This window comes from Myotis nattereri (assembly GCF_964212035.1).
Source record: "Myotis nattereri genome assembly, chromosome: 2".
Lineage (NCBI taxonomy): Eukaryota > Metazoa > Chordata > Mammalia > Chiroptera > Vespertilionidae > Myotis > Myotis nattereri.
This window is the reverse complement of record NC_138076.1, coordinates 7,863,075-8,006,284: the sequence shown is the minus strand read 5'-3', so window position 1 is coordinate 8,006,284 and position 143,210 is coordinate 7,863,075. Positions and strand designations below refer to the sequence as shown.

Sequence of the window (143,210 nt, the reverse complement as noted above, 5' to 3'; positions counted from 1 at the left end):
CTGGCCTTTCTTAACAAGCACTTAGAAGAGCCAGTCACTCAGCTGTGAGCTGTAACTTGACTTCAAGATTGAATCTCTCACCCAATAACCAGGCTGGCGGTAACCAGAGCAGGGACCTTTAAACTGGAGAAATAGTGTGCCGAGCACAAAGTGTGAGCGTGTTTGAGATTTATTGAAGGATCATTGACATATGATAATGTGGGAGAAAAGAAAATGTCCCTGCTTTTTCCTCTTAGTTCTTCTGGCTGGTCTACTAATCGAATTGACACGAGACAGATGAACAGGAGAAAATAACCAAGTTGAATTGTGTATGTGCATTTGGGGGTTCCATAAGAATATGGGACCCCAGGGCACAAACCAGGCAGTTGAGGTTTGTATGCCATTTTGCGTTAAGGAGAAAGAGGGGGTAGGCAGTGGCCTGGGGCTTCCAAGGGAAGAAAAAGCAACCATTTGGTCAGTCAATGCTGCAGGGCCATCTTTAATACTGGGACGCAGAGAGGACTTTGATTAAAGGGGCCTTGCTAGGCTCCTCCCTGTCTACCACACTAGTTCATATTAAACTGTAGTTACTTATGGTGAGAACTCCTTTCCTGGAGCAGATGCTCTGTCTAAAATGTTTTAGGCAAGCCTGGCTGGTGTGGCTCAGCGGTTGAGTGTCAACCCATGAACCGAGAGGTCACCGGTTCGATTCCCGGTCAGGGCACATGCCTAGGTTGCAGGCTTGATCCCCAGTTAGAGTGCATATGGGGGGCAACTGATAGATATTTCTCTTTCTCTCTCAAATCAATAAAAACCAAACAAACACATATCATCAGGTGAGGACTAAAAAATATTAATAACCAGCTTAAAATAACCAATATCCCAAAGCGGTATATTTTGGGATTGCAAACTCTGATGCCCTTCAATAAAAGGTGCAATATTTAAGTGCACATATTGAAAGCCTATGATTTGGGAAGTTTTGTCCTATGTATACACACATGAAACCATCACCATAATTAGGATGATGAACATATTCATCGCCATCAAAAGTTCTGTTTCCTGTGCCCCTTCACGACTCCTCCCCCTCTCTCCTGCCCACATCCCCTCCTTTCCCCCATCTGCTTCCCGTCACTAGAGATGAGTTTGCAGTTTCTAGAATTTTATTTAAGTGAAACATACATGACACACTCGTTTTCCTCCAGCTTCTTTTACTCAGCATAATGTTGAGATTCTCCATAGTGTCTCATGTATCGGTAGCTTATCCCTTTAGGTTGCTGAGGACTGTTTCATTGTATGGATATACCACAGCTGGTTTACCCATCCATCTGTTGAGGGGCATTTGGGTCATTTCCGTTTTGGACTATTGCAAGTAAAGCTTCTACGACATTTATGTACCAGCATTGTATGGACATGTGCTTTCCTTCCGCTTATGCAAATATCTAGAAGTGAAATATGTCATAAATGCATATCTATATTTTTAAAAAAAACTGCCAAACTATTTTCCAAACTGGTTGTACTATTTTACATTCCCACTAGCAGTGTATGAGGGCTCCAATTCCTTCACATTCTTGCCGAATCTTGGTGTTTTCAGTCTTTTGAATGTCAACCATTCTAAGGTTGTGTATTGGGAACCCATGGTGGTTTCAATGCATTCCTATAAATGATAAATGCTGTTGAGCACACTTTTATGTAATTGTTTTCCATTTGTGTATATATTTTTTGGGGTGAAGAGTCTTAAAATATCTTGTCCGTTTTAAAAATGGATTTGTCTCCTTATTATTGAATTTTGAGAGGCTGATATTCTGTACCTTTCATAGTGAATCAGAAAACATCAGGACAGCCCTACCTGGTTTGGCTCAGTGGATAGAGAGTTGGCCTATGGACTGAAGGGTCCGGGTTTGATTCTGGTCAAGGGCACATGCCCAGGTTGCGGGCTTGATCCCCACTGGGGGGCATGCAGCGATCAATGATTCTCTCTCATCATTGATGTTTCCCTCTCCCTCTCCCTCTCCCTCTCCCCCTCCCCCTCCCCTCCCCCTCCCCCTCCCCCTCCCAAATCAATTAAAAAATATTTTTAAAAAATCAGGACATTTGGAAACAAAATGTTAGAGGCAGAAAAGAAATCACCTCCTCAGCCTGGGATGGAGCTGAGCTCTAACCCTGGTCACTGTCACCTGGTAAATGGAGCTGGTGCAAGGCAGGGGCTGGAGAAGACACACTGACTGGGTAGCGTCTGAAAAAGACTGCAGACCATAGGGCAGGAGAGAGAGAGGGCCCGGGCCGCGTCTGGGCTGTGACCTGCTAGAAGCAACCCAGCACAGTCACAAAATCTACGCTGTCCGCCGTTAACGCTAAAGAACTTCGCCTGAGGCAGGGTGACGGCTGCCCTGGTACTGGAATGGACACCCAGGGGCTTGGTTCATATGGAGGGACCCTACTTAGCCATGCGCACACACTCCAGGGGAGGTTTGTTGGAACTGGAAAGCTCATTCTGAAGCGCTTCCCGTCTTCATTCCCAGTCATGACCGCCGGCTTTATCGCGTAGCTAACGGATCTCAGAAACAAGTGTCACAGGTGACATGAGAGGTGTTCGGACCGCAGTAGTCCCCCCTTATCCGCCGTTTCGCTTCCTGCGGTTTCAGTTTTCTGTCGTCAACAGCGATCTGGAAGTGTTAAATGGAAGATTCCAGCAGCAATCAGTTTGTACGTTTTAAATTGTGTGCTGTTCTGAGTAGCGCGATGAAACCTGGGGTGCCCGGCTCCGGTCAGCGCGGTCGCGGCCCCTCCCTTTGTCCGGGTCCCCACGCTGCAGACGAGCCCTGTCCGTTAGTCACTCGGTGGCCGTCTCCGCCATCGCGTCCACTGTCCTGCTATCTCAGAGCCCGTGTTCAAGGCCCCCTTCGTCTACCTAATAATGGCCCCAAAGTGCGAGCCGAGCGATGCTGGCCGCGCAGATGCCAGAAGGAAGCGGGAGGGCACTGCCTTTGAGCAGAAGCGCGCGCCTTTATAGGCATTTACCATCTCACCGCATGGGAAGGGTGAGTGCAGCACAATGAGATACTCTGAGAGAGAGCACGTTCATGTACAATTTATTACCGGATAATGTTACACTGTTCTCTTTAGTTATTGTTGTCGTTAACCTCTTGCCGTGCCACATTTATACACTGAACTGTACCATAGGTGTGGATGTACCAGGACAAAACATGGTGCATGCAGGCTTTGGCACCGTCCGCGGTTCCAGGCACCCACGGGGGGCTTGGAATGGAGCCCCGGGTAAGAGGGACTGCTGTGTGCCAGTCTGATGAAAACACTGCATCAGACACCGCTGCCTGGCTCCCACAGGGCAAGATGACGGAGACAGCCTCGTGGACCGCGTCTGTCCTCCTGAATGCCGCCTCCGCCTCCGGACTGGAAACGAGGCCTGTGCCCACGCGCGCAGGGGGGTCTCGCGCCTGCCTCTCGCGGGGTGAGGCGCTCGGTCTCGCTGATAGAACATTGTCACACGCGCCGGAGCGAGAGCGATCGCAGGCCTTGTCAGCGCGCCAGGGGGAAGCGGGACTTCCTCCAGTCCACAGAGCTGGCTCTGCGACTTTTCGGCGCCTGCTGGTGTCCATGTGCTTATTTTATTTTTTAAATGATTTCTTTTTCTTTTCTTTTTTTTTTTTTAAAGGGGGGAATGATTATTTCTATTTCTATTTTTATTTTTTTAATATATTTTATTGATTTTCTACAGAGAGGAAGGGAGAGGAATAGAGAGTTAGAAACATCGATGAGAGAGAAACATCCATCAGCTGCCTCCTGCACACTCCCTACTGGGGATGTGCCCGCAACCAAGGTACATGCCCTTGACCAGAATCGAACCTGGGACCCTTGAGTCTGCAGGCCGACGCTCTATCCACTGAGCCAAACCGGTTAGGGCCACGTACTTATTTTTATGGCTGAATTCTGTCTGAGACTTGCTTTCGTGGTCACCTCTCCCCTGGGAAGGAAGTGGAGGGAGGACACCTGTGGCCCTCACCCACCTCCACTGCAGGCACCTGGCACACGTGCCCGCATTGGAGTGTTTGTGCCCATGGTTTAGGGAAGTTCTCAGAGGGCCTAAGGCTTGGAAACAGCGGGAATCTCTCGTCAGGGACCTTGGTTGCGGCAGACTTTCTTCATTCCTATGACCCCTCCTGTTTCCACATGTTGGTTCTTCATCAAACCCTTTCAGATAAGTGACCTCCGTTTTGTGTCATTGGAAGGACTTAGGAAACAAAACTAAATGGTGTTGAGCTAGGGGTGACTGAAAAGGGAGAACCCTGCTGCTCCAGGAACCACTTTAAAAAATGTGTGGTTTGTGTTTATACGTAAACACGTGTGGGCCAGCCAGTTTCAGCTTTCGAATGGCACCGAAGGCTGCTGTCCCTGGGCTAACACAACCCGACCCCGAGGCTGCGGTTTCTCCTCCCTGAGACCCGTGTTCTTCTTACAAAAGGCACAGAAGCCCTAGCCGGTTTGGCTCAGTGGAGAGAACGTTGGCCTGTGGACTGAAAGGTCCCGGGTTCGATTCCAGTCAAGGGCACATTCCCGGTTGCGGGTTCGAACCCCAGCAGGGGGCATGCAGGAGGCAACCAATCAATGGTTCTCTCTCATCATTGATGTTTCTCTCTCTCTCTCCTTCCCCCTTCCTCTCCAAAATCAAATAAAAATATATTTAAAGAAAACACGAAAAGGCACAGAAAACCTGCCTCACTCCACATTGCTTTAATAACGGAGTCAGTTATTTCATGTATTTGCTCCTTTAATATCTTTAAGGACCAGCCCCCCATGTGGGGTACCTTTCTCTGCTCCCAATCTCACTTCTTTGTAACACACACACCCCACTGAGCGATTCTACTTCTCTGTATGTCACTTTTAAGTAAGAGGATGCTTACTTATTGCCTTAACTGCTGTGAAATTCCTCTGAGAACCCCACACATAAAAGAGGTGAGACCACCAGGAGTCCTCAGGCTCCTGGAATTCCAGATTCTAAATGCCCTATTTTCTGTCTATTCTTCACGTTAACAAGACGATCCATTGAGAGCCAAGCATTCCTGCCAGATGAGCTGTTCTGGGTGTTATCTGTGTGATGTTAAAAGTGACAAAGCACTGTCTGCATGAACTCATCACGAGAAATGTACAAGTGCCACATGGATGTGTACATGGCAAGTGTCCGTGAACACACGGGAAAGCGGAGGAAGCCGGCAGGCCCGGGCGACCACAGTGAGAAGCCGTGTTGAGGAAGCTACCATCAATTCAACTTGGAGTCACTTCTCAGCCTTCAGCTAAGCGTGGGGCTCACTCTGTGAAGACAGTGCCAGCATAGACAGAAACTGTCCCGGGCTAAGCGATTCCACGGAGGGGTTGCTGGGCAGCAAGCGGAGTCTCAGAAAGGGCCTTTGCTCTTTGTTAGTGGCAAACAAAAATGTGAAGTTTTCTTAGGAAGGCAGCTCCCTCTTGAGAGCCCCGAGGGCGGGCGGGGCGGGAGAGGATCTGACTGGGACGTGTGCCAATGGCCTGCAGAAGACGTGTGCCCATAGGCCCGGCGGTCCCTGCTGAGGGCGCGCTGCAGGGAAGGCAGGGACAGCGTCTGGATGCAGCCAACAGCAGTGCTTGCTCTTTCTAAAAACGTGGGCAATGTATGATGAGGTTTGGTGTAGCACAGAGATGGCGAACCTATGACACACGTGTCAGAGGTGACACGCGAACTCATTTTTTTGGTTCATTTTTCTTTGTGAAATGGCATTTAAATATATAAAATAAATATCAAAAATATAAGTCTTTGTTTTACTATGGTTGCAAATATCAAAAAATTTCTATATGTGACACGGCACCAAAGTTAAGTAAGGGTTTTTCAAAATGCGGACACGCCGAGCTCAAAGGTTCGCCATCATTGGTGTAGCAGAAGGGTTCCTGGAGTTGTTTTTGTGTTTGTTTGTTTGTTTTTACAGAGAGGAAGGGAGAGGGACAGAGAGCTAGAAACATCGATGAGAGAGAAACATCGATCAGCTGCCTCCTGCACACCTCCCACTGGGGATGTGCCTGCAACCAAGGTACATGCCCTTGACCGGAATCGAACCTGGGACCCTTCAGTCCACAGGCCGACGCTCTATCCACTGAGCCAAACGGTTAGGGCAGGTTCCTGGAGTTTTAACCAGAAGCTCTGGGTGGGAAGCCCCCTCTGGTTCCTTAACCAGAGCTTTCCTAGGTAAGGAGTAGGCAGCATCTCTCACCTCCCAGAGAAGTTTAATCAGCGGGCACAGGAAAGCACCTGCCCAGGCCCCGGAACACAGTGGATGCTCAGTAAGTTAGTGCTCTCACGCTTCTCTCAAAACCAGTAATATGCATGCCCACTGAGTATAGCTCATACTTCATTTTTATGCTTGATTCCCCAAGCGGGCTGTAAAATCTTTGAGGGTAAGGTCCTGATATTATGGTTTGTTTGTTTTTGAAAAAACAACCAATAGCAATAAGCATAAGGAATTGATGTATATTATTATTATTATTATTTTATTTTTTTTTTTGGTCAAATGGATGACATTTCTTAAAAGTTCTTAAAGAAAACCCAATGCTGCTCTAAGGGGACTTCCTCTTAGTTCTAGAGACAGCCTAGAGGTTAGCCTTATGACTCAACTAAGAAAGCCCCCTGGGTACTGAGGCTGGGCCGGCCGAGCTGAAGGCAGGGATTTAGAGAGAATGGCAGAATCCCCTGTCTGCCAGCGAGTGTAAAGCTCCCTCTCTCTCTGCTCTAGGACAGAAGTCAGAGCACACACTCAGCTTGTGTTTATCACCCACTCAAAATGCAGGCTCCCTTCCCTCTCTGCTCTCACTTCATGTGCAGGCAGAGGGCGGACAGGGAACACACACCCTCCAGCTCCCAGAGCCCCCCTGTGCTCCTTAGGAAACCAGAGTTTGGAGCATCCCGGGTCCGTGTGCCAGACCGGCTCCTCCTCGGGCCCTGGCAGGGACGACAGTGTGTTACTCACTCTCTGAGGTCCCCACTGTTGAACTGGAGTCCGACAAATCATCTTGTCTCCTGGGCTCACCCAGAACCATCTTAGGGCCAGCAAGTTGCAGAAGCTCGAGGCCCCTGACACCAGGAGCATCCACGCTGCTTTGCCTGGGCCAGCTGGTCACCCCGAGTGCGGAAGAGATTCGATTTCTTCTGGTTCATAGAGATTTTCTCTCTTATTCTCTTAAATAGAACTCCCTTCCTTTACTAAAGATGAGGTTGGATAAGCACTTTGGGGTTTAAATACTTCAACAAGCCCTCGTACTCAGGGGGCTGTCGATATTTCTGAAGCTCTTTCAACTTTCCCCAAATCATTCTCTTTTTTTCCATTTATGCTGTCATCCATTCAAACATAATTCTGCCAACGCCGTTGTCTCGGTCTTGGATCCTTTAAGCCTGGGCTTGGTAAACAAATTTTCTTTCAACGACTGTCAACCATTCACCCACCCACCTATTCAGTGGCTCCAGGATCTGCTGTGTTTTTATTATGTTCCATAACGGAATTTTACAGATAAGCAACGCGAGCTCAGAGAATATACATAACTCTCCAATGCCCATCGCTGCTAAGAAGCACAGCTGGGATTTGAAGACTCCTCTGACATTAAGACCCATGCTTTTTATTCAACACCTCTCATTTCAACATCTAGCAGGAATAAGAAAAAGCTGGTGGCCATCCACCTATAATGATGGATCATTTCGCTCTTAAATGGACTTTTCCATCCATTCTACCCAATTGACTGCCAATATTACCTTCCTAAATGTCTTTGCCATTGTCTTCTCTAGGTAAACGTACCATCAATTCAGGAAGAGAGAAACAGGCTCGAGATTGCAGATTGGGAATATCGTTCAGGGTGGGCCATGCCTTAATTGCAAGATCTCCCATATTTTTAATGATACTGTACATGAGGAAAAACGTTTTCCTTCTCCTCTCCTATACCCAGTAGCGGAGGCCCTGGGAATTAAATGGACAAAAAGACAGATTAGCAAGAGAGAAAGCAGATTTAATTCTGTACTGATTCATGGGATTTCACCAAGGAATGTGATTGGGGAGGGGTCTTAGAATTTGGGGGCTTATATACTATCTTGGGCCAGTCCAAGGAAAATGGGGTTGGGGCTTCTGGTGGAAAGTTCTGGGAAGTAAATAAGGTTGTTCAGTAAGGTTCATTATGTGGATAAGAGGCATCTCAGGCTGAGAGTCATCTCTGGGGTAAGTTTCTTCCTGGTAGGGAAAGGGACACACCTGTCCAAATGGAAATTCACGCCCTGCTTTTAGACAGAGAGGGGGCGGGCAGAGAGCTAATTGCCTTCAGCCCAAAACAACCCTTACCACAGAGTGTAATGCTTTGGGGTGGTGCATTTCAGTCCTCGTCACACCTGAGAGCAGAAACCTGTAGCCCTGTTTGTGTGGTAGCGACACCCCCTCCAACCCCCCCGGGTTATGATCTCACTTGCAAAGGTGTGAGCTACGGAAGGGAGAAAAGGGTTTCTTTAGTTTCCTGTTTGTAGTGCTCCCTCTTCAAAGCTACCTTTTATTTACATCCATGATATGGCATGTGCTTTATGTACATTCTCCCCAGAACACTTCAAGGTGATATAAGAATCTCCATTTTGCAGATGAAGAAAGCGAGGCTCAGAGAGGTGTTAGATCGGTGTTAGTCAGGGTTCCCCAGAAGCACAGAAACAAAAGGATGCGTTTGTGTGTGTATAAAAAGAGATTTATTTTAAGGAACTGACTCATGAAACTATGCGCAAGTCCAAAGCTGGCAGGTGAGCCAATAGACTGGAGACTCAGGCAGGAGCGGATGTTGTAGTTCAAGTCTAAAGGGAATCTGCTGCAGAGCTCTGTCCTGCTTGGGGGAGGTCAGTCTTTGGTTCTATGTGGGCCTTCTACTGATTGGGTGAGGCACACCCACATTACAGAGAGCAGCAGCTTTCCTCAAAATCCACTGACTAAAATGTTCGTCTCATCCACAACACCCTCCCAGAAACATCCGCAGTAATGTTCGATCACATACCTGGGTACTGTGGCCCTGCCAGTTTGACACATCGAAGTCACTACCACCGCCTGTTAACTGAAAATCCCACACCCCTTTTTATCACTCCCAGGCTCCTCTCGGCGTGGCTTACTTGGTGACCTTGAATCGAGTTCAAGCCATGCACACTGATCTTGGGCAAAAGCTCCACCATTTTATGTGAAATGTCTAGTCAGTGCTATTTAAAAAGTCTTTATTTACAAAGAAAATCTTTTTTTTAAAGAAATATATTTTTATTGATTTCAGAGAGGAAGGAAGAGGGAGAGAGAGAGAGAAACATCCATGATGAGAGAGAGAATCATGGATTGGCTGCCTCCTGCAAGCACCCCACTGGGGACCGAGCCCACAACCCGGGCATGTGCCCTTGACCGGAGTCAAACCTGGGACCTTTCAGTTCGCAGGCCGACGCTCTATCCACTGAGCCAAACCGGCCAGGGCTACAGAGAAAATCTTTAAGGAATTTCTTGCCTCCTGGAACTTAAAAGGCAAACCCGACGTGGGTGGTTATCGAGAACACGGACATTCTCTAAGCATCCTAGCTAGTGAGCCATCTCGAGGACGTCTCAGCCAGTTTGGGAAAACCATCTAATACAAGCAAGTAGGCAAGATGAGAAGACAGGTTAGTTTTTGTATTTAAGCAAAGCCATTTTATTTTCACTTTCCGAAATAAGAGAAAAAGGAAAACAAAAATGGGTTGAGCATGGGCTAGGCATCGATACCATGTGTAATGAAGTTTCCCAAGAGTTGCAGTTATGCTTTAGCCTATTTTAAATAGCAATTTTGCTTTTAAGATATTTACAATTTTTATTAAAACCAAAAATGAAAGCTTCAAGCAAACCAATTTCCCAGCATGGGTTTCTGGGATTCCGAAGCTTTTCTTGGTGGGGCTGAGACTAGAAGCAGAGTTGAAATCTGGGCAAGGACGTTTGGGGAGGGGATGTCCAGCTGGAAGCGGAAGTTTACAGTGAGCTGTGAGGACTCGGAAACACGGTCTCGTCTGTCTTGCAGCAAAAGAATCATGTGCAACTCTATGGCCCAACACATCCCGACTTTTCATTCATTTTTATTTTTGTATTTTTTATTGTGATAAACATACATAACATAAAATTTGTCATTTTAACCATTTTTGAGTTTACAATACAGTGGCATAAATTATACTCATCATGTTGTATAACCATCAACACGATTTCCCAAATGTTTTCGCCCTCCCAAACGGAAACTCTGTCCCCACTAAGCAATTCCTCCCCACGCCTCCTGCCTCCAGCCCCTGGTGACCTCCACTCCACGCTGCCTCTGTGGATTTGCCTGCGCTGGTTCCTCACAAAGTGGAGTCATACAATTTTTGTCCATCTGCTGCTGGTTTTCACTTAGCATGATGCCTTCGGGGTAGCATGTGTCAGAACGCCGTTCCTTTTCTTGGCTGCGCATTCCCTTGCTGGGTGACGATCTCTGCTCCTTTGTGTGGGGGAGGATGCGGTAGGCAGGCGTCCGTGTGAGGCTCTTAGCTGACAGCACACGGAGGGCCTCCCTCTGATGGCCAGAGACGCGAATAGAATTCCTCCTCTCCTCTGACTTTCCGGATCGAGTTAATTTCCCATGTGCCCGGCGCCAGCTCTCCGCCTGGCCCTGGGGGGAGTGTACCCTCCAGGCCCTCAATTTTGCGGGACGAGAAAACATCCACCTGATAACATTTCCAAAGCTGATTACATCTTGTGGGCCATCATTTTTTTAAATAAAAAAATCTACACAGTGAAGATTTATTTTTTAAAAACCAGGTAGAATGATTGGAAGTTTAAAAACTCCTCTGCAGAGGCCATACCCTAGATGAGAAACCCTTTTCTAGTCCCCCGATCTCTGTCATCATGTTCCCCGAAGCCCCCCCCCCCCCGCCTGCTCCCTCCGATTTTTTGTCCTTTGCCACGGCTTCCCACAACCCACTGCATCATTTATGCATTCACTAATTAACAAACATGGAAGAGTTAATGATTAATTAATAATTGTAATTAATAATTCAATAAGCATATCACAAGCAGCTGTTAAATAACAATACTATTAAAATTAATTTTAACGATTGCTAATAATTATTACCATAAGTCATTATTTAGGAATTAATGATGAAATAAAAGTTGATGAAGTGTTGCCATATTTATCCACGATTCTCTAAAAGGCCTCCCATCAGGTATCACTGATTTGCCAGCTGGCCTCTTCTCTTGGCATCATCCTAAGAAACGGGCCTTTTAACCCTGGGGCCCTTCCTCAGCCTCGATGGCCCTGCTGCTGGCTCAGAATGAGCGTCTCGGGAGGATGCCCATGTCCAACTCGCTCCCAGTCATCTCACCTCCATGCGATCTCAGGGCCAGTGAGCAGCAGCTTTATGAGAGACTCTAGTGGACTTTCCGGCCCTGTGACACCAGCTGGTCTCCCCAGGGGCCGGGGAGAGCTGACAGGTGAGGCGAGTGGGCGAGAGACAATGTCAGTCACAGGGAAGGAGCTTGAACGCCACCCTTCACCCCGTAATCCCGCCTCTCCGCTTCTCCGATGAGCCCAGCTTATCCTGCTTGGGAGGGTCCAGCTTCAAGGAGGCGGAACTGATGCTTCTAACGGAACAGTGAGGGTCAGACATCACGCACGTGTGTCTCTCGGACACAGAGCGGGGCTCTGTCCTGGGAGGTGCTTGTCCCGTGGGTGGCGCTGTGGTCCTCTGGGCACACCTGGGCTTCTGGGACGTGGCTGGACTTTCCCGCCGTGAATTCTTGTGTGGTGGCAGGTCCTCAGACGGAAGTCAGAATTCGGGAGGCGGGCCTCTGGTCGGGAAGAGAGGGATCCTCAGGCATTTCCGAGCCTCACTCTCGGGTGTGAAACCTGAGGAACTGAGAAATGCTGTAAAGGATTCTGGGTGGCAGGGGTTAGGCACGGCCCAGGATCTGGGTGCCGTTTGCGACTCCCACAGGGCAGGTTAGGACGCTGTGCCTGCCGAGCCAGGATGCTCAGAGTCCTGTGTGTGCACAGCCAGTGCCATCCCACACGCGGGAAGCTTTGCGGTTAAGTGGTTCCGTGTTGCATTCATTGTGCAGAGTGGGGGTAGGTCAGGTGAGGCGGCAGGAGGAATGGGGGTATTAGAGAGGGGCGCCTATGCCCGCCATGGGCCAGGCTATGACATCGGGGGGGCTTCTCCCTGCAGCCCGTGCTGGAGTCATTAGACCCAGGGAGCGGGACTGAGGCAGAGCCGCTCCCCCATCCCCCCCTACCCCCCCACCCCCCTGCCAGTCGGGGTTGAGGACACATGGGGTTTCCAAAGCTGGTACCTTCTGGTGGCTCGTTTGATATTTTGAGGTCAAGTGAGAGCGACTCACTGTGCAAAGAGAAGTTAAATACTTGCTTCTTCTTTCACAGTCTCCTTCATGCCCAGTGTCAGGTGTCTGAGGGTTCTGGAAACCACCCCTGGGCCCACAAGTCCTTGGTCTTTGGTTGTCAGGCCTGGACGTTTCAGTATTTCTGTAAACATCCTCCACCTCGCGCAGTCCATCCAGACACCAGAACAGGTGCAAAAATCTTAAGGTTTAAGAACATGATGGGGAAAATCCTGGAAAACTGGCCGCTTACAAAACCCCGTGTGTGTTTCCTGAAAGATATGCCGCTTAAACTTGCCTTTGGGGCCGACCGTTCCCACTATTCGGAGTCGTCGCCATGGACAGGCTCCGTGGTGGGCACCCTCTGGTGCCACGGATGGGAGGGGGCACGAGGGTGCAGAATGGCTCCCGGCTCCCCCTGGACTCACGTGAGTCGTGGGGGAACCTGCGGCACAGCCTGGCCTTAGCCGGCCGCCTCCTCTCCCCGTGGGGCGCCTGTGTCTCTGCGCAGCTGCTCCTCCGGGCAGGAGGGCTCAGAGCGGCTGCCTGCCAGACAGACAGGCGGACGGACGGCAGCCACACGCTGGATGCGTGGGCATCAATCACCAGGACAGGCTGTGGCCCAGCCCTCCCCAGACTGAGTGTCTGGGGTCCACTGAGTGGGCCTGACCCCAACTCCATGCTGCAGGGGCCGGGCCAGCAGCATGTGTGACTCGAAGACGCTGGGGGCGGGGTGGGGGTGGAGGGGACCTTGGCAGATTGGGGCACGTGGCTCCATGGAGCGGGAGGAGCTGCCTGGGCCTGAGCCGCTGTGACGTGAGCTGCCGCCTCCCTGTGTTTTGAGAAAAGAAGGAAGTCTTGGTTTTTTAAACGTGAAATATCTCAACTGGAAGATGGATAACAGTTCATAGTTTTAAAAAACTGCACGGCAGGTTGATTACATCAAAGTCGAAGGTTCTTTTGCCTTAACCTTTATTCTCACACTGTGTACCAGTCCCTCCCACGACAGCAATGCGATGGACTCGGAGCCCCGCTCTCTCCCTTCCCTCCATCCCTCGGCGTGGAGCTACATGACCGCTGCATTCTCCCAGCGTCCTGTTAGGTGGGCAGGGGCGGGACGGCCACGATTCCTGCAGCAGAACAGACCCCGGGGCCTGATGGGCAGGCTAGGGGTGCCGCCGCTCACACGAAGCGCCCCTGGGCGTGGGGCACAAACCCCTGGTGCTGGAATGCACCCCTGTCAGCGTGAGAGGGGACACGCGGCTTCCATCGCATCAGCAGTAACATTGTTGAAGGTCTGCCAGAGGGAGGAGAAGGGAGCCCTAACCCCATCCTGTCCCAGCAGGGCACCTCCGGGGAGTCACAACACGGCAGCCCCGCCCTGCAGCTGTTCCCTGGTGCCCCTGCAGTGCCCAGAGGACGGCGTGAGGGTGCCCCGCTGGCTCACTGCGCTGATGCCAAAGTCAGCGCCAGCCCCTCTCACAACCTCGCGCTCGGCAAATGGGCCCCCTGGCATTTGGGGGCAGCAGGGGCCAGTGAGTCCCGGGAACCCCCGCAGAGCCGAGACCATGTCCAGCTAAGGGGCTTCCATGGGGCCGGGGTGGCTGGAACAGTGCTGCCGGGGGTGGAAGGCCGCTAACGGAGCCCAGGCAGTCTGCAGCGTGGGTGATGCCAGCCGCTTCCTTCCTACTGAGCCCAGCGCGCAGGGCCGCCGCCGTCCTCTGCGGGGTGATGAGAAGGAGACTGAGATGACAGGACCAAACAGATGGTTGGCTTTGAGCAGACGCCACATGTGTGCCACGGCCTTGGATCTGGGACCCCGCCCCTGCCTCCGTGCCCTTTGGGGCAGGGTCTGTCTGGGCAGCCTCCTTCCCTTGGGATCCTGGCTGCCCTGACTCTCCCCGATGGCCTAACCTTGCAGGGTTGGCTGTACGTGAGGCACCAGAGGAAACCGAGTGGGGACAGAAACGCTGCCCAGCTGCCTACGGCTCAGAACGCGGTGCCTCGAGCTCGTGGTTTTGAGGAATGATGAAAAACATGTGGTTTTACCCAATTTCCAAGAATCAGAGGCAGATTCTAGGAGGGTGGGGATAGTCTGTATTTAAAAATAGGAGAACGCATCTGGCGAGGAGATACACTGCCATTGAAAGACCTTAACGGCTTTTCCCAGCAAGGCCCGGCCCTGGGGGTGCTGGCTCCCCTGAGGTTTCGGTTTGGTAAAGACAGATTCCCCTCGATCTGTAATGTCCACTACGAGTGGTGAACATCCTGAGGGCGAGTCATCGCCCGCTCTAATCTGTCCTCACTTTGCCAGAGAGCAATTTCTAGAACTCAAGCCTGACCACACCGGTCACTCCCCTATTTCGATGAACTCATTGGTTCCCAGACTCTGCGGATCATAGGCCCAGCTTCTCCGGACCCCGGATTATCAGCGGCCCACGCAGCCCCGGCTCCTCTTAGGGTTGGTTTTGTCCTCTTCTTGTTCTGTTTCTCTTGCTCTGCTTGACTGACCTGTGGTTTAGGATTCAGGCTTTGAGGAATTTCCAGGCCAGCCACCCAGCACTGCCCACTCCACCCGAGTTCGGGGCGTGGCCCCCACAGGAGCCCCATGGTCTGTGTTTCTGACGTGGCGTGACGCGCATTCTTTGACGCGTCTTCTTCCTTCTTCGTGTCTTCCATCCATCACATCATGACACCTGTGAGGACCGTCTCCTCTTGGTTCTCCAGGCACGGATTTTCCTTTCAGTACATATGTCCTGGTTGCTGGGCCAGGCTCCATGGGTGCAGTGGCGGAACACACAGAAAGGAAGACGCGATTGCACGTGTGTTCGTGTGCTAGGGCTGCTCTCACAGAGTGCCACAAACTTGGTGGCCGAAGGCACAGAAGTGAATTGTCTCACAGGCGTTGGCAGGGGTGATGTGACCAGCGGGGATGTAGGAAAGAGGCCTGCAAACCCATCAGTCATACTGAATAGTGACGGCTCCGCTGGACACGTGTGGGCCTGGGTTGGGCCCATTTTGTTTGAAACATAACGTTCATGTGTTTGTTGATATTGTGGCCATCGTTGAGGAGACATGGAGGTGGACAGAGTGAAGTATCGTAGTATAATAATCATAAAAGCCCGCCACAATCCCTTCTTGTGGGCTATCCCAGGGATGGGCACCTGGAGGGGGCATCGGTTCCCAGAGGGTGGGCTGTGGAGTCAGTGTGTGGATAGAAATAACGGGGGCGGGGGGGTGGGCAAGTATGAGGAAGGGAGAAGGGTATTGTGGTGAAGATCAAGAGGAAGGGGGGCCTGAGGGACACATGCACCCCTCACAGAGCCCCCGGAGGAGACAGCAGGGGGGGCTGGGAGCGGGTCTGGGTGAGGCAAGGCGGGTGCAGCATTTAATGGACTGTATCCCCTGGGAGTGAGCGCCTCCTCTGGCGTGGGGATGGGCGCTTGCTTCTCCAGTCACCGGGTGGGCTCGGTGCCACCTGGAGAAGGGACTGGATCTCGGTATGTAAATTATATTTCCAAGTAGTAGGAAGGGACATATCAGGGTATGTATCTATTTCTTCTGAAACACCATAGTTATAAAGGAGCCGAGGAGGGTTAAAAAAAACAAACAACTTTTCTTGTTTGTCCTGGATTGACACAGGTTTTTAAAAAATCTCATTCCACTCGAGGAGTTGGCAACCATGGCTTACCCAACAACGGTTGCCATGGCTGCGAGGAGGAAGCAGAAAGAACCTCCGGGCATTGTTTCCTGGAGAAAGGGGAGTCTAGCTCCTGTAGCTCACTAATGGCTGAGCTTGTGTCCCTTGAGACCATAAATAGGAATAACTACAGAACACTTAGAGAAACACAGCCATGCCCTTTCTGAGGAAATCCCAGAACGTGCCCCAGAAAGGTCCCCTTTCTTCAACATTGTAGTTGGTTTTCTGTCTCAAGTGTCACCATGTTGTATAGTTGTATGTTCTCAGCATTTTAGGGATGCTTTTTCTCATGAAGGGAAGGGAGATGATGCGTAGTGGCCCAGGTTTCTGGATTAATTGGAAGAATTGTGGAAATGGCTGGGGAGGGAAGGAATCATGGAGTCACTCATGGCTCCCTGACCTTCTTAAGGCTGTTTTCAATGCCAGTGGGTTATGAACTGTAAAGTGGGGGTGTCAATAGTTATTAAGGGAAAATGACCTTTCCTTGGGCAGATGTGGTTTTGGATTCTGTCTTTAGTCCTTAGAGATTGTGTGGCACCTGTTATGTCATATCTCACCTGCAAACTGATTATAACACTTCTATTGAATATCACACTTAGGTTACGGGGTGTTGTGAGGATTAGAGAGGGCATATAGAAAACAGTGAGCACAGTCTATGGGATACATTTGCCGTTTGTGGTAGGCTGAATAATGACCCCCCCAAAGATGTCCACGTCCTCATCTCTGAAACCTGTGAATGTTACCTGGTATGGCAAACGGGACTTCGCAGATTTGATTATGTCAAGAATCTTAAAATGGGGAGATCATGCTGGATGACCCAGGTGGGCCTTACATGCGACAGATAGGAAATCAGATGAAGAGTAGGAGAAAGTGGTGTGACCACAGAAGCAGAGATTGAAGTGATGTGGCCACAAGCCAAGGAAAGCAGACAGCATCTAGCAGCTGGAGAGGCAAGGAACAGATTCTCCCCGAGTCTCCAGAAGGAACCAACCCTGCCCACACCTTGATTTTAGTCCCAGGAGACTCACTTCTGACACTGACCTCCAGAACTATAATAAATTTGTGTTGTTCTAAGTTACTATGTTTATGGTAATTTGAATAGGAAACTAATACAACTTTCTACAAATGGTGGTTATTTTCATTATAAAGTATAGTAGTCATTCAAAATATGAAAAATTGTACAGTGCCATGGTGTATCACAAATGTTCTTGTTTTATTCCACGTACATTGAAATTAAGTCTGTTGCTTCCAAACTTTGCATTTCAGTATTTTTCTATTATTGAATCCATGTATACCAAAACTTCCTTTTTTTTTTTTAACATTTCCAAGAAGATTTATATCTTCAGAGATAATCTAGTGTAGTCCTTGCCTCTTAGCGGTGTAGTCTATTGACCTCCCAACCCTTAGGGGTCTGTGTCACATAAGACGCGTCAACTACTCAATGTGAGCCCTAAAGTGTAAGTAGTTAAGGAGTAGGGAAAAGAAAATAATATCCTGAAGTAGACAGTGGCAGAGACTGCCAGGAGACTCCCAGGATTCATTTTGTATCAAGACTGTTACCTGGATACCTGGCCACTCGGTAGGGACTGCATTTCCCAGACTGCCTTGCATGTAGACATGGCCACAATGAGTTCTGGCCAATGAAGCGGAAATAGAATTGACATGTGCACCTTGAAGGAAATGTTCTTGAAGACAGCTCTAGGCATTGTCCCTTTTCATATCTCACTCCTGCTGGATGGATGGGAGGTGTGATGTTTTGATGGTTGTGTTGTCATCCATTATGTATTCCTTGCCGTTGGACAGGTTACTTCCAACTTTCCACTACTCCAAATAGCGCTGTGAAAGTATTAGCGTAGCCAAGTCTGTGCGATCACTCTTTTAAATGTTTTTTAAATGCCTATGTAATAAATGAACACCTTTCTTGGTAAAAAAAAAACAAACAACCCCACACATTACAGAAGTGACTAAGGTCCCCATTATGATCAGCTTCAATCTAGTCACTGTCACTCTTACAGAAATAACTACTGTGACTGGCTAATGTGTAACTTTCTACTATAATGTGTTTACATATATTTTCATGAATCTAAATAGAGCATATAGTGCTGGATAGTTCCTATTTGTGATGCTGGGAGTGGTGCTCAGACACTAACATGCTACATATATTCACTCGGTAGCATATCTTAGAAACATTTCCATATCAGCACATGTCGCGCCCTGTAGCTGCTTTGTGAGAGTCCATAATAAGGACAAATCACTGTTTATTGAGTTCTTTCCCTATTGCCTAGAATGTGGGCTCTTTTCAGTTTTTTGCTAGGGCAAACAAATTCCTTGTGCACATGTGCAAATGTTTCTCTGGGGAAATTCAGGGAAGTGCAATTGTTACATCATGGAGGAGGCACATTTTTTTTTTAACAGATACTGTCAAATTGCCCATCAAAGCAACTGCACAGTAACACTCCCACCAGAGCTCAGATGAGGGTGGTATGTTTGTCACTACACCCTCACCCACGTTTTATATGATCCAACTTTGGATTGTTGCGACTCTGATTAAACATGCTTTCTTGTGTTTTATTTGCATTTCCCTTATACCTAGTGAGATTAAGCATCTTCTCAAGTTCATTGGCCATAGTAGGTCACATTCCTGAAAGTTTAGTTGCTAGGTAGGTGAAAGGGTATGCAGTGTGTGTGTGTGTGTGTGTGTGTGTGTGTGTGTATGTATGTATGTATGTATGCATGTGTCTATCATCTACTCTTCAAAGGTTATACATTTTTTCCAAAGTGCCCTTCTATAATAATTGAATCAAATGAATACGCTCACTAAGGAGTATGTAAACTCTATTTTTTTTAAAAAAAATATATTTTATTGATTTTCTACAGAGAGGAAGGGAGAGGGATAGAGAGTTAGAAATATCGATGAGAGAGAATCATCGATCAGCTGCCTCCTGCACATCTCCCACTGGGGATATGCCCGCAACCCAGGTACATGCCCTTGACCGGAATCGAACCTGGGACCTCTCAGTCCGCAGGCCGACGCTCTATCCACTGAGCCAAACCGGTTTCGGCTGTAAACTCTATTTTTAAAATACTCTCTACAGCACTGAGTTTTAAATTTTAAAAATGTGATAGGTAAATATAGCATCTCATTTATTTTAAATTGGTTTCCTTAAGAGTAAAGGTGACTACATTCTTATAATTTTTGGCAGGTTATACTTCTTTTTTGTGTGCGATTGACTTATTTCTTTATTTCCCCCATGTTTGTGTGAGGTTTTTCATCTTTATTTCTGTGAGGATTTATAAGAACTCTTTACACACATTAAGAATGTTAACCTACATCTGAGGGTTCAATAAAGCCTGGGTAGTTCAATAAAAATAATATTTATAATATATTAATATGTTATTATATAACATATAATAATATTCCTAATACTAATATAAATTCCTCACCATAAAGTTACCGGCTGCCTGTAGAAGGAGAAACCACAGCACAAGGTAATGAATAACCAAGGGAAAGGCCTTGCCTAGCCCTGCAGTGACCATGTGTCAGGAACAGAGAACACTGTGTCCTCAACCGCTGCAGCCAGAGATCAAAAAAATCCAAAACAACCAACCAAACAAAACCTACACAGCCCCCTTCAAAAGTACTGCAAAGAGGTATGAACTATGAGCTTGTAGCCTTAAGCTTTGTTGACAATGTGTGGCAAGCCAGTGCTATTTTTGTTTATTCACTTCACAGAGTGATTGTTCCAGGTGTTTCCTCAGTGAAGATTTATCCCATCCATCCATCCATCCATCCATCCCAAACATTACCAAGTGTTCCTGGATGTCAGACCCTCCCTTTGGCACTGGAGGGAGAAATTGAGGAAGAAGAAAGCTTGGCCAGGCAGCTGTGTGGAGAATGAAAGCAAAGCACTAATGACTCTGCTGAGGGCGAATCCATCTCAACCTCATCTTGTTCCGGACCCCTTTGGAGTCCAGGCTCAGACCAGAAGTGGCCCAGCTGTACCCACAGAATCTCATCCTTCACTAGTTGTGCCAGCTTGGAGGTGGCCTGGTCCCCTCCCGCTAACTGCTTCAGCAGGGACTCGCTCAGGCCAAGGACAATGGCCTTCTCCTGTTGGAAGCTCTTTTCAAAGAGTAGAGAGTGTGACCCCAACTGCGCAGGCACCTGGCGGTTGCTAGATAGCAGCAGGCAATCCAGGCTCAACTCTGCACGTGGTCCATGGAGGACAGAGCACTTTCCGAGGGCAAAGCTGGGCGGTGCATGCCTGCAAGCCCCCTTTCCTTTGGCTAATCAAGAAACTGGCTCATATTCATTAAACCATGAGGAGTGTCCCACAGAATGGCAGGGATCCCCCTTGAAAGTCAAGAATGAATGTTAGGAAATGAAATGGTAGCATTAACCAAAGGGAAACCCTATTGGAATAGGTAGATTTTACATTATGGAAAAGGAACAGAGAGAAAGAAGAGAGAACAGAAAAAAGGAGTGGGTGGCAGTGAGGAAGAGAGAGAGAGAGGAGGGGGAGAAAAAACCGTCAGAGAGGTTTGCACCTTCACAATGACAATGCTCCCCCCACCTCCCAGCAGCACTGGAACTTGAGAGAATTTGGGGCCCTTCTACTTGGTGAAGGGTGGGAAGAGCAGCGAGATAAGATCAGGGGGCAGGATAGAGAGTCCAATTTGGGAAAATAATCTGGGTCCTAAGCATTGGACAGTTGCGGCTGAAACAACTAAGATAATCAAGCAAACAAACAAACAAACCCTAATCTCCCCTTGGTTTGGGGGATAGAGAAGAGAAGGAAGAAAAGAGGGGAAAACAAGGAAGAAGCATTTCTGATGCTGGACGCAGTGTCAGGTGCCTGGACCAATTCTAGAAGCCACGAGCTTGTGAGTCAACTCATTTCTCTCTTCATCTCTCCTCTGCGGTGTGAATCCCTCTCCCGGCTCCTGCTTTTAAACCTGAATGAAGTAGCTACTCTTCGTGAAGGAGACGAACACGCCAGAGTCCCTCGTGCTTTTTTGTTTGTTTGTTTGTTTTTTAATAACAAGTGGTCCCTCGCTTGGGAAGGAGGCTCCTAAAAGGGACCGATGGGGTTAGAAAGCAGCTGTTCCCCGGGTTCCTAACAGAACTGCAGACTTGGCCCGGGGCAGGTGTACGCCAGGTGCAGAACTCTGGGTACACATTTGTTTTGTTCCCGCTGTCAAGCTTGCAAACATAGTAAAAACTTTTCTGGGTGATTTGTCAACGGATTTACTTAAATTATTTATATCCAGACTCTGAGACTAGGTCTGTGCTTTTGAGCAATAGTGACACCCAGTGTTTGAATTTTTAGGACGGAAAGGAAGCTAAGAATGAGCAGGGAGGGAGGAGAAGACATCCGAAGTATAGCAGCTGTTTTTTATTGAGCTCCAACTGCGGTTCAGAAGGCGACACGATGAGGAGCTGCTAGTCCATCTTCTCTCTCTACATCAGGCTGGCTCGACTTAACAGTGAACGTGGGCAACCGTGTGAATGTGGGGCGGGGAGAGTCCTTTTCTGTAGAAAAGATTGCGTGCTGCATGTCATTAAGTTGACGCTGACTCCTGGTGACCCTATGAATGAGGGATGGGCCACATGTTCTCTCCTCAACAGCCCCGCTCGGCTCCTAGACTCATGCTCGTGGCTTCATTTACGGAGTCGACCCATCTCATAGTTGGTCTTCCTCTTTTCCTGCTGCCTTCTGTTTTCCCAGCATTATTGTCGTTGCCAAAGAACCCTGCCTTCTCATGATGTGCCCCAAGTAAGACAGCTTCAGCTTTGTCGTTTTTGTCTTCTGTGATGTTTTAGGTTTAATTTGCTCTGGGGCCCATGTGTTCGTCCTTCTGGTGTCCAGAGTATCCGTAGAGCTCTCCCACAACATCATATTTTCTATGAATACAATTCTTCCCCCCATCAGCCTTCTTCCCCGTGCAGCTTTCACACCTGTACATAGTCATTGGGAAGATGACGATGTGGATGACCTTGGCCTTGACCTCTAATGACTCACCTTTGCTCGTGGGGGCCTCTCCCAATTCTCCCATTGCTGCCCTGCTGTGTCTTACTTTCTCTTGATTTCTTGGCTGCAGTCTCCATTGGAGTTGATGGCTGAACCAATTTTATTCAGGGGCTATTTGGCTGTAAAAATTAATGTTCAATTTACTGAAGTTACATTTTAAAAATAAGCTAGCTCTTCCTTAAAATTTTTAAGTTCAGCTTCCAAATCATATTTTTAATCTATTAATAAAGTACATCTCAGTAATTATATTTACTATTTGGGAAGGTCTATCAAACAGCAACTGAAATACTTAAAAAGAAACCAGAATATGAAAAAATGGAAAAATGCACTTAAAATATGCTAATTAAATTTGTCATAGGATCCCCATAAATATCATTATCTTATTTATGAATTGATTATATTCAGATATCTTTTTGAGCATATCTGAATAAAAAGTCTTCCCAAATACTTTAGGTAACTTTTTTCAGCTATAGTTGACATTCACTATTATTTCATGTTAGTTCCAGCTGTACAGCATGGTGGTTAGACATTTATATAACTTACGAAGTGATCCCCTTGGCACCATATACAGTTATCACAATATTTTTAACGATCGCTTCCCTATGTTGTACTTTACATCCCCATGACTATTTTGTAACTACCGATCTGTACTTCTCAATCCCTTTACCTTTTTCACCCACTCCCCCAACCTCAGATAACTTTTTAAAATCAGGTAAGCATATAACTAAGGCACTTTAAGTTGCTAAAATGACTCAGTATTGTCTTCAAAATTAAAAAATTGTATCATTCTTTACACTGAAATCACAAGTGCAAATAAACTCAAAACACACTTTAAACTGTAAACACGAGGCTCATTATTTAGATCCTTCGACAGGGCAAATTTTCTTTATCACTACAAGCATATTAAATTCCAAGTAAACACAGATTATCCTGAAATGCAATATAATAGTATTAATAATAAGTTTGATTTACATATTAATTCAAACCTCCTGGCCTTAAAAACAACATGTATCCTACAAACTGTTAACGTCAACCCATCCCTATATTGAAGCTTGAGGAGGGTCATCAGCCCACGGGGGCCACAGTGCTGCTCCTTGCAATGACATTGGCGGGACACAGGAGACTAACTGAGAGCCACCGCCCCAGAGCTCCAGGCCTCCGCATGGTCTGGCGAGGCGTCCACACCTCGGGGCTGGAGATATTTGGGACTTCTCCCTCCTTGATCCCCATGAAGACTGTAGCCTTCTCCCTTCGGCTTCAGCTCATTTTCATTTCTTGGGCTCCTTGTGCACCGTTGCCGGCTAGAGGAGATCCTTGCACTTAGGATTTTTATTTAAATGTCCTGAAAGTTCTCTCTCCCACGTAATAATATTTTTAACATTAATCACCTTTTGCAGAACCTAAAAACAAAGTAAATGTAAAATAAGTCAGCGAAGGCCTTTCTAAAACGCCTTCCCATCCCGAGCCTAACTCTTTTAAATCGCGTTTCCACTCGGTTATTAATGTGTGAGCTTTTCAAAAAGTCTAACGCGACTCACGTGCGGGCGCAGCATGACCACATGTCCAAGCCTGAGGCGGAACCAGCGGGTGTAACCCTGGCTCAGAGGAGGCTGCAGGAGAGGGTATGTGCACTGGGAAACGACGGTGGAGGCAGATCGCTAGGTTAGAAACAAACCGGTTATAAACATTGCTACAGGGCAATGGAGCCTTGTCGTTGCTTTTCCGTCAGACGAAGATCATTTGCGTTTCAACCGGACAAAGACCTCTCCGTTAACATGTAACTGCACACGCCGTGACCCTCACCCAGTCCCGCATCGCACATGAAACAGAAGTACATTCCGCTACACAAGTGACGCGTAGCACACCGAAAGGTATGCCACCCGCCCTTCCTTCAAAGTTTTGGATAATTTTTTTCTTATTATTTCTATCAAAACACATTGGTGATGCAACATTTCCTAAAATGATCCATCGAGGAACCAAAGCCCTGGGTCTGGCTCTTACGCTGGGCTTACAGTGATGTAGCACCCGCCAACGTCTGCCTCCCCCTTCAGAAAAGCCGCTGAGCCCACCCGCTCACCACTCCTCCTCACAGTCACCTGTGCTTGAGGCGTGTCATACTGTTAGTTCTAGAACTTTCCGCTGAGCCACGCTAAGTGCTGCTGCTGACACTTTTATGTCCCAGCGTTTTTAAGCGACAATGACTGCTTCAGGGCTGCTACTTGGCAAACAGTGATTGTGAGAGGCTGGTGAGTTTAAGGGGCTGTTGGTTTCAGAGCTGTCAGAAGTGCGGGGAGGGGAAGCACGCGTCTTAGAATCCATGAAATGCAGCTGAAAGGTTCAGTCGGAAGCCTAGTCTTGTGCGTGGCATTTAGGGAGCACGCTGTATGTGTTGGGGTCTCCATCACTCCGTGAAGGGCGGTATCCCTTTCCCTCAGACCTACGTGGTTAATCCTAGTTACCTCCCTCCCTCCTGCAGTGAGTGCAGTGCCCCCGGGGGAGTGTGCTCCTGCAGGGGTGAGTGCAGTGCCCCCGGGGAGTGTGCTCCTGCAGTGAGTGCAGTGCCCCCGGGGAGTGTGCTCCTGCAGGGGTGAGTGCAGTGCCCCGGGGGGAGTGTGCTCCTGCAGGGGTGAGTGCAGTGCCCCGGGGGGAGTGTGCTCCTGCAGGGGTGAGTGCAGTGCCCCTGGGGGAGTGTGCTCCTGCAGGGGTGAGTGCAGTGCCCCTGGGGGAGTGTGCTCCTGCAGGGGTGAGTGCAGTGCCCCTGGGGGAGTGTGCTCCTGCAGGGGTGAGTGCAGTGCCCCTGGGGGAGTGTGCTCCTGTAGGGGTGCCCCGGGTGCCACCTTCTGCAGACCTTGGCTCCCCCTTTATGAGCTTGACGGCAGGATGAGGGTCCCAGGCTCTGCCTGCCGCCCTGGGGTCATGAGAATGTCCTCACAGGCCCATGAGGAGGGCAGCTTCTGTCACAATGCACTGAGATGTTTGTGTGATGATGGCTCCATCGCCTCCGGCTCCTCCTGGGGGTGGCGCCAGCTTCCTGGGTGGAGTGTCCACCATCACTCACCCTCCACAGGGGACACTTGTTTCTTCTTTTTGAAAACACGGGCCTGGTACACGCCAGGCATGTCTGACGGGGCAGCTCCCGTCTCCGCCCCACCCGCGGGGAGCACTGTTCGCCCCTTTCCAGCGTGTTCTTGCAGCCGAGCAAACAGAAACCCTGGACGTGGAGGTGACTGTTTCTATTTAATAACTAGGCCCCAAGCTGCACCCTCTGCATCACGTTATTTTGCAGCCACTCGTGTCAGCTCAGCTCAGGGCATGTGGAGAGAGGAGGGCGCGATCAATACTGTGCCAGGACCGCGGGCGGGGCTCACGCCACCTCGTGGCCCGGGAGACACTGGTCCCTCTTGTGTCCCTCTTGTGTCCACTGGTAACAGCCAGGCTGAGCACAAAGCGGCTGGGCGGCTGCTTCCGGCTCCGGCCCCTCTGAGGGCCGCCGGCTGCCTCTGGCCTGAGCGGGGGCCTGGGGGACCCCGTGTGTCCCCTGGTCTTGGTGTCTGCATTCACCAAGGCTCTGCCAAAGCCGTCCGTGGTCTTTGCCGGCTGAGGCCTTCTCAGCACGGCTGTGTCCCCTGGGGCACCGGGATGCGGGGACCCCAGTACCACCTGCAGGCCCCGGGCCCCCAGAAGCGCGTCACCCGTTGTAGATGCTGCGCTGAGATGCAGGCAGGCATTCTCTGAGGACCCAAATCTTCCCTCCTGGGCTTCCAGCTCCGTCAGGGAGCGAGGAGTTCCTAAAGCTCCTCTCTTCCTGCTCAAGAGCTGGTCCTGAGAGGGAGTAACCAAAGCCCCAGACTTTCTCCTTCTAAGCTGTCCCCTCCCCTTCCTCCTGTAGCCCCTTCATTACAGGGCCCGGCTCTCACCTTCACTCCCTCCCTGTCTCACATCCTCCGTGTAAGGCTTTTAGCTGGACCAGCTTAGCTGCAGCTGCAGGACATGGGGGAGGGGAGTACGGGGGTGGGGGATGGGAGAGAGTCTTAGAGTGGGTGTGTGAGGGGAGGGGAGGGTGGATTTTCTCTATCTGTGTGGACAATGACCTGGGTCATCTAATCTGGTTTTGACCAACTAAAGAAATGGAGAAAAATCTCTCTCCCAGCAGAAAACTGCTTCATGCTGACTACCTCACTGCAGCCCCAACAAAACCCCAACTTGGTGGTCGGTGTTGAGCAAAGATGTGCTCGTTATGGCAGAGGCCCGCCTTTCCGCCGAGGCACCAGCTGTGTGTGAAAGGGCAGGGAACCTTGCGTGGTTGCTGCGTGGACTTGGCCGCACAGCCTGGGTACTGCCCAGACCTGCCAAATGTGTGGGCTGTTTCACGGGAGACTTATGGCCCCCAGGGTGAGGACAGGAAAGCAGGAAAGAAAGGTGAGAAAGGGGGCTCCCGCCGCCCACACAACCACCATTGTTCCAGCTCATCAAAACAAGAGGCTAGAACAGCTGCTGGAAAGTACCTCGACGATCCCTTCATAGAAACAGGAGCAGAGAGGAAACAGTCAGTGCATGTTGGTCCCCGGGCAAACCATCTGCCAGGGAGGCCCTGCTTTGTCCTCCCTGGTTCTTGGTTCTCCCACGAGCCGAGCTTCTGGTCCCATGTCCCTGCAGTCTCCTTCTCCTCCCAGGGTTTTAGGAAAATCAGTCCTGTCCCTAGAGCCCCTGGCCAGTGCTCCGGGCACCCTCAAGGGTGAGGGATCAGGCAGGGGTGGGGAGAAGCACAGGATCCGGGAGAAGGCTGGCCCTGGGCCGAATCCCAGACCAGCAGACCTATGGCCCACAGCGATCTACCTAATCTCAGACTCAGTCTCCCCATCTGTAAAATGGGAATTATGTCATCCCCTGACTGTGGGAGTGAAATATACTCCTGGGGGTGAGAGTCTAAGCATGCCTCTAACCGGTGCCACAGCAGAGCCCGGGGGACTTGGCGATGCCCTTTCTGCCGGTTGCTCTCCTGGTCACAGGACAGTTTCAGAAACATGGTTTAAATTAATTCCTGGGAACCGTTTCTATATGTGATTTCGTGTGTCAGAGCTAACGCATGTGAGGAACAGCACGGTCAACAGCAAAGTGCTCAGACCATGAGCTCAGAGCCAGCTCCAAGCCCCAGCTCATGTTAAGTCCTTGAGCCAGTCACCCGACTTCCTGGATGTTAGTTTCTCCGCCTGCACGTGGAGGGTTAGGTCAGGTGGTCTCCGGGGTCCCTTCCCGTGTGGCCTCCTTTGGTTTTATAGCATTAAGAAAGCAGTGGCTGATGGTTCCCCTGTCTAAGGTCCTCTGGCCAGCGGTCCCATCACCAGCTCTTGTTCTTCATGGGGCTTCAGCCTCCTGGTCCTCAGCCCTCAGCCCTCAGATCCCGTAATCTCTTCTACAGGCCGAATGCTCCAACCTCCCTTTTCAGTTCGCGGCTCTAAGGAGGATGGGGAAGGGATGCTAGTGAGGGCTGGGCAGGTTCAGAGGAAAGAGTAGCTCAGTAGGTCCCTATTTGTTCAAGACTCTGGCCTTTTCTCTTTTACTGAAAAAAAGTCACCCAGGCCGCCCCCGCCTCATGTTACAAGGAAATCTGACCACTGTCCTAAACAGATGCTCTTGGGTCTCCCAATGAACCCACCGAGACATCGTTTTCTGCAGCTGTCAGATCCTTGGTTCATAAAGATCCTCACAGAAACGCCCGCAGCTCCCTGCCAGCATGTCCCTGTCTGTCTTAGGGCCTCGCGTGGCACCGTCCCCAACAGACTATCCATGAGCCAGAGAAGCCCAGCTCTGGCTTCAAAGCTATGAAGAGGTTTCGTCACAGGCCAAGCCAGTACTTCAGGTGGCCTCGTTGTAAGATGGGAAATGCAGCAATGGAAATAATTCCAGGTGATGTGTAGGGGTGGCAATGAGTTCGTCTAAACCCCGTCACACAGAGTGAGGTCCAAGCATCAGCATTCACAGTGAGGTCTCAGGACTGGCCATCACCCGGGAGCTTATTAGAAATGCAGGATCCCAGGCCGACCCCAGAGCTACTGAATCTGAGTCTGCATTTTAGCAGGACCCACAGGAGGTCTCCAATGCTCGGAACGCTTGGAAAGCTCTGCTCTAACCGCCTTGAGGAAGCAGAGGAACTGTGTTGAAAGGTCAAGGACTTATGCTGCTATTTATTTTTATTTTTATTTTTTTAGTAAAACAGTATCTTCTGGGAAGATATGGTTACCTGTGCATTCAGATTCACATACGACAGAAACAAGCATATGGAGACTTTCCCTCGCCCTCCTCCCCTCCCGTGGCGACGTGTAGAGCCACAGAAACGCACGCGGAGTGCAGGCAAAGAGACGCTCAGGAGGCTCCCTTGTGGGGAGAGAAAGCTCACAAACATGGGAAGTGGGAAGGGAGAGAGTAAGAGGAGACATTTCAAGTAGAGCGACTTCTGGGATTAGTGGGACTTAATGAAGTTTCACTGCTTTTGGGATTGAATTTACGTTTCTTTTGGATGCAATATGACATGAAAATGGGTCTGAAGGGGCACCAGGATTCTCCAGGACTCCTATGTCACCTCCCCATAACTCAAGGTCTTATTCTACTACGGTTTGCCCAGCATGGTACTAAGAAAACATAAGAATGTGAAATGTTCAAGTATTATTTTAAAGAGTAAAGATACGTTGGTTGTCGTAACCCACATAACCTCACGTTACAGAAGAAGATCCTCTGGTCTGGAGACTGAAAGCGCTTGCCCGAATGCACAAGGGGAGCCTGGCTCGGATGCCAGGCTATGCCCTCCGCACTCACCACCAACTAAGGCCGCGGCAACACCGGAGACGCCGCCTCTTCTTCTGAAAACGTGAAAGCAGAGATGTGTCAGGCCCTGTGCACAGCTGGGAGGAAACACTGAGCCTCCTGGCAATTACCCAACTCCATGGCAACTCCCAGCTGACACCCCGTCTGCGGATCCATGAAGTGGCTCTGAAGATCAGGCTCTAAGTCTGACTTGAAGAAGCCAGCCTTGAATTCCTCCCCCGCCAGGTGGCCAAGAGCCCAGGACCCCTGCTTCCCTCCCCACGGAGTCCTCTCCTCCCACGGGGGGTGCTGGCCCTGCAGAGGCGGCTTTGGCCGCATGAGGCAGGGTGGCCAGAGCGCCCAGCAGCTTCTTTCTCAGCAGCTCCCGGTTCTTGGGCTCGAGCAGGGTGCTGCTTTCTCCCAATGCCCTGGACAAACTGTGAGATTTGAAAGAGGAAGGCTCAGGGTCGGGGTCGGGGAGTTGTTTCAGTGATTGGAACAAACAGCCAGCCCCAACACTTGACTATTTCATGCCACAGCCTGGCGACTTCTACTTCTCTTCCCAGAAAGGACAAGTGGAAGCCCAGGAAGGGGCGAAGAAGAGGCAGGGGGCAGGAGGACGGGGGCGTGCAGGCAGGTGATGGCTGCCAGGACTGGTGTTGAGGTTGGGCAGTGGGAGCAGCAGCCAGGCAGGGTCCGGGGAGCATTGAGTGACAGGCAGTGGGGTGGGGGACAGCTCTGTCTGCCCCAGCTGGCGGGTGTCAAAGGTAAACAAAGCTGGACGCTGAGGGGGTCAGGATGAGTTTTAATGAGAAACACGCCACTGCAATGGGGAAAAGGACCCAGTGTGAACCGGACTCCACTTTGATTCGCACAGAAGTCACTGAGCGTGTTAAAGGGAGAAGGAGGGGCTGGGGAGGAGGCTGAGCGGGGGCCCCGTAGAGCGAGGAAGTGAAAAATTACAAAGAGTGAGACGGGAGTGGGACTGGTTTATGTGGAACCCATCTGGGCTGGTTAACTGGCAGCTGTCAGAGCTCGGCTCCCACCCCCCCTCAGGGGCTGGGAGGCGAAGGCTTGTCTCCAGGTGTCGGCTGGAACTAACAGTCAGTTCTTTTGGCCTTGCGTTCTCGGGCTCTTTCAGGGGGGCGTACAGTCACCCTAGGAATGCGGCCTTGAGCTCTTAGACGCGACGTTGATGTTTTGCTCAAGTCTTTATAGGCCAAGCTGGAGGCTTAGTTGAGAAGAGGGCTCAGAGGGGCCTGGCTGGAGTTGGGTCAAGTTGGGGATCTTTAAAAAAAAAAAAAAAAAAAAATATATATATATATATATATATATATATATATATATATATATATATTTGTATTGATGTCAGAGAGGAAGAAAGAGGGAGAGGGAGATAGAAACATCAGTGATGAGAGAGAATCACTGATTGGCTGCCTCCTGCACGCCCCACACCGGGGATGGAGCCCACAACCTGGGCATGTGCCCTGATAGGGAATCGAACCGTGACCTCCTGATTCATAGGTCAATGCTTAACCACCAAGCCACGCTGCTGGGCACGAGGCGAATCTTTGTCACTGGCCAGAGGTGGCCCCTTCACGCTGAAGGTCATCAGCGGTGGTCCCTCAAGCAGCGTGCGCTTCGATGCTGTGGGCGGCCTCACTAAACACGCGACAGCCGCTACCAGGGACGCGCTGGGCACCCTGACCACACGATTGCTCCTCGCCTGGGGAGTGTCTGGGGTGGTGCCCACTTTCAGCCCTGCCCCAGGGTGCTCAGGGGGGACATCGCCAGCTGTGTGAGTGGAGCCAGGGAGACAGGCTTTGGTGATGGAACCTGGTCCAGATCCCGGTTCTGCCGCTCATTATGCCTAAGCTTCCATTCCTCACCTAGAGAATGGGGGAAGGGCCTCTCTCCAGGGACTAGGGGGCCAGATGGGATTATTCTGTGGGGAGGGTGGCATCTAATGAACATTATGTACCTGTTCATTCCTCCTCTCCTCTCTTAGGAGAAAGTTCAGAAAGTCCTGATTTAATAAACAGGCCAAAGACCAAAACTCCCCTTGTAAGTTGGTTGTTTGTAACTTAGAAACAAGATGAATTATATTTGGATTTCCAAGACCACTCGCAAACACTCATCTATGCTAAATATAGACGGGTCCTACATGCTTATAACAGAAAGTGCAGAAGCAAAAAATCACGTTTGCCTGCAGTGTCAACACGCAAGATGTTTACAAGTGAGGCGTCTGCTCTCAGAAGGGCGACCATGATGAAGACTCTGACAAAACCCAAGCACCCGTGCTTAATTCTTGTCCCCTCGCCTGGTATATTCTCTGAAAGTTAAGAGAACAAACTGTAGTGCCAGGCTTCAACTCATGTCCTGACTCCTCTACTTATTACCTTTGTGGTGTGGGGCAAGTCACTTAACCTGAGCAGGCCTCAGTTCCCTCATCTGTGAAATGGGCTAATAACAGTGCGTGTCCCGGAGGATTCGGATGTGGTTCAAATGAAAAAACACATGGGCAGTGCTTGGTGGAGTGTCTGGATTAGACCAAGCTCCCCTCACGGTGTTCAGCCTGTGCTGCAGAAGCCTGTACAGGGGCATACAGTCACCCTAGGAATGTTTGGAGAGCTGATCTAAAGGTTGAGGGAGAGAGAAGGGACTCGCCTTGCCCTTAGAGGACAGCTGCACTTTACGACAGCCACAGATAGGCGCAGATTGCGGGCTCTCTGCTGGGCAATTTTACAGCCCCAATAGGTGTGGAGCTAGAGGAAGCGGAAGTCTAGAAGACCTACTGGCCCTCCAGCACCCTGCAGGTTCTCCGTGGAAACCACGCAGGAAGCATATGGCCTCAAGGTCTCCAAGCTCTGGTAACCCGGGAGTCAAAGCTCTAAGGTCCTGGCAGTGACTGAGAAGTGAACGGACCCGGAAATACAGTGGGGCCTTGACTTACGAGTTTAATTCGTTCTGTGACGGAGCTCGTAACTCAAATTACTCGTATGTCAAATCAATTTGAGACACGTGATGCTGGGCTGATGTTGTGGTGTTCACTGTGACATTTGCTGCGCCAACTAGCCGTGGGGTATCTTGAAGCTGGCTCGTAACCCGAATTTTAGCTCGCAACTCAAAGCAAAAAATCGGCCGAGAGATGGCTCGTATCTCGAAAAACTCATTAGTCGGGACACTCGTAAGTCAAGGCCCCACTGTATAGATTCACAAGGAAATTTTTATTTCATATCAATGAATGCTCACTAGATAGGTGATGATGGTGACAATATGCCAGGCTGTTAGCTTCCTCATTCATCCATCCATCCATCCATCCATCCATCCATCCATCCATCCATCCACCTACCAAGCAATGCTCCCACTGTGTGCACGGTACTGTTCTAGGTCCTGCAGGCACAGCAGGGACAAAGCAAAGAAACCCCTACCCGCCCTCCTGGGGCCGCCATTCCAGCACATGGGAGGCAGGAAGGAATAGAGAAAAAGAGGGAAGAGTAGAAAAAAGAAGGCGTGAGAGCAAGAGAAGTCCATGTGCGGGCTGGGAGGAACCCACTACACTCGTTCAGGGCACCTCTGGTTGTTACCGTGGTTCCTGGTTCCTGGTGGCCTCCTGAAGGTGAAAGTGCATGTCTGTTATTTTTGTGACATTCATGTGTGACGGCCACAAAGCTTCGCTGTGGGTTGACTACAACCCACGCGTGAACATCTAATACGGAGGAAATGACCCAGAAGTTCCCGGCATTCAATTTTCTCCTCAAGGCCGGGAGTATCTGCAAAGAATTCGAATATTTTATACAAAAGGTGGGAGGGACTCCATTGGACCTTGTTGTGAAATTCTCAGAATATGGTTGCAAATTGAGAGAGCAGGCCCTGTATACATAGAAAACAGGGAGTTGAAGGTGGAGGGAGGGCTGGGGGCCTAGGAGAATCTGAAATGGGCATTCCTAGGGCAGGCCTGGGTGGGGTGCCACAATATGACACCCTTGAGTCTGTGGGCTTTGCATGCTCAAAGTTCTGGGCATGGCATGGCACCTGTGACGGCGGTTAACTTGCCCACTTCGCTGATTTCCAGGGGCCAGCTGTAGCCACCTGACATCCCAGAGGACTCATGCCCTGCACAGGGCACCCGGTAAACTCTCACCGCTTCTCTCCCAACGTGTAAATCCACTCCTGGAATTCTGGGGGAGGATGGGGAGGCCTTCGCCCTTCCAGCGGGGGAGACCCAAGCCGGTGGGGAGTAGCTCAACCCCAGCTTCTGTCCTTCCCTGCCCCCCCCCCCTTTTCCTGCCCCACCGGCATTTCCACCCCACTCCCCATGCTCTCCCAGATCCTACTGCCACCACACCCGGTCCCACCGAGCCATCATCTGAGCTGTCACAGGGCAAATGCTGGAAAAGAAAAGTATCCTTTCCCACTGATTTTAGTCAAGACAACTGGGAAATTCTTATAAAGACTGTTCAACAGAACAAGAAGGAAAAGGGCAACAATTGAAAGCTTGGAAGCGAGTGAGCATAGGCCTCTGACCAGCATCTACAGTCTCTTCACAAGCAGACGCGGGCTCGGCACAGGCCCGGCTGCTGGAACCCAGCCAACCCTTTCTTTGCCTTTTCCGTTAAATTTAGCTGCACCAAGTGGAGTTCTCGTCCTTTCAGAACCCGCCTGAAAAGTTGGAGGGCTGGTGGTGGGCCAGTCCTGGGGCCACGCTCTGCCCCGGTTTCGCCCACTGCATGAGAGCAGCCTTACTCTACCTGGCCAGCTCTTCCTCCTCCAGGCGGGGCTCCTGCCACGCCCTCGCCCGGCCTGACCCAGATGATTGGTAGATGGAGCAATAGAGACAGATGGGTGGTAGGAGAAATAGCAGCTGGTTGAATGCTCTCAGTAATGATTCAGGAGAGATCCTGGAGCGGGGGAGGGGATTGCTGAGTGGTGTCTCTAAGTGGGTAAGAGGTCATGGGATCTAGCACACAGGTGAGGTGGCCATCTGGGTACAGGGAAGAAGGAAGGGCGAGGCTGGTCCGCAGGTGTTTACAGAATTTTATCAGCTTCTCGTGATAAGCTTTGTCATGGACTGGGAGTGATGGTGGTGGAGTGAGCATAGAACCTTGCTGCCCCTTACATCTTCTGCTAGCCAGTGGTCGGCAAACTGCGGCTCGGCAAACCGCGGCTCGCGAGCCACATGCGGCTCTTTGGCCCCTTGAGTATGGCTTTTCCACAAAATACCAGCTCTTCCACAAAATACCGACTTCTGCGCATGGGTCACGAAGTTTCAATCGCACTGTACATGCGTGCCTGCACGTGGTATTTTGTGGAAGAGCCACACTCAAGGGGCCAAAGAGCCGCATGTGGCTCGCAAGCCGCGGTTTGCCGACCACGGTCTCTAGCCCATCAACAGGAACACTTATTTCCAGCTCCAAAATATTTCTTTAGACTATCAGTTCGTCTCCAACTTCACTGCCATCTCTTCTGTTCAAGGCACCATCATCTCATCTGTACACTAAGATCGTCTGTCTTTTTGTTTCCTCTATTTTTCTTCTAGTCCATTCTCTACACAGGAGTATCTAATGTATGTGTATATATTCAACTGTGTATGTATAAATGTATACATACACACACATAGGTGCATATAAATACATGCTGCATGTAGTCACACTCAGTGACGCCTTTTGCACTTAAAAGCCACAGTGCTTTTCCGGGCTGTGAAGTCCTGCGCGAGCTGGCATGCTTGCGTTTCTGAACTCGCCTGTCCCACTCGCCAGGCGCGCTGGTCTTTCTTTGTTTCTTCAAGCTGCAGAACCTTTTGCCCTGAAGGCACTGTGGCCACTGATGCTCCCAGCTGCCCTGTCAGAGCTGCTGAGGTGAAATACCACCCTTTACGCATGCTTCCCTGACGTCTCTATCGCAGTTGGTCACCCCTGTGCTCCCCAAGTCAGCACCCTCTGCCTTTTCTTAGCAGCTGCGGCCACATGCCAAGCATTTGATTTGTGTTTTTATTGACTGTGAGCCACCAAAGTATAAGTGGCATTAAAAAGGCATTGTGTCCTGCCGGAAGCCAATACTAGCTTGTCATAATTGCAAGAGTTTCATCAAAAGGTTGATGGAACGTGGGGACTCAACAAGGGCTGAGCCACATATGTTGTCACCTGTTGGGAATGGCTGAGGGCATTTTCCCAAACCTGAAAAGGGGTGATTGTTTGCTGCCAGACAGCTCAGGGCATCTTAATCTACATGTTATTGCCTCCTATTGGCCAAACACCTGAACAACCATAGGCTAATTCTTCCATTCTGGCAATGGACTCTGTATAGGAAACCCTGAACCTTTGATGTGTATATCTCTGCCTCGCCTTAGGACAATTTGTGTTAATAAAAAGCATGGGGTCCTGAGATGAGGAGAACTTAAGTTTCTTTAACTAGCCTCCTCTGACCCCCAAATGCCTTTCAAAATTATGCTTCGTCTCTGGACTCTTCAGTTACACACACAGCCTTTCTCCAGATTGCTGAACCTTCTAGATGCTGGAACAAGAACCCGAGCAGTGTCCGTCTCACTCACCACTGTATGCTCGCCTCTAGCACAGGGCTCGACTCATGGAGGGCTCCGAATAAATATTTGTTGAACACGTTAGTTTATTACTCAGTTTCCATCTCTACTTATTCTTCCTATGCGTGTTTTTTTGTTTGTTTGCTTGCTTTTGTTTATTAGAGGCCATATCTTCTATATCCCACAGAGCATGCCAATTGGTTGGATCTTCTGGATCCTGCAGGAGAATGTTTTTGGAGATACGATTCTTCTGGGTCATTCAGACGGAATTCCTTTCCTGTTTTCTGTAGCTGTTAAAAATATTGTTGACACTATTACAGATGTCCCCCACCCCCCTCTCCCTTTTGCCACAAAAGGAGGTCCCCCTATAGGGCTTCCCCCCTGACTTCCCCATCCTTGAATGAAGTGACAGCTGTGTAGAGCTAGTCTTTGATGAGAGGTAGGATGAGCTGCTTGTCCGTGGTCATGTCCTCTGTGTGGAGTCCTATTCTCAGAACAATAGCGCGGGCAGGTGGACAATCCGAGTTCCTGTCCCCAATCCTGGGCCTACAGTCACCTATAGGATCTCTATCTTCCCAAACGGCCAGCGTCTCCTACCTTGTCTATCGGTTCTCAGACGCGGTGCCCTGATCCAGGGAGTACACAGACCACTTGGGCGCTAAGACACCGCCAACAGGCTTCTCCCCTGCTCTCCTGTCACTTAGAGAGCTGTCCTCGCGGGCGCTGTTTTTCCTAAGAGGCAATGAGCTACCGCCAGTTCCTCCTATTTTCAGCGCGTGTTTTTTGAAGAACTCCTGTCTCTGAATGAACACAGACCAAAAGGGAAATTGAATGAGTGGCTCTCACAAGGGTGCTGTTCTCAGAACGTCCCCAAGAGAAGAGAGACTGTGTCACCGGGAGGAACTGTGGGGGGACTTTCTGGTTGTCTCCATGTTCAGATCCTGGTCCTGGGATGAGGGGCAGCCTGCAGGGATGTACGGAATATCCTCCAAGCTTCTCGAGGTCTGTTTCCCGGGTGAAAGCCGGGACATGGAGGAGAAGTCTGGAGCAGGGGCGCCCTCCCCCCAGCTCTGCGGGAGGTCGCTGGTGGAGGCCATGCCCGTTTTCCGTCAGGTTATGCGGTGAGCCTCGATCTGGTGATGGGCACATGCGTGCTTTCCCCTGGGAGGCTGAGAAAAGTTGCGTTTTAGGGTTAACGATCAGATCTCACTGAAAACCACAAATGGATTTTTCTATGTTTGACACTAACTTGGTTTTCCTCGAAGCAGCGTAACTATTGGCTGTTGAATATGTGCTCCCCTCACTCAGCGGTAAGTTAGAGGCCAGCGCGAAGGGAGCTCAGGCGAGGACGTCTGTGTTCGTGTTTGTGGCGACGTGTAAACGTTCTTCCTCTGAGCGACAGCAGGCTCCCTTCTCCTCCAGCTTTCTCTTTTAATCAAGCGAGGAACAATCGTGAATGCCCATTCCTCTTTCATTTTCTCTCTCTTTTTTTTTTTTCTATTTTCAACTGTATATGAACAGATATGGGCTAGAGAAACATAGAATTAAATACCTTGTATGGGTCAATGAAAACGCTATTCTGGTCGTAACCAGCTTGGCTCAGTGGATAGAGTTTTGGCCTGCAGACCAAAGGGTCCCGGGTTTGATTCCAGTCAAGGGCACGAATCTCCCAGCCCATGCATGTGTCACATCGATGTTTCTCTCTGTCTTTTATGCTCTCCTCCACTCTCTCTAAAAGATCAATGGAAAAATATTCTCGTGTGAGGATAAAATAAATAAATAAATAAAAGTTTCTTTAAAACAAAACAAAACACACCAAAAAAACGCTATTCTGTTCTTTCAGGGGTTTGGGTGATTATTATGGGAAAATAGAACCAGAAGAGTTAGCAAACACACATTTATCACTCAGCAATGGAGATAATTTTAAATATATGTTTATTAATATTTTACAGTACATACAAAATATATTTACTATATTACATGTAAACATAACAGAGCACATTTAATATTTAATATATAATGGGAGTTACAAAGCATGTATTTATCACTTAATAGCAGAAATAATTTTAAATATGTAATATATACAATTGTATATAAAATACAGCAAATCTATATTTTACATGTTAAAATGTATTTTAAAATATTTAAGTACATACTATGTGTAATTATACATACTATATCAAGTATACACTGAGTGGCCAGATTATTATGATCACCTGATGTTTGTAGGCAAATTAGCTATAATTTCGTGCTGAAGTTGCTAGAGGGCCAGACCATTAAAATAGGGAAGCAGGTTGTTTACCATGACAATAGAAGTGATTTTTTTCTGAAGATATGGGTAAACAACGCGATTTAATAGCCGTTGACTATATATACATAGGGGAGATACACACACACACACACACACACACACTGACTGAGTGGCCAGATTATTGTGACCACCTCACATTTGTAGGCAAATTATCCGTACACTGCACCGTATGGGATATGGAAGCCGAAGGCCTCTTCGAACACCTTTGCTGTCTGCAGTTACCAAGATAAAACGTCTCCAATTCACACAGGAACACAAGGATTGGATAGTCGAGCATTGGAAAAAAGTCATGTGGTCCGATGAATCACGTTTCCAGTTGCATCATGCAGATGGCAGAGTGAGAATTTGGCAGAAACAGCATGAAAGCATGCACCCCACATGCATGAGTACACCCTTCAAGCTGGTGGGGGCAGTGCTATGGTTTGGGGCATGTTTTCCTGGCATGATTTCGGCCCTTTAATTCGTGTGGAACAACTCCTGAATAGCACAACATGCCTAACTATGGTTGCTGATCAGGTTCATCCTATCATGTTGATGGCGTATCCCAATGGAGATGGCTTCTTCCAACAAGACAATGTGCCATGCCACGGTGCTCGTATTGTGCAGGAGTGGTTTCAAGAACATGAGGGAGACTTTCCCTTGCTTAGGTGGCCCCCACAATCACCAGATCTCAATCCAATTGAACATTTGTGGGACGAAGTTAAAAGAGCGATCAGGCAGCTGGTTCCACAACCATCAAATCTTACAGAACTGGACAGTGCTATTCATCAGGCATGGTGTCAGATTCCTCGCATCACCTTTCAACATCTCGTGGAGTCAATGCCAAAAAGAATCACCGCAGTATTGAAGGCAAAAGGTGGCCCAATGAGGTACTGATGGAATGGTCATAATAATCTGGTCACTCAGTTATATTAATTATCTACACTAATAAAAGACAAAGATGCTAATTGACCGTACCTTCGCTATGCTCATCAGCCAATCAGAAGGGTATGCAAATTAACCCAACAAAAATGGCCATTAAATTTGCATACTGCAGGCAGATTCCATGCCTCCCTGCCTGGGGTGGGCGGCAGACCCACCCCAGCGCGGGATCCGGGCCTGCCATCTGCGACCGGGGGAAACAGGGCAGGCACTGTGGGATCAGGCATGCCATCTGCCACCAGGGGAGCGGGCCTAAGCCAGCAGGTCGTTATCTCCCGAGGGGTCCCAGACTGTGAGAGGGACAGGTTGGGCTGAGGGACCCCCTCCCCCCCGCCAGTGCACAAATTTTTGTGCACCGGGCGTCTAGTGTAGTTTATAAGTTGGAATATATTTTAAACATACACATATCTGTTGCTGAGATAAATACATATTTTGCAACTTCTCTGTTTTAGTTTTGTTTATTTGTTTTTTGATCCTCACCTGAGGATATTTTCCCACTGATTTTTAGAAAGAGTGGAAGAGAGAGGGAAAGGCAGAAATATCGATGTGAGAGAAACACATAGATTGATTGCCTCCTGCACGAGCCCTGACCAGGGCCCACGTTGGGAGGATCCTGCAACTGAGGTATGTGTCCTTGACTGGAATTGAACCCAGGACCCTTCAGTCCACAGGCTCTATCCACAGCTCTATCCACTGAGCCAAACCAGCTAGGGCTTGGTTTAGTTTTAAATGCACACACACATTCACACCTGCATCGTATTTACTTTTTTCTTTTTTTAAATATATTTTATTGATTTTTTACAGAGAGGAAGAGAGAGAGATAGAGAGTTAGAAACATCGATGAGAGAGAAACATCAATCAGCTGCCTCCTGCCCATCTCCCACTGGGGATGTGCCTGCAACCCAGGTACATGCCCTTGACCGGAATCGAACCTGGGACCTTTCAGTCCGCAGGCCGACGCTCTATCCACTGAGCCAAACCGGTTTCGGCTGTATTTACTTTTAACACAATAATCTAGGGACCAAAATGAAAACATTTAGCGCGTAGACTGTAGACTTTCGATTGGCAATAAATGTGGATGGGAGCCAGTGCATTTGCTGAGCAAGTCCTTACAATAAACCTTTGATATTGTCAAGATGAGGCCATTTGAGGTGAACTACATACACCAGCTCAGAGCGGAGGGATCGCCTTTATTTTGATCATAGAGCTCCGCCTAGTGGCCGCTCTCGTGCTGCCGTCTGAAGTGAGTTCTGAGAGCTCGCCAGCTTCCAAGGAGCATCTCTCCCAACCGGCTTTCTTCCTGCTTTTCTTTTCTATTCCTGCATGAGCTGGAGCTCAGCGTCCACCCGCCCCCCAGGTCAGGAGCCTTGTGTGTGGTTCTTAGGACTGGAGAGGACGACAGGCCCTTCCTGGCGTGTGATCAGACAGAAGGCGGAAGGGCCAGGGGCCTCTTGGCCGCTGTCCCATGGTCCTTAGAGGCAGCTGGAGGCTGGTGGCAGGGGGAGCCCTGGGCTGACCAGGGGTGGGCAAACTTTTTGACTCGAGGGCCACAATGGGTTCTTAAACTGGACCGGAGGCCGGAACAAAAGCATGGATGGAGTGTTTGTGTGAACTAATATAAATTCAAAGTAAACATCATTACATAAAAGGGTACGGTCTTCTTTTTTTTTTTTTTTAGTTTTATTCATTTCAAATGGGCCGGATCCGGCCCGCGGGGCCGTAGTTTGCCCACGACTGGCTTAGACTCTCGGGACCCCCAGGCCTTGGTCCTGGCTGTGCTTAAACGAATTCAAGGCCGGCTTCCTTCACTTGCAGCAGCAACAACATCGTAATTAATCCTCCTGGAGCCCCAGGTCCAGGAAGGGGAAACCAGATGCTCTCTGCCCTGCTCCATGCGGGCCAGCCCCCAGGTAAGGGCAGGGCTGATCCTAATGCTGTACACCGCACGCTCAAGACAGCCACGGAGCCTGACCGGGTTAACGGAATGGGCCGCCAGTGCCCAGGCCTCAGGGAACCAGAGTCTAGAAGGCTGGCGTGCCCCAGGTGGGCCAGAGGTGACTCCCGTGACCTTCTGCTTGACCTCTGGACCTGAGCTCCTAGGAGCCCCTGTGACTTCAGACTGGAGACGCTGCTTTGCCCTGAAGTGCACACACAGGGTTCAATCCCGGGAGGCTACCTGCCTCCACGGCCTCCCCAAGGCAGTGGCAGGAGTCACCCTTCCATCGCAGCACCTCATGGCCGAGCCTGCCTGCCGTCTCAGCTCCTCCGGCCACAGGTGTGCGGGGCCCTTCTTGGAGGAAGCACCGAGTTTGTCTTCACGGTTGAGTGGGCCTCCCTGTTGCGAAGGCACAGGATATAAAATGGCTCTTTGGGATTTGGCTCTCTGTGGAGTTCTTTGCATGCGGACAGTCTGCATTCCACAGAGTGACTCCCGCCTCTAAAAGGCAGAGGGCAGCTTACACTCCGGGAAGGTGAAAATCCAAAGTTGCTAGTGGAAGGCGGGCTGGGCCGTAGGACTATGGGATGGTGCTTATGGGACAGGCTGGGTTTCCATGGGAACAAGATGCAGTCAGATCAAAGCCGGAGTCAACTTTCCATGCTGGTCCTAAGCCTGGAATGAGGTGGGACAGGGACTTCACAGGCAGAGCGAGAATTTCCACTGCAGAGCCGTCCAAAGACTCAGCCAGGGCCAACGGAGTGGCTCCCCGCACACACTGTGCTGGGACCCCAGCCACGGTCACGCACCACCAGCCTGGCACTCCAGGGAGCCCAGCCGGGAGCGGGGGTGCGGGGGGGTGGGGGGGATGAAAGTCCTGTAAGCGATTTGGGGTCTTGGGGTTTAATGAGCTACAGCACCCACTTTCCAGGCCCCAGTCCCCCAGTTTATCAAAGGCTTAGTTACAAAAGCCAAAGGCGTGACGCCCACCGTGGAGCTGTAGTCCCTGTGCCGGCAGCCTTCCCGCTGGGGCAGAGGAGCTGAAGGAAAGGGTGGCCTTGCGGGCAGCTGGGTGCGATGCGGCTGGCAACGCCTCCTGGAAGCTGGCAGCCCTGGGTCTTGCTTGGATGGAACCCGTCAGGGAACAGATAGAATTGCAGAAGCAAAAGTACCTTTGTTACTTTATCACCTGCTTGAAAGGCTAGGCCAGGGATGGCGAACTCATTTTTTTGGTTGATTTTTCTTTGTTAAATGGCATTTAAATATATAAAATAAATATCAAAAATGTAAGTCTTTGTTTTACTATGCAAATATCAAAAAATTTCTACATGTGACCCGGCACCAGAATTAAGTTGGGGTTTTTCAAAATGCTGACACGCCGAGCTCAAAAGGTTCGCCATCACTGGGCTAGGGATTCACAGATTCCTAGAATGTGTGGAGCTGGAGGGGACCAGCGAGATTGTTGGGGATCCTATGTGACAGGCTAATGCGCTGACTGTCAGCCGGGCTCTGGGAGGAAGGCAGGGCCCTCCCCTCTCGGGATGGGAAGGAGCATAAAACAGCTTGGCCGTGGGGCACCTGGTCTTCAATGCGAGCCTCTCTGGCTCAGATCTGAGCCTCCTGAGCCCCCGGTACAAGGCATGTGTCAGGTCATTTCTGGGCAGGAAGTAACTTCAAGGTCGGACAGTATCTCGCATTTCCCCCAGGATAGCAATGAGGGCACTAATCGGTTTCCTATTCCCGCTGTAACGGGTTACTACCACATCAGGGGCTGAAAACAATACAAGTGTGTTGTCTTACGGTCCTGGGTCTCAGAAGTGCTCCTGGGTCTCGGAAGTGCGAAATAGGCCTCAAGCAGCGGAAACCCAGGTGTGGCTGGGCTGCTTTCATTTGGGAGCCTCTCGGGAGATCTGTTTCCTGGACCCTTCCAGCTTCCAGAGGCTGCACACAACCCCTGGCTCCTGCTCCCTCCCTCCCTCCTCACACCTAGCCACCCGGTCCAGGCCTTCTCGTCCTCATAGCACACCCCTCGGACCTCCTCTCTCACCTGTAAGGGCCCCTGTGATTTCACTGGCTACTCCCTGATCATCCAGGATATTCTCCCTTCCACCTGCTATGTTCACTTCCCTGTGGGAGAGCCATGATTCTGCCCCCACAGGGCGTCCCAGGGACAGTCCAGTCCGCACAGCATACCTTGGCCACCCATCGTCTTGACCTTTGAAGATTTGAATGCTCTTGGTTTCAACAGGTTGGAAGTGACAATCCATGACAATTGTTTGCCTATTTGCATCTTCGCTGCTGTGCATCGCCAGTACCTTAGCAGGGAGTGAGTCTGGCCTACCTCCCAGCTTTGCTGTCCCAGCACAGCTTTGCTGCTCTCATGCAATGATGCTCAGATTAGATCTCACAACATCCCTTGAAACTGATAGTATCACTCCAGGATTTATGGTGAGGAAGCTTATAAAATTTTGTGCTATAATTATATTGTCAAGTTCAAGGACTATGCACCTATTCCCCACAAAAATAAGAAGGTTTTCTCCGTGACTCATGCTTTCTTGCAGGCTTGAATCTTAAAAAAAATAAAAAAAATAAAATAATAATAATAATAAAATAGTAATCTTTGGCCACTAGAGGGAGACAGCTCTTTGAAGAACTGAGGCCCTTTCTCCTGGCTGTGGGTACAGACCGGTGAAAACGCTGTTACTGTTTATGAATGGGATCCAGGGCTGACCTCACAGGTGGACCATGAAGGGGCAAGTCCCACCCTCACCCTCAGTGCTAAGCTCAGTGAACCTCTTCCCCCACCTCCCCAGGCTCCCTCTTCCACAGTCGCCCAGGCCATTCGAAGCAAGGGCCTCCTAACCTAGCCGTTGGCAGCTTAACATTAAATCAAAATTCTTTGTGGAAGGAAAGCCCACTAAACTGTCAGAACGGATGCTATGGAAGAACACAGAATCACATAGGCTCAAGTCTGCAAGTGCTGTCGCGTGGGGTCTGACCAGTGGCCTCTGGCTACCCAGACAAGCCCTGTTGTGACCACGTGTCCTCTGACAACATTGCTCTGAAGTAGAAATCAGGCTGTGTTTTCTCTGTTAGAAGGCTCTGGCTTCCCCAACACAGATTTGCTGCTGACACCTCATAGTTTAAAAATGTAGCTCGGCCATATTTTTGACTGAGTGGTTGAGTGTCAACCCATGAACCAGGAGGTCACGGTTCGATTCCTGGTCCGGGGACATGCCCAGGTTGTGGGCTCGATCCCCAATGTGGGGTGTGCAGGAGGCAGCCAATCAATGATTTTCTCTCATCATTGATGTTTCTCCTCTCTGAAATCAATAAAAAATATATATTTTAAAAAAATATGCAACTTCTGTAGTAGAGGCTGCTTCCCTTGGGGGAGGGCATCCAATATGGTGATCACCTGTGCCCACTGGGGGCGCCATGGAGCAGAACCCACCCCAGGTGCCAAATAGCCCATCAGGAAGGCAGCGACTGCGGACAGGGCCCTTAGGAGTGATGCCCAGTGACGTTAGCGGGATGCTCTGTGTGACACGTCTCAGACACTGGGGCTTCTCTAGGTAACAACACAAACCCTCCCCTTCTCCCCCTCACACGTATGCAGAGATTCTGACTCACGCCTGGGGCGCACCACCACACACCCACAGGGGTGAGGGGGTGGATGTGCTGCTGTGTTGCTTCTGTATCTTGAGCAGATAAAGGGGTCTCGCTCTGACGTATCATGCACCTTGGAAAAACCAGCCCCCTTATTTTTCAGCCATGACTTAGAAAAAGAAACAAGATCACTAACTGTGAAAACATGTGGGGATCATGGCCAATAAAACATACATGTTCTTAAAATACAGACAGATCTATGGAAACAGTCCCTACGTACTAGGCACATCTCTTCGCCGTAACAGAAAGGTGCCATCAAAGAATGGCTTAACTGAAATGGAAATTTATTGGTACTTTTCTCATGTAAGCTTTCAAAAGTCAGGAGGTGGTTTGGGGCGGCAGGCCCGTCGTGCTCCACAAGGTCATTCGGGAACTCCGGCTGGTGGGACCCTTTGCTATCGAGCTCCTGTCTCCGACCCACGGAGGCTGTCCTGTCACCCCGTTTCCCCACGGCCCGGGAGTGCGGAGTGAACCCCTTTGGCTTTAAGCAGGTGTAACTTCCACTCACGTCCCAAATCTAGTCCCACGGCCTCTCTTGCCTGCATGGGAGGCTGGGAAGTTGGGTGTCTAGTTAGGAGGCTCTAAGCCCAGCTACCCCTCAGAGGAAGAGGAGACGGGATAACAGGGGACCGTTCAGTTGTTCCAGCCGCAGTCAACCTTCCTGCACTAACTTACGCACCCACAGCCTTCTTCATGGAGAATGAGGGCACCTGGCCCGAGGGAAACGGGCAGAGGCCCATCCGCTTCGCCGTCCAGGAACTCTGGGCAATGGGGAGTCCTTCAAGCAGGTCCAGCTGGGCGTCTGGGGTCCAACAAGCTACCTACGGATCCCCCCTCCCTCCACGACCCCAACGATCCCGTGGTGGAGTAGAAACAAGATTCTGCTACACAAACTCCCGTTCAGGAAAAGGCAGGAGGGCAGCCCCTGCCGCCACTGTCCGGGCACAGCGTCGTCTCCCCATCGTGGTGTGTGTGCAGCCAGTTCCCTGGGCACCCACCCGGCATCGCCAGCTGCCCTCTGGCAGGGGCTCCGTGGCCCTCGTCCTCCCTGGCCCCTGATTCTGCCTCTTGTCCAGTTTCCCCTCTGGCCACCTTGGAAGCAGGTGTGTGATGTCTGCCCTTCACCAGGCTGTTCGGGGTGCCTGGAGTATGACTCATGGGTTTGAATCATCACAGGGTTTTGCAGACCAGGTCTGTGGTTTCTTTGGCAATTTAGTTCTCTTAGAAACATAACAAGATGTTAATCTATTTTTCTCTGTCAATTTCATGACCAAGTAACGACAGTCAAGCGTCTTGACTGACATGTAATTATGTTACTTGCAGATTGTGGTCTTCTAGTTATTGGCCTTCGAGCTCAGCTCATTTTTTGTTTTTTGTTTTGTTTTTTAATCCTCACCCCAGGATATTTTCTGTTGATTTTTAGGGAGAGTGGAAGAGAGAGGGAGAGACAGGGGAACATCGATGTGAGAGAAACACATTGATTGGTTGCGTCCTACACGGGCCCTGATCAGGGCCCGGCCAGGGAGGAGCCTGCAGCCAAGGTATGTGCCCTTGACTGGAATCGAACCTGGGACCCTTTGGTCCGCAGGCCGATGCTCTAGCCACTGAGCCAAACTGGCTAGTGCAGAGCTCAGCTCATTTATCTCCCCAGCTACCAAAGGCACTTACCTTGTGACCATCAAAAACAATGAGCTTGAGTGGGGACAAGCCGTTGTCTCTCCCACAGCAAGCCCATTTGTATTAAGATGTCATTGTTTCTAGGCCTTTGTGGTAAACAGAGCTATTAAAAAAAAAAAAATAGCTCTGACTGGTTTGGCTCAGTGGATAGAGCATTGGGCTATGAACTGAAAGGTCCCGGGTTCAATTCCAGTAGAGAGGGTTATGTCCCTTGGTTGCAGGCTCGATCCCCAGAAGGGGGTGTGCAGGAGGCAGCTGATCGATGTTTCTCTCTTATCGATGTTCCTAACTCTCTATCCTTCTCCCTTCCTCTCTGTAAAACGTCAATAAAAAAATATATATATTTTTTAAAAATATAATAATATATAAGGATTCTATTGGTATTTTCTTTTCAATTTTTATATAGCATGCATTTTTACTTAACATCTTTGCTTCTATTATAGTATCTCTGTTGTGGCAGGATGCATGAGAGCACGATCAGCCCGCACTCTGAAGGAGGGAAGTTTAACCTTTATTTTGCAGATCGGCTAGTCCAGAGGAATTCCAGATTCAAAGACTGAACTGAACTCCTGGGAAGGCCCTGACCTATATATCTCCTCCTGTGGCGGCCCCTGAGGGTCCCCGCAGCTCTGCCCAAGTCAGCTGGGGCGGGGCCCTGGGGTTAGGCTCTGCAGCTCCGCCCAAGTCAGTCAGAGAGGGGAAGGAGACTACAGTTTTAACCAGATACTGAACTAGGTTGCAAGCCCCCCCCCCCCCCGCCCCGCCCATTTTCCTTTTCACCCTGATGGTTAGTAACATTGAGCATCTTTTCATATACCTGCTGTTGGCTGTTTGTATGTCTTCTTTGGAAAAAAATGTCTATTCAAGTCCTTTGCCCACTTTTAAATTATATTATTCTTTTGTTATCGCATCGTTGAGTTCCTTCTGTAGCTTGGACGTTAACCTCTTATCAGCCAGGTGATTTACAAATATTCTCTCCGTTCTCCAGGTTGCCTTTTCACTGTGCCGACTGCTCCTCGTGCTGTGCAGAAGCTTCTTGCTTTGCTTTAGCTCACGTGTTTATTCTTGCTGTTTGTGCTTTTGGTGTCATATCCAAAAAAATCATCGCCGAGACCAATGTCGAGGAGCTTTTTCCTGTGTTTTTTCCTGGAGTTTTATGGTTTTGAGGCCTAAGTTTAAGTTTTTAATCCGTTTCAAGTTAGTCGTTGCGAGTGCTGTAAGATAGGGGTTCCATTTCAGTCTCCTGCATGAGGCTATCCAGCTTTCCAACACCATTAATGAAAGGGATGATCCTTCCTCCATTGAGTAGACGTGGCTCTCTTGTTAAATATTAGTTAACTGTGTTTGTGTGGGTTTATTTCTGGGCTCCTCATGCAACCCAGTGGTGTATGTGTTTGTTTTACGCCAATACCATCCTGTTTAGGTGACTGTAGCTTTGAAACAAGTTTGAAATCAGGAAATGTAATGCTCCCAGCTCTGTTCTTTTTGCTCAGGGTTGCTTTGGCTATTCAGAGTCTTTAATACTTCCACGTGCATTTTAGGATTCGTTTTATTTCTGTGAAAAATGTCATTGGGGTTTCAATAGGGATTGCACTGAATCTATAGACGGCTTTGGCTAGTATGGACCTTTTAACAATATTCATTCTTCTCATCATGAGGGTTGAATATCTTCCCATATATTTGTGTCTTCTTCAATTTCTTCCATCAGTGTCTTATAATTTTCATTCTACAAATCTTTCACTTCTTTAGTTAAATTATTCCTAAATAGTTTATTATTTTTGATGGTATTATAAATGAGATTGCTTTATTTATTTATTTATTCTTTTTCAGATAATTGATTGCTAATGCATATAAATGCAATTGGTTTTTGTATGTTAATTTTTTATCCTGCAACTTTCCTGAATTTATTTGTTATTAATTCTAATAACTTTTTAAAAACTTTTTTCGAGTCTTTAGGATTTTCTATATATACAATCATATTTCTACAAACAAAGGAAATTAAACTTTTCCTTTTGGATTTAGATGCCCACCCCCAGCCCCCCGCGACTTATTGCTCTGGGTAAGAATTATAGCGCTATGTTGAATAGGAGCATCCTTGACTTGTTCCTGATACTAGAGGGAAAGATTTTAACCTTGCACCATTGAGTATTGTGGACAAAAGGGGCCACAGCTAACCTGACAAGCTCAAAGAAGGCCTGCATGGCGGTCTTGCAAACTCACAAAGTAATCACAAAGGATGGTCTGAAGTTAAACTTTAACTAAAAGCAGTCATGGTGGGTGGTTACATCCTAGGCCGGTATCGTCACTGACAAGGTCAACCTTTACCTTAATTGAGCCTGTCTGTCTTTTTGCATCTATAATAACACACCCTTTGAAATGTCTGGGTAACTTGTAACTTCCCTTTTTCTGGACCCCTTGGGGCCCAACCTAATGTGCTGGGCTCCAGGACAGATACCACAAATTCCTTCATTATCACGTTAATTGTTCCTGCACCCATCTAAGTATGTGTCTATTATTTTACTTTTGACCCAATCCCAGGGGCTATCACCAAAGGATTTCATGTAACCCACCTACATCCCTCCTTTGATTGTAATGTATAAATACAGACGTAACCTGCATTATCTCAATTCATTGAGGTTCTTCGTCCTGGCATATGTTGACAGTTTGGCTCAAATAAACTCATAAAAATTCTTTACAGGTTTCAATGCTTTTTTTTCATTAATAGTATGATGTTAGCTGTGGGTTTTTCACATATGGCCTTTACTATATTGATATAGTTTCATTCTCCATCTGCTTTTTAGCTATGCCTCTTTGTATTATTTTTAGTGGTTGCTCTTGGCATTAACATATGCATCCTTATTATAATCTACTTAAAATTAATATCTGATCACTTGACATTTTATTCTTTATATCTGACTTTCCCCACTTTGTAAATGAAAAAAAATGTCACAACAGTTTAATTCCATTTAAACATCCTACCCCCTGAATTTTAAGCTACTGTTTTTTATCTTCTAATTCTTCATAAATTATGTCGTAAGTCCCATCATGGTGTTATTATTTTTACTTTAAACTTATTTTTTTTGTTTAAAAGCAATTTTTTTTAAAAAATATATTTTATTGATTTTTTACAGAGAGGAAAGGAGAGGGCTAGAGAGTTAGAAACATCGATGAGAGAGAAACATCGATCAGCTGCTTCCTGCACACTCCCCACTGGGAATGTGCCCGCAACCAAGGTACATGCCCTTGACTGGAATCGAACCCGGGACCCTTGAGTCCGCAGGCCGACGCTCTATCCACTGAGCCAAACTGGTCAGGGCTAAAAGCAATTTTTTAATATATATTTTTTACTGATTTCAGAGAGGAAGGGAGAGGGAGAGGGAGAGATAAAAACATCAATGATGAGAATCATTGATCATCTGCCTCCTGCACATCCTCTACTGGGGATCGAGCCCATGTGCCCTTGACCAGAATTGAACCTGGGACCCTTCAGTCTGCAGGCCAATGCTCTATCCACTGAGCCAAATTTTTAAAGGACATTAAAAAAAAATATATAGTCATTTATATTTATCCACATATTTACCATTTCTGGTAACTTTTTTGTCTTCCTGTAGGTCTTAATTTTTTTACCTTGTATTATTTCCCTTAAACCTGAAGGACATTCTTTCCGATTTCTTATAGTACAAGTGTGTTGGTGACTAATTCTCTCAGCTTTCATTTTTCTGAAAATGTCTTTGTTTCATCTTAATTTTAGAAGAATATGTTCATGGGTCTAGAACAGCCGTGGGCAAACTACGGCCCGCGGGCCGGATCAGGCCCGTTTGAAATGAATAAAACTAAAAAAAAAAAAAGACTGTACCCTTTTATGTAATGATGTTTACTTTGAATTTATATTAGTTCACACAAACACTCCATCCATGCTTTTGTTCCAGCCCTCCAGTCCAGTTTAAGAACCCATTGTGGCCCTCGAGTCAAAAAGTTTGCCCACCCCTGGTCTAGAACATATTCTGTAGGGTTTTAGTCCTTGAAAATGTATCAAGATTCTAGTTCCTACGCCTGACCAGAGAGAGGGCCTATGGGACACTCGCCCTGGTCTGGGATTGGGGCAAGGACTTTGAGGAGCTAAGACTGCTGATTTCTAGGAAACGAGCGTGTTGACATGAGCCAAGAAGGGCCAACACGGGTGGGCAAACAGATGGAGGAACAGGACCAGTGAAGGTTGATGTTGGCCAACATGGCTGACTTGGATCACAGCTTCTGAACCTCATCGATTCTGTAGCTGGAAAGCACCTTGAACCTTCCTTCCGTCACGTTTCAGAGGTGAAAACCGAAGTGTGGGAAGGTCACCTTCCCAGAATCACGCAGGTGTCCAGTGCTAGACTCCCAGGCCCTGGAACCCATCTTTTCTCTCCTAGGACCCGTCCCTCCCCTCTCAGTGCCTCTCCGGGGAGGCCAGGGGCCACAGTGCTGACGGACCTGCGCAGCACATTCCCGGGAGCTCATGCGTGTCCCGGGGCAAAGGTGGTCCCACGTTCTAAGGAAAGTTCTCGTTCTTCTGCACTATCTACGTGAAACCCCCACGGGCAATGACCTTAGAGCATTGCCAACCCTTGGAAAACAAGTGGCAAGAAGCACTCTTCCATGTTCGGTGCCGATAACCCTCCCCAGCTGAGGGCATCCCCTACGGACAAACAAGGCCTTGGGCCACAGGCTCTGGGCACCTAATATTAACCACATTTCCTGGCCGAGTGCCTTTGCTTATTGTTGCTGAGCTTTCACTTCCAACCTCTTCTGGGTCACAATGTACACGACCAGGAGTCTGGAATCCCATCTCAAACGTTTCTTTCTTCACATGTTGGCATGTATGATAAAGACGTTCATGTACAATCATGTTGACCCAAAACCTTAGAGAAACTACTAAACATGATCATAAAACCATACGATCATCATAAAACAATACAGGGCACATCAGCAGTGCCGCCACCCAGACACGTCATAGTGTGATGCGTGGGGCCTTGGGGACCTAGGGGCCTGTGGACTCTAAGGAGAGCGAGTCAGTGAAGGGCTGGCCTCCTCACAGCTGGATCAGGCGCTCAGGGGGCTGTATTTTGGGTTGCAGCCCCCCCCGCCACCAGCAGCAGAGGAAAGTGGGTGCCCCTTTTATATTCATCTTTAGGATTTAGATTCCCTCACCTCTCCCCAAGTGAGCCCCAAGGTCATCCCCAAGGCAGACTATGCGGCCTTGAGCTATTATCTTCACAGTCCGGAAGCTTCGGAAACACCTGGGCCTGTCTGCTGCCCCCTCCCCCCTCACTCCAGGAGGAAGTTCTTCTTTAGGTTGTGTGACAGTGACAGGCATGGAATCAGCTCCTCAGTGCCTTCCCCTCCCTTCTTCTTCCCTGCCTTCCTCCCCACTCCCTCCCTCTGTCCCTCTTCCACCCCTTTTATCTTTTCTGTTTAGAATAACAACAATCTCCCACGACTCAAGGAAATGTAAATAACACCCTGTTCTCAAGGTAACACACATTAAGAATAAGCGCCCCTCTTTTTCTTATTTTTTAATGGTAAAAGGCGATATTTTCATGGGGAAAATGAAGTCTGGTGCCAAAGTCAGGGGAGATGGGGATGGGAATTTGGCCGGTGTGTTTTCTTTTTTGTCACACAATTTAGAAAGTGACTGGTGGTCTCGGTGGTCTCAGGTGAGGGCTAGACTCCAAATACGGGAGAACAGAAGGGAAGGCATGGGCAGAGGGCGGGGTGAGAGAGGCATTCAGACTTGATCCGGGTCAGGTGGCTGCTGTCCGCCTGCCTTCGGTCCCTGTGGAGCGTGGCCCTGAGCCTTGCCCATTTCACCAGGGCCCAAGCCACGTTGTGATGCGAAGCACAGCTCGCACGTGTGAAGCACAGCTATGGGCCGTGCACATTTCATCAGCCTTTTCCATTTCCGCCGCCCGGGCACCCTGAGAATCTGCACTTAGTGCTCAGGCTCTCACCCTGTGCCTCGCTGGACTTCCCTGAGCCCTGCTCAGCCTCCGCCTCCCGCCCCCGGCCTGTCCTGGGGTGGAGCCTGCATCATTCCCAGCTCTGCCTTTCCATGGCAAACTCTCACCCTCCAGCCTCCATCTCATTGCCTGCCCTCCAGGGCAATGCTGCCTCCGAACAACCTGCCAGCAGTGCCCCTTGCTGGCCCATGTGGGAACTTTCTCTCTGGCGCTCCAGCTCTGCTGAGATCCACTCCCTCCCGTGGATGGGTTTGGACACCAGCAACTTGGAAAATAAAGCAACAAACACTGTAGATAGAGGCATCGGAAACAGAGGTGTCCGAGACCCAGACAAACCATCAGTTTGTGAGCGCTATGGCCAGGGATTTGCCGAAAAGTTCACACACATGCCCACGGAGTTTGGTTTATTCACGGAGTGGAGAGGTTTGCATTCCTAAACTGTTAGGTGACAACGTGTAAGAGAGTTTAAATCGAGCAAAGAGGTGGGATGCCAGCACATGAAAAGATTGCCCTTTCCCCGGGCTCCTCCCTTGGGTGAACCCGAGTGCAAAATCCGTGCGGCCTTCTGTCATTTTCTAAGATTCCGCCTCTCTGTGGGCGCCTGTATTTCTGGAACATTCACCCAAAATAATAAGGTTGCACCGTCGCCCCTGGCATTAATTCCGGGTTGTTTGTGGATCCAGCTTCTCCCAAGGCGTCAGCCTCCTGGTTTTCCAGTAAAGGGTGAGCACGGATGTTTTTAAAAAATGGGTGCTGTACCCAGAGGCCTTGTTCCTTCGGATGACCGACCAGCTTGGAGCCCCAGAAACAGCACCAAGGGTCCGAACCAAAAGAGACTTCTCTCGGCCGTTGCACCGGACTGCGATGCCATGCCCACCCGTGGAGCCCGCTGGATGTAGTGCTGGGACCACGTCTGTGATGCTGGGACTGGCAGGCTCCCTTCATGTGGAAGTGACCCGGCTGGTGTGTAGCAAGGTAAGAGCCCTGAGTGCCACCTCCAGGGCTATCCACGGGATACATCAGGAGCTGAGCCAGGTGAGGGAGGCAGTCCTAGAGAATCAGGCAGCAGTAGGTCGTTTGCTGTTGGGGGCATAACCAGGGCTGGGAGGAATTTAAAGGAATGTGCTGCTTTAATCTTCCTGACAATCCTCCGCTGATAGAAAACATATCCAGGACCCCGCATGTGCTGTATTCCATCCCTGGGAGCTGCTTTCAAGGCAGAAGCAGATGCGGTCCAGCCCGATGAGCCTTTTCATCTAAAACTAATCTCGTAGATACGAGATGATAGAAATAGCCATGGGGAAATGTTAGGGGCAAAAAAAAAAAAAAAAAAAAAATGAGTATTGGCGACTAGCTATGGTGATGGGAAATATTAATCCTGCTCCTTTAACCGTGATCGCCTTGATTAAAGAAAGGACGTTCTGACCTGGCTGGGAGTTGTGTGCCCTGGGGACCTGGGAGTCAACCTTGGGCCTGGGGGGAATCCACCCTTGGAATGGGGTTCATTCCATTCAAGAGCTGCCTGTTATCACGGAAAGAGGAACAACCTTGTTGCCCAAACAAGGGGGTTCCACCCCAGCCTCCTACTTCCCCAGGCCTGTCACGCCTGCTTCCCTATGTAATCGCTGTCCTACCCTATATATATATGAGCAGCTGGCTTCTGGGGGGCTGCAGAGCAGATTTCTGTGGCTGACCTGCTGCTTGGAATAAATGCTCAGATAGGACTCAAAAAAAAACACGGTGCTGTACCTTTAAATTCTGAAAGTGAACTTGGCTCAGGGAGGCCAGCAGTCAAGGTCCAGCCCCTAGAAGAGAGAAGAGCTACAGATTCCCCATCCTCAGTCTTTGCAAGGCGACGGCTGTGCCAGCCGGCTCGGCAGGCTCCTGGCAGCATGGCAGTGCCGCTCCGGGCCCTCCTGCTGGTCCTCGCGCTGGGCCTGGCCCAGCCGGCCTCTGCCCCCCGGAAGCTGCTGGTGTTCCTGCTGGATGGTTTCCGCTCCGACTACATCAGCGACGAGGCCCTGGAGTCCCTGCCTGGTTTGAAAGAGATTGTGAGCCGGGGGGTGAAGGCGGACTACTTGACCCCCGACTTCCCCACGCTCTCTTATCCCAACTACTACTCCCTGATGACCGGTGAGTGCCTGCTGCTCTCCTGGGCGGGGAGGGGGGTGCTGGCGGCCAACAGGGGTCCGTCAGCGCCTGGCCTCGGACTCTGATGCCAATGTTCAGGTTCCCCTAGTCTCTTGGGACCCCAGAGACAGACAGGAAGTCTGTGTTCTCGGCCGAGGTGGTTGTTTTCATGGTTGTGTTGTTCTCACCACGACCTGCTTTGGATTCTCAGAGAGCGGAGAACAGAGAGCTGCGTGGACGGATGATTTAAAAAGGAGGTTATCTGGTTTTCAGGTCAAAATTCTAGCGAACTCCATGTTTTCCAAGTTCAAGTTTAAAGAGTCCATTGGTCCTCACGTGTCTGTACCAAATTCCTCCCGTCCCCTCGCTCTGCAGTCATCTGTCATCCGGGAGGCATTGGGCTTGTTTATCCATGTGCTGGGCTGTGCAGGTTCCACGTGCATTCCTGGATCGCTGGGGGCGGGGGCGAGGGGGGGGGGGGGAGGGGATGGCTCCGGCAGATCGCGAAGTGTCACTCAGCAATGCCACTTGGCCCTTTGGCCTTTTGGGGGCAGGTGAGCTAGCACATTGAAGGAAAAATCTGTGGTGGGCTTCAGATTCCCGTTTTTAACTTGTCGCATCTGTTATGAAATCAAAGCAGCACAAGCCTGGCCGGCAGGGCTCAGTGGTTGAGTGCCGACCCGTGAACCAGGAGGTCACGGTTCAATTCCCGGTCAGGGCACGTGCCTGGGTTGCGGGCTCGGTCCCCAGCATCCTTGATGTTTCTCTCTCTCTCTCTCTCTCTCTCTCTCTCTCTCTCTCTCTCTCTCTCTTCCTCTCCCTTCTTCTCTGAAATCAAAAATAGAACAAAAACGCCAGCGAACCCAGACTGCGCCCGGGTGCGAGGACGCAGGGTTGGGCCCGAGGGGACCTGCGTTGGGGATTGCGGAGTGTCAGTGACTCCATGGTCTCGCCCCGTCTGCATGGCGGGGACTTTCTGCGCTCGCAGTCGGGTTCCTGGCTTCCGGTTGGCTTTCCAATAACCTTTGTGGGGGCCAGCGAGGCGCTCCAGAAAGAATTTAGCAGACTGTCAGGGGGGCTGTTGAGAACGCACTGTTATTGCGGCGATGGCTGAACTCGGCCATGTGCTCTGAGCACAGGGAACACTGTCAGTTATGTGCGTGGGAAGGGGACGAGAACTCCATATCTCATCATGGATCCCCACAGCCTAGCACAGCCATAGGAGTCTGCAAAGACAATTGACGTATCCGACTTCATGTGTGGGTCCTCTGTGCACAGGCACATAAAAATGCCGTAAAGTTAAAGAGGAAAGAGACATTGGAGAACTAGAAATGAAGGCAGAGAGAGGGGGAAAAATCCAGGCTGTGCCTAAGCGAACAATGCATTTGTTGATTTTAAAACATTTCCCCAGCAGACAAACAGCAGCCTCTCTGCGGTGAGGAGGGGGGACAGAGCCCGCTGGTCCCCGCTGGGCGCGAGTCCCCCCTCGTCGGGAAGCCGTGTGCAGGCCGCCGGGCACACATAGATGCCATTGTGTGTCGCAGCCCGACTGCAGCTCTGTCCCGGGAGGTTCACACGCGCAGACCACCCCCTCCAGCTGCTTTCGGAGCCTCGCGGGGAGGCCCCATTCATAGCTGCCACGTGCAGTCCCCCGATCTCCGTGCAGAACGAACAAAATCCGTTTCAGAAAGTCAGGCTCCAGGGAGTAAAAGGGGCCATTGCCATCTGCACAGAGGGACCAGGCCCGTGGCACAGGCTTTTGTCTGTGGGACCCCCATTCCTGACATTCGTACCAGGAGTGATGTACACCGGGCCCCGCCACGCAGAGCACGCCTCAGGCTCAGGGGTGGCTCTGGTCACACGTCCTTTCCATGGTGGACCATGCAGCGCCCCAAAGTGCTTGACAAAGATCTCATCTTTACCCTTCTCCTCCCCCTGCTCCCCCTCATCCTCTTCCCCCTCCTCCCCCTCCTCCTCCTCCCCCTCCTCCTTCGTCCTCCTCCCCCCTCCTCCCCCTCCCCCTCTCCTCCCCCTCCTCCCCCTCCTACTCCTCCCCCTCCTCCTCTTCCTCCCCCTTCTCCTCCTCCTTCCTCCTCCTCCTCTTCCTCCTCCTCCTCCTCCTCCTCCTTCTTCTTCCTCCTCCTCCTCCTCCTCCTCCTCCTCCTCCTCCTCCTCCTTCTTCTTCCTCCTCCTCCTCTTCTTCTTTTTAAAAATAATTCTTTATTGTTGAAAGTATTACATATGTCCCCCTTCCCCCCATTAACCCCCTCCAGCCGGCCCCATCCCCTCATCCTGCCCCAGGCCTTCAGCACCCTATCGTCTGGGTCCATGGGTTATGCATATATGCATTCAAGGTCTTTGGTTGATTACCTCCCACCCACCCACCCTCCCCTGCCTTCCCTCTGAGATTCCGCACTCTGTTCCATGCTTCCATGTCCCTGGACCCACTCTGTTCATCAGTTTATTTTGTTACTTAGATTCTGCATATGAGTGGGATCAAGTGATACTTGTCTTTCTCTGTCTGACTTGTTTCACTTAGCATGACACTCTCCAGGTCCCTCCATGCTGTCTCAAAGGGTAAAAGATCCTTCTTTTTTACTGCTGCATAGTATTCCATGGCATAAATGTGCCACAACTTTTTTATCCACTCATCTACTGATGGCTACTTGGGCTGTTTCCAGATCTTAGCTATTGTAATTTGTGCTGCTATAAACATAGGGGTGCATACATTCTTTCTGATTGGTGCTTCGGGTTTCTTAGGATATATTCCTAGAAGTGGAATCACTGGGTCAAATGGCAGTTCCATACTTAATTTTTTTGAGGAAACTCCATACTGTTCTCCACAGTGGCTGCACCAGTGTGCATTCCCACCAGCAGTGTACTAAGGTTCCCTTTTCTCCACAGCCTTGCCAGCACTTGTCATTTGTTGATTTGTAGATGGTAGCCATTCTGACAGGTGTGAGATGGTACCTCATTGTCGTTTTAATTTGCATCTCTCGGATGATCAGTGACTTTGAGCATGTTTTCATGTCTCTTGGCCTTCTGTGTGTCCACTTTGGAGAAGTGTCTATTTAGGTCCTTTGCCCATTTTTTAAATTGGATTGTTTGTCTTCCTTTTGTTAAGTTGTATGAGGTCCTTATATATTTTGGATATTAACCTTTTATCAGATGTATCATTGCCAAATATGTTCTCCCCAGAGTGGGCGCCCTTTTCATGTTGTTGATGGTTCTTTTGCTGTGCAGAAGCTTTTTATTTTGATGTAGTCCCATTTGATTATTTTCTCCTCAGTTTCCTTTGCCCTAGGACATGTATCTGTAAACATATTGCTATGAGAGATGTCTGAGATTTTGCTGCCTATGATTTCTAGGATTTTTATGGTTTCACAACTTACATTTAAGTCTTTTATCCATTTTAAGTTTATTCTTGTGTATGGTGTAAGTTGGTCTAGTTTCTCTTTTTTTGCATGTATCTGTCCAATTTTCCCACCACCATTTACTGAAGTGACTCTCTTGACTCCATTGTATGCTCTTGCCTCCTTTGTCAAATATTAATTGAGCTTGGGTTGATTTCTGGGTTTCAACCCAAACCACACTTTCAAACTGATGTTACCCCCAGGAAGCTCCGTGTTATGTCTATATATGTTTAGATGGTAAAATGTATACTCTGATGGGAAAGACTGCTCGAAACTTAGGTCGGCTTTCCCCATTTTCTAGAAGCAATACTAACACAGGACAAGTCTAGCAAGGCTTGTGTTCATGTGCGGATGGTTCTGGGCAGGGCTTTCTGGTACCTACTGATGAAGCGAAGGCAGGGAGAGACCAGGCCGTGAAGCTGGTGTCAGCTCTGCTGTCCTGGAACCGACTCAGGGCTAAGTGCCGACCATTTCCCCCAATATTCATGCTTATTTTTCTACCCGATGTTGAAAAACTCCTCTTTTTTTTTTTTAATGTAAAGAAGAATATAACCATGGGGAATTATACTTGAACATATGGTTTGAGCATTTGAGCATTTTATGAACCAACAAAGGAGTCATGCTAGATGCTTTGGGTACTGAAAGGAAGGCTGTTTCAGGCTTCCCCAGGGTTCATAGGCGAGACTACGATCTCACTTCATTACGTGAATTGTTGCCCATAAGACACAAGGCGCTGGTGTTCTTCTCTTAGTGGGAGGAGGAAGCCTGGGTTCTTGGAAAGAGCCTTGGTTGGAGCTGGAAGACCTGGGGTTGACTCCTCTCAGCGTCCGGGTGACTCGGGAAGACTTGAGGCAAAAGGCATTGCACTGCCTCAGTTTCCCCAGCTTCCGGGCCTGAATCAGGCCAGGATCTCAGGTGCCACCAGATGTGAACACGAGCCATACGGAGGGAACTAGAACAAGTTAGGATGGCACGTCTTGGGAGGCCTGCATATAAGAAGGCAGCAAATGTCTGAAACTCCCAGGGAAGAGAATTTCATGGGAAGCCACGTGGCTGGTGATGGGAAATGAACAGTCACAGGATGTGGAAGGAAGCTCGGAAATCGAGCCCAGTCATTGACATGATGCCCCTGCAGCTGATTTTATGTTCTCCTTCAAGTTATATTTGTAGCAGGACACAATTTCCCATAGTGATCAGAAAAATCCATCAAACCATTGACTCCCTAGGGAAACAGGATCCTAAAATAGGGCCTTTTACTCAGAGCGCCTACACTCAAGTTGAGGATGGGAAACACCTCAAGTACCTACTAATATTCTAAAATGAATGACAAGGACTGCCGTGTTCCTCCAAAATTCGTGTGCTGAAGTCCCAACCCCCAATACCTCAGAGTGTCACCATACTTAACGGTAAGGCCTTTAGCCCAGCAGGCGTGGCTCAGTGGTTGAGCATTGACCTATGAACTAGAAGGTCATGGTTCAATTCCCTGTCAGGGCACATGCCTGGGTTGCAGGCTTGATCCCCATTTTGGGGTGTGCAGGAGGCAGCCGTTCAGTGATTCTCTTTCATCATTGATGTTTCTATTTCTCTCTCCCTCTCCCTTCCTCTCTGAAATCAATAAAAATATATTTAAAAAATAACAATCAGGCCTTTAAGAGGTGATTAAGTTAAAACGAGGTCCTTAGAGTGGGGCCCAATTAGGAAGAGGAGAAAACAGGCCACCTGAGGACACTGTGAGAGGCCGCCGTCCATAAGCCACAGAGAGAGGTCTCAGCAGGAACCAAACCTGCCGACACATTGGTCTTGGACTTCCAGCCTCCAGAACTGAGAAGTAGATTTCTGTTGTTTGGCCACCCAGTCTGTGGCAACTCTAGCAAACAAATGCACGAAGACCAGCAGGTAGTTTCCTAATATGCCACAGAGGACCAGGGGAGAGGGGGTTTTTCTTCCTTTCGGAGGAACATGTGAGCGCGTTCTGAGGGAGGTGGGCTCTGCGCTGGGAGAAACAGGCACGAGCATTGTGTGGATCAGTCTGTCTTACTGGGGGCATGAGCTCTCTTCGGGAAGAGCTGTGTGTGGCTCAACTTCACTGTGGTTAAAAATACAACCCCAGAGGGACTGGGATTGGGGGGCGGTCTATGTTAGTATTACTGTGGATCTTCCTGCAAGGTTATTCCCTTTTTGAATTAAATCCACATTTGATTTAAGTAAAGTTCCACATAGACTCCATGGAAGGAAAACAGCGATGTGTTCAATCCAGATCATGCGTTAGAATGTCGAGTATGTTTCCAAGCGGCATGGCACCGTTCTGCTAAGGCCAATGGCAACATTTGTTTGTAATTCTTTGAACAACTTCTTTTATTTTTTTATTAAAATATAGTTGACACACAATATTTTATTAGTTTCAGACGTATAGCACCGTGATTCTACCTTTATATACCTTACAGTGTGGTCACCAGGATACGTCTAGTGACCACATATCACTGTGCAAAATTATTGTGATATTGTTGACTATATTTCCTGTGCTGTATACTCTACCCAGTAGCTTAATTATTTTTTAAATAGAAGTTTGTACCTCTTATTCCCCTTGACCTTTTTCACCCATCTCCCACGCCCTCCCCTCTGGCAGCCCTCAGTTTGTTCTCTGTATGAGTCTGTTTCTATTTTCTTTCATTAGTTCTTTTGTGTTGTTTTTTAGAGTTCACATATAAGTAAGTGATTTTTAGATCTTCCTAAATTAATGTTTAGAAGGAGAAATTGGAATTAGGCTTTGTTTTATTTAAGCAATTAGCTGTCATTGAGGTGAACTGGTTACCATTTATGTCTAGTGATCATATGTCTCAAACGGTGTCTATCGATTTTGTTTCAAATCTTGATGATAAAGTTGGAGGCAGCAAGAGGGTTGAAAGGAGAAGGGAGCTGTGCCAAGTAAGGGATCAAAGCCTGGCTGTTGGGAATTTAACCAGAATGCTAGCCATCGGCACAGCCTGAGAGAGAGCCCAATTCCAGCCAAGACTGCTGAAGCTATGAAAGCCGAGGGCACAGCAAAGCGTGAGCAAGGCCAGTGGTTCAGGACCTCACAAACAGCCGTGAGGGGACAGCGCAGGCCAGGTTGTGTGTGGTCCTGGCTGTCGGGCCAGGGCTGGGTCTGGCAGGGCAACGCTGTGTTCTCAGATTGCTCAAGCAGCCAGGCTGTCAACATGGGCATTGTGAGAGGCTACTTCGATATTTGAGACATGGTGTACGGGCTGAATTGTGTGCCCCTCCCCCCCCCCTCCCAATTATAAGTTGAAGAAGTCCCTATCCCCAATCAATGCTTAGATTGTGACTGTATTTGGAGCTAGGCTCCTTCAAAAGGTAATTAAGTTAAAATGGGGTCAGTAAGGGGGTGGTGGGAGGGCTAACTCAATATGACTGGTGTCCGTGTAAGAAGGGGAGATCAGGACACAGGGGGGCACAGAGGGAAGGCATGAGCAGTCACGGGGAGAAGATGACCGTCTACAAGCCGAGGAGAGAGGCTTTAGAAAGGACCAACCCTGATGACACCTTAACTTTGGGCTTCTAGCCTCCAAATTTATGAGAAATCTGACTTTTGTTGTTGAAGCCACCAGCTGTGGCACGTTGTTATGACAGCTCGTGGAAACTAGAAAGGTGGGATGGTGACTAGGCTGCTAATAGAACGAAGGTTTTCCTAGACAGACTACTGCCACCCCCAAACCTATGTACTGAGGCTCTCTGGTGGCTTCTGCCCCGAGATTGAGGTAGTCCCGGTGTGTTGGTTTCCTAGGGATGCTGTAACCAATTCCCACAAGCTGGGTGGCTTACTTAACACAATAGAAACGATTTCTTCACAGATCTGGAGGCCGGTAACCTAGAATCGAGGTGTCGGCAGGGCTACACTCTCTCTGAAGGCTCCTGGGAGAACTGTCCCACACCTCCTCTTGGCTTCTTGTGCTTGTCTTCCTTGGTCTGTAGATGTGTCATTGCATCCCTCCAGTCTCTGCCTCCTCTGTCACATGGAATTCTCCCCGCGTGTCTCTGTATGTGTCTCTTCTCTTTCAAGGACACCAGTCATACTAATGGCCTCATCTTACCTTGATGACATCTGTGAAGACCTTGTTTCTCAATCATGTCACACTCACAGACACTGAGGGATAGAACTTCAATGTATCTTTTTGGGGAACACAATTCGACCCATAACACCTGACGTAGCGGAAAGAGCTGTGGGTCTGCTGCAGAAGACCTAAGCTCATCTATGATGTAACTTTCTGACTTTTGGAATTGAAGCAGTTCTTTTGAGTGTTGATATTATTTATCAGTAGAATGGAGAAAGTAAACTTGGCCAAATAGGCTTGTGGTGAGGCCAGAATGAGAAACGTGTAAAGCCAACATTCTGAAAACTTCCACATTACACACTGTATCAGGAAGAACAGGCCAACCCGTGTTGCAGTAACCAGCTATACCAGAGGCTTACAACACCTCAGGTGTACCTCTCACTCATGTACATGAGCCCTGAGGGTTAACTCTGCCCCATTTCCTCTTCATTTTGAGACCCAGGCTGAAAAAGCAGTTTCTAAATAACACATGCTGGTCACATGGCCAAGGGAAAACGGAAAATGGCTGAACAATGTGATAGTGCTTAAAACTTATGCCTAGTGGTGTCACAAGTCACACCCACTAACACTTTATTGGCCACAGCAAATCCTGTTGCTCACTCGATGCCAGTAAGTCAGGGGTGTACGACCTTCCCGCCACCCCCCGCAGTGGGCGCAGGAATCATCTTTAACATCACAGCGCCGTGTCACAGACACGGAATGGGTACTTGTTGCACTTTGGAAGAACCTTGTGGGTCTTAATTAAAATGAATGGATTAGCGATATCTGTATCTGAAGCTCAGGGAGGGTTACCGTGGTCTTGAACATTTCCATGAGAAGGTGGAACTAGAACTAAACACTGAGGATGAATGGAAAGATTGTTAGTAAGAGATGAATTTTGAGCCAGGTCTTAAAAAAAAAAAATCTGTAAAGACTGATCTGAGGGACATAACACAAGCAAAGTCAGAGATGCATTCACAAGACGGGAGGTGCTCAAGCCATTCAGCACTCAGGTGTGGGATAGAGGGTTAGAGGGGATGCATTTGTTTTCTTTAAAGACATTCAGTTGATGGAAGGCTTTGAAAGCTAAATTGAGCCCAGCCAGTGTGGCTGAGTGGTTGAGTGGTTGAGTGTTGACCCATGAACCAAGAGGTCATGGTTCAATTCCAGGTCAGGGCACATGCCTGGGATGTGGGCTTGATCCCCAGTAGGGGGCGTGCAGGAAGCAGCCAATCTATGATTTTCTCTCATCATTGATCTTTCTATCTCTCTTTCCCTCTCCCTTCCTCTCTGAAATCAATGAAAACATGGGGTTTTTTTGTGTTTGTTTTTTTTAAAAGAAAGCTGAATGGACGATAAGCCAATGAGCTCGTCCTTTTCTCCTTTTATACTGGAAACATTTGGCATCTTTTCTTTTTGATGGCTGCGAGGGGTTGAATTGGAAGGGTGCCCTTGAGGCAGAACTTGCTGATCGGGTAATGGGTGAACAGGGAAGGATGAAAAGTAAGAAATCCTGAATCTATCCCGAGGCTGTGAGATATTCAGGAGTCTGGGACTCTTATGAGCAGAGATGAGAACGTTTGGGGGACTGTTTATTGGGGAAGTAAAGTTTCATCAGAATAGATTTCAAGTTGGAGTAGGATATCTACCTGGAGTTGAAACTTTAGGGGATCAGAGACAACGTCTTAAAGGAGAGTCCAGAAACGTGTAGAATGCCCACAGGGGTAAGAGAATTTGCTCCTGTGAGTCCCAGGGGACCCCCGGCAATGGGCTTCTTATCGCCCTGTTTGCCACTCAGCTGGTGAGGGCACCTCTCACAGAAGCACAATTAAGTCTGTCTTCTCATCTGCATGATTTTTTTTTTTTTTCTAAATGTTGTCACTTACTTCCCAGGGACACCCAACAACAGGCTTCTACTGAAAACTCAGGTCTTCATGCAGCGGTTCTCAGCCTCCCGGCCCTTTAAATACCGCTCCTCATGGTGTGACCCAACCATAACATTATTTGCGTGGCTACTTCATCACTGTAATGCTGCTACTGTGATGAATCGTCATGTAAATATCTGATATGCAGGATGGTCTTAGGCGACCCCGGTGAAAGGGTCGTTCAACCGCCAAAGGGTCGCGACCCACAGGTTGAGAACCACTGTCTTAAATGGGTCCTGGTCAAGCTGCCTAAAGAGGCAGCTGGGTCAGGGAGGTGTCAGGCCACAGCAGCCTGGAGAGCGCTAGCCGGCTCATGCCCTGGGAAAAAAGTGTGTTCCAAGAATTTGCAAGACTAATCTCTCCTGGCACGTCATTATTTCAACTCCCTTCAACAGGCCTCTCGGCACTGAAGGGCCACTTCTCAGAAGGCATGTTTCTCTTGGCTTCCATGGTGATGAGAGGGAGGGACCTCTTGCTACATGGCGTTCAGCTGCTGGGAACCGGTGGCCTGAAGAGGGAGTGGTTAGGGTGGTGGGAAAAGTTTCTGAATGTGGCGAAAGCTTTTGATTATAAGAAGAGCAAGCCCCTTCTTAAGAAGGTCCACCCACCGGAGGCACCGAGGCCGCGAACCAGGGCTGACCTCCCCACCCCACCGCTGAGTGAAGGGCCCATGCCCTCCTGCCCAGGCAGCTGGGAGCAGGGTGGACCCTACCTCTTGGTACCGGCTTCCTCAGGAGTGCCATGTGCCACGCATGGGTTGGAAATGAATTCCGAGGGAGCCTGAGTCAGCATGTGAGTGTTTATTTCAGGGACGTGAAGCAGCACCTCCTTGGGTTTCAGAGTCCCCGTAGTGAATGGGGCCATTGTCTCCCATCTCCCAGGCAGGCGGGCAGCTGGGGGGCTTTTCTGGGTCCTGCCTGGAGCATTTGGCTCCTGGAGGATATTGTGCTTGATCATAGCCACCTCCTGCCTTCAGCCCTTTTCAGAGGGAGGAGAAAGGGGCCGCGGAAGGGCCCGGGCCCACGTGTGGGCTGGCTCATTGGGACCAAGGGCTGCCAGGCGGACATCGCACACAGACTTTGGGTCGGGACACTGCGGGCACTTTGCATTTGAGGAAGTAGCTCCCTGACCCCAGGCCCATTCATGCCCCTAAGAGCACGCCCTCCTGAGGCGGCGGGATCTGAGGGGGACCCGCGGGTGGTGGTGAGAATGTGTGCGAGCATCTGCCTCAGGGCACCGGCACTGTGCTGCGGGGCGAATGCTCCAGGTGTGTGGGAGCCCAGGTCCCCTGCCCGTCCCCCTTGGGTCTGTGCAGCCCTGTCTGTTCACCCAGGTATGTCTGATGGGAAGCAGGTTGGAAAGCCTACGGGGAAGTGACAGGCTGGCCAGGTTCCTTCTCCTGGTCTGCGCGACCCCCTGGGACTTCGGATGAGCCACACCCTCTTCTGTCCTCAGTTCTCGCTGCTTTCCACCGGAGGCCGCTGGGGCAGACGGCACCCTGGGGCTAGCTGTGCGCTCAGTGAGTGCGGAGTGTGCTGGGATGGTCTAGGCCAGTGACGGCGAACCTTCTGAGCTCGGCGTGTCAGCATTGTGAAAAACCCGAACTTAACTCTGGTGCCGTGTCACATCTAGAAATTTTTTGATATTTGCAACCATAGTAAAACAAAGATTGATATTTTTGATATTTCTCTTATATATTTAAATGCCATTTAACAAAGAAAAAAATCAACCAAAAAAATGAGTTCACGTGTCACCTCTGACACGCGTGTCATAGGTTCGCCATCACTGGCCTAGGCCCTCTGCTCCAGGACTGGGGACGCCGGGGGAGGGTCCGGGGAGACTGTGGGGCCACGGCAGGGCAGAGGGAGAGGGCGACTGGAAGGGCCGCTCAGTGACAACCTGCACCTCTTCCCCTGATGGTCGCAAGCCCACCTCTTTGTACGTTTGGAGAACGTGGTCTGTGGTTGCCGACGGCAGGCGGGGAGGCAGCAGAGGGCGGTCCCGTGCTTGTGGATAAAGTGGGCAAGACACCCACAGTGCTTCCCTAGGGGGCCCCGGCCGTGGGCTCTGCTCCCAGATGATGCTCACAAGTCAAGTCGAGGCCACCCGCGTGCTGCGCTCCTGTTCCCGGAGCCTCCGCCGGCACGCACAGGGCTTGGCGTTCAGGTGGACTGAGAACACTCCGATTTCATGGCTGAAGGCGAACCTTAAGCAAACAGAGGAATTTGGGAGGAAACCTCAAATGTTTGGCTTGCAGTCCCTCATGAGGAGAGCACAGGCCCAGCCTGCAGCATGCTGCCCACCCCGTGCCACCCCGCTCCTCAGCCCCGAACAATGAAAACCCACGAACGCACGCCCTCCCCGCCCCCCCCGCCCCCCCCCCCCCCCCCGCCCACGTGAACTCCCTCCAGGGCCCCAGTGCTCGCTCTGGTAGAGGAGGCGCACCCTCTCTAGGCTCTGCCCCTGGCCTGCAACACACCCCACCCGGGGGCCACCGGAGAGGGGAGAGTGGAGAGGGGAGAGGCAAGGGCACCTCAGGACACGGTGGCACCTCAGAGAAGTCGCCAGGGTCCTGGGGCTCGGTCCCAGCACTCCCTGGAGAATGCCACCCAGCCACTCAGCTGAGAGTTCCCGGAAGCCAGGCCACAGGCAGTTATTTTCAGTCTTTCACACCCGCCCCCCCGTCTGTGGTCAGGAATGCTCTGCGTGTGGAGGCAGCTCCCCCTGCCCTTGGTCCAGCCAGACTCCCCAGGGAGGGAAGAGACAGCAGGCACCCGAGGGGCCACCATTGGAGGCCACCAGGAGGGAAAACCTATCTTTAAAGGTACATAGAAACTAGGCTGTGGTTTCCTATTGGAGGGACCCCTGGATAGATGAGAGGCAAATCTATGGGGCAGCTGTCTCTCTTTTTGAACAATATGACTTATCTGTTCAAAATATGAAATGGAAAGAGTTATCTGGATCCAGTGGAACTTGCTCATCTTTGGTTGAATAGCAGACATTTTAACTTAGCATTGGCTAAGCCACTGTTTGAGTTCAGGCTGCTGTGACAGGACCACAGACTGGCGTCTTACAAACGACAGGCATGTATCCCTCACAGTTCCGGAGGCTGGGCGTATACGATGGTGGTGCCGGCAGGGCCGGTGCTGGTGAAGCCCTCTTCCAGGCTGCAGATGGCCATCTTCTCATTGAGTTCTCACGTGGCAGGAAGGCGGCAGGAGCTCTCTGGGGTCCCTTTCATAAGGGCACTAATCCCACTCACGAGAGCCCCACCCTCATGACCTAATCCCCTCCCAGAGGCTCAGCCTTAGCCTGATACCCTCACATTAGGGATTAGATTTCAATAGATGAGGTGTGCAAGGACACAAACATTCTGTCCACTGCACTCTCCTTGTGACTTAAGGAAATAGCATCACCTTAAAAGGGTTGTTTACATGGTGCTCCCCAGCCCAGGGGGCCTAAAGCAATGTTTGGTTTGCTCGGTCTGTATTGCCGGCTTACCAACAGCACAGCCAGGGCTCAGGAGGCCCCTGGTGTAGGCGCTGTCACTGTCCTTTGAACACTCTCACCCCCGGAAGCTGCTCCTCTGAGAAGCAGGACTAGGGCAACCTACCAGGTCCCACCTCGCCTTCAGCCCTGAAGCTCCCACTCCCCAGGTGGCTCCCTGAGGCTCCCCTGCAGGCCAGCCTGCACCCCACCCTGCGTGTGGTCTATACTTGCTCAAGGGCAGGGCCATGTGAAATGTGGGCAGTGTCAGCGTCTGGGCCCAGTGCCTGCTCGGAGGAGACACTTGCTTGGCGCTTGTTGGACTGCGCTGGGTCAGTGCCAGGGACTGGACTTCTGCCGGACCCCACGGTGGAAGACTCATGTCATCTGTCTGTCTTCTGGCCTCCAGGGTTTTGTTGTTGCGCCTCATCTGCTGAGGGTCCACTGTTTACTAACGAGACCCCAGCCATACTCCAGAGCCTTTAGTTCCTGCCTTCCCCTTCACACTGAGCGTGCCTCTCCTGTCGGGTCCTGAGCAACACCACAGCCCATTCCTCCTGTCATCATGGCCTCCCAGCACCCAGGGCTGCCCCCGTGTAGCTGGGATCGGGGGTGGAGCTCATTCCAGGTTCCGGTTACTCCCCGTCTGGCCCATTCCCCTGCAGCTTGGCCAGCTGGCCTTGTCCCAAACCATGGCAGCCCGCCCTGGCCGTGTCGGCCTGTGACTTTCAGAGTTCGTTTCAGCATGCATCCGTCGGTAAAATATAACACGGAAACCATGCGGAGGAGCTCGGGAATATGTAACCAAACCCACAGTATCCTGATCCAGAATTGCCCCCGAAGGCATTCAGAGTTACAAAATGTGAAAAGCAGAAGATGCCTTGGAAATTCGAGTGCGTTTATTCGTCTCACTGCGCAGCACAGGAGGCCGAGCCCTGAGACTCAGGTCCTGCAGCCAGATCAGGGCAGAAGCTCACCGAGCACAGGTCAGGGCAGGTCCGGCCAGGTCCGGCCTCCCTCCGGGGACCAGGCAGGGAAGTCCAGGTGTCCCTTCCGACCCTGCCTGCCTGTGGACCCAGGCCGCCTCCCTGCCCGAGCTCTCCGCTGGACGCTGAGCTCTCTGCTCTTCCATGGTGGGCTCCTCCAGGGGTTGCTTTGGTTCTTCTCTCACCCCGTTAACATCTCCAGGATGGGTGAGCTGAAGTGGAGATGAGATTCCAGGAAGCTTTCTTGTAGATTTTATCACAGATCTGGTCAGAGAGGAGATAGAACCACTTAGAATGCTGGGGTGGTGCTTGGACTCCACCCAGCCGTCCTCCCTACTTCCCAGGGCCACGGTGACACTGGAAGGCCGGCTGCTATTCTTTAAACTCTGGACATGGTCTCGCCAAGTTCTGATGAAACAGATAAGGGAATCTTGTTCCAAAGAATTCACTCTCAGACTGTCAACATGCATTTCAACATGAAGCTGAAAGCCAAGATAATCAGATGAAAACAAAAGATGGTGTTATTTACCCACTTCCCAACCACCTGTTTGACTGTGTGGGGGCCTTGAAAACTTGCCTTGAGATTCCATCAGCAGACATTGGACTGATTCCCAACCTGCAGCTCACCAGGGGCCAGTGGCGAACCCCCTGGGGGCCTGATCTCTCCACCTCTGCTCGGTCACCTCTGTTTCTGTTGGAGGCCTGTCTGGGAACGCGCAGTCCTCCCCTTTGCTTTGCTGCAGCCCAGGTCCAGCTCCCCTCCACCCAGCTTTCTCTTCCACAACAACACGTCCCTCCTCTAAAAGGCCTTGACCTTCGGGTAGTAACATTTCAGAGCTGGGTGGGGCTTGGAGATTGTGTTCTAATCTATGTATTCATGGACGCCTTTACCGCTGACTGTCAGAACTACCGAAGTTGGTGATTATCACAACATATAATGTCGGCGTATAGTCACACAGTACATTTGTATATGGACATTCTCCATGGAGGGCTATATTGAACGTTTACTTTGTGAGAGGGGCTGTTCTATAGATGACTGGGACATGGCCTCTGCCTGTCTTGAATGAGCTTGTAATTGGGACGGAGCAACTAAATAAATACATGTGGAAATAAATACAAGCACGGGACAGAATAGAATAGGCACAGGGGACGCACAGCACATTTCTGAGGCTGCGAGGTGAGGAGGGAAGGTTCGCTGAAGTGATGGTGTCTGGGTAAAGCCTGCAGGATTCGGACAGGTGGCAATAATGAGGAGAGTTTGGGCCCAGGAATAAACTAACTTTTATGATCAGTTGATTTCTAACAAAAGTGTCAGAAAAAAATTCAGTGGGAAAGGAATAGACAATTACTCTGACATTTCTTTCTATTTGTTTGTTTGTTTATTTATTGATTGATTTATTCTTTTTACTCTGACATCGCTGAGCATGTGGGTTTGAGGGAGGCCATCTGAGTCTAAGGCGAGAATGTGGGAACCTGGAGTCAAGCCCTTGGGCCTCAGGGCCAGAATGAACCTGGGCTCAAGGATTTGATAGGCTCTGCAGAGAGGGCAAGACTGTGTGGAGATCAGAGAGAGAGAGAGAAAAATCTCAGAATTAGACAAGAATGTAAGCTACTCTTAGGGTATAATTAATGAATTAGTGAACCGATCTGTGTTCACAAACTTGAGTGTCTAAGAAATAGTACATGCTTTGGTTTTCTTAACAAAAATCGAAACCCATGGGTGAACCTTGAAAACATTCTAAGTCAAACACACTACACAAAAGGACACATGTTGCGTGAGTCCACTTCCATGAGGTAGGTAGACTAGACAAGGTCACAGAGCCAGGAAGTGGAATGGTGGATACTGTGAGCTGGGGAAATGGAGTGTTTAATGGGACAGGGTTTCAGTTTGGGATACTAATTCTGAGGATGGGTGGTGGTGATGGTTGTACAACAATGTGAATGTACTTAATGCCACTGAACTATACATTTAAAAATGGTTACAACGATAAATGTTGTATTTGTTTATTTTACCACAGTAAAAAAAAAAATGAACCCAATTCTGGTCTTGACCCCCATCCCACTGGACTCAATAGAAATTCAGTTTCAGGCCCGACCAGTGTGGCTCAGTGGTTGAGTGTCAACTACTGAGGCAAGAGGTCACGGTTCTATTCCTGGTCAGGGCACATGCCTGGGTTGCAGGTTCAATTCCCAGTAGGGGGCGTTCAAGGGGCAGCCAATCAATGATTCTCATTATTGATGTTTCTATATTTCTCTCCCTCTCCCTTCCTCTCTGAAATCAATATATATATATATAATTTTTTTTCTTTTTTTTTTTTAAAGGTAAAATTTAAAAAAAAAATTCAGTCTCAGACACTACTGGTGGGTAGTGGGTGACCTTTCCTCCTCCGGGGTTACACAAAGGTCCTGAGTCATATAGAGTCCCAAGGCACTGGCAGCAGCCTGGCCATCGGTCCACCCTGGTTCCCCTTATGCCCACACATTGGTCCCTACAGCTCCAAGACCGGGCTCTGCTGCTCTGAGCTGGAAACCTCGTGCTTGGATTCCAGCCATCCCTGTTGTGTCTCTCATCTGTCAAGTGCTCCCCACGGAGGGCCTCCCCAAGCAGTACTCCCCATTACCGGCTCTCCCTGGCCCAGCTGACTCCCTCGTACCTTTCCACCAGGACCAGCTTCGTGGCGTGTGACCTGGGCACTCACATGGAGTCCCGTGCTTGCTCTTCTGCTCCGCTGCCACCCCTTTGCAATTCCTAATAGTTACGGACAAGGGATTCCACAGCTCCATTTGGCACCAGGTCCTGCAAATTCTGTGCTGCCTTCCTCTCTTCCTTGCTTCTCCCAAAGGCAGATGTCCTTCCTTGCTCCCCTCCCCTCCAGAGACACACTCACAGTGAGTTCCCACGGGCTCAGTTTGAGACGATAAAACGTCCCAAAGGAAGGCGTGTGTCCAGCAGGCAGTATCAGCTGTTGTTTCAGAAACACAGACCTCCCACAGACAATTCCGTGATTTTTGGTATGTTCACAGAGATGTGCAACTATCACCACATATACTTTTAGAATATTTCCATCACCCCAAAGAGACCTTGTGTCCTGTAGGTGCTCAGCATTCCCACCTCCAGCCCTAATCTACTTTCTTTAAAAAAAATGTTTTTATTGATTTTGAGAGAGGAAGGGAGAGGGAGAAGACAGAAACATCAATGATGAGAGAGAAACGTCACCAGTTGACTGCCTCCTGCACGCCCCCTACTGGGAATCGAGCTCGCAACCTAGGCCTGTGCCCTAATGACTTCCTGGTTCAAGGGTTGATGCTCAACCACTGAGCCACACTGGCCGGGCAAGCCCTAATCTACTTTATTTCTCTAGGGTTTTGCCTTCACAGTGCATGTAAATGGAACCACAGAATCCGTGTCCTTTTGTGTCCGACTTCTTTCGCTTAGCATAATGCTTTTGAGGTTCATCGTGTTGTATCGATACCTCATTCCTTTTATTGGCAAGAAGCATTCCACTGCATGAACAGACGACATCATTCGCCAGCTGATGAGCACATGGGTGTGTCCACTTTTCAGCTGCTGTGAGAAATGCTGCTGTGAACATTCACGGACAAGTCTTTGTGTGGAGATATGTTGTCATTTCTCCTGGGTACACATCTGGAAGGGGAATTGCTGGATCATATGCTAATTCTGTTTAACATCTGAGAAATTGCTAATGCTTGTTGGCTGTAGCCTTTTTACATTCCCATCAGCAATGCATGATGGTTCTCATCTCTCTACAACCTTGATAACATTTGTCATTTTTTTTTTATGATAGTCACTCTATTGGGTGTAAGTGGTATTTTCTTGTGGTTTTTATTCGCATTTCCCTAATGAGTGAATGCACTTAATGTAATGAGCTTGTTGGCTATTTTATAACCTCTTTGGAGAAATGTCTTCCAATTCTATTATCTATTTTTAAAAATTGGGTTATTTGTCTTTTTATTATTAGTTGTAGGAGTTCTTTATATATTTTGGATATATGTTAGGGATTTTAATTTGCAAATATTTTTCTCCTGGGTAGTGGTTGTCTTTTTATTTTCTTGATGGAGTGTCTTAAAGCACAAAAGCATTTGATGTTAATGAAGTCATGTGTGTATATATATGCACATGTACTTTTGGTATCATATCTAGGAAATAATTGCCTAACCCAACATCATGAAGACTTTTATACTTTTAGTGCTTACATTTAGGTTTGTGATCCATTTTGAGTTAATTTTTTGTGTATAATGAGAGGCAGTTGTCCCAGCACCATTTGTTGAGAAGTCTATTCCTTTCCCGCTGAATTTTCTTCTGACACTTTTGTTAGAAATCAACTGATCATAAAAGTTAGTTTATTCCTGGGCCCTCAATTGTATTCCATCCTTATGCTAGAACCACACTGTCCTGATTACTTGGCTTTGTAGGAAATTTGAAATTGGGATAATTCTTCCCATTTTGTACTTCTTTTTGAAGATTGTTTTAGCTATTTTGAGTTGCTTGAATTTCCAAATCACTTTTAGGATAAGCTTGTCAACTTCAGAAAACAAAACAAAAAACCCAATTAGGATTTTGACAGGAGTTGTGTCGAATCTATAGAACAATTTGGGAAGTATTGCCTTCTTAATAATATTGTCTTCTGATGCATAAACACGGGATATCTTTCCATTTAGTCAGGTTCCAAGTTCTTTTGGCAATGCCTTATGATTTTCAGAGCACAAGGCTCACACTTTTGTGAAATATTTCTAAGCACTTTATTATTTATGATGTCATTGTGAACAGAATTCTTAATTTCCTTTTTCAGCATATAAAAACACAATTGGTTTTTGGGTGTTAATCTTGTATCTGGCTGCTTTGACGAATTTTTAAAAAATTGATTCTAATGGTATTTTATGGATTCCTTAGGATTCTCTGATATAAGAATATACAAGGTCACAATTCCAGCAGTTAACATAAAAACATTCAAACCTGTAAATAATTTTTGTGTGTTTATTTGAGCCAAACTGTCAACAATTGCTGGGAAGCAGAATCTCAGCAGATTGGGGAGAATGCTCAAAGAAAGGCAGTTTTTCATCTATTTTTACATTGCAATCATAGGAGGAGACATAGGTGGGTTACATGAAATCCACTGGTGATAGATGAGAGAGGTGGGAGAAAGCAAAGCGGGGAAACCTCTGAGATTGGATAAAGAGTAAAATTACAGACACATACTTTTTAAAAAACATATTTATATTGATTTCAGAGAGGAAGGGAGAGGGAGAGAGATAGAAACATCAATGATGAGAGAGAATCAATGATGAGAAAGAATCATCGATCAGCTGCCTTCTGCATGCCCCACACTGGGGATTGAGCCCATGACCTGGTCTCATAGGTCGAAGCTCTACCACTGAGCCATGTCAGTTGGGCGACACATCCTTCTTTTACTGAGGTGGGTGCAGGATAGTTAACAGTCAACAATTAACATGATAACAGTAACAATGAAGGACTTTGTGGTCTCTGTCCTGGCACCCAGGACATTTGGTTGTGCCCTGAGGGGTCTGGACAAAAGGGAAGTTACAAGTTGCCCTGACATTTCAATGATATGTTATCATAGATGCAAAAAAGCAAGACGCTCAGTTAAGGTAAAAGTTGACCTTGTCAGGGAAGACACCGGTCTAGGAGGTGACCACCTACCCTAACTGCTTCCAGTTCAAGTCTAATTTCAGGCCATCCTTTGTGGTTACTTTAGGTCTTTTGTGTTGGCAAGACTCTGCCATGCAGCCTTCCCTGAGCTTGTCAGGTTAGCTGTGGCCCCTTTCGCCCACACTGCCAACAAGACAGCTGCTTCTTCCTTTCTAATCTTGATGCCTTTGCTTGATCTTTCTAATCACCTTGGGAGCGATGGGAGGGCATTTTTGCAAACAGAAGATGTCAAGTCTAGACAGGGTGAGTAGCGAGCCTGAGGTCACCCAGCCAGGAAGTGAGTAAGTCAGGACCCAACAGAAGACTGCTGTTCCCCAGGCATCACTCAGCTTTTACCCCATGGCCTCCGGCCTCCGGCCTCTGGTTGGGAGACGGGGAACCGAGGGGACAGCAGGTGGCTTCTGTCCCTGCAGCACGCCTGTAGCCTTCCTTTGTTACCTACAAGCAGCCAGACTCAGCCCAGCAGGGGGCAGAATGTGTACTTCCCAGGCGTCTAAGTATGTGTATGTCTATGTGTCTGTAGGCTCGGTGCTGGGCGCTTTCAAATACTATTTCAATCCGTCCTCACGAAACCCTGTACGGCGGGCACAGTGACCCCCATTTTACAAGCGAGGAGGCCAAGGCTGGGCCATAGCAAATTACTGTTCAGGTCACAGAGCGGTGAGGTCAAACTGCCACGTGCTCCCATGACCTCTCGCTGCCTCTCCCCGCCCGCTTTTAGGGAAATGGCTCTCAGGGCAGCACCCTCTGCGCCTGGCCCTCAGACAGCCTGGTGGTGGTTGTGTTATGCACACGGCACATGCCTGCACACGGCACATGCCCGCACATGGCACATGCCCGCACATGGCACATGCCCGCACATGGCACATGCCCGCACACACAGACACCCGTAGGGCATGCAACTCTGCCTTCGGGCTTCCTCCAGACTGAGCCACCTCATGGGCAACCAACTGTTTTAATCCCTCCTTTGTGTGTCTCAATGGACAATGCAAACAATTAGCGCTTCTGGGTTTGAGTATAAAAGAGAGGATTCAACCTCAGACACTTAGCTACTTATCTCAAACGGCCCAGGCTGAACAGTTGGGGGAAAGGGCTTAAACAGGCCTCTTTTGATAAACCACATCTGGGAGCTGACCCCCCACCGAGCTGCAACCCGCCCCCTCCCCCCCTGTCCCTCCTGATTGCCCCTGGTTCTGAGGCCTGGGGGCCTGGTGGTCCCACCCAGGCAGGGCCCAGTTGCCTGCCTCCCACTCAGGTGTCTCATGCCCCCTGACACTGAGGAGGAACTCAGTACACGCCTCTTTGTATCTGTTTCAAGTTACTCGGAAATGGCGTTATCCTAAATCTCAGCCAGTGTCCTTGTAAGCCTTTCTCTTCCGATCCCACCCCCACGCCTGACAGAAAGGGTTTCTGCTGCCCGTCTGTCCAGGGGGTCATTTTTGTCCCCCAGCAGATGACAAAGCCCATGGAAGTGGCCAGGGTCGCCTCCGACACAGCTCCATGACCCTCTCTGCCTCTTCTCCCCAGGCCCGTCCACACCCCGCCCAGGATTTAAGAATACGAAGCAGAAATGGGTATAATTAAGTCTTTTGCAAACTCGAATATTTTAAGAGGCAAGTAGGCACCCAACTTAAGATTATGATGGTTTGCCTTTTCACTGAATTCCAAATGGGTGGGTCGCCCAGGGCTCCAGCGGTTTAAAACAACAGCTCTCATGTTCCCAGGAGACTTAGGGTTGGGAGCGGAGGCCATTTATAACGAGTCTGGAAAAGTCCTCAGCCGCGACGCCGCTCAGGCCCGTGGGCGGGAGAGGCCTCCTGCGCTGGCCCAGCTCCACGGCCAGGTGGTTTCGTGGGCGGCGGGAGAATATGGGTTTCTCAACGACCAGAAATAAAAAGGCATTGCTTCTGCCAAACACCACCTCCTTGGATCCACTCAGCCGCAGTGTATATATTGTTTCCAGTCCGCTGCCAAGCCCAGCCACTTCTCCCCTCAGGTGGCCCCTTCCTGGGCTCTGGTCTGGTCACTTCTGCGCTGTCCCTTGAAGATCCCTGGGTGAGGTCAGCAACGGGCCGGAAGCAAGAGACTGGGTTCTAGTCTGGGCTGTGGTGGTAGCTCAACTTCATGGCCTCAAGGTGTTTCTAGGTTTAGGTTTTGTTTTCCTGACAAAATGAGGTGGATGAGGGCTCCAAGGAGTGAATTTGAACATTATCATCTTCTTCTTCTTTTTTTAATATCTTTATTGATTTCAGAGAAGAAGGGAGAGGGAGAGAGAGAAACATCAGTGATGAGAGAGAACCATCGATTGGCTGTCTCCTGCACGCCCCACACTGGGGTTTGAGCCCACAACCCGGCTGTGTATTCTGACCGGGAATTGAACTGTGACCTCCTGGTTCATAGGTTGACACTCAACCACTGAGCCACGCTGGCTGGGCCATCTTCTCTCTTTTTAATCTATTGTTGTGACCACCTCTGGCCTGCTTCCCCTGAACTTCCTGACCTGGGCTTGCTCATGTCCTTGGCCTTGGCTCATGTCCATGAAAGGCAAGGTGGGTATGTGACCTCATGCCCCTCTTCACAGCATGTCCTCCAAATGAAACTTACTTGATCAGAATCAATGTGACAGGTAGGGTGACGAAGCGAGCAAATGTCCTCGCTGTTCTCTTACATCTTAATCTCCTGGATTTCCCATCTTCACAAACAAAAACAAAAGCCAAGCGTGAAGAATTTTGCACACGCTCCTCACCCTGGTAACACCCCGAGCTATGATTTAAAAAGGGGGAGAAATAGGCTGGCTTGAGGTAGGATTTTTGGGATTAGAAACCTGGGCCAGAAATTTCTATTTAAAATCACACCCTTCACTACCCATTTCCTCGAAGAACAGCATTTCCGTCTTTTTAGCAAAATATCTAATGGGCCCCCTCCCCCTCCCGCTCACCGGAGCAGTCACGGAAGGAGGGCAGCCTTGGGGAGAAATCTCTGGCACAACCGTGAGGGATGATTTATTACATCAGCTCCAATCCACTTTCTAGCCGGGCCGCGGGCCGCTCAGCACGCAGAGCCGTGGGCGCCAAGCCTCAGCCGGGGAAACAGCCCGATGGGAGGGCTCGGGGCCATCCCGGGGGGGCGCAGCTGGGAAATCCAGGAGATTATGTTGTAAAAGAACAGCGAGGACATTTGCTCGCTTAGTCACCCTACCTGTCACGTCGATTCCGATCCATCTTTCTAGATCTTAAGGGTGTCAAGTCCAAGTGCTCACAAAGCCAGGGGTTGGCTTCTCCAGGCAATGTCTCCTATGACATGAGGAAGCATGTGAGATGCAGAGTGGCCAGGAGGTTTACAGTGGACCTCACGTTGGCAGGGCCATGTCTGCATTTTCAAATGTCTCCGCCATTTATTCATCTATTTATTTACTTATTTTACATTTGTAAAAAATTGAACTTATTGGAGTGACATTGGTTAAAAAATAGGTTTCAGATGTACATCATCTGCATATTGTCTTCTATGTTCAGCACTCCAAGTCCAGTCTCCTTCCGTCACCATGAATGCCCCCTCTACCCCTTCTACCTCCCTCCGCCCGCTTCCCCTCAGGTACTCACCATGCTGTTGTCTGTGTCTGTGGGTTTTGTTTTTGTTTGTTTTTGCTCAATCTTTTCACCTTTTCCACCCAGCCCTGCAGCCCGCCGTCCCTCCCCCTCTGACGGCTGTCAGTCCGTTTGTTCTCTGGATCTGTGAGTCTGTTTCTACTTTGTTAGTTTATTTTGTTCAGAACTGTCTCCACCATTTAAGTGGCGATGCATTTTCTTCATCATTGGCCCTCAGAATTGCGTCTTTTTGAGGGCACATTGTTCTTAAGTTTTCAGGCCTCTGGAGCTACTTGGGGTCAGCTTCCACCTGCAGCTTCTTCTGTATTCCTTTTCCGTCTTACAGGAGACGCCCGCGTGTGGCCCCGAGGAGGGGACTCCTAGTGACTTCAGCAAACAGAGTGGCCAGGTGCCCACCAGCGGCAGGAAGGAGTGTGGGCTCCCAGGCCTCAGGTGGCCTTGGGAGGACGGAAAGTGGAAGTTGGGGGAGAGGTGACTTTCTTTACTGGGAGCAAAAGCCTCAGACAATGTTTGACTTTGTTAAATAGAATTGGGTTGGTATTTTAAGAAAATGTTTGCTTTGTAAGTCTCGAAATTTAGCCCACAGAAGCCGAGCTCAGTTAACGTTTACGTAAGGACGCAACACTGGGGAGGGCTTCAGGCACAACGCTTGGCTTCTGGAATCGAAGCGTGAACCCTAGAATAAAATCAGAGACCGCTGGGCTTGTTGGACCCACGGGCCATGTTACACCCCGTCCTGGGACTGGCTCCTACAGGAACATGCTCCCTTTATGTTAACTGGAAGGACTCATGCCCGCTTTCACAAATGGTTAGTTAGACCCCAGCACCCAATACTGAGTCGTTTATTTTATTAAAGAACGTATGCCCCATGACAGCACGACTTTGTCTTACTCAGCCCTTATCCGCAGCTCACGGAGCCGTGCCCGTCTCATTCATTCCTTCAGTAAATACTCTCAGGGCACTTGCCGCAGGCGTTCATCCTTCATCCATCATCTATTCAGAAAGCCTCCCGCCCCAGCCCAGAGGTTCACTCATCAGGGCGCGGAGACACACAGGAACCAAGCAGGGCAACGTTTCTGCCTCAGGGAGCTGCATTGCCTGGGCAGGGCCACAGAAACAAACAAACACGGATACTACAATCCGTCCCAGGTTTCTCAGAGCTGCAACGGTCCTTTCTCCCCAGCCCTTCCTTCTCCATCTGCCTCCACCAGTGTCAGACCCGCACAAATGAGGGATTCTCTGTAGTTCTGCTTCCTCCCCGTCCTCCGGAACCTCCCGCAGTAAATTCCACGTGTGTCTACTCTCCTCTCCATCTCCGTCTTGAAGGCCACAGGCCCCATCAGGTCCCTGTGGGTCGCGGTGCAGACTTCGGGTTTTGTTCGAAGTGCAGGGAATGCCTTAGGGAGGTGGGTTTGAGCAGGGAGTGGTGTGACGTAACTTTCACTTCAGAGAGGCCACGCCGGCCAGGAGGGCATGGGAACACGGACCAACTTGGGTGAGGGCGGAAGCGGGGAGGCCTGTAGGAAGGAGGCTTCAGCTCCGACCAGAGCTGGCAAATGTAGGAACTGCAACTTGACTTTCGATGGCATCCTTCTACCATAACTGCTTTTCCTGCGTCCACCCACGACCTGCCGATAGCCAGATCCCATGGCGTCTTCCAACCTCTCTCTGTGGTGTGTTACCTTTGGACATTCCAGCTCTCTAGAGGCCATCTCTTTATTGGGCTCAGAGTTTCCTCCCTCCCCTCAACTTCACTTCTAGAAACTTCCACTGATTTCTCTTCTGTCAGCCCTATCACCTTGGGGCGGCTCAGAGTTTGGTCCTTAACCTTCTTTTCTCGTTCTCACCTCACCTCCATGATCTCGTCCTTTGAGAGGTCTGATCCCTCGCAATTATTGGCAATTCCCATTTTCACCGCCTCGGCCCCAGACAGCCACTCATGTACTTCACGTGTCCTTACCTTTGCCTTTTGTGGATATCTCACACAAATGGAGTCATTCCATATGTGTGGTCTCTTGGATCTTTTACTGAGCATAATATTTTTGAGGTTCACCCACATGTAACCACAGGCTGTTCCTTCATTGTGCTGAACAGTATTTCATCATATGGCTATCAGACATTTTTTATAATAAAAAAATCTCAAAGCTACAGGATCACTGACAGACTGTTAGGAATATCTGTGTGTCCTTCCTGTGATTCCCTAATCATTAACATTTGGCACGTTCACTTTATTGTCACTTGAGAAATATAGGTTTCAGGTTTTTTGTTTTGTTGTGTGTGTGTGTGTGTGTGTGTGTGTGTGTGTTTCTTTCAGAACCAGTTGAAAGTGAATTGCTAACATCACGACCCTTCACCCCTAAATAATTCAGCGTGTATGGCATATTCTCCGGTGTCACCACATGTCCTCAATTGCCCAAAAAGGATCCTTTATAACTTTTTTAAAAATAAAAAACCGAAAGGTTCAAGCAGTGCATTTGGTCGCCATGTCCCCTTGCTCTCCACGAAGGTGAAACGCCTTGCCCTTGTGTTTTGTCTGGACTCGCGTGATGTTGGAATTCTTGGAGAGCCCAGCCCGTTGTCCTGTGAACAGGCTGGATTTTGGATTTGTCTGATTTTTCTTTCTGGTTCGATCCGAGTTAAGCCTTATTTTGGCAAGAATATGACATGTTGAAAATCCAAACGCGGATGCGGTTTCGTGTGAGTTGGGAGCGGGCGGTGCATGGGTGTTGTCCTGAGGAGGGTCTCTGCCCCCCCCCCCCCCCCCCCCCCAGAGAGAGAGCGTGCGGCTCCGCTTGGCTGCTTCACAGGCTTTCTAACGTCGCACTCACGGTGACACTTGCCACTTGGAGAGGCTGTCCTTGGGATGCTGTTGGTGTTCATGGGGGACGTGGTGACTGGTGAGAGTGAGGAAGGGGCGAGGGGCCGAATCCCAGCTGCTGCTCCCGGCAGAGGTCTCTGTGGCCCCTGCACCCCGAGGCCCAGGTGGAGCCGTGGCGGAGCTGAGCCTCCTCCTGCCTCTTCCCTCTCCGCTGCTCCTTCCTGTGGCCCGTGATGTGATGATGTCCCAGGGTTCACCTTTACCACAGCCTGAGTCTCTCCCCAGGGAGCAGGTCTACCCCGGGGCCTTTCCTCCCAGCAGAGGAAGGAGGGGGCAGGGTCTGACCCACCCCGCCTGGATCCTGGGGCCACTGTGTGTGTGTGTGTGTGTGTGTGTGTGTGTGTGTGTGTGTGTTTGGGGGAGGGGGAGGGGACACAGCTTGAGACAAATGTCCACTCTCTGCCCCGCACTGCAGCCCGAAGGTCGGAGAGGTGGGAGAGGCGTTGGGGGAGGGGGAGGGATCTCCCCAGGCCGGGTGGCTAGAAGGACAAAGGGTCTTAGGGAAGCTGAGTGCCCACTGGCGCACCAGTGCCGACCGGGGTAAAAACCGCTGACCTCAACCAAAAGGGAAAAGAGGAGGGCGCTGCAGGGCTGGGGCCGGGGGTAATAAAACACCAAACGGCAAATCTGGAAAAGGGACGTGTAACCACGCAGGCGCGGGGTGGACGAGGACAGGGGAAGGCAACGTGAGACGCGGAGAGAGGAGAGTCCAGAGGCGATCCTCATTTCCCAGGTTGTGGGAGCCCTGGGACTGCCCGGGTGCGGGGCTGCCCGGGTGCGGGGGCTGCCCGGGTGCGGGGGCTGCCCGGGTGCGGGGGCTGCCCGGGTGCGGGGGCCGCCTGGGTGCACGGTCGCCCGGGTGCGGGGGCTGCCCGGGTGCGGGGGCTGCCCGGGTGCGGGGGCTGCCCGGGTGCGGGGCTGCCCGGGTGCGGGGGCTGCCCGGGTGCGGGGGCCGCCTGGGTGCACGGTCGCCCGGGTGCGGGGCTGCCCGGGTGCGGGGGCTGCCCGGGTGCGGGGGCTGCCCGGGTGCGGGGGCCGCCTGGGTGCACGGTCGCCCGGGTGCGGGGGCCGCCCGGGTGCAGGGGCCGCCTGGGTGCGGGGACTGCCCGGGTGCGGGGGCTGCCCGGGTGCGGGGGCTGCCTGGGTGCGCGGTCGCCCGGCCTCGCTGGCCTGGCTCTCTGCTTCGGTCTGGAGTTTTGGCGGGTTTAGCACCTTCACACGCAGCTCTAAGAATCCCGGGGCCCCTTCCAACAGTGAGCATTGTGGCCGCCAGCAGAGGGCAGTGTCAGGCCAGGCATTTCCCGGGCGCGGGGGGGGGGGGGGGGGTAGTGGGGTGGGGTGGGAGGGGGCTGCGCTTTCTCCCAAGGTGAGCCCGGTAATCCTTTTCTGAATTTGGGACTCACCTCTGGCAAACTGTCCGGAGCAAAATGTGGTAAGGCTTCCTCCCTTTCCCGTCAAGAATGTGGAGAGTCTTCCCCAGACCATGCTGTACAAATACAAAGTAGGAAACAGGCTGCCCAGCCTCCTCTCTCCCTGGAAACCATTGATCACTGCATCCGGCTGATAACATCGCCCTTCAAAGGGGGGTGAGGTGGCGTTTCCCAAATGTTCCAGACACCGTGCGAAACGTTGCCTGCCCCAAATGACTGGCCCCGGCGAGAGAGCATGTTATTTCCATTTCCCACTAAAGTTAAGTGCCGTGTGAGGTCCCACCGCGGGCACAGGATTCACACGTTAGAATGTTAGGCTCCAAAATGCTTTCTGCTGGGCCCCACGCTTCTCGTATCTCCCCCCCCCCCCCTTCCTGCCCGTTCTCACCCTGCCCTGTGCTTCTAACCTTCACTCAGGATCCTCTATGCCAGTGGAATCTACTGTCTGGACAGGGAAACCATCAGAAGGATGGTGGTGAGTTGCGCATTTGAGTTGCGCTTTCATCCCGAAGGCAAATGATCTTTCAGCAAGTTTCACACATGCTAAGAGCACCCAAAGGGGGTGCTATGCACAAATCATCAAGTGAGGCACGTGCCAATTCCAAACACCGTTTGTTTGTTTACGTGTTGGCCATGGATCAGAACAGATGAGCTGTGGCTCCCGCGATGACCTAAGTTCTCTTCTTCCCATGACTCGGCGGGGTGGGGGGAGGGGGGTGGGGGAGGGGCTGGCCTCACTTCTCTGTGGCCACACCTGGCCCAAGGCAGTGAGGGTAGATAGGCCGGCATCCCACCTCACACACTCTAGCAAAGACAAACAAGGCGGGCCAGGCCTGTGGCTGGGCTGGTTCACACCAGGTAGAGCCCTGGTATTGCTGATGGCCTCGCACTCCCGAACAGCTGGGTTTGATCAGTCTGTATCAACTCTTGGCCTTAGCGGTTGTTCCAATAATACGTTGATGTCTGGTCCGTGTTGCCAGAGATCACCCATCGGTCATCCCAGGTTCTACACCAATTGTACCGTTAGATTGGAGAACGTGGCTTGGATCCAAAATCTAAGTGTGCCCCCCCTGCTTTTTTTTTTTACTGAATTGAACTCCCCATTCTTACCCCCCTCCCCCTCCCCAGTCATGTGGTCCCCCCCCCCTCCCCCAAGAGAATGCAAAAAGGCCTCCGCCTGCCCACAGCAGACAGGATGGGACGGGACCGGCCTGGAGACTGTTTTTCGCCAAAGTAAACCGCCCCAGTAGCGTGAGGCCTGGAGCCAGAAAGATGTCCCTGGGGGACAGGAGGGAGTGGAGGGTGGGGAAGGTGGGCACTTGATCACCAGGGAGAAGGGAGGGGGGTCAGGACAGAGGTGCTGGTGATTCTCTGTGTGTAAGGACAATACGGCCACGAGGGAGCCTTTCTCCAGCTACCTCCCATCCTCAGAGGCCGCTGGGAGCACTCGGTGCAGAGGAAATGTGCCACTAAAGCAGTGGTTCTCAACCATCCTAATGCCGCGGCCCTTTAATACAGTTCCTCATGTGGTGACCCCCAACCATAACATTATTTCCATTGCTACTTCATAACTGTAATGTTGCTACTGTTATGAATCGTAATGTAAATATCTGATATGCAGGATGTATTTAGGCGACCCCTGTGAAAGGGTCGTTCGACCCCCAAAGGGGTCGCAACCCCACAGGTTGAGAATCACTGCCCTAAAGAGATTCCGTCTCCAAAGAAGTAACTCAAGCTCGCCCCTAAGTCCGCACAGAGGGGAGGGTGGACTCAGTTATCTGGACATTTCTTGAGCTTTGCTAAAAAGTCACTCTCCCAAACCAAAACGTGTTTACATAAAAACTCCAAATCTTACACGTCTGTCCTTGTGCGGGAAACTCGTTGCCTCCTTTCCTGCATTCTAGTCGTTAAGGAATGGCTCCAAGCCAGCGCCCGCCAGAGAAACAAATCAGCGCGTTCTCTTGAGTCCAGTGACCTCGAAAGTGGGAGCATGAATGTCTCTAATCAAAGGACTCCCCCTCCTTAACATTTCGGCTTATTTTTGCCTCTGCACCACCCGCAATAATCAAAGCCTGCTATCTCGGTCTTGCAATATCTGTGATTCCAACTCAAGTCTCGCCTGCATCTGGCGCATCCCGCAGCAGCTGCCTGTGAAGGTGAGCAAACTGTGAGCTGCTCTCTCAACATGCAGATCCCAGTTGCAACCACGTCTTTAACGCGCCAAGTTCTGCCTGCGGACAAGCAAAGAAAATAAGATGCGTTCTCCGGCAGAGGCGATCTGTAAAGCACATCTATTTCGATGTGTGAGCCAGGGGTTTTGAGCGAGGCATTGCTCATTCTTTCGAGTCCCTTGGATAGAAAGTATTTGTTTGAAAATGTACTGGCCAGGGTCTACACCAGGCTTCAGACCCGCCAAAGACTCAGGGAAAAGTGCTCAGAGGAGTCTGGTCCTGGGAAAGCCTGCCTTCTAGGACCCGCTCAGGCTGCCGGCTCAGAATCGGGGTACGATTGCTTCCGGAGGCCGTGTCAATTTGAGGTGATGTTTATGCACTCGATCTCCAAAATGCACTCCTTAGCGTGAGACCCGAAGGGTTCAGGGCTTTGGACGACTCTTTCCACAGCTGGACTCTTTCCAGAGGGAGAGGGAACGGAAGATTCTTGCTTGCTATGTTGGTGCTCCTGGGCTGGCAGCATTCCCCCCGTTAGGATACTTACGGTAACAGCACATGAGCGTGGACTGCAGGGGACAGGAGTGCGGCTGGCTTTCTGAGACGCAGGAAACTCCATGCGGCTACTTTCTTGAGAGTCTCCGAAGCAGACCTGGATTTTGAGGCCATTTCTATTAAAACGGCCCGGCCCTGCTATTAACGTGGCTGCAGGGTCGCTGGTATCAGAGGGTGTGGACTGGGCAGAGAGGCCTGGGTTGGACCGGGTTCTGCTCTTCTGCTCACTGCGTGGCCCGCACCGGGTCACCCAGCCACTCAGTTCTCCCACCTGCACAGAGGATGGTCTTGTCTGCCTCCTAGGGTGATGGGAGGCCCAACGAGATGGGAGCTAGAAGCACTAGTTCCCACCACGTGGCTGGTGGCCAGACACTGCCAGGTCGTCTTTTCACTGAGCCATCAGCAGGCACCTGTCAAATGGGCTCAGGCCTTTGCCTTCAGTAATGACCCCTCCTGCGCCTCACTAGGCCTCCGGCGCCTCCATGCATTGGCCCAGGTGAGCTGCTACCTGAGTAGGCGGAGCCCTGGAACCTCTCCCCTGGACCAAGCTGGTCTGCAGTCATCCTGTCTGGAGGGTGGAGTTGGCAGATGGCATTAGAGCCAGCGTGTGGGCACCGGCTCCCTTCCCGTGGGCTTGCAAAGGGCTGGGACCTGTACTGAGTGCCACTTCCTACACTGTGATTCATGCAGGAGGTCACAGTGGCAGAGAGCCAGGGCTCCGGGACAGGCTGCCGGCTGAAGCCTGAGTCCACTACCCCTCCTAGTGTGAGACTCTCTGGGCCTCAGTGGCTTCACCTGTGAAGTGGGCTAGTAGTTGTCTGTCTGACCACTTGGCCGGCATCTCCCTACTGTACCCATCACCTTCCTGAGCTGGACAGACTGCCCTCAGCCTGGTTCAGTTGTCAGCCAGACTTCCAGCAAGGGCGGGGAGGGTGGGAACAGAGGCCCGCCTTCAACTCCCCGGGGGCTGCCTCTGTGAAAACGTTACTGTCCTAAAAGAATCGTCTCCAGCTCCTCATTAGTATGTGTAAACCGTATTTATGTTGCCATGTTTGGAATAAATTGAGATGCCTAAAATATAAGTTTATTTTTCATGTTTCAACCAGCTGTTTTTAAAAATTGATTTCAGAGAGAGGAAGAGAGAGTGAGAGAGAGAGAGATAGAAACATCAATGATGAGAGAGACACTGGGCATTGAGCTGCAACCTAGGCATGTGCCTCAACCGTGAATCAATCGTGACCCCCTGGTTCATGGGTTGATGTTCAACCATTGAGCCACACCAGCTGGGCTCAACCAGCTGTTTTTATATCTAGTAGACACAGCCACATTCATCCAAAGGAAGCACACATGGACCCAGGAAAACACAATGAATGGCTTTAGAAATTAAAGATGAGTATTACTTTGTAAAAGTGACTATATACCAGAAATTAGGAAAGCTTTTGTATAATGAAAAAATTACTTACTGGTGGTTGTGGAACCTAAGTGTTTACCAACTCTTGTGTGTTAGGGAGAAGGGAGAAAAAAGGAGGAAAACATTTAACTGTTGCAGGAGCTGCCCCCCTTTTCACAGTGAGCACTCGGTCTCCTGGTACAAATTTTAAAGCCCCACAGAGTTGTTCTTGTTCGACCTCCGCACCACACCTGAGAACCACCTGAGGGGCGTGGTGTGTGTTGGCATCAGGAAATTCTTCACCGAAGCCTTGAGCAAAGGGTTTCTCTGTTGAGCGCAAGCATAGACAAATCAAGAAGTGTTGCAGGTGGCCCAGCCATTGTGGCTCAGTGGTTGAGCATCGACCTATGAACCAGGAGACCATGGTTCGATTCCCAGTCAGGGCACAGGCCTGGGGTGTGGGCTCGATCCCCAGTGTGGGGCATGCAGGAGGCAGCCGATCAGTGACTCTCTTTCATCATTGACGTTTCTCTCTCTCTCTCTCTCTCTCTCTCTCTCTCTCTCTCTCTCTCCCCCCCCCTCCCTTCCTCTCTGAAACCAATAAAAACATATGTTTATAAAGAGGAAGAGTTGCAGATGTAGAAAAGGGAGGGTCAGGTGGGCTGCAGAAGCCAGCACCTTTGTTTTGCTCTGTTCTTTCCCACCACGCTCACCCTGGCAACACGCACGAACGCGCGAGAGAGACAGGGCAGGTGGAAACCAGCTCGAGCACGTGCAGCTCAGACTGACACGGGCCCAGCTGCCAGTCGTCACCCCTCGCGGAAGGAAAGTCCGCTCAGCAGAAGCCCCAGAGCCGCCGAGGAGGTGGGGCTCCGTTTCCTGCTGCCTCCTCGCCAGGCAAGCTTCCCAGGCCGGAGGGATGCGCCGGGGACCAGCCCCGCAGGGTGATGGGATTAAGCCCTTGATGAATACAGCCTCCCATTGCCACCCCAGGCCCAAGCCACCAGGGGAATGAAACCCACTTTCCAAACAGGGCCCGAGGGGGCCTTGTTGGAAGAACTCCCCTCTACACGCGGAAACCTTTAACTCATAAAAGGACAAAGCGCTGGTTCCGGAAAAGCTCTGGGTAAAAGAACCCACCCTGTGTGGGTCTCTGGGCTTTAAATTCAAAGCATGACTTGTGCAATGCCCGGGTTTCTGTGATGGAATAAAAGGTTTTCCTTCATGATATGTGGGGTTTCCACATGTTCAAAATTGTATTTTATGTTTTTTCCTTGTTTTTGTTTAAAATTAAGTGTGTGTGTGTGTGTGTGTGTGTGTGTGTGTGTTGGGGGGGGGGGGGGCAGTCAAGAAGAAACAGCAGCAGCAAACAAACAAAAGCCCGCGTTGATTGAGCGTAGTCAGCTCGAGAAAGCACGCTTCATCCCGTGCCAAGTGACGCTCACGAAAATTGCAGCAATTTTTGATGCACTTGCCAATGTTTGTGTTATTTTTACTTTAAAGATGTAACAGATTGCCGCAGCATAAATAATTTAAGCCTCGTATTTCAGAGGCGTCCAAGTGCGTGTGTCTTTCGCTTCTGGCTTCTCTTCTGGGACGGAGCCGTGCCCAACAGAAGCAACCGCCGTGTCTCTAACACTCCATTTGGACCGTTGCTTTTTGGTGTTGAATCTGTTTTTCGCCGTTCTGTTCCAAGTGCCACAGGTTCTGTCACTGTTCAGTGTGGAAGCGGTAACTCTCCTTCTACAGGAAGAAAGCATCTGCTTGTGATCTCGCAGGAAGATCACCAGCTGGAAGGGGTGCAGGAGTCCTCGGGGAGAGACCCTAACCCAAGTCCCACAGGAATCTGCCATTTCCACTCAGATTCATACTCAGACTTCAAGCCAGGCACAATGGGTCACATTTTGCACACAGTGTCCTCAGTTTAACTTAAAAATAGCTTTAGACTTGGCAGATTGACTTCACACAAAATGATCCCATCCTCGATCAATTATTGGACTTCTCACTCTGTTGTGTGCCATTATGGTACAACTGAGAGAGAAGAAACATCTATGTTAAAAAAAAAATCAAAGGCAAATCTTTATGCTGCTCTATACTTCCTAAGTGTGGTTGAACAGCTTTTATAAACCGGAAACAAAGATCTGTATATATAAATCTATCTATATATATAGAAGGCTAATATGCTAAGTGTTCCTCCGCCTGTCCGACTGGTTGCTATGATGCGCACTGACCACCAGGGGGCAGATGTTCAACAGAGAAGCTGCCGAGCTGTAGTGACTTGGCAGCGGCAGTTCTCCTGGGGCGATTCCACCTTCGGCCGTGGGTTATGTTGTTGCTGGGGCACTGTCAGCCCTGAATCTGGTTTACTGCACACTTGTGTTTGCATTCCACACCCTGTACAATAACAACTTTGCAGAGTGCACTCTGGGACCCCTCAGGGGATGTCGGAGAGCCAGTTTCAGCCCAATCCCTGCAGGCCAGGCAGAGGGACCCCACCTGCCAGAGGGACCCTGCACACTCTGCAGACGCTGGGGAGAGGACACGGGATGTTGGCTCCAGGGCATTTTCAGCTGGTCTAGCCCAGTACCGCCCCATCCGCCACCTAATTAATTTCCTTTCAATGTGCACGAATCCGTGCGCCAGGTCATTAGTACAATATAAAAATCCCAGAACAATAACGACAGTGTGTGTTCTGTTTACTGCAGGCAGACATTCTGAGGTCCACCAGATGACCGGGAACTACATGTGGGACTCCAACAGCAATAAGTCATTTGACATTGGTGTCAACAAAGACAGCCTGATGCCTCTCTGGTGGAATGGATCAGAACCTCTCTGGGTCACCCTGACCAAAGCCAAAAGGAAGGTCCACATGTACTACTGGCCAGGTGAGTACATCCACCCACATCTCAAAACAACGTGGAGTCTCCAAAGACAAAGGATGCGGGTGACACGTGTGAAGACCAGGCCAGGGTTTGGAAAATGAGATCTTTATTCAAGAAGGATTGCTTTTGAGCATGTTTGTATAAAAAATTGTTTTGAACTCTCTAACACCAGACCAGGCACGATGCCATTTCCAGATCCCCCTGGTTCAGCAGTGCTGCTGTAGTCTATCATGCCTTTTCCGGTGCTAAATCTTAGATACACACGAGAGATAGTCACGGCGTGCTTACTTGCCTGGCAAGAGAATCTGGCATACCGTTTCTTTAGATTTTGAGCTCCTCTATGGTGTTGAAAAGATGATTCAAAGCACTTACAACTGTCAGTAGTGTATTTAATGAAGCCCCTTGAAATAATAGTCAATGAAAAACTAAATTACTTTACTTACTGCAATGAGGTAAGGAACCATGCAAGCTGCCCTGGCTTCTCTAAGGCATCTTCAGGATTCTCTCATCTCAGCAGTCAAACATCTTTCATTAAGGATGAGAGAATTCAGTGATAATCAACCTCGCATTGTCTTCCCACTGGTGGGATTTGTTCTCAGGTAAGTGTGCAATTTGACTTTCCCATGGGCATGGCTGTAGACACTATCTCCCTAATTCTTAATGGTGCAGCGCCGATGATTGCCATGTGGAAGAAGGTCTCAGGGAGGGTCTAGAAGAAATGAAGGGATAGACAGGGAGAAGCGGCCGAAGGGGTCTCATTGGCTTGGGTTGGAGGGCAGCAGCGGCCCGATAGAATTGTGAGAGCATGGCGGGTGGTGGGGGACGGCCACAGAAAGTGGAGAGGAGGATGAGTAAGCCAAGGCTGAATCACAGACGGCCCACACTGAGGGTGTGGCCTTCAGCCGGAGTTTGGAAGATGCTGGATGGAGGTGGTCACGTGGAGAGCTCTTCAGGGTGCTCCAGGCTACGCCAGCTCTCAGAGGAGCGTAGAACACAAACAGATGGAGATGATGGAGAGCCATGCTGTGGCGAGTGCCCTGAAAGTGCCCCAGAGCAGAGCTGGCAGGTACAGGGGAGCGGTGAAGGCGGGAGCAGGCTGCATTCACCCAAAACTGGGCAGAAGGACAGGCAGACACAGTTTCAGGGGGAGTGCTAGAGTTTCCTCAGAAGACACCTGGGATTGTGTCCGTCGCAGCTCCCTTGGCTGATATGGTAAGAAGCTTTAGGGCAAGGGAGGGGCTTCAGAGAGCTCCATTACTGTTAAATGGGGACTCAACTTCTTCACGGAGTTGGATGTGAGATCAAGGAGACAAGACAGTGCATCAGCCAGGCGGATCAGACTTGCTGGAGCAGCCAAGCGCGTGGGTCAGCCCGATGCGGGGAGGTCTAAGGCCAAAAGCTTGTGCTGCAGTTTGAGGTCATTCTCAGAAATCATTATTTTAAAAAAACCAAAAAAACAAACCAACAAGGGCCCACATGCAGACACAGGAGAGTGCAGGTTGGGCGCGCTGCCTCGGGGACCACCTTAGAGCAAACGCAAGGGCCTGCAAGGAGAGCACTGCCCGAGGCCAAGGGCCCTCTTCCACGCTTATCTGCTTAACCTAACACTCTGGTCTTGGAACTTGAGCTCTTCGTGAGCAGTCACAGAGCATTATTCTTGATCTCATCCTGGAGAATCTGGCTCCTTAATGATAATAAACAACTTGAATTTCTATATCACCGAGTATCTATAAAACCTCAAAGCTAATTTGCATGTGAAATATCTTGTTGCTCCTCCAAAACAGCTCCTCAAAAGGGCACGAAAGGGCCAGTCGCTCCCTTTGATTCACAGTTCAACAGCTAATGCGATGCGACGCCTTAAGATCAGCTCATGGTGTTAACTATCAGGAGGAAAGAAGCCGAAAGGCTAGCCTCGTAGAATTTCCCCAGTGACCTACATGGGGACTCGCAAAAGACCTCGCCGTGGTGAACTCCTGATAAGAATTGGATGAAAAGTCTCTGGTTTCCTCCACACTGTCCAGTCCCACGGAACGGGAGACACAGATAGCGGCTGAGTGGCCGCTATCTCCGAAGGCCCTGCCGCCCGGCCCGCCAGGATGGCCCGGCACCTTGGCTGACAGCTGACGGATGAGGGTCACCGCTCTCCTCTCCCCCCTTCCCCCTGGGCCCCTCCAGCCACAGCTAATAGCACGGCGAGCGTTCATTTGTCTCCGGAAGATGAAGCGAAGTGCGGTGGCATTTCTTCTAAACATGGCTGAATTTTGTTTTTCTTCTCGAATCCTCCTCTTCCTTCCCTGGCCCCGCAGGACGTTGCGCAGACCCCTCGAGGAGGCCTGGAAAACCTTCATTGCGCCAGGGAGCTGTGTTATGACTCTCTGAGTCTCGCCATTAAGTCAATATTTAGAAGAGCAATTTAGAAATGGCAGGAGTTCAAGTCTTCCTGTCAGGTAGATAAAGCAGCAGACTGAAAAATTGATCAGTGGTGAGGAGTCCAAAACACCGCACCTCCAGTCCCGAGAAAGGGAATATTGTAAACAGACCCTTTATTACCCCACCCCGTGGTGCCATTGAGCTGCGCAGGGAGAGATGTGCCTGGGGACATGATCCCAGGCCCGAAATGGAATACTCCTTTGGGAAGGCCCGAAGAAACCGGCCAGGAACTGCATGACTAGGGCCTAGTAATGTTTTGCAAAGGGTAAGAGCTGATGGTGTGTCCCTCACTGATTTTATTTTTATTTTTTTAAATATATTTTAGAGAGAAGGGGAGACGGAGAGAGAGACAGAATCATCAATGATGAGAGAGCATCATTGATCGGCTGCCTCCTGCACACCCCACACTGGGAATTGGGCACCCTGAGCATGTGCCCTGACCAGGAATCGAATTGTGACATCTTGGTTCATAGCTTGACGCTCAACCACTGAGCCACGCCAGCCGGGTTCCCTCACGGATTTTATTCCCCTGCCCTGTCCTTGTGCTCTGAGGTCCAAGGAATTTCATTGAGGGGGAGAAGGAAGAGGCTCCGTATTCACTTCACGTGGAGAGTAACCCAAAGCCGAAGGGCGCTTTTTCCGGACCATCAGTGCTACCGTACACAGTGGTGGTGGTTTTTAAGCTCATTCGTATGGCTCTCATGAAATACAAAAAAGGAACAAAAAGTAGAAAGCTTTTAGGAGCCTGTGGTTCAGACTCTTTGGAGTGAGAGCCTAAAGAATCTAAGTTCCACTTCGTTCCACATGCATTTTGCAGTGTTAACTCCCTACAGCCTCGCAATCAGGAGGACGTGAGGGCAATCCTCCGTGTGGCTCTGGGATGGTGCTGGGTGCGGTCTGGACCCTTCTACTGGCCTCTTCCTGTCCTGAGCAGGTGTTCAGATGAATAAGACACCTTCTATGTGGGTGAAAGACACACTTCCACCTCGCTTCCCCTCGCCCACTTGCCAGAGGTGAGCTGGGTGGGGAATTAACCATGGGTATCTGACTCCGCTTCTATCAAGTTTTAGTTGTTAAAAGCAAGGTGATTTCATCAGGATACGTAAGGAGGCACATATTAGCTATTGATCAGGAATTGTGGATTGCTCACAGCATCCTCTCCTTGTCTGCTGTGGTGGATCCCTGACAACCTTCAACTGGGCTGTGCTTAGATGCAGACACTTAGGCTCAGGGACTAGCAGGAGCCAGCATCAATCACACAGATGGGTGCGTTACCATTATGGCCCAGCCGTTTGACTCTATGTATGTGACTTCAAACACTTGAATAACAAGTGGAATTTTTTTCAGGCAATATTTGACATTGCAAAGACAAGGGATCCAAATTTTCACTAAATGTTCCAATAACATCCCCAATTTGTCATTAGAGTTTACGATGTATGTAATTTTAGAACCAGGAGAGGCCTTAGTATGTAGTTTGCTGGTTCCTACACTCTTTAGGAAACAGATAAAAACTATGATTTCCTTTCCAGATCAACACACCCATACATACTACTCTCACAATTTTGTGCTCATGGAATACAAGAGATCACAATGATGACACTTCCGAATGGTTTTCCATGGCAACATATGTCTCTATAATATCTAATTGATTTGATATTTTAAATGCGATGCAAACATGCGTTAAAAACTCACCAAAGTATACAATGAAACACAAGCTGTTGTCATTAATGATGTCTGGCAAAAGTAGGCGTGGGTCAAAATTCTCTAAGACTCTTCGGGTTGAATTCGCCTTGAATTACTCCCTTTGTGTGTGGGTAACTTTGGTAAAACTTCATCACTAAGGTTGTCTGTCTGTGTCATCAAGAAAAAGATGACAAATTCGCATTTCGAGTTGAGGTCTTCCCAAAGAAGTGAGTTTCAGAAGCAGGATTTCTAGGCGTCAACCATTTAATAGTCTTGTTTTTTTATTGATATTCCCCTTCCCCAAGCCCTTGCTACATTATTGTCTGTGTCCATACGCTATGCTTAGATGCATATATGTTCTTTGGTTAATCTCTTCCTACCCTTTCCTCCCTCTGAGATCTGCTATCTGTTTGTTCCATGCATCCATGTCTCTGGACCTATTTTGTCAGTTTATTGTGTTAGATTTCACATATAAGTGAGATCATGTGATATTTGTCTTTCTCTGACTGGCTTATTTTGCTTAACATGTTAATCTCCAGGTCCATACCTGCTGTTGCAAAGGGTAAGAGACCCTTTTTCACAGCTGCGTAGTATTCCATTGTGTAAATGTGCCACAGCTTTTTTATTCACTCATCTACTGATGGGCACATGGGCTGTTTCCAGATCTTGGCTATTGTAAATAGTGCTGCTGTGAACAGCAACCATTTCTGCTGCAGGGAAATTGAGGAGGCATTGCCTCTCTGCACTGCTGTCTGCAGAAGCAATTCCTGCAGCGTTGGAAAGTTTTCATAGCTACCCAGCCACATCCAACCCTCTTTTGTAAGATGATCGTATGTTGGCCAATAGAGCTCAGAGTCTCTCAGCGGCATCCAGATGGAATTGGAAAACCTTAAAGAGAAATCCAGGGCTGAACTCGCCTTCTTCACAAATCACAGAAAATGTGTTTCTTCATAAAACATCTTACAAGGGTGTGACTCAAGGCCCGGGAACAGGCTCTCAGGAGACAACTATGAACAAAAGCAGATACAGGCTTTTCTCAGCCCCTGAGAATTTACCATCCAGTCAAAGAGACAGATGATAATCTCACATTAGCCCACGTAAATGTAAAAGTGCATTTGTTCAAGGCATGATCATGGAAAGCATATTGCATCATGGCATCATCTATAAGGGATCTGGTTTCATCTGGGAGCGTGACTCAACACCTGAGAGGGTTGCTAAGGTGGGGAAGCGAGAGTGAGGGTGTTGGGTGGGACAGAGCATCCAGACTGAGGGGACAGCATGTGCTGAAGTCCTGGATGGGATGGGAGACACACGGAGGAAACCGAGAAGGGAGGGAGGGTGGAGTGTGGGTGAGGTGGAGAGAAGCTGAGGCCAGGCCAAGCTCTCTGGTTGGAGCTGAAGAATTTGTTCTCATCGTGGGAGGAATAAGAAGTCATTGGAAATCTTTAAGATGGAAGGTGACAGTATCACACTGGCATGTTGACAAGACTGCTCTGTAGCATGGACAATGGAATGTAGACATCCACCATGGATGGACAAGGGGTGACCAACCAGTTAGGATGTTATTGCTCGGACCCAGGAAAGAGGAGAGGTTAGCTAGGACCAGGACCACAGAAGTGGTGAGAAATCGATGGATCTCTAGGACCTGCTGATGGATTGGATTGGGGATTAAGAAATTGAGCCAAGGCCGGGGAGGGTCTTGTGCTCCTGTGGCACCAATGGCCTCCCCACATTTTCCAGCAACTCCCCAGAGCATGGGAGGGGGATCCAGAGGAAGAGGTCCTGACAGGGTGGAGAAAAGGGCCCAAAGTTGGTATTTCCTATAGTGAACCAGTCCTCGTAGAGAATGCTGGAGTCTTGGCTTTTGGTGGCTGAGGGCCGTTACCTGCACCCACTCCTCCCAGGCTGTGCCACAGTCTCGGCTGGTGCCAAACACCTCCTGGTCGGCGCCCTCTGCCGTGCCTCTCCTAGCGGGGTCGGGGCCGGCGGCTGTCTGATTCAGCGTGTGTTGGGACCGAGGTGGCACTTCCCCCACCAGAGCCCTTTGTGTGCAGAGAGCTGTGCCCCCTCCTGTTCTCCTGCTGTGTTTCAGCACGTCGCTGGGGCACTGGGGGAACCTCGGGGAATTTAGAGAAAAGAGCCGGAACGTGCCTCCTGGACCAATTCAGCCACCTCCTCACGGGGACCGCCACTTGACCTGTGCTCCAGTTTCATCATTTGTCCGACAGGGATGACCAGATGCACTTCGCAGGCTTGCTGGGCATATGAATGAGACAAGATATGTAGAGTATTTGACCAGAGTAGATGCTCAGTCCATCCTCTGCCCCCAGATTCCAGAACGAGAGCTTAGCCTATGTCTGTTTTTATGAGACACAGGGGAGTGCGCCCCCCCACCCCCCCAGCTCACTCTTAGCCCCAAAGAAAAATTCTTGAATTCACATCAGGAATTCAAACATACCCTGCAGCAAAGAGCACAGAGTGAGCACAAGCCCTATTTTAACTCGCCAAGAGAATTCAGGGCAACTAAGGGATAGGAGGGGGTGTTTCCAGAAAAGGGGTGGGCAGCTGGAGCTGGCCACTTTGTCATCAGAGAAGGAAAGGAGGCCAAAGCCTGGCTTTTTCATGTGTCGGGGTTGGGAGGCAGAGACCACGGACAGGGTACGTCATACACACGACCACACGCAGAGGTGGCACTCGCCATCGGTCAGTGTGGGCACTAGACTGGCCTCTGGCTATTGGCCCCAGGGCGGCAGAGGGGTGACGTGTGGGGCCCCCACACACAGCACTCACTCCTGGAAGTAACCCAGAACTACCTCACAGGTCAGGTCCAAGGTCCCCTCAGACACATGGGAAAGGGCCATTTGTCAGACTTGAAGATCACAGGCTCGGATTTGAGGGACTGGGGGTGGGGAGTCCCTGGACAGGTGCCAGAGCTCAGCAGCCAGCTGCAGGGCTCAGCTCTGCAGCAGAGGAATCGACAGCATGTTGCATCCTGAGTTGGCCCGGTCTGTTGTGGTCCAAACCCCAGGAAAGCACCCGTTTGGAGAAGAAGGCTTTGGTTGGGAGTACCTTGTGGGGCAGAGGTCAGGACGGCTTCCGTGGGCCAGCATGAGCTCGCTGCACTCATGTGATCAGTTGTAAGATTTGGGTGATCGGAAGCACAGCACCTGCCTCAGCCCCGGTAGCCTATCTGAGGGTCCCAGGGACATCATTCCTCACCTGGTTCCACCTGGGAGGGCAGGCCCGACCCCGGCACGGAGACTTTCCCACCGAAAGCCAACCAGCAGGTGCAGAGGGGAAACCCCACCTTGGCCCTCATCATGCTTTGCTGTAGCGTCACCACCGACTTCTAAGCGGAGACTCGGCGGGGTGAGGCACATGCTTCTTCTCACCCCGGCTCCCCGTTAGTCACCTCCGGTGCCACTGAGGCACGTTCATTGAGGCTTTGGAATCTGCTGTAGGGGACGCGTTGCTTCTCATCTCCTTTGTCGCCCGGGCTGGCTCCCTGCCCCTGCACACAAGGCCAGTCTTCAGCGGCGTCCTGTGCTGGGGCCCGCCCACCACCCTCTTCTCCATCAGAAGAGAGACGCCCCCAGAGGTCTCCCAGCCCTGTGGTCCCTCCTGACCCTGGGGATCAAAGGCCCCCCTGTCGCCCAGGACTTGTTCCCACAAGCTCCTGCGTTTTCCTGGAAAAGGTTCCATGTTTCTAAGTGAGTTAATTGGCTTAGCTGCTTTAATAAGCTCTCTTGAGACATGGATTCAACAATTGTACACCTGCCTCCCATCACAGAAAATGCAGCTCTCGGGGCTTATTGTTACAAGACGTGTCAAAGCTGGCAAGCGCTTGGAAGGTGAGACCTGTGCTCTAGGAAGTGGGGGGAATGTGAGTTTTATGGGATCCCCTTGGTGGTCCTTGGAGAGAGTTGCCAGGAAGCCAGGCTCCTGTGGGGAAGCTGTGGGCACGGCGAGAATGTCCCAGGGCTGGGAGAGCTGGCCACCAGCCGGCAGGGAGGGAGACATTGGGACGTTCACTTCTCCCATCCGTGGCTTTTCCGCCCTCACCTGTAAAATAAAAAGATTTGATGTGAGGCATCCATAGGGCATCGCTTGCCTTGTAGACATCATTGATTTGCATATTTATTTGGACAGTGTGGCCCATGGCAGTCAAGTGATGTTGTGATAAAATGGGTATATTAAAATAATTTTCTGATGATGGAAGTTAAATGTTTTGTAGAAATGCCTTTTTATAAATATATTTTTTTATTGATTTCAGAGAGGAAGGGAGAGAGAGAGAGAGACAGAAACATCAATGATGAGTCCTAGCCTGTTTGGCTCAATGGATAGAGCATTAGCCTGTGGACTGAAGGGTCCCAGGTTCAATTCTGGTCAAGGGCACATGCCTGGGTTGTGGGCTCGGTCCCCATTGTGGGGCATGTGGGAGGCAGCCAATCTGTCTCTCTCTTCCTCAGAAATCAATATATTTAAAAAAAGAAACATCAATGATGAGAATCATTGATCGGCTGCCTCCTACACAACCCCTACTGGGGATCAAGCCGGCAATCCAGGTATGTGCCCTGACCAGGAATCAAACCATGACCTCCTGGTTCATAGGTTGATGCTCAACCACTGAGCTACACTGGCTGGGCTGAAAAAATGTCTAATTCATTCATTCATTCATTCATTCATTCATTTTGCACAAAGGTGGCCCTCTGGTTGTCTGTAAGTTCCCTGTAACTCTGTCTTCTCCTCAGGGCATATTCACGAGGTTGTAGGAGAGGTTACTCACCCAGCCTCAGGTGGAAATATCAGTGGGAAGGTGGACTCTAGACAGAGATGAGACGATGTCCTAAAAATGAACCCTAATTAAGGGTAATTCCCACCCAGTTTCCCTGGGAGCCAGGAGGGAACAAGGTGGAGCGAAGGCAGACATGCCCTTGGAGTGGTTGTGAAACCGGAATCTCGCTCCGAAGCTCCTATTTGTTCTGTGAAACCGAGAGGTCCAGGCCGTCGCCTCTGTCTCCCCACAGATCCCCGCGCAGGGAGGCAGGCACCTTGGAGTGACCTGCAATGACCTCCTCTAAGCAGACTCCATGCTCCTGGGGAAGCCCAGCAATGGCCTGGAGGCAGCCGCCCCGAGGGTGAGCCATGCGCCCACATCCACAGTTGACCCCTGTGGTAGTTCCAGAAAGGGGCCCACAGACTCCTGGGCAGAGAACTGTCTGGTGGGATCCATACAGCACCCCCTCCAGTCTGCTGATTTCCATCAGATAAACACCAAGGAGAACAAGACCAAGCACCCGCGCTAATTCACGAAGCAAAACTAGCCTTGCTGTCTCTAAAACCACCCGTTCGCTAGCTCATGTTCCATCACATTACTGCATCGTGGCTGTCACTTCTTGCTGGCTGCTTTCCTTGTCATTTACTCATTCTGGGTTAGGAGATTCGAGGTAAGGGAAATGCGTCTCCTTTTTAAAAAAAAAAAAAATAATAATATTTTTTTATCGATATCAGAGTGGAAGGGAGAGGGAGAGAAAGATAGAAATATCAATGATGAAAGAGAATCATTGATTGGCGGCCTCCTGCACGCCCCCTACTGGGGATCAAACCCGCAACCCGGGCATGTGGCCTTGACTGGAGTGGAACCTGGGACCCTTCAGTCCATAGACTGACGTTCTATCCACTGAGCCAAACCAGCTAGGGCTGCTTCTCCTTTTGAGACTTCACCAAGGAGAAGCCATTGGACAGGACAAGGGAACAGAAGGATTGCATTTGCCCCTTTCTGTCCACTTGGGTAGGAGTCTAGTTCTGTCTCAGGGCACATGGAGGTATAGCTTATATTCAAAGTAACCATGTCTGCAGGACTTGCATTCAGCTTATTGATACTAATATTCAAATCCTCCATATCTTTATATAACTATTACATTTTATATAGACACATCTTCTATATCTGTTATTCTTTGCATCTTCCTACTGACAACGTTTGTATTTGGTTGGCAGCAGGCTCATACATCTTGGGTTCACTGAGTCTCTTGATTGCATTATTTTCTCTTGTGCTTATTTTAATCTCATGTTTTTAAATTTATCAAGGCCCCTAAGTATACAAAATCCACTGCTAATCTATACTAATAAAAGGGTAATGTGCTAATTAGACCAGGAGACCTTCCGGACAAAGCCATGGTGGTGGGGCCCAGGCAGAGGTGATTAGGATGATCAGGCCAGGAGGGGAGGGCAGTTGGGGGTGATCAGGCCAGCAGGGGGGGGGGGCCAGTTGGGGGTGAGCAGGCTGGCAGGGGGGGCAGTTGGGGGCGAGCAGGCCAGCAGGCAGAGTGATTAGGGGCAATTAGGCAGGCAGGCAGGTCAGCAGTTAGGAGCCAGCAGTCCCAGATTGTGAGAGGGTGCAGGCCGGGCTGAGGGACACCCCTCCCCCCATGCACGAATTTCATGCACGGGGCCACTAGTGTTGCCAATAAGAGGCCATGCTGAGTGATTGGCCTGGAAATGAAGTAAAAGTGATTAATGACTACAAAGGTGGGAAATCAGTGATGGTTATTGCTCTTCAGCCACACATGTCCCTTCCACCATAGCTACGAACTTGAAGAATAAGAAAGCGATGGAAGCTGTTAAAGGGTTTGCTTCATTAAAGGGTCTGAAGGCCATGAGACCAAGTTGAGAAGGGCGCATATCAGACACAAAGAAACTTCTAATGACCCGGATCAAAGACCAGCCACAGGACCATTTTCCTCTCAGCACCATGACGATCATGGCCAAGGCAAAGTGTCTGCAGTGCTGAGAGAAAAGGCTGGACCCACCTACAATGCTGAATTGACTGCTAGCTCTGGGTGGCTTAAATGACTCAAGAATCGTTATTAATTACGTAGTGTGAACGTGAGGGGTTAGTCTGGAGTACTGATGTGGAGGCAGCTGAAGAATTTTGGGAAACTCTAGATAAGCTGACTGTGGAGGAAAATTACTTGCCAAAGCAAATATTCAAGTTGATAAAACCCCCCTAATCTGGAAATGAATGCCTGAAATGACTTTCATCCATAAGGAGGCCAAGTTAATATCAGGTTTCAGGGCTTTTAAGGACAGGATAGCAGTCTTGCTTGGGGGCAATGTTGCAGGATGCAAATTGAAACCCTTTGTGATCTGGCACAGCGGGAACCCCAGGGCCTTCAAGCATATCAGTAAGTACACATGCCCGTACACTGCAGGGGCCAGGAGAAGTCACCCCTCTTCCAGGGTGCCCTGCTGGTTTGTTAAGCCTGTGAAAGGGAGAGAAGTAGGTTTGGAGAATAATATACCTTTCAAGATTTTACGTATTGTTGGTCATGCTCCTGAACATCTTGCTTTTACTGGTTATCTTCTTCCCAGTATCAGAGTGGATATTCTCCCTCGAACCACTACCTCTTTGAGTCAACCAATGGATCAAGGAATTATAGGAGCTTTTTAAAAATTATTTTATTTTTATTGATTTCAGAGAGGAAGGGAGAGCGAGAGAGAGATAGAAACATCAGTGATGAGAGAAAATCATTGATCGGCTGCCTCCTGCACGCCACCTACTGGGACCAAGCCCATAACTCAGGCATGTGCCCTTGACTGGAATCGAACCTGTGACCTTTCATTCTGCAGGCCAATGCTCTATCCACTGAGCCAAACCAGCTAGGGCTATCACAGCATTTAAGGCCTATTATCTGAGGGAGACTTTTGCTCAGGCTACGATGCAACTGAGAAAGACACGAAGACACTAATGCAATTCTGGAAGGATGCTGCCATGGTTCTTGAGTTAAAATTCATTGTAATTTTTAAAAATAAAAAAATCCATAACAGTGTTACTACAGGTCTACATTGCCACACATAGTGTCTAACTTTACTATATAATTCTATGTGTAATCAATAAAATTTTTTTACATCATCCTTTAACCCAGGCAAGTTTACATTTCTCAGGTGAACTGTATAATTATGCCAATATTAAATCCAGATTCATTTTAATCCAACAAAGCATTAAAAGAATATATGATTGATAATATTAACAAACATAATTATTATACAGAACACTTATGGTTTGATATTAATGTACAAACACAAAAAAGTGTGCAGTTTTTTATATATGAAATGTATTGAGTGCTTTTGGTCAGCATGATTGTATAGGTTTCGGGTGTGCATTTCTATCTTAGAAGATCTAAATATTGCACAGTGTGCCCGCCACCCAAAGTTAAAACTTCTCAATGCAGTTTGCTTTATCTGCAAAAGCCTGGTCAAAATTCCATTGCTTGCAAACTCACATAACTATATGTCAGATGTGCCAGAAGCAGATACCTGGCCACACTGTGTAAGGCTGGTAATCTTCTGTAGGATAGGCGGTGTCTTGCTTGCATTTGGGTTGTTGACCCTGAGCACAGAGTAGATACAAAGTGTGGGCCCGCTCATACCTGGCTGACTAAACTATCTTTGAGAGAAGAACAAACATTCACAAATTAACCTTCAACTGATGAAACACAGGTATCTTAAGTGCTATAACTGGCCAAGATCCCACTGGCATTTCTTCCAATGAGGAATATTTTCCAAGAACCCATGGGCAGGATTTACTCTTGGGGCCTCTAGCCTGTTCATTCTTCTCAACAAACGAGTCTTGGGCAGGCAGCTTCCTGGCTTCTGGGCCTCCCTTAGATAGGCTTGCTCTCCCTGCACCCATGATATCAGCCAGGGCGGGATGGCGTCTCCACGGAGCACTCCGCGCTTGCTCCGGTATGCCGGATGAAGGAATTCTTCTTGGGGGCTGCCCCACCTGCTAATAAATCAGCTGTAACCAGCTACAGACCAGATGGCTACCAGCTGTAGCCAGATGTACCCAGGAGTGGAGTTAATGTGATTCTTGACAGAGACACTCCCTTCTCCCTACATTCCCAACTTGTCCCACTTTGACTCACTTCCACCTTGGAAATCATTCTCCCTGGGCTAGGGGAAAGCTCGCCATCTGGTCTCCTGACACCCCCTGTCTGGGGCTGTGTTGTGCTGACAGCTCTCCACACACACCTTATTGTGTCTAACTTTGAACTTTTGCTTCTGCTGCTCTCTTTGCTGGGGATGTCCCTTTCTTTTCCACCTTCACTCCCAGCCCCCGACGCATTGGCTAGATGCAGTCTGTGCGACTGAGCCCAACATGGGCATTCAAGGAAGGCTTCCAGGAGGAGGTGCCCCTCACCACCCAGTAAGTGTGCATTTCACTCAGCCTTCACGCAGTACACTGTTTTCCTGTATGTCTCCTCCCACTGGACTCCTCTCCGGGATGCTCCGGGTTGGAGACCCCGGCTGATAAATGCCTGTTTCCACCTCGCCTGAACATGGCAACTAGTTCATAGTAGGTGCTCAATGAATTACCCAACTAACTCAAACTGAAACGGACTCAGCCCTCTTCTGCCTTATGTCCTGAGAAGGTTGGGTGACTCTTCCTCAGGGCAACTGCTCCTACCTCCCAGGGGGCTGGGGCAGAGAAGCTAAGGCCACCGCAGCCCCTCCCATCTGAATGCCTTTTATTCTTTTGCCTCATTTGGGGAGAGGCAAGGTCACGGCTCCGAGTCCTTGCTTTCGCTCAGTGATTTTTAGGCTTGCCAATCTAGGGCAGTCCCTCTAAGTCCAGTCAGACTAGTGGAATGCTTATTTTATTATTCCTGGACTAATCCGATAGTACCTAATACCTGATTCTAGAATAGGCAATGGTGCAAGAGAAGAATTAGTGGTTATGAAAAACTCTACAGGAAAAATGTTTTAATGGAGACATTTCTATGTACTAATTAATTTTTTGTTTCAAATGTGGGAATTGAGAAAGACAGTTATTAACCAATTTTTGCTAGTCCCTGTCAGGGGACACTGGTGTTGCATGGGAATGACATTTGAGAATTTTTGCTCCAGTTAAACAAAATTACAGTTAACTATGCCACTTATCAGCAATAAGTTCTTTTATTTCTTGAAAATGAACAACAACATTTTTTTTTTTTTTTAACTAATGGAGCCTCCGTCCTGAAATAGGCTCATCACCCTACCTCAGCCATTGAAGAAAGTAACCATTTATCATCTCTTTCCTTCTTAGGCTGTGAGGTGGAGATTCTTGGTGTCAGACCCACCTACTGCCTGGAATATAAAACTTCCCCGACGGATATCAATTTTGCCAATGCAGTCAGCGATGCTCTCGACTCCTTCAAGTAAGTGCCCCAGGTTCTTAGCCATACCCTTGTTCTTCCTGGTTTCCGGGACCAAAGATAAATGCTAACGTGAATTCAGAAGGCTTGGTGTAGGTGGAATGTAGGCCGTGATTTGGTGAATGCTTGCATCTCAGAAGATATCAACATGTATTCGGCCAAAAGGGAGGATCTGTGGTGAAATAGGTCTGGAAAATGGCCCTACCCTCTTCTTGGAAATGTACAAAGCAATGAGCACATCAGAAGATAGAACTTTATTTTCTTCTCTCCCATGAAACCATAACACGCAGTTTGGAAAATGCAAAAATTAGTAATAGCACATGCGAGTCTGTCAGGGAATGTGACCTACAAGGCAAGTCAGGACAAAGCCTCAAGTCAGTCTCAGAAATCCCTGGACGTGACAGCAAGATGGGTAGCCAGGTGGGGTGGTCTCCATGAAAAATCAGCCACCAAGAAGCTGGGGATGTTGGGCCTCTTATGTTTCCAGGGCTGGGCCTGGGGTCACCGTGGCTACTGAGGGGGCCTCCTGGGCAGGTCAAGGCACAAGACCCATAGTATTCAGAGTGGAGACCATGGAAGGACTTCCATGCAGGGCAGCTCCCGAGAGCCTTCACGCCATAGGCACTGGCCACATGAACGGGCCTCAGATAGCGTTGGCCAAGCATGAATCCCATTCTTGCCACCAGCACCGCAGGCATCATGGGGAGCAGCAGTGACCCCCACGGAGCTGAAAGGAGGAGACAACAGGCTAGCCTTTGCTATCTCTTAGAGTGATTCCACTTCCACGAAAGTCTATCAAGAGGGCACTCTGGGCACATAAGGGTTTAGGCTCTGATTGACAGGTTGGAGAGAAAATAGATTTAAAATACTTAAAAGCTGAGAAGGAACAAATTAAAATTTTAGGGTATTTGAGGGGGTGGTGGTGGAGGGGAGTGGAGACAGGGTTTGGAGGAAGTCACCTGTAAGTCAATATTCTCCACATGGTTTGTAACTGGGATGTGCCCTGTGATCTGCCTCCTGCCTACTCTGCGGTCTTTCCTTGCCCACAAGTGCTGGAACACCACCCGCACAACGACGAACTGGAATGTTGTGTGGCAGCCTCGTTTGTGCAAACAAAGCAGAATGGTGCGGCAGGCGTAGCAGATGAGCTGGAACTTTCGATGGGTCTATGTCTGTGTGAGGCTGTTTCCAGCACGCACAAATGCTAGCGCTCCCTACAGCCTGCCGCCTTGCCAAATATGAAAATGGGGAACATAGTTGTCACACAAACGCCTCCCAGTTATGCAACACTGTTTGGCAGTGGGATCTTTTTTGCATCCATCTTGTCTTGACAGCTGAATGGTGTCCCACTGTACACCACCCAGGGACTCACAGGTAGAGAAGCGCCGCACACACAGCTACGGGAATCCCAGCTCAGCGCTGGCCTGCACGCTGGTCAATCAGGCGGGCCTCCCTGTCCCGAGGCCCACCTGCTGCTGGAGGGACAGTGCTCTGTTCCTAGAGAAGTGTGTTTCCGCTTCCTGTTTCTAGGGAAGTTTTCCTTTTTTTGTTTCCAGGCATCACGGCACAGCTATGGCACCCGGGAGGCACAGCTTTACCGTGGAGCACAGCGTTCGGCGATGGGGAGGATGGTGTTTTGTTGTTGTGGGTAGTGGTGGTGCTGGCGGTGGCAGTGATGTGTGTGCACGTGTGTGCGTGTGTTTAGAAAGGCGCTGGGCTCCTCTAGAGAGAAAACACTGCAAAGAACTGGAGGCCCAGGAAAGTGGCCCCAAGCGAGGCCTCCACGTGGTGATTCTGGGCTAACACATTGCCCAGCATTGCAGGCGTCTCTGTAGACGGCCTTGGCCTCCAGGGCATGGCGTTCACATGGCCGCCGCGTGAAGGATGCCCTGGCGCCGGGTGGCGAAGGCCTGAGCAGGATGGGGCCAGGCCAGTGCAATTGCCATGTGGGCTCCTCATACTGCAGCATCGAACAGGGCCACCGAAATGGCCCCCTGTATAGGGGTAGAGAGTGGGATCTACTGTCCCCAAACTAGTCAGGACTTGACCTGAGAGAGAGGAAACAAAAGCAGGGGGCGGGGGAGAGGGATAATCGGCCAGGTGATGCTTATTGCCCTCTGAAGACAGTAGGATGACTTAGTCTCCCCCACAAAGAAAAAGGGGAAACCTCTTTCAACCGGTCTCCGCACTACTAGGTCACATCTCGTTTCCTCCTCACAAAGCAGAACAAAGGACCGACAGTGGTGAGCCAACATTTGTCCCATCTAGAACAGCGGTTCTCAACCTGTGGGTCATGACCCCTTTGGGAGTTGAATAACCCTTTCACAGGGGTCACCTAAGACCATCGGAAAACACATATATAATTACATATTGTTTTTGTGATTAATCACTATGCTTTAATTACGTTCAATTTGTAACAATGAAAATACATCCTGCATATCAGATATTTACATGACGATCATAGCAGTAGCAAAATTACAGTTATGAAGTAGCAGCGAAAATAATTTTATGGTTGGGGGTCACCACCACATGAGGAACTGTATTAAAGAGTGGCGATATTAGGAAGGTTGAGAACCACTGGTCTAGAACAATCAAGATGACTTCGCAAGTCGCAGCTCATTCATGCAAGAGTGTGACTCAAAGGAATCATCAATTCTCTTGGTGCGTGTGCTCAGGCAAAATGATAAGTATTTACCTTGCCATCAGCCCCAAATGACGAAGCGTGTTTAGAGCCCCATACTCCCCTCTGTTTTTTTCCGGCTTTGTCTCAAATCCTAGCTGTAATATGAAGAGCTCTTAGAGCTCTCACACATGAGTGTGCAAACACACACACACACACACACACACACACACACGCCTCCCGGTCGGTGGTCAGTGCTGCTTATTTAGGGTCTGTTCCCTCTGCTGTTAGTTTGAGGGGCAGCAGGAACAGACACAGGAGAGATAAGGCCTGACAGAAGGCAGGAGACATGGTCAAGGTCCTAAAGGTGGGCTCCAGCCAGGGACAGCCTGTCAGCAAAGGGCCCACGTCAGCTTCCTTTTCTGGCCTGGGCATCGCCTCCAGTGCTCATCGCCCTTTACCGACCCGAGTCATGCTCTTGTCGTTCTGCCTTTGCACGTGGACAGCTTCGGCATGGGGGGGGGGGGGGGCGCGTGTGGCACTGATGTCATCAACACCAACCTGTGTCAAAGCTCAATTGCCAGCGAACCTCGCTCTACGTGCGGGTGGGCACTCCGGGTGTTCCCCCTCACCCCACGCCTTACAAGGGAGCCCGCTCCTGACAGCTGAACGCGTGCCTCCTCGACTCGCTGGGACCAGAGCCCAGTCCTCCCCATGGGGTGTGGGACCCTGTCTTTCGGGGCCTCTCCTGGGTGTGGAGTGAGTGACATCTGCTTCCCAGGCGTTTCTCAGCCCTCCGTCCACACACACCGCTGCTAGCCTGGGCTCGTGCGGGTGGTGGTGGCACAGGGGCCTGGCGGTCTGCTCGCTGTCTCCTGCGCTCAGCGACACGCAGCCCCGGTCACTGGTACTTTGGTGCCTTGACACCGCTCAAGGGGACACCCAGGCACCTCCTGCCCACGGCCACGTCCCTGTCTGAAAAGAAAGCAGGCGAGATCCACGTCGCTTCATCCACCCCCCGGAGTCCTGTCTGCAGGATGTCTGTGCTTTAGTGGCGGGGGAAGGTGCATGATGCGGAGCCAGCGAGCCCAGGAGCTGGGCGGGGTGCGGGCGGGCAGCAGCCAGGTGAGCGGGCCGGCCAGCCTGGACGCCCGCAGGGGCCTGGACACTCCCACGGGGCTGGGAAGACTGACCGCTGTGACCTCTCAAAGTTGGTCAACAATGAGGGGCCGTGGGTGCGGGGGGGCCAGGCTGTGGCGACAGCTCCAGTGTCCTGGTCATTGTCCCTCCTCCCCAGGGGCCCCAGGAAGAGGGGCAGGGACACAGGCTCAGTAGACACTGGTGTCCCCTCTCTGCTCGACACACAGGGCAATGCCAGCCTGACACATGTCTGTGTGGAACAGAAATGGGGGTGTTTCTCCCCTTTGCCTCCCCCTTACTGTGTGGCAAGCACGTTACAAACACCAGCTCACTCAGTACCCAGGTAGGAGGCTCTGAGGAGGCTTTTCAGGCGGGAAATTGAGGCGTAGAGCGGTTTAGAGACCTCCGGGTTAGTGAGAAGGAGGTTTGCATGTGACCCCAGATGTGTCTAGTTCTGGGTGCCCATCAAAGCATAATTTCCCTAATGAAACTTCGCCATGTGCTCACGACACGAGTGTATGAGAATTATGCAGCAGGTCAAGTTAATTTCTTTCTGAGGGACCCAGGAGATGACAAGACGGGTTGAAAGGAGAATATAAGAAACACGGACGAGGAAAAGGATGGTCGAGAATTATGGGATACAATTATTGTAAGATGCAGAAATGCTTAATAACTTCGAGGATCATCAGACCATAATCTCTACCAGACAAAAGTACTTTCATCTCGTCATTTTCCAGCAGGTTAGCAGCTGCGTTTCTGGAGTCGGCGCTCCTCCGCAGTTACGTCTGGGGAGCGAGAGCCAGCTTACCGGACGCTGCCTGGTACAGCACCGCAAGGACAGGCGGCTGCTTTTCTGGCCTTATTTCTAAGTTTCGGATTGCTTTTGTGAACAGTCAGTAACGTCCACCATTCCTTGAAATTCCCCCGTTTCTCTCGCCCTAATTCTTTCTCTTTCCGACCCTCATCAGTAAGGAAAATGGATGTGACATTATGAACTTTTTACATTGAAAAAAAATCTGGACAGAATCCTGAGGTGATGGGGGACCTGAGTGTCCCTGAAACCCCGGGACTAGGGGCCCCTTTAGCTCTCAGGTAACTGGGCTGACGGCCACATGTCCTCTGGCACCGTTCCCGGACCTTCAAGCCATAAATAGCCACTAACAGACCCGCAGACATTCCCACCCATCGCTCCTCACCCGGCACTCCGTTACAAATGAGCTGGCCTGTGATGGAGCCCAGGCCCAGGTGGGACACAGCTGGCGACCAAGAATTTGTCAGCTAGACTGCAAGCAGGCGAGCGCTTCAGCCTGGAAGACGTGGGTCTCTGATGAATCAGGGAGACCCCAGCATCCAAGCCTTTCACGCAAGGCACGTGCATAGATCCCTGACTCGCAAGCATCCCGCAGCCGGTGTTGCCGGCATCTGGAGTTGACAGCTTCCTGACACAGAGCCATCAGGTGCCTCTGAGGGAAGCCCTGGCTTTCTGCTCACACGGAGATTTGTGGATATGGCAAATAGCCTAAAAGAAACCAGCCCCCTGGCTGCGGCGGCGAAGCGAGGTGTTGAAGACGAGATGACCTAAAAGCATTTCATTGAACTTGACTGCAACAGTGTCCTGGTTGGGAACTGTTCCTCACATACAAGCCCCACCTTGGAAGGGTGCACACCTACACACAGGACACGCCGTGCAGGCCGCACATCTGGGATGCTGCCTATACAAGTGCACAACACAGCTACGTGCTGAGGCTTATCTGAGGGCATGACTTTTCTGGAAGGTTCCATATGTTCAAGCATGGTGGTGAAGGAAGCGCCATCGCCCTTCAGTGGCGTGACCTTGGGACTCAAATTTAGGAATAAGTGAAAATGCATCAGGGCCAGCGAGACGTCCCCCCGCCGCCGACACGCTTAGAGATCTCCGTGACTTGTTCTCTGCTGTCTTAGATGCCGAGGGAGGGAGGGTTGGTCATTCGCACGTTAGTGAGTGTGACTAGTGACAACATCACTTGTGGGAAACACCTAAATAACAACCTAACCCAGTCCCCGTTGTGTAGGACGGTGGTCATGGCATTTGTAAAGAAGGGCCATTTATTTTTGTTCTAAAAAGAGAAAAGTGGCCCCGGCTGGGTAGCCAGTCGGTTAGAGCATCTTCCCAATGTGCTAAGGTTGCAGGTTCGCTCCTTGGTCCGGGCACATACAAGGATGAACCAGTATATGCATAAATGAGTAGAACAGCAAACCGTCTCAAAAATCAATAAATTTTTTTTTTATAAAATAAAAATAAAAAGAGAAAGCAACATTCCACTTACCTTGAAAGCAGAACTGTGACGCCCAGCTCAGGGCAGGCAGGAGAGCATCACAGCGTCCTTGAGTGGAGGCCCCCTTGGCAAGTCCAATCACAAGAAAGAGAGAGACTGTTAACAACCAAAGGGGTCCGTTCACTTGTGGGCATAAAAGCCAAAGCGAATGCGAACGGAAGTGAACAGCCCAGAAAATTACAGTTTACTAGTTGAGGAGATGGTGCCCACCCAGACTCACAGGTGAGCTCCTGCTCAGAGGCCTGGCTCCCCGATGGCGTCCAGGGGAGGGCTGTATAGAAGGGGAGTAACTCACCACGGTGGCTGAAGGAGGTGGGGTCGTGGGCTCTACTGACGGGTGGGGCCAGGGCAGCTGACCACTGCAGCAGGTCCTGAGGTCAGCCATGGCGTGGTGCTGTCTGGTTTTGTGAGGGGGTGGTCCCTAGGGTCTTTCTGCTCTCATGGGCCTGGGGCGGACACAACGGAAGTCCAGATGTCACCTGTAGCTTGACCGAAACTCTGTGTGGCCAACAGGTCTGAGGCTTTGTCCTTAAGACAGTGTGACGCTGACCAGAACCCGACGTCCGAAGGGCTGATGACTAAGGAAGCGGGTGGACGGGCAGAAAGGAGGCAGGGTCACAGCAACGAAATGGCGCTTCTGCGAGGTTACAGGACCAGAACCTTCTCTGGGACGGTGCAGTGAACGAAGTGGATATGGACACTCAGAAGCCCGGGTTGGGCCAGTCTCAGATCTGTGAGGCTTTGCCTATCTCCCAGCATCCTCTTTGGTCCGTTTCTTCATCTGCAAAGTAGCCACATGCTTTTCAGTCGGGACGCTCCTCACCGGAGCTCCAGACTTTGAAGGCGTGGCCAGCCGCAGCCTGGAGTCTGTACGTGGAGAAGTGAAAGCGACTCCGTTTCACGGTGCTGCCCTTGCTGTGTCTCACATCAGCTTTCTTGGGTTTGGTGGGATTCTTATAAGAGAACAAGAACCGTTTCCCCAAGATCAGTCGGATTAAGCAGAATGTGCTGTGGGCTGTTGAGATTTTTCAGAGTTTTCAGTGATTGTGTTCAGGGTGACAGGGTTGGTCCCGCCTGGGTTTGGGTCCCATACACCTCTCACTAGCTGAGTGATGCTGGCAACTGTATTGAACTCTTTGTTCAATACATACCTACCTTAGAGGACTGTTGTGAGGATTACATAAGATAATGTCTATAAAAGCCCTCAACATAGCACCTGACCCAGAGAAAACTGTCATTCCTAGAACAGTTACTATTACTATACACTCAACTGACAGTGTTAAAGCACCTACTGTGTGCTGGATACTAGGCTAGAGCTAGGAGAGTGAGTCACCACCCTAGGGCAAAAGAATTTCACGATTTAGAGAGTGAGAAGGACACACATACATGGGCAGCTACAGTCAACATGAAAAATCATAACCAGAGATGAACCTGGAGTGCCCTGTCAGCGCCCGAAGGGCCACCCGGCTGTGCCCGGGCATCACGGCCAGCTTCCCGAAGAGGCAGCACCTCCCCTGAGACCTGGGGCTGGTCACGTCAACCACACTGTCTGGACTGCTGTGAGGCCACTAGCTTCCCCTGTGGATGCTAGACCCGGGCACAGCAGGCTCTGAGGACACCTAGCCTTTCATTCCTCATGTCCCAAGGGTGGGGAGGCCACACCAGGAGAGACCAGGCCACAGTGCGCGCGCGCGCGCGCGCGTGTGTGTGTGTGTGTGTGTGTGTGTGTGTGTGTGTGTGGTGTGCATTTAATAAAGCTTTTCAAGAGAAATTAGGCATTCCCCCAGAGTGTTAATTATTAACCCTTGTAGAGTCCAAGCGAACCAATTGGCTCTCATTTCCTCTCCATTGCTTCAGTTTGTATCAGTTACTACTATTACCACCATCAGCACCGTCATCGTTGTTCTGAGGTACTGGGCAGAGCCAGGGCTGAGGAGGAAACTCGGGTGGCACACGCCACGTAAAGGCTTTTTTCTTCCCTCCCTGACTCCAGTTTCCATCACCAGTTCCTGGTCATTCCTGGCCCAGCCTCGAGGGCTAACCAGCTTGGGTTTTACCTGAGTACTCTGGCCAAGAGGGGGGGTTTTTCCCGGGACCCACAGAGGTGTGGTCACTGCAGGATTCCCTCTTTGTCCACTGGAGCTGACCCCTCCTGCGTCCCCACAGGACAAGGGTCCCGGAGTGTCTGCTGATGTCAGGCCCTGAACATGGGCCGTGGTGAAGTTTGCTCTGGCCCATCCGTGAAAACACAGTCTGGGGTTTTAGTTAGAGGCTTCCCGACCGCCCAGCAGTGATGGGACCGCCCTTAATTAAAGGGTTGCTTCTCATTTTTCTGCCCCCCTCGCCCCCATGCCAGCAGGTGGCGGGGACGGAGCTATCAGAGCATCCCTGCCTGTGACCACGCCTTCCACCCTTGGGACATGACGGGCAATGCCACAGCAGCCAGAGACGAGTGGCCCATCCACATGCCCTCTGACCCTTGTCACCAAGGTGCTGGACCGGCGTGTCTTGGAGCTGAATTCCTGCTTCTCCCCGCAGATCCCACCCTGTTCATTTTCACCATAGATTCTGCATTCTTTTGTTTATTTTTTATGTTGCATATTATCCTGTACCTGTTTCAGAGGCACAGCACAGCTTAGACAATCATGTCCTTTAGAGAGTCCCTCCTCCCCCCCCCCCCCCCCATATTCCAAGTACTCCCATGTCCCATATCGCCTTGTCATTTAGAGCCGACTGCCTTGCCGGCCCTCAGGGCGGGTTTGGGAATGCCGATGCCTGCCCAGGGGCTGGGAGCTGGGTGAGAGTGGAGACGGTGGGGCCTCTCTCAGCGCTGACTCTCCCCCTGCTGCCCCCAGGAATGGCCGCGCCGACCTGGCCGCCATATACCACGAGCGCATCGACGTGGAGGGCCACCACTACGGCCCCTCGTCGCCGCAGAGGAAAGACGCCCTGAAGGCCGTGGACACCGTCTTCAAATACATGGCCCAGTGGATCCAGGTGACCGAGAGCAAGGCCCCTGGCTGCCCTCCCTCCTGTCACTCTCCATCTGTCTCCTTGACGGTCACACCCCTGAGCATCATCGCTCCTGCCGTTGAAGCTGACAGGCCAGCCCCAGGCTGTGGGAAGTCCATCTTCCTCACACACCCCTCCTTGGGACGAGAGACCCCTTGTTTTACAGCCAGGCCCGGGGGCGGGAAATGACTGGCATTGTCAGCCCGCTCAGCGGTGAGATGGCCCGTACTGCACCAAAGCCGATGTCTGGGAGCCAGGCTGGGCTCTGTCCCTCGTTTGCCACGGCCTGGCTGAATGACTTTAGGCAAGGCATTGTTTTTCAGAACTTGGCTGGGCTGTAGTTTGCACATCTGTGAAGGGGGGAGGGACGGGTCTGTTACCATGCAAGTTGAAAGAGCCACAGATGACAGCAGTGCGGGCGCTTTGCTGGGTGAAAGGCCATATGTGCCGTCTTTAGCACCATTGGGTGGCTCAGGTGCCACCCCTCCCCAGAGTGCTTCTGCCCAGTGTGAACCATCTTCAGGGAGGGAGGCTAGATGATGAAATTCAGACTTGGTTACGTGTCCTTTCTTCTACAATGTGTAGCTTAAAATACCTCCCTCCCCTCCCCCTCCCCTCTCCCCGCTCCCTCTCCTTTCCCCTCTCTTTCTCCCCCTCCTCCTCCCCTCCCCTTCTCCCTCCCCTTCTCCCCTCCCCCTCTCCCTCTCTTACTCTCCTCCCTTTCCCTCTCTTTCTCTCCCTCCTCCTCCTCCTCTTCCCTCCCCCTCTCCCCTTCCCCTCTCCCCCTCTCCCCTTTCCCTCCCTCCCTCTCCCTTTCCCTCTCTTTCTCTCCCCCCTCCTCCTCCTCTTCCCTCCCCCTCTCCCCTCTCCCTCCCCACTCCCTCTCTCCCCTCCCCTCCCTCTCTCTCTTTCTGTCCCTCTCCCTCTCCCTGCTGTGATGACCACCTTTGTCCACCCACAGGAGCGGGAGCTGCAGGACAAGCTCAATGTCATCATCTTCTCCGACCATGGGATGACCGACATCTTCTGGAAGGACAAAGTGATTGAGCTGAAGCAGCACATCAGCCTGGCGGACCTGCAGCAAGTGAAGGACCGCGGGCCCCTCGTGAGCCTCTGGCCAGCTCCCGGGAAACACGCTGAGGCAAGAGCACAAGACACAAGACTGGGAGGGAGGTGGACGGGACGGGGGAGGGGAGGGGAGAGTCCGGCCACCACTCGTGCACGATCTTTGTCCTGCAGCAGCTGGTGGCCTCCATCGCGGTTCCAGCCTCCCCTGCCCCTGTTTTCTCTTCTCTAAAACGGGCGTGCGGGGACCCACCGCACTGACCTTCAGTGGCAACCGAAGGCAAGAAGGGGTGCCCAGTGCTTCGCGGGCTGAGTGTTTAGCCCTCAGTGGGCTACTGTACCGGCCCGGTGCTCACCTGCCGGGCAGGGTCAGAGGCACAGGCAGATGCTCTTTCTCTGGGGGCAGCCCCGTCGGACTGTCCCTCAGGGAACTGGAGACACGCAGGCGAATGAGCCGCTGAGGCCGGGTGCGCTGTGCGTCAGCTCCTCAGCGCAGGATCCACTCTGCTGGGTCCCATCCAGCTCCGTCATAACCCGGCATCTTCCCAACCAGGCCCCTCTGTCCACGCAGCGCAGCTTCCGCCCGGGGCTGCTGGAAGCACGGGGCATGCTGGCCGCTGCAAGGACGATGCACGTGTCACTCACTGTGATCACCACCATCCAGGGGTGCTCCCGCGAGGGTGAGGCTGTGATCACCACCATCCAAGGGTGCTCCCGCAAGAGTGTGGCTGTGATCACCACCATCCAAGGGGGTGCTCCCTCGAGGGTGAGGCTGAGCTCCCACATGTGCAGATGTGGCACCCTCTCGCTCCCCCGTCATTGCCCTCCAGGGACCCGGCACCCTGAGATAACAGGCCTCTGCCTACCCTTCTCCCCAACACCGATTACATCTGGAGAACCTGGTGCTGAGGCACCCTGAGAAAATGAGGAGGAGCAGGTGGCACCGTCGGGTGACCGCTCGGCCCCATGTGGCCTGGTCACCTCCCAGGGTAAGCTTCGGGCTCCTGCCGGCTCCCAGAGAAGTTGCTCTGGGCCAGGACGAGCGCCTTCCTCGGGGAGGCCCAGCTGCGGCCTAGGGGGGAGCCCGCCGTGGGTGCCAGGAGTAGGCCGTGGCGGGCCTGGTGCCTCCCCCATGCTCACAGCAGCGAGACACTAGCCAACGGGTGCTGGGGGGTTGTTGGAATTGATGGAGCGCAGGGGTGGACTGCGGTCTCTTCTCTTTGGCCCAGAGACCCCTCTCCCCACCCGCCCACCCCATCGGAGTCTGAGAGCTGTCAGTGTGGGGCTGAGGGACCAGTGGCCCACAGCCCCCCCTCCCCAGCGCTGCCCCTCCCCCGGCGGACAGGCCTTTTTCTCAGGAGGGGAAGGCGTGTTTGCACAATGTCCCATGAGCTCCCTCAACACGAAACGGGGAGAATATCTCACGCGGGGCAGGCGCCACAGTGACTGCTTCTTGCGGAGATGGCCCTCCCCGCACCTCCAACTTGGTGCTTAGGGAGGCGCTGCTTCCAGGATGCTTAGGCGGGGGCAGCTCGCACGCTCCTCCGGACCAGGCGGCTGCCAGCTGCCTCACGTAGTTGGTAGATTATTCACAAGGGGGGGGCCGTGTTTGGGTGATAGTGTGTCATGTGATGGACACGGCCGTGTGTGAGGCCCGCGATGTGTCCTTGGACGTTTCCCTTCTCCAAACGCTTCCTGCACATGCACCCACTTCCCCAAAGTGGGCTTTCTTAAGAAGGAAATCACGACGCACAGGGGCCATCGGAAACCCTCTGCCAAACAGCCCGAGGACTAATTCATTTCAGAGGCGAGTGGATAAACTCCAGTTTGCGGTCAGTTCCTCCGCGTCAGCCAGTGGGTTTTCGTTTTAGCCAGGAGCATGTTAAGCTGCTGCTAGATGTGGGGCCTGCGTACAGAGTTGACACGTCATCAGGGAACTCGCAGTGTAATTAGTGGCGGACAACTGGCGCTTTTCAGATGCGAGTGGAGGTAGGACGTGCTCTAGGTCAGGTCAAAGAACAAATCCTCTTCCTTTGGTCGTGGTGGGATCCAATTTCTCATTCTCTCTTTTATTTTAGCCCTTTTGACATAAATAAGCTTTTGTAGTTTGTTCACTTGTTATTCAGTAGATGCCAAAAATTATTATAAAATATGTGTAAGGTGTGAAGGACACTATTACGATGGCACCTGGTATTCAATGCACTGAGAAACAGCACAGTATGGTTACCTGTCGTGACTAACTCCTGTGTGCGCTTCTCAGACCCCATCACCCGTGCAGCCTCCTCAGAGAAAGCCACTGTCCTCAATTCTGAGAGATCGTTTCCCTAAGTCTCTTTATAGATTTTACCAAATATAGTCATTAGTTTTTGTAGTTACTTGAACTTTCTATAATAGGAAAACTCTTGTCTGTGTTCTTCTGCAATGTGCTTTGTGTGTGTGTGTGTGTGTGTGTGTGTGTGTGTGTGTGTGTGTCAGACTGAAATTCAGGTGTTCTGTGCAGCTGTAATCCGCTCCTCTTCGTTGCTATGTAATATTCCACTGCCATTTACCCCTCGATCCAGGTATCTCACTGTTGCTAGGCTTTTGGGCTGCTCCCGTTTGCAGGACGTATCCCTCCACCGACCTGCAGGCGCACATGTACCAGGGTTCTCACTTACCCCTAGGTCATGGGCATGTGGATCTCCAGCCTTACAAGGTAAACCCCCTTGTCTTCTGAGACATATAGAAGTTTCTCTTTTTGACGGAGTCAAGTCTATCAGCTGTTTGAGGAATTTCTTTTTTTTCTTTTTCTTTTTAGTCTTATAAAGTCCCCCCTCTCCTCCAGGTGCGTTAAATATTCACATTCGTGCGACAAAGGATGCAACCCCAGTCACGCCTGGTTTTCTCTGCAGATTTACAACAAGCTGCAGACGGTGGAGCACATGACTGTCTACGAGAAGGAAGCCATTCCCAGCAGGTTCTACTACAAGAGAGGGAAGTTTGTCTCTCCGCTGACCTTACTGGCGGATGAAGGATGGTTCATAACTGAGGTAATTAGAAAATATCCGACAACTTATGCATTAGACAAATGCTGCCAAACAACCACAGGTACTAGCTCTTCAGCCTTTACATGGAAAAGATTTTGTTTTCACTTAGGTGTCTTTCATAACACTATTTCCTTCTCTAGAGACTCAAGAGGCTTGGTCGGGTGACTTCTATTTGTTTATTTTTTGTTAATCCTCACCTGAGGATATTTTTCCTGTTGACTTTTAGAGGGAGCGGAAGGGAGGCCACGGAAGGGGCAGGCCTACGGCTAGTATTTTAGCTGCCGGAAAGACCTCGGGTGGTGATCAGCAATATCGACCATGCAGATGAGCAGACGTGGGGCCTGGGTGTGGAACAGTGGGGTTCCCGGACAGGGAGCTGTCACCCAGAGGACTGAGTCACCCCTGTGCGCTCGCAGACAGAAAGCGCCTGGTCACCAGGAAATGGAGCAGACCTGGTCCCACATGCCAGCGGTGCGGTCCCAGGCCAAGCGGGGCCCTCCACAGACTGGCCTTCCCACGTCTTGTCATTTCAAATGCCGCCGAGGGGGTCCCCCCGCCCCTCCCACTCTCTCCTCTAAGAGCCAAGTGCTTCTCCCCGCTTGCTCACCGTTCGGAGCTCCCTGGAGTGCGATTGCCCGAGGCCCCAGCAGCCTCACTGGAGTGGGTTTCCCAGGGCTGCGTGTCGAACACACATGCCGTCTCGTAGGTGCCTAGCCCATTGACCCCATGGAGCCAGCTTCCCGAGTCACGTAAAAGGCCTTGGGCTGGACACTTTCCAAGTTAGAAAACTCTAGAATTTCGTTGGAGTGTTTAAAAGCAAGTAATCAAGGAGGGTTAATGCACAGCTCGCCCCCTCTCACTCCTTAGCCCGGCGTCTCAGGCCTGTGGGTCCAGCGTCCGTGGCAGGGGAATCTTCCTGCTGGCTTAGCCACAATCGGGAAAACGGCTGAGCCAGGACAAATCGATGCTGGTTGGGGGCCAGTAAAATAGAATCCCTCTCCCTTTCTCCCTGCAGCCGCATGCCGCAAGCATGCATGGTTTTGCTTCCTTGGCACAAACGCCTTTCCCGTATAAATACCAACTTTTTGCCACCAGCTTAAGTTTTGCAGACTTGGAGCAGGTGGCTGCTCTAACAGGAAGACTTAACGGAGTCAGGTTTTCTTAATGGTCGCTTAGAGCAGCGGTCGCCAACCGGTGGTCTGTGGACCACGGGTGGTCCGTGAGGTCCAAAAGGTTGGCGACCGCTGGCTTAGAGTGCTGTCACTGAAAAAGATACAGATGGGGAAGCAGATTTAATTTGTCCCTCAGCACCACACAGCTTCCCAGTGTGACTGCTGACCTAGCTCCACCCCACACAGCCCCCCACAGCTTGCTTCCTGCCCCCACCCCCGACCCCCCACCTCCAGGCCTGCCCTCAGAGGTCCTGGTAACATCATCATCCCAGTGAACAGTCAGTACAGTCCCTGGAGGGCCCTCTCCTGAGTCCCACCTGTCCTTTAGCCCAAGTCAAATTCCATCTCTTCCATGAAGCACCCAGCTCGTCCGTCCCTAACGTCCTCCCTCTGGTGTTCCCGTGAAGCCCTGGCCACACCCCAGCTGCTACGTGGGTTTGCCAGCTTTTGTTCTCTGGCCTCCTGGAGTGGAAGCTCCTTGAGGTCAGGTCTGTGGCACCTTGACGTTCCGTTTTCCTCCACGGGAATGAGAACATGGCCAAGGCCGAGGACTGACTTCTTCAATCCGAAGGCGATGAACTGAATGTGGAGACGGTTGGTTCTTGGGTCGGCAGGGTGTTCACCTGGTGGCTTGTAAATCCAAAGCCAAGTAACTGAGGAGTTAAGTCAGGCCTTTGACTTAGATCACTGTTAGTAGCCCAGCGAGATTGCAATGGGGAGTAGGCGTTGAAAGCGCCACGGGAACTCTCCGGCTCCCCTTAGCCACAGCGGGAGCCGAGCGCAGGGCGCCTATCCGGTCCCTCCCAGCTCCCCAGGCTGACTCCTGCGGCCTCTTCACACCCCCCTTCCCCACCTGGCAGGTGTAAGAAGGGGCCAGATGTGGCCAGAACCTGGCGAAAGACCATGAAACACAGCGTCTCATGGTTGACCCTCGGAGCCGAGGAAAATGCAGTGAATTCAGGCCAAGCGTCTCAGGGAGGCCAGGACGCATCACCAGAGGAAAGATTTACTTTAAAAACTGGCAAACAGTATGCAATGCCAGGTTCAATTCTAAGGCCCAAGGATGAAGGGCAGTTAGGCCCAGAACACGCGGGAAATCAAGACGATCTGGGAGGCAGTGGCAGCCGGAGTGGCATTGTGCAGGCCTGGCTAATTGAGCTCCCAGAAGCGGGTGTTGAGTGCTGGGAGCTGCTGGCTTTCTGGTGGTGACGAGGGTCGTCTGTGTCAGCCGTCTGAGCACACAGGCCTGCCCTTTGCACCCCTGGCACACGTCAATAAACATGATGGGGACAGGGGGCGTGCGAGAGAAACCCCATCCACACCCTCCCTCCCCCCTCCCCCAGGGAGCTTGGTTCCTCTCCACCCACTGGCTTCCCTGTCTGGCATTTCTCATTTCTAGGATTAGGCTGTGTGTGGCCATGGTATTCCCAGGACAGACCAGGGCCAGAGCCTGTGCCATTTGTTCTGCTTTAGAAAGAGGGCACCATCTGAGACAGGGGCAGAGAGACAGGCAGAGGGACATCTCCTTGCAGTGGCCTGTGGCAAACACATATCTGAAGGCTCGTAGCCACCACCCACAGGGCCCCAGGAGCCTCGCCAACAGGGGGCCTCTCGGGAGAGCACGTGGAATGGCGATGCCACAGACTCTGAGCGACAGTGGTCCGTAAGGGAAACCACACTCCCCAGGCCCCTCACACACCCAGGTCAGTGCTCACCTTTTATTTATTCTAACCTGACCAGATTCGGGTCACCGAATTTGATTGACATGACCTCAGGCCGGCACCGAGAGCAGATGACTCTCCGTTGCTCTCGCTCCTTCCAGCAGCCTGGTCTATTGGCTGCCTTCATCTGTGGCTTTTCACACAGCCCTCCCTGCCTCGAGGAGCCTCAACCCAACTGTTCCCAAGGATCCCGATGCTGGGGGACCTCCGTACCCAACAATTATTTTTTTATAAGAGCTTCCCGTGTGGCCTCTGAGTCCCCAAGGCTACACACACACACACCCCCCAGTCCTACCCCATCTCACCTTTGGCCAAATCGGAAGAGTCTGGGCACTTCCCTAGGATGTCACCAGCTGGGGGTCAGGCTCCTTGACTGGCAGCTGGCGGATGGGCAGCCCGGGGGTTCGCGCTCTGGAGCAGGTCTGTGAGCCACACCTCGCTAGCGCTGCCTCCCACGCGAGCACCGGGAGGGGAATGTAGGAACCGTGGGACGATGGGGAAAGCCGCTCGGTGGGAAGGAGGAGCAACAATCCTTCCTTCAATGCTCCACACGCCACACATTCCATCCGGTCGCTTACAGGAATGGCCAGCTTCTTGCAGAAGCAGCCGGGTTATACCACCGCGTTTGAAAGTCAGTGAGAGCAGTGGTCCCTGGAACGGATTGTCACTGTCATAGAAACTAGTGCGTTTCCCTGTGACCCGGTGTGTTTGTATTTGTGGAATTTCGACTGGAATTTTTTAATCGGGTCATTGGTCTCCGTCTCCCTTTCCCCCGTGCCTCTGTCTCGGCGTCCTCGTGTCCTGTGGGGCTCATAACCGGGGAAGTCGCTAGCAACCCAGTGTCCTACCTGGCATCCAGGAATCGCGGCCCCCTGACTGCGACGAAACTAAACTGGGGCACATCCTGATCATCAGATCAGGATCTGACAGATAAGGAACAGCAACAGTCTAGCAAGTCAGAAATGCAATACGTGAGTGAAAGCATTCCCATGGAAAAACACGAGCTGCAGCTGGAGGAGGAGGGACAGGGGTAACGGAGATTCAGGAAACGGAGAGGCAGTGAAGTAGTGCCATTTGGCAAGCAGTCATGCCAGGGGCGATTTATGGGCTGAGAGGGGATGGTGTGCAATGCGATCTGACAGCTAAATACGCAGAGGCGAGCTCAGGCCTCACCCCACCCCTGCCCGGCCGGCATGGCCAGAGCGCCTTGCCCCACCGCCCGTGCATCTGGGACCGGCCACAGCCATTCACTGAGCACCTGCTGTGTGTCAGGCACTGAGCACGCGGCCATGTCATCCTCCAAACACTCTCGAGGCAGGTGTGTGGCTCCGCAGGGAACCTGAGCCTCAGGTGGATCACGGGGCTAGGAAGTGGCAAGGTGAGACTTAACCCACGGCCACCAGTTCCAAAGTCTCTCTCTCTCTACTTTATAACTGGCCGCCACTCTGGGGAGTGAGGAGGCAAGGGACAGGGAGGGCCTCACGTCCAGGGCCTGCAGGAGCGCTCAGGGACCTCTGGCCGCGGTCAGTGTACGGTGCGTGAGGACGGGAGACAGGTGACCTGGGTTTCAGTCCCAGCCCTGCCTCTCGCGGCTTTAAGAACAGCCATTCCCCTCGCCCTGTGTGCCTTGGTTTCTTCAACTACAGAGCAGGGACATACCATCCCTGCTGGGATGCTGTGGCGATGTGGTGAATGGCGGTGTTGGCTCTTGGTGAACCGCATGGCACGCTGACTACATGGGACTCATAGTCTTGTGCGCCGGCCTGTGCACTGCTGGTATGTGAGCTGTTTTACTTCTACTCCCTCACCACAACCAGCCAGTTCTACCTCCTGCGTTTGAACTTTCTGGGATATTGTACCTGCTTAGTAAGAGGATGGCTGGGCTCCCAGGAATGAGTGTCCAGTGGGCCATGAAGGGCTCGGTGTGTCCGCCTGGCTCCGGCTGCCTCAGAACTCACCTTCACGCCTTCTGTCTCATAAGAAAGCACCTGCAGGAGAAGAAGATGTAGTTCTGGAGGGAAGAAAGGTTCAGGGGAGGGTGGTCCTGGAACCCATGCCCATGGGGGAAATGAAGATTACGATGCCTGGGTAAGAGGAGCGTGAGTGCCCCCTTCGAACGTGTCCCTGCATGGAGAGGAGGGGCTGAGATTCTGAGCTGCTCCAGAGGGTGGGGCCAGAGGAAGGCAGGACAGGGCTGTGCGCGTGGAGGAAGGCGCACCAGATGGTCAGAGTGGACCACCTCTGGGCTCCAAGTGCTTTGCAAGAAAAGCGAGATGATTAGATTAGATGCCGTGTTTCCCAGTAATTCTGACAGCAACTGGGTGTCCTGCAATTCGGTTCAATGCTGCTACTCACTGTCCCGAGTTAAGAGCAGCCTCCTCACGTGAAGGGCTCGATCCCACAGCCTGTCCCCCTTCAGATGGCAGCCAGAGTCTGGGGTCCCCAGCCTACACATACTTGTATTTGATTGGCTACAATGTGAGGCTTCTCACAACCCCCTTCCGGTTTGATAAGTTACTGGAATGAAGCTCAGAACTCAGAAAGGCGCTGCACTTATGATTACAGTTTTGTTCTAAAGGATGCAACTCAGGACCAGCCCCGTGAAAATACGCCTCCTGGGGGGAGGGATGCAGAGCATGCTCGGCCCTGTTGGGGGAACGCTCCCAGCACACCAATGAGTTCGTCAGTCAGGAGCTCCTGGGCCATGTGGTACCCGGGTTTCATATGGGATGTCGCTGTGTTGGCAGGGGTGATGAAAGCGGTGGCCACGGGCCTGACCTCCACCTGAGAGGTCAGAGGAAGGCTGACAAGTCTAACCCTTTCCTCACAGGGCTGGTCCCTCCTGAAGCAACCAGTCCCTCCCCCAAGGTCAGGCCATTAGCCCAAACTCAGGTGAGGGAGCAAGGGGCTGCCTATGAATAACACAAAGATCCTGTCACTCAGGAACGTCCAAGGGTGTCAGGAGCTCTGCGCCAGGAACCGGGGGTGAGGGCCAAATGTACTTTCTATTATCCCGCAGGAACACGTGATCATCTCCTCGGTCACAAACGTGCTATATTTAGTGATTCTGAAACTGATTATGGCCCTGGCCGGTTTGGCTCAGGGGATGGAGCGTCGGCCGGCAGACTGAAGGGTCCCGGGTTCTATTCTGCTCAAGGGCACGTACCTCGGTTGCAGGCTGGATCCCGGCTCTGGTCAGGGCTCCTGTGGGAGGCAACAAATCCATGTGCCTCTCTCTGTGACTCTCCCCCTCCCTTCCACTCTCTCTAAAAATCAATAGAAAAATATCCCCGGGGGAGGATTAATAAAAACAAAACAAAACAAAAAAACACAACAACAAAATCTGATTACAAGGTGCAGGGTACAGTTCAGCTCTGAGGGAGAGAACACCTGCATGGCTAGAGCGGGTGTGGGCGGCCTCCGAGGGACTGAGCTCCCGGGGTAGGAAGTGGTCCGAGCGGATGGCCCGATGCTGAGAAGGCAGTCCCACGGCTGCCAGGTGCTCGCTGACCACGGTGTCGGGACCCGGGAAGTAACTGCCTTGTTGGTTTCAGAGTCGAGAGCTGCTTCCGTTCTGGATGAACAGCACTGGCAAGAGGGCAGGCTGGCAGCGCGGATGGCACGGATACGACAACGAGCTCATGGACATGAGGGGCATCTTCCTGGCCTTCGGACCCGGTAGGCGTTCCCCAGGCCGCGTCCCCGGGGGCTCGTGGCGGAGGGCAGGCTGGCCGATTGCTTTATGAGCCACGCTGAGCCAACCCAGCCGGTCTCCGTGAAACATCTCTCGCTGGCTCGCTTTCAAATGCTTCTTGGGTTTGGCAAATGTGGCCGAATAGTTTTCCTTGTAAATTTTAAACCTTGAGTGCAGCCCGGAAAATGTGTTCCACATGTTTGCGATTCATTTTTCACTTAATTCATCAGAATGTGATTTCACAGCCATCCGATGTCCGGGAACGCTTACCGGACGCCGGGGTGCTGACAGCTGCGAGTTTCAGCGCTGGCGTGGTTGCTCCCCGGCCTGGCTCTCCACACTTCTTCCTTGTCCAGGGCACCCAGCTCTGCGGGGGTCACTCGTTTAGGGCAACCAGAAGCTGACCTGCACTCCAGGGCAGCCTCGGAAATGACCCGGAGGCTGACTTTGAGAGTCAGCCAGGATGACGAGGGGGGTCTTGGATGAAAGCAAATGTACTGTGTCTTCCTCGACCAGATGAATTCTAAGGCGGGCAGAGAGCAGGGGTGAAGAGGGCCTATTTGGGCATTTGCTTTAATTATTTAGAGCACTGAAAATTCACATTTTGCAAAAGTTTATCAACACTCTGAGGATCATACTACTACCTGACACCCCCTTCTTAAAAAAAAAAAAAAAATTAGGATAGCCTAGCCAGTTTGGCTCAGTGGATAGAGTGTTGGCCTTCAGACTGAAGGGCCCCTGGTTCGATTCTGGTCAAGGGCATGTACCATGGTTGCAAGCTCCTCCCCGGCCCAGGCCCTGCCGTACAGGAGGCAACCAATCAATGTGTCCCTCTCACATCAATGTTTCTCTATCTTTCCCTCTCTCTTCCATTATCTCTAAAAATTAATGGAAAAATATCCTCTGGTGAAGATTAAAATAATAATAATAATAATAATAATAATAATAATAATAAAGATAAAGAGCATTCAACAGCCCCTACCAGTCAGTTGACTGGCTCATGAGCTATTATTCTCTTTCCCGCTACTGCCCCCCCTCCCTTCCCTGTTAAATACTGACCCTCATACCCACATTCCAAATGCCCCTTTCTGGATGTTGATCAAAATGCTTCCATCCATGAAATCCACGCTTTCCTTTCAAAGTATAAGCTAGAGATTACTCCTGGAAGCCCCGCTCTTCTTCCCGATGCAGCAAGACAAAGACAAGTATCAACCCCCTGCCGTGGCTCACTCCCCTTACCCCCCCCACCCCCACACACACAGTTGCTGAGAACCCGAAGTGTCAGTGTCTGCACCCTCTGAGGGCCCTCTGGCAACCTGAGCTTAGGGAACACATGGGTCCGAATCCTTTCCCACGTGGGATCCAAGTTCCCGATGCTGAAAGGAGAATCAGAAACAGTAGCAGCAAGCATTTATGGAGCCCTGACCGGGTCAGGACCTGGGCCCGGGGTTGGGGGGCGGGGGCGTGCAGAGGGTGTCCAGCATGTTGCCATCAACCAAGTAATAGCTCTCAGGTGCTCCCTGTCAGCCCGGCCCCTGCCAGATCCAGGCAGCTCAGAGCTGGATGAGTGAGTGATGAGACCCCGAGGACTCCTTGGAGGTCAACGGCTAGATTAGGCTGGAGACACTCCAGGGCCACAGCCTTTATACGGAGAGCACCAGACAGCCGGGCTTTCGTTCAAAACCACCACCTCCCCCTTCCCCAGAGAGAAAAAAAGATCACGAATGCAAAACAGTTGTCAGTTGAAGGAGTGTTTATGAGCAAGGCCCGGGCATATTTTAAAGCAGAAGCAAACCAAAAATGTTAAACAAAATACCAAAAGCTGCATTAGCTTCGGGTTGAGTTCGGTGGGGGAGATTCTGTCCATTAGCAAAGGCCTCCATCCCGGGCTCCTTGACTACTAAAAGCCTGAGTCTTTTATAGACCGAAAGACGACCCCTGATGCAAACCGCCGGGGCTCGTTGCAAAAATGTTCCCAGGCAGATAGAGCCGGGAGAGCCCCCGCCAACCGTCCCGTCTCTGCTTCTCATGAAAGATTGAACAGCTTTACACACGGGCTGTTTACTCAGAAGACAATTTAAGAGCAAGGCCATTAATAGCTCTCTCGCTGCACTTTGAGATAAAGGCACATCCTTGCTGATTAATTGTAGGTGCCTCTCGCTTAGGGAGGAGGCTGGGCATCCTTGTGGCTGCCCGCACGCAGGGTTGGAAGTCAGGGAGTCTGGCCCAGCTAAGAGAGAGGGAAATCATTCAGGAAGGTAGCCTGTCTCTGGTTAATCCCAGCTTCTAATCTGAACCACCTAATCCGGCCCCAAAGAACTCCAAGACAGCAGGCCTATGATTGAGTGAGCTGTGAGCAGACTCAGAGAACAGCCCTAGGTTGCAGGCACCTCCGGAGCCTGAGAACCTTCTTGCTTTGAGAGAAACAGTCTTTATATCTGAAAAATGTCAACCCCTGGGAATGCCTCAGATTCCCAGGCCGGTTCAGAATGTCACCTGGAGCTAGCAGAGCTTTGGCGGATGGAGTCCTCACAAATTGGGTGGGATATGGTTTTGCTCTTCAGGAATTTTCCAGAAGCTCCCATTCCAGCCTGAATCATTGGGCCCCAAGTCCCAGCCCTGCAGAACAGGAAGCCATGACCCCAGTGGAAATGGAAAGAAAACCGAGTTCTCCTTCCTGCTTATGGGCACAGGATTTGATTTTGTACTTTGAACGTAAAAGGATGCTCTATCTCTAACACTTCTGTCTGAAGAGTTTATCTCAGTGTTTCCGTCAAGAGTTAAAGAAGTGGGTGTTTGGAAGGCCCACTTTGGATTTACCAGCGTCTGCCACCTCCCACAGCCTCCCGCCCACACACACGGCAGGGGTGTGGCCCCCACGGGATGGGGCAGTGTGATCAGCACACCCAGGCTCACGGCAGGTCAGCAGGAGGGAGAGGACTTGCTTTCCCATCACTGGGGCGACCTTTCCATTGATTTCTCTGGCTGCAGAGGGATCCCCTCTGGGGAAGTACAGCCACCACCTTTGTTTACGTGTACGACTTGCCTTGATAGTAAGAAGGGTGGCATCCCGGGGCAGCCTTACGCTTGCCTCTCCCGGGAGGTTCTGGATTTTTTTAAAAACTATTTGTCCCCGGAGATGATGCTGACTTTTAGCTTCCTTGCTCAAAAGTAAAGTGAGCCCTCCAGAGGCTGTATGGACTGCTTTCTATCCATCATTTGCCCTCGCAAATTCCACATGCCTGCTAATAGCACCAGCTACCACGTATTGAGCACATACAATGTGCCTGGAGCTACGATGAGGTACCATTTCCCTGCCCGTTCCCCGAGGTCACCCAGCTAGGAGTGGCCAGCCCCACCTTCACAGGCCTGTGTCCCCGCTGGAGTTCGGGGCAGCGTCTGGGTTTCTGGAAGCACAGCCTGCCATCAGACCCTCAGCCCCTTCCCAACTCTGTAACCCCAGCCCCAGGTTGCTTTTCCTCATGAAGCCGAGCTATTTTATCCGCCAGTGAAAGGCTCCAGGGAAGGCTCCCATGGTCCTCCAGACGCGATCAGGAAGCCATCGCTGTTGCTCTGAGTGCCAGCTCCAGGAGGCTGTATGGTCCACGTTCCATCCAGCCCTGGGTCCTCTGGGAAGTGGAGAGACATTTTTTTTTTTTTTTAATCCTCACCCAAGGATATTTTTTCCATTGATTTTCAGAGTGCAAGGGAGAGATGAGGGGAAGAGAGGGAGAGAAATAGTGACATGAGAGAGACACATCGATTGGTTGCCTCCCCCATGTGCCCTGACTGGGACTGGGGATCAAACCCCCAACCAAGGTATGTGCCCCTAACCAGGAATTGACGCCACAGCCCTTTGGTCCATGGGCCGATGCTGTAACCACTGAGCAAACCAGCCAGGGCGAGAAATACGGTTGAGTTGCCGTGGGATCTCTGCAGTAGAAATTGGCGCCCTGGCCAACCAGTGCCTGCTCTATAGGTGTCAGGAAAGATAAGAATACCTTTAGCGGGGTTTGGCAAGCCCAGCAGGACAGCCGAGCTTCTGGCCACAGCTGCGCTCAGCGCTCTGCAGGAAGGAGCAGCTGCAGGTGGCCCTCTGCCTCCCAGTAAGACAGACGGTACACAGAGCACAGTTACGCTCCAGGTCAGCCTGGGCGGGGATTTGTCTCTTAAAGGAACTCAGCTCCAGGAGCCATAGAAAGTTACTTCCTTTCACAACCCGTGGCCTTCTGCACACTCCACGCCCCACGGACAGAGCTGGCGTTGCAATCCCAAAGCCACCGGGAGCCCGACTGTGATTCCTCCGCACGGGGACTCACCCCCCTCTGCCCGGTCACGGACTGTGATAACTTATTTGTTTGCCTGTGTCTTTCAGATTTCAAATCCAACTTCAGAGCCGCCCCGATCCGCTCCGTGGATGTCTACAACGTCATGTGCCACGCCGCAGGCATCGCCCCGCTGCCCAATAACGGGTCCTGGTCCCGGGTGGTGTGCATGCTGAAGAGCCCGGCCAGCGCGGCCCCGCGGCACCTGCCCGGGGGCTTGGCCCTGGCCTTGACACTGCTCTTGCTACTTCAGTAGCTGCTCCTTGTGTCCCAAACACTCAGACAAGGGGGCCTTCACGGGGGGAAGGTTTTATGTCCTAGTTGAATAATAGCTTCTTTAACACAATCAAGGCCACACACATTGAAACTATTTTATTCTTGGATGATTCTATACATAAAAATCCCTACTTCTTAAAAACAAATATCTGAACTTTATTTTTTTTCGGAAGATAAGGAAAATCTTGCTCTTAACTTGTTCGACTGTATGTCAGTGTGTCCTTTCTTTTTCGTTTGGAAATGCAGCTGAACTGTCTGAGCAAGGGCCTGTCGCTAGCAAACGGCCTTGGAGAGAATATTGCGTGAGAGTCCTGGACCCCACTCTGCCCCGCTCTGCACAGAACAGCCGCTCGCCTGTGCCCCGTGCACACCCAGGAGCCCGCCTGGGGCTCTATGGCCACAGGTCCTGGACGGTGCCTTCCTTCCCAGGGAAAGGAGGCTCCCCATGACAGCTGTGGCCGCCATCTGCGCCTGTCCCAGCTCATGGAGTTTTTCCATCTTCTACAAAAACCCCAAAAGGGTGTTATCTTAGCTTGGGCCACCCATCAATCAAAATCACGAAGGACTGGAGAACTCAGAATAAGGCGGCAGGCATGACTTCCCTCCCAAAGTCGGGATGCACAGAAATGGCCCCCTCGCCTCGAGGAGCAGAAGGGCTTAGCGTAGGACGGGGCTTCTGCGTGACTTCTCATGGGGTATCACGGCCTGAGGCCCCGCCCATAGCAGCCCCTGGGTGCTGTGGGGGGATGGATGGATGGCCCACCGCCTGCCAGGGTGAGGGCCTTCTCAGAGACTACACTCTTTGGATCACCACACACAATGTAGACTATAGCAACACCCGGCACACATTACAGCTGGGAAAGATATCTGGCTGATGAGCGAGTGGACACATTTGCAGAAATCTCAGTCCATTGCTTGGAATGGCGATGCCTTAAGCATAAGATTTATGCGTCCGTGTGCTGGAGCTTTGCTTGTTAAACAACAACAGCAAAGTGGACCCCTGAGTGACCCAGAATTCCAAGGAAAATCGGGGCGGGGTGCGGGGAGAGAACCTGATGGAATCAAACCCCCGTCACTCACCAAAAGGCCATTTGTTAGGAAAGTGGTGCAACCGCCCCCTGTGAGACCTGCGGTCTTAGCCCCTGAGACGAGCCGCTGAGCCTGGTTGAAATGTTTTCAGTTAATCATCAAGCCGGGTGCAGGGGATCTTGCACACACAAGGGACAGCTGCGTCTTTAAGTGATCGGAGTCATAGACACACGTCGTGGCATTAAAAATGACTTTGCGCTAAGCGAGGCGGATCTGCCGGTGCAACGTTGGTGCCAGGAAAACCACCTCGTGTCTCCTCGGGACGATGAAGCCCTTCCAGGCTGTTGCTCTCAATGCTCACCCTGACTCCGGAAGGCGAAGCCAGCCGCCTCTGTGCCTTGAATCGTGGGAGCAGAGGGTCCCTGCTTCAAAACGTCCACTTCCTCTCCACACAAGCTTTCTAAGGGCTTACGCAACGTGTTTTTAGAATGCAGCGTCGGATCCAAGGGAACGCAGGCAAACCAGCCTTTGTCTGGCTGAAAGCAAATCGGTGCCCTCAACACTGGCAGCGGCTGTGAAGTGCGCACCTCTTGTTCCAGGTTCCTCTCTCCTTAAAGGACGGAGCGCTGAGGAATACCGCCCGGCCCACCTTCCTGTGAAGCAAGGACCCTGAAAAGTGGGTCATCAAATGAAGAGGGGTCTGCACATGTATACTGTCTTGCATTTGTCTTTCATGTTCTATTCTACCCCCCCCCGCACCCCCCCCACACACACACTCATGCCTAAAACCTTCAAGTTACGTAATCAGATTTCAGATAGTTGTCTGACAAAGTGTAGTTACTCAGTAAATACTCCCGAAGCAATGAATGAGAATAAGGAACTTTTGGAATCATGACTATTGGTAACTAGTTAAGAGAATTCAGCCCCTAAATGGAGAAAAAACTTTGTGCCTAAAAGAACGCATGCATTTTAGCGGCTAGATTCTTTGGCTAAAGTCCTACCCCCCCCCCCCCCCCAACCCCCTTTAATTTTTGTTTTAAAGGTATATTCTTTCCCCCAGGAAAATTTTACTTTCTCTAAATGGTTTTGTTCCACAGAAGTAAAATCTGTGAGGACTACATACAGACAACCTTTTCTGGATTATTTTACTACTCCGTGGCTAATTCTAGGAGGATGATAGCGATAATCGGATTGCCCTGCCAGTAACAAAGATAAAGGGAAGGAAGATCCTTAAATTGAAGAGATGAATGGCCACTTTCCCTGTCTATAGGCACCATCTCCAGAACCTAATCCAATTACGTTCTGAAGATGTAAGCATAAGTTAGAACAGGCCCGAAGAATTCTTTCTCACCTTGAAGAGTTCTGAATGATAAAGTTCCAGCTCTCTTTTCTCTTAAAGTGGTCTGGGAAATCCATGTCAGGTCTCAGTTCAGACCCAGCCACCAGCTTGCATATGTGCTGGGATTGTAAGCATCCCCTGACCCACCCTCAGAGACATAGGCTGGCAGGACCTGGGTGGGGCCCCGAGCGTGTTGACACTGCAGTCACACTGATGGAAGGTCTGGGTTTGCTCTCAGCAGAAATGGTGCTGCAATGACCCTGGTAGACCTGAGTCTCCGGACAGTCCTTCATAACCCACCCGTTTCTCCTGGGGCCTCCAGCCCTCCTTAAACCAAAGCCGATCTGGTCACCCGGTGAGGGGAGAGGAGCGAAAAGGCAGCGTGGGCCTCCCCACACCCCCTCCTCCCTGTGGGGCTCCGATTCCCAGCGGTGCTATCAGACCAGCTCTTGTTCAAGACACAACTATTTTATGGATTTTCTAAGTGGTTTGCATTTCTGTAAATATCAGGGGATTTCCAAATATGATTGCACGTTTACTCTTTTTAAGCAATTCGTGACAGACCAAGTCAGCGCGAGAGGGTGGGCGTAGTCTTGGCAGACGGGTTATAAACATGGGGAACTTGGTCTCAGGTACGTGCCATGAAAATACCACTTCTGTGTTGCTTTGAGATCATAAAATAGCATTGAGTGCAGTGCCTCAAATGTTTAATAAATGTCCCATAAATATGTGTTGAATGAGGAAAAGAATAAATGTCATTAAAATGATTTGCTTACACCTCAGATATTCTCTGTCTTTAGTACCTCAAATTAAATAAACTTTTCACTTTGGGCTTGATTCCTTATCACCCAACCGGTAATTATACTTCATTCCGTAAGCTAGATATATTCCAGCCCAGCCTTACACATTTGACAGAAAGAAGGAAGGAAAAAAGAATGGAAGGAAAAAAGGAAGGGGAGAGGGGAGAAGGAAAGAAGGAAGAAAATTAGGTTTTAAATATACTGAGCATATTTACTTTTAAAATATGTAACAGCTTTATCGAGATTTAATTCACATGCCATAAAAAACTCCCAGTTAGCATGCTCATAGAACTCTGCAGCCATCACCACCATCAGGCTCAGAACCTTTTTATCAGCCTCAAAGCAACACCATGTCCATTCGCTGTCACTCCCATCTCCTCCCACCCCCACCCCAGCAACCACTCAACTCGGCTCTGTGCTAACAGATTTGCCTCTTCGGGATATTTCATAAAAATGGAGCCATGCAATCTGGTCCTTTGTGGCCGGCGTCTTTCACACAGCATAATGTTTTCAGGGTTTAGCATGAATCATTATTCTTTTTATTTCCAAATACTATTCCATTGTGCAGATATCCTGCATTTTATTTATCTGTTCACTAGTTGATGGACACACCTTTTTGGATATTATGAGTACTGCTGCTCTGAACATTCATGGGTGAGTTTTTGTGGGTATATGCTTTCGTTTCTCTTGGGAATATGCCTGGAGTGGAATTGCTGGGTCTCATGGTGTCTCTATGTTAAACTGTTGAGGAACTTGTCAGACTGTTTTCCAAATTGGCTGCACCCTTTTGGAATTTACCAGCAGGCTTCCGGACTTTGCACATCCTCACCCACACTTGTTATTGTTTAAATTACAGCCATCTTGGTAGGTGTGATATGATCTCTCATGGTGGTTTTCATTTGCATGTCCCTAATGACCAATGATACTGAGTATCTTCATGTGTCTATTGGCCATTTGTCTATCTTTGCTGGAGAAATGTCTGTTCAAGTCCTTTGTCCACATTTTTTACTTGAATGTCTGTCCGTTTTTACTAAGTTGTAACCGTTCTTTATATGTTCTGCTACAAGTCCTTCAGAGACACGATTTGCCAATCCCTGTCTTCTCATCGCAGGTCCTGCACCTGGAAGTGCTCCGCAGCCAATAGGAAGGGAGGTGACTGGTGTACCAAGTCGGAAGGTGCAAAGACCAACCCCCAGGAGTTTCAGATGCTGGGTGCTGAATGCCTGCAAGGGCCTTTCTTTCCTGAGCCACCCAGCACACTCCCTGGGCCAGGGCAAGCTCTTAGGAGCATCACTGTGGTGGTTCCAGGGTCACCAAGGTGACTTAGGAGGACCCGGCATGGCCTGGTCCACATGGGGCCACATGGGACCACCCATCATCTGGTCCTCGGAAAGGAGCCCCACACAGCTCACTTCCCTGTGCCCCGCCCCCAGCCTCCCCCTTCCCCCGCCTCCAGCACTGCTGGCTGCCCTGGTCTCCCTGTTGAGCTCAGGTGCAGGGCACTCCAAATTGGGTTTCACATTTTTTGCCAGAAGCCCTCATAAATAAGGCATAATTCTGTGAACTAAGGTTCTCCCAATTATGAGTCTTATTTAACTCTAAGCAAAAGAATGATTCATTTTCTTTCCTCTTAAAGGAAAGAAATCTGTCATGTAATTGCCAACAGTTTGTTATAGTCTCGTCAAGTTGAAAACACAGTCAAGTAAGTTTAATTGGAGCAGGTCAGAGCCCAGCCAGGTCTGGCTTATTCATCTCTGTGTATCCAGATCCTGGAACAGAGCTGGGCCCAGAGTAGGCCCTCAAATACTTGAGAAATGGATGCTAATGTTTTGAAAGAGCATGCTGACTGTGTGATGCAATTGTCTGACATCACGGAGCTGCCTCTGGGACACCTGCCCATGTGGAATGAGTCCCTCCAGAGAAGGCTCAGACTGACAGGGGCGGAAGAATAGCACACGCCATACCCTTTGTAGGGGTTGAATTGTTCCTCCCAAAAAGATATGTCCAAGTCCTGGTCCCTGGTCCCTGGTCCCTGGTCTCTGGTCCCTATGAATGGGACCTTGTTTGGAAACTGGGTTTCGCAGATGTAAGCAAGCAAAGATGAGGTCATGCTGTACTAGGGTAGACCCTGCGCCAATGACTGGCGTCCTTATAAGGAGAGGGACATTTGACCCGGAAACACGGGGAGCAGGTGATGGAGGCAGAGCTGGGAGTGATGCATCTGTAAGGATCAGTGGCACCACCAGGAGCTGGAAGAGGCAAGGGGAGCCTCCTCACAGACTTCGGAGGGAGCGTGGCCCTGCTGACACCTTGCTTTCAGAATCCTAGCTTCCAGGATGGTGAGATCACACCTTTCTGTTGCTTTAAGCTACCCAGTTTGCAGAAATTTGCTAGAGCAGCCACAGGAAACAAATACGCCATTCCAATTGCTTTCGGAGTCAGTCTCGCTCAGCCATGATTGCTTGAGCTCCTCCTCCATACCAGGTGCTGTACCGTGTTTGGGGAATATAGAGAAAGGAAGACACTGTACCTCCTCCCAGAACTCACAAGGCGCTCATTCCCTTTCTTCCATTTATGAGCAGAACCGAATTCTCATTTCTGTGCAATGAAATGTTCTGGTTGCTCCAGGCAATGCCTGGAGAGAGTGTCAGAAAACGGGAGCCGCAGGATGAGGGAGGGCGCCCCCTAGAGCAGAGGAGCTGGAGGCAAAAGCTCACCGGCTTGTGCTTCTGATGGCACCTCGTCCACCGCCCACCGCCTCCTTTGGGATCTTGCTCTTGGCCATTGGATGTCCGCCCCCCACTCTCTGCTCTTTGTCTGTATAATTATCTCGCAGTAAAAGCAAAAAATGATCACATTACTCACCTGAGTAAACACCGCCCTTGTCTCTCATTCCTGTGGAATTAATTTCCACATCCAGCGAGGCCCCGACATGTGCCATTCTCTGCTCTAACAGGGTCCCCACGTCCGGGAGCCCCATCCCACTCTGTCTAACTCACTTTTACTTTCCCCCTAGCCTGGATTGTCTGCAAACCCCTCCATACTCTTTTATTGTTTTGTTTATTACAAACCAGGTCACAGTGCTTTGTTTTTTGTTTTGTTTTTATTGAATTTATTGGGTGACACTGGTTAACAAAATCGCGCAGGTTTCGGGTAGGTGCACAGCCCTTTAACACATCATCTGTACACTGTATTGTGTCCCCCAAGTCAAGTCTCCAAACTATTTATGTCCCCCATGCCCGCCTCCCCTGCCCCCAACCCTCTCCCCCTGACACTGCATTGCAATACTTTTTTTCTCAAGTATCTCCAACTAGGCTATAAGCAAAACAGAATGCTGTGATTGTGTCTTCTCATTTTTGGAGTCTCCAAACAAAGTCTGGAGCAGCAATGACATCTGCCACAAACCAGTGGGTAATTATCTGGTGAATAAATGAATGAATTACTGAATGAATGAATGAATAGATGAATGGATGAATAAAGTGAAAAGATCAGGACACTGATCAGAAGCTCTGAGCTTGGACAGAGCTTCCTATACTAGCGATGGGTTGGAAAAGCCTGAGGCAGGAAGCGTTTCTGTGGAAAGCAGCAGGATTTGACAAATGACTAGCTGTGTGACACGGGATTCAGGGGGCAAGGATTTCTTTCCCAGAATTTCAGCAGGCCCCCTCGTTAGCCATGAACAAGGGGAAGTGGAGCAGATGGGGAGACAGAAGAGAAGATAAATGAGCTCTGACTTCACCATGTTTCCTGTGACTCTCACCAGGACTCCACTACCAGCCTGCACTGTCATTTCCCTATGGCTTGGAAGGGTTTGGAGTTGGTGGCAGGGGGAGGTGGAGAGGAGCTTTCAGAGGGAGGAGTCCTCTTCCTGGAAAAGCCTTGTCTACGCCTCTCCTCTCTCCTCCGCCTTCCTGCTGCTTCAGAAAGTCTGGTCTCAGTGGTGTTGGGGGGACAACCAGGAACCAAACTTCACCAAAGCCATGCCCCTGCACTCCCACAGCGGGAGGTGAGGGCTGGAGGGACAGGGATGGTGGTGGTGGGGGTTGGGGGGGGGGGCAAGAGCAGGGAACAAGGAGGTGGTTCTGCCTGCTCAGACTTAGAGGAAAAGAGCAGAAGGAATTCTGGAAGCTCATCACTGTCCAGACCATAGTTCAGCTCAACACAGCTAAGAGGGGCTTGGGGGCCAATGAGCCATAAACATTATTTCCCTGGGCACCTCTGGGAAGCTGCATGAAGGGTAGGTGGCTTGTGGGGGCTTTGGCATCCCGGATCCAGGCTGCTCTCTGCACCTGAGGCCTAAAATGAGCACCTGCCCGTGCCTGGTATCAGGAAACGTGTTTGACTCCAAGCGCCTCTTGTTTGTCTCGGGCAACTGAGCTGCCAATAAATTAAACAACTTGCCCAAGTTCACACAGCTAGGAACGAGAGATCCTGGTGAGTGTGACCCTGGGTGTGAAGACAGGCCTCACAGCCCTGGCTCAACCTGCCGAACCCACCAATGTCCGTCAGCCCTCCCTCGGGCCCCCACCCCCAAAACAAGCGAGTGAAGTCAAAGCAGGATCTTGCGAATGGCTTCAGACATTCTCTCAGCACCCACCCTCCCAACCTGTCACTCAGGCTATTTCTGGAACTGCCAATGGTGATCCCAAAGCCCCATCATATGACCTCTGTCAGCCCCTAACGAGGAGAAACCGTGTATCTATGCACATCGTGTCATAATCTCAACAAATTCCGTTTTAGTTTGGGGCACTGGGTTCCAATCCTGGCTGCCCCGAACTGAGTGAGGAAATTCATCGTATTGATGCCCAGGCTCCAACCCTGGAGATTCTGATTCTAATGGTCGGGAGGGGGGCCAGGTGTCTGTATTTAAAAGAAATCCTCCCAGGTTACCCTAATGTACAACCAGGAATGAAACACACCCAAAAGGAAGAAAAAAATTAGTAAAAGAAGAACAGTATGAGTAGAAACCCTTTAAAGAATGCTGAGGGGCATGCATGGCTTGCAAGATTTTAATGTGAGCATTGCCCAGGTTAGGAAATTCGTTGTATTCTGCCATGTTGTGGAAAATACATCTGTCAGGATGCGGGAAGGTCTTTAGTGCTTTATAATAAACAGCAAAGTAATAAAAAACCAGCCGGAAAACGGTTTCTGTTCAAAATGGACCGCGTTGGAGACACACTCACCGCAGTGAGTCACAGCAACTTCGCAAGGAATCCTGCTCAGAACCATCTACGCCAAACAGGAGCAACTCCGCCAATGGCCGGAGCCAGCTTCGGAGACACAGTCAGAACCGCAGCAGGCCTGGCCCTGGGCCTCAGATGGGAGCGTTCGTGGAGGGTGAAATTTAAATCGTCTTCGTGGGAAATGGTCTCACCTGGGTTAACGCCAGTTTGAACTGAGAAAACCAATCTAGCAATGAAATGAACACGGACGAGGTTACACGGCAGGGACCAGCAACGTCCCACCGGGGGAGCCACTGAGGGTCAATAAACCGCCGAGCAAATGCCCAGTAGAGGGCTTTGCATCTGGACCGGTCAGCCCCACTCCGTACTGACCACGGAAAGGCCATCCGGGGAGCGGTCCTCAGGTCCCACAGGTTCAGCACCACACGCAGAGGGGAGCTGCCCGCGGGGACCCGAGGGGATGGGGAGGCCAGCGGAGCGGAGGCCAGAGGCGTCAGATTGAGGAGATTCTTCCCCGATCCATTCACTTCAGAGGCTCACCTCACCTGCGTGCCTGCCTGATGGGATGAAAGCATCACGATTTCTTTCCCTGTGAACACCGGCTGCACTGTCCCAGCCCTCGGCTGCTACCCAGGCGAGTGCAATAATGAAACCTGCGTCATTAAATCCTCGGACTCTGATGCGGGTGGTGGGAGGGGAAAGGTGAACTTTTAACACAGCAGTTCTCAACCGTGGCTGCACATTAGAATCACCTGGGAATCTTTTTAAAATCCTGATTCCTGGGCCTCGTCTTCCGGAAATTCCGTTTTTTTGTTACTAATGCTGTGGCCCCACCCCATAACAAGGGAACAGAATTTCCGGAGGATGAGGCCCAGGAATCAGGATTTTAAAAAGATTCCCAGGTGATGCTAATGTGCAGCCACGGTTGAGAACCACTGTTAAGAACCATGACGACAACTACAAAGGAAGCATACCGTATTTAAACGTCTGTGTCAGAAACGAAGCCAAACCAAGCTCCTCCCCAATCAACAAAAGAACACACGGAAAAGAATGACAGCAAATATGACAAATGGCGAGTGGCCTCAACCTTTAAAAACCCGTAGGACTCAATAACACAACCATTTAGACTCCAATCAGCAAGTGGATAAAAGGCACAGGCCACTACATGCTGTACAAATACTTAACGAGCAGGTGAGATGACTCTGTAACGCCACAACAGGAGGGACCCTGAGTAGATGAGGGAGGCTGCCTGAACCCCCTCTCCTACGGGTTAGAAAAACTACTTTCAAAGAGAAATGTGAAAAGTACTGAAGTCAAATCCTCCACTGAGATACTATTTTAAAGTGGAAATAAGGAGCAGAATAACAGTCGGACAACCGATGAAAACCTGCCGGGAAAGCAGTCATGGAACTAGTCAAAACCACAACTGTGTCAAGATGAGCTCAATTACATCAGAAACAACATAAGATTGGGGGGGAAAAACATGAATCAAATTATAAAAACTCAGAAAGGGTTAAACTCAAGGAAGAATTAGAAATGAAGAAACAATTCCAGAAATGAGATCTAAACTAGATGGGATAAAGAGCTACTAATCCCAACAGATAATGCTTTAGGGCAGCGGTTCTCAACCTGTGGGTCGCGACCCCTTTGGCGGTCAAACGACCCTTTCACAGGGGTCGCCTAAGATCATCCTGCATATCAGATACTTACATTATGATTCATAACTGTAGCAACATGGCAGTTATGAAGGAGCAACGAAAATAATTTTATGGTTGGGTCACAACATGCGGAACTGTATTTAAAGGGCCAGAAGGTTGAGAACCACTGCTTTAGGGGAAACAGAAAGTAAAAATCAAAACTAAATGAAGAGAAAGTGACAAATAGTGAAGAGAGGCAAAGAACATCGAACACGAAGTAACAGGAATCCAAGAAGAAGAAAACCGAAGCGAAGAAAGGACACATGTGAAAACTAGAATGCAGAGGCAGTTTGCTGAGACGGAAAGGAAAAAGCTGACCCGGCGGGCCGAAGGGACACCTCACATACCTGGGAACGCAATCCAGAACCGCTAACATCAAAACGAAAATTTATTGGGTTTCATGACAAAGAAAACGTCCTTCGGGCATAAGCAAAAAGAAGTGATTTATCATGAAAAAGACTTTTCAAACACAGCACTTTATGGCAGAGGAAAATATACTAACATATTTGAGGTACTAATGGAAAGAAAATGTGATCCAAGGATTTAATATCCAGCAAAACGGATTTTCAAGTATGAACAGTCCAAACTGTCATCGACATGAAAGAATTTGGGAAATATTGTGGCCAGAAAATATTCCTCTTTTCTGATGAATCTATTAGAGAACAAGCTTCAGACAACCAAAGTGACCAGGGAAACACTGGCACAGGGCCTGGCGATGAACGTGAAATAAACAGCTTCGGCAGAGCGAGGAGAGAGCGCAGCACGCAGGGGCCGTACGCGTTGACAGCAAACACCTGACGTAGCTGGTTTTAAATGGGGGGCAGGGAGGTGGGGAGGGAATGTGCCAAAAAATTAACTGCTGTGAGCAGTCTGATCAGCGGTGGGAATATTTGTGATGCTATCACATAACTAATGTGGAAGAAAGCAGATGAGCCGACGTGAGCTATTTTAATTATATGATCCCTGTGCTATTGAGAGCCAGGGTTTCCAGTGTGGAAGAAAGGATATAGACTAGAAGAGGTTCAATAAAACCTCAGGGTCCTGGATTTGAATTACAAGTATCAGTAAAAACTCCTAGGGATTTTATCTTTAAACTAGAGGCCGGATACACGAATTCGTGCATGGGTGGGGCCCTCGGCCTGGCCAGCAATTGGGGCCATTGGGATGGTCTCATCCAGTCCTGATCATGCCGATCCTGGGGGGAGGGACCACAGGAGGTTGGCTGTGGGAGCGCACTGACTACCAGGGGGCAGCTCCTGTGTTGAGTGTCTGCCCCCTGGTGGTCAGTGCATGTCACAGCGACCAGACAACCAGTCATTCAGTTGACCGGTCCTAAGGGTTGCTTAGGCTTTTATATATATAGAATAGATATATACTTTCTAGCTCTGTCCACTAAAAAAGACTTAGAAACATCACATTCCCAGTAGCATTTCTAGTGTCTAGGTTGTGGTTTTTAAAACAGCAGTTCCCACTGAATGAAACCAGTGCTTCTTAAAGAAAATGTTGATTTCATGTCATCTCCAATATGTACAAAAAAATAAAAAGGCAAGAAAAAACTTAAAGAAAATACACCAAAGTATTAGCAGGTGTTTCTGGGAAATGTAGGTGATTTTCATTTTATGCTTTCAGTATTTTATAAATTTTCTCTAATGAATCTATACATACAAAAATTGACCTTTAAAATAAAAAACAGCGAACAAATTATGTTATAAAAATACACTTATAGACTAAATATATTTTTAAAAAAATGTATTGATTTCAGAGAAGAAGGGAGAGGGAGAGATAGAATCACCAATGATGAGAGAGAATCAGTGATGGGCTGCCTCCTGTACGCCCCACACTGGGGATTGAACCTGCAACCCAGGCTTGTGCCCTGACCGGGAACAGCGACCTTCTAGTTCTTGGTCCATGCTCAACTACTGAGCCACACCAGCTGGGCTAAAATAAATATATTAAAGTATATCTTTTGAAAGAGGATTACCAGCCAGCCAGAAGGAAGGAATTCAAAATCGTTTTTAAAGGAGCCCTTCTCTGAGGTCCTTCACACACATTGGTCTTTCTTGACAGAAAGGTTCAAGTCTATGGGCAGGAAGGGCCTTGGGAGCAGTTATGACACGTGCAGCCCAGAGCTGCCTGTGTGAGTCTCAAGGCTCTCCCAGGTGCTGCACCCTGAATCAATAACGCTGTCACTCTCCGAAGGCAGACATGGGCTGGGCATATCTGTACTGGGGAGCAGGAGAGTGTGGACGGGGCAGGCCATCAGCTTTCATTTCAAATGCTTATCGGTTGGTTCCCGGGAATGGGGTCCCTGGAGAACGTCTTTCCAGAGACATAGTGTTCCAGATAAATATGGAATGGAAGGATGTACGCCCACCTGACGCTCCCGGCAGAGGTACAAATGCCCCATCTCTTCAGCTGGACAGGGCAGGGCGTGGGCACACAGCATCTTCGGTAAAATGTTCTACAGGAGTATGTCCGGGTGGGTTCCCATTTCAGCGGCCAGAGGGTGGAGACCCGAGGACGGCGGCCAGAGGAGGAGGGATTTAACGGGGGGTTTATGGTAGACCCGACTGTCTTCACAAACCAAGTACCGAACGCCTCGATTTCCGTCCTGCAAACAAGGGCAACCTCAGGTGGCATGCATCTTGCAGGGTGTGGGGAAGATGAGTGAGAGGCTGTTGGTCAAGGCCCGACAGGCCGCTGGGGAAAGTGCTTGGATAGGCAGAAGGCGCCCCACATGCCGGGCGATCTCAGCACCCACCAGAGGAGAGGACGAAGTCCCAAAGGGGAGGGTGAGTCTTACACATACACCTCTGCGCCCGCTACGTGCGCCCTGGGCGAGGTGCATGCGAGTCTCCAGGCGTGAGGTCTATGTCACAGGAAGTCGAACAAAGGCCCGAGGGAGTGAACCCAGGGCCCTAGAGAGACCTCTGTGAGCTGCCTGAGGCCTGTGGCGTGTTCTCAGGCTAAGGGTGGTGAGAATCCCGGGTGATACTGATAAAAGGCTGGTTTTCTGGCCTCACCTCCAGAAATTACCATCGGCTCAGCTGGAGCTCTGACTGGGAATCTGCATTTTAATAAACTGGTTGTTATGTGTCCCAAGCTTTGAGAATCCGAGTTCTAAACTTTACAATCTGAACTGACACGTCGCTCTCCCAAGGCAGACGTGGGCTGGCATATCCGCAGTCCAACCCTAGTTCTCAACTTGCTTCAGAATGACAGTGGGGAGGGCAGGGGAAGCGACATTTTCTGGGACAGAGTCCGCACTGTTACTGATACAGTCACTCGTGTGCCCAGAGCAGCAGGTGCTGACTGCCGGGCTGGGGAGGTAGCTGGGATGGGCGACTAGCCTGTATTGTGCTGTCTGATACATAACCCGCTAGCCACACACGGCGACTGAACACTTAAAATGTGGTCAGTAGAAACTGAGATTTAATGTAAGTGCGACACAGATATCAGATCCCAAAGACTTAGTACGAAAAGAACATAACATATTTAATTCATACTTTTATAGTGATGACATGTTGAAATGACATTATAGACATAGTGTGTTAAATAAAGTATATTATGAAAATTAATTTCACTGGCTTCTTTTTCCTTTTCTAAATGAAGTTACTGGAAAATCTTAAATTGCTTATGTCACTCACAATATATTTCTATTGGACAGTGTTGTTCTAGAACAGTGATGGCGAACCTATGACACACGTGTCAGAGGTGACACGCGGACTCATTTTTTTGGTTGATTTTTCTTTGTTAAATGGCATTTAAATATATAAAATAAATATCAAAAATATAAGTCTTTGTTTTACTATGGTTGCAAATATAAAAAAATTTCTATATGTGACACGGCACCAGAGTTAAGTTAGGGTTTTTCAAAATGCTGACACGCCGAGCTCAAAAGGTTCGCCACCACTGTTCTAGAACGATTCCCTGTCTGGGTCTTCATCCACAGGATTCCCCGAGCTTGGAGTGTCTCCTTCTGGATAACACTGGCATGCCCAGAGCCCCTTCTCCATTTCCCCCTGAGCAGAGGTGACCATACTATACTGGCCCCTCAAGAGAGAGAAGAGGGGCCTGACCCAGCTCATTTGTTAGTCCCCAAAGCCTGGCAGACATCAATGCCCCCACAATACAGAGAGTCAAAGGGTTTCCATAGATTAATAATTTAAAAGATAATTAAAAACCCCAGCAGTGTCCAATGCTGGTGACCACTTGAGTGCTCTAGAGTAACGCTATCTCCTGGTGGCCGGGGCCTGCCTGCTGCCATGGGGAAGGGGGCACTGGGGTGAGGGAACTGGGTCCCCAGCTCCAGGGAGGGCAAGAGCGAACATGGGCCACGTCCCTTTCGCCAGGAGTAGACCTTGTAGACGCCTGGCCAGTCTTCTCTGCAGTGACTTTCAAATACATGTTTGAAGAGCATTTCTTTAATTCAAAGCAAGCCATTGCGCTCTTGTCCAGGCCCCTCGATCACTGGCCCAGATGCCAAGGAAGATACGATTCAAGCACCGGCAAAACGCTCTGCAAACGACAGAACAAGCAGAGATGTGTTTGTAGGTTATCTGGGAGCACGACCAATTTTACACGCAGAGGAAAGTGTAAGCTAGATGTGCTCTGGTTCCTGGCTGCTCTGGGGGCTGAGGCACCCCCACAGGCTAAAAGCCTCACCCGCTCCCAGCCTCCGCCTTTCTGGAGTCCCTCTTACTTGTGCCTCCTGTCCTGAGACTTGGGAGGCGCCCGCCATGGCCTGGCCATCTCTCCGCTTGAGTCCCAGGGTGGTGTGGCCCTTCATCCCTGAGTCTGGAGTCAGGGGCCACCGCTGCTTTGCTGAGTCGCCCAAACTGTAGCTTCTTGATTGACAGGCAAGAGCTGCAATTCATGAGGGAAAGCACAACCACAAAGCCAAACAAAAAGCCAGTGTTTCCAAAACACAAAGCTGATGGCATCTTGCCAGGCCCTGGAGTCAGGTGGGATCTCACTGGCCCAGCAGAGGGGGCTGAACCAGACTGGAAATTACCTTAAATCGCAGAGAGGGAGATGGCACCTTTCCTGCCTCAGGGCAGCCACGTGGCGGGCTGGCGCGCAGGAGGGCCCTGGGCGTCGTAGCCTGCTTGCCCGCGTTTTCCTAAATTGAAGGTGGCAACCTCGTGTAAGCAGCAGTGCACAAGAGCAGTCACAGGCATGCTTCCTGGCCAAGGACCCCTGTGGCAATGAGTTCCTCTGCAGCCAAAGGGGTCAGAGGCCAAAGGCTCTCCCAACTCCACCGTGTGTGTTTGACTTGTGGATTTTCTGGCAGGAAATGGGAATTTGGTTGATAATTACCAGGCGTACAGATAAGGTTTCCTCATTAAAGTCTCATAAAACCATGAAAATAAATCATTGCAAGTGGAAAGAGAAAGAAAATCTTCTGTTTAGACTTTTCCATGACCATGGAGGCCAATTATTTCTCCTCTCCCAGCCCCGTGACCTGGTTTTCGGCTAGCGCGGGGCCTGCTAATCAGAGGAAAGAATTTCGTCGAGACCTCACAGAACTTTCCTGATTTTCAGTTAATGGCTTGGCATGTCAAGGACAGGCCAGGCCTGGCAGAATAAATTATGAGAGTGCAGCTGAGGAAACACAGTCGAGGAAACCCACGTAATATATGTCTGCAGATATGATAGAAACATAAATAAATACTACAATTTCAGGAAAATCGAAGGGTTCATTTGGCCCGTCTGGGAGATGAAAGCTGTCAGGAGGCACGGGAGCAGGGACAGTCCCAAAGGAGACGCCAGCAGAAATGGGAACAGACCCCCCTCCCCCCACCCCCCTCCGAGGGCGTTCCCTCCTTTTCTGAGCTTCAGGGCCAGGCAGGAGGCGCCTGATGCGGCCGAGTTTCTCTC

At 50.6% G+C, this 143,210-nt stretch overlaps 1 protein-coding gene across 2 annotated transcripts; it reads left to right on the top strand.

Annotated features, from left to right (window-relative positions):
* The first annotated feature begins 53,829 nt into the window (after positions 1-53,829).
* ENPP6 (ectonucleotide pyrophosphatase/phosphodiesterase 6) lies at positions 53,830-127,419 on the top strand. Of its 2 annotated transcripts, none has more exons than XM_081085203.1 (8): positions 53,830-54,112; positions 88,431-88,610; positions 102,808-102,919; positions 111,847-111,988; positions 112,965-113,144; positions 115,960-116,097; positions 122,542-122,665; positions 127,057-127,419. In XM_081085203.1, exons 1-8 carry the CDS (start codon positions 53,872-53,874, stop codon positions 127,260-127,262), a joined length of 1,323 nt encoding a protein of 440 aa, XP_080941329.1. In that variant the 5' UTR covers positions 53,830-53,871; the 3' UTR covers positions 127,263-127,419. The 2 variants fall into 2 exon arrangements, with proteins under 2 accessions (XP_080941329.1, XP_080941330.1); XM_081085204.1 differs by lacking the exon at positions 53,830-54,112 and adding an exon at positions 80,819-80,915.
* Positions 127,420-143,210: the final 15,791 nt, after the last annotated feature.

Excerpts from the sequence above, each read along its gene's own strand:
- ENPP6 (XM_081085203.1), top strand. The coding sequence starts at position 53,872 with ATGGCAGTGCCGCTCCGGGCCCTCCTGCTGGTCCTCGCGCTGGGCCTG. Across the intron at positions 102,920-111,846 it reads GATGCTCTCGACTCCTTCAA|GAATGGCCGCGCCGACCTGG; the intron begins GTAAGTGCCCCA and ends TGCTGCCCCCAG. Across the intron at positions 116,098-122,541 it reads AAGGATGGTTCATAACTGAG|AGTCGAGAGCTGCTTCCGTT; the intron begins GTAATTAGAAAA and ends TGTTGGTTTCAG.